Source organism: Triplophysa dalaica, chromosome 24, assembly GCF_015846415.1.
Source record: "Triplophysa dalaica isolate WHDGS20190420 chromosome 24, ASM1584641v1, whole genome shotgun sequence".
Taxonomy (NCBI): Eukaryota; Metazoa; Chordata; class Actinopteri; order Cypriniformes; family Nemacheilidae; genus Triplophysa; species Triplophysa dalaica.
Window position 1 is genome coordinate 1,272,329 of NC_079565.1, and position 132,672 is coordinate 1,405,000.

Sequence of the window (132,672 nt, forward strand, 5' to 3'; positions counted from 1 at the left end):
TCAAGCTTTACATGACTGTGTGCATTCCCAGCGTTCCTTGCATCAACACAGGGGCTGCAAACATTTAAACATGTGTACGTAAAGCATACCAGGTCACTCACATTAAGACAGTCTGTGTCTTTATGATGATTTAACAGTCAGCAGTAGGCAATTGAAAAGCTCAGAGGGTTTTGAGTTTTTGAAGGTCTGGGACTCCTTTATTTCACACAAAAGCCAAGCAGTCTAGTTTAGCATGTCACGCTCAAGCTAATAAACCCATTGCCACATTTTTATTTTCATCGGATTACGTTTTATTTGCTGTTAGACGGTCACTGAACCGTTTTCCTTTATATAACAAAACTTAGTTATTCCTTCAAAACATTTACAGCCGCAGGCAAATAAAGCAAAGAGCTCCATCCCAAAGTTAGTCACATGTACAAGAGCACACATTAAAACACAAGGGCACGTGTGTGTGCGTGTGTGTGAGCTGGAAAAGCTTGAATCAACAAAACCATATGTGTTTTCTGGAGCCCGTTCCCTCGCAGATATTCAAAGAGGAAAACTTTCCGAGACGATATCTTTCCTCTCAGATTGCCACTGTCGAGAGACGCTCCAGGGATTTTGTTTTTCTTGGTGCAAGTTGTCCTTCTACTAACTCTAAATCTGCCCGGGACCCTCGTATCCCGTCACCTGTATCATTTCTCTGAACCGCTCACAACAACTTTAGACATCAACAATCTGCCTCAGTGAGATCGGACGACAGGAATGTAATGCTTCTGTGGGGCGAAAAGCAAACAAACGATTCCTTACATCTTTATTTTGACTGCGATGGCGCAGTTTCTGCTCCGGGCTAATGGAAGAGTTTAGAACACGAGGCGAAAGGGTAAACAGCGAAATAACAACATTTCACGAAACATCGCTGAGTGCTTAATGCAATTCCCCGCGCATTAGACATGTAGTCAATATTTGCATTTCATCTTTGAACTCACCTCCACGATATGAGAGGAGAAGCCGGCCTGAGACATCTGCAAGCCAAAGGCCGTCTCGTTCTGGATGGTGCCTGGAAAAAAGATAAATGTTGAATTTCAACAACGCATTATGGTTAAGGTGTGATTTCTCTATCGTACCCTCCAAACTGAAGATTTTCTCTCCCAGAGCATCGACGATATCCTTCAATGCAGATTCATCCGTCACGCTGAAGAAATGTTCTTCGGGGTCCGTGGCGATGGACTTGATTTCCCTTAGAAAGGCCTCGGGATTGATGCCTCGCCGGTTGTAGTAGCCAAGAACCTGAAAATGTAATGGAATAGTCGAACCGTGAGACAGCGGCCTGAGAAACGAGGCTCAGGTGTCCGCACCTGCCAAGACGTCTGAACACAACTCGAGAATCTGAGCGTCTGGACTCACAGCGATCCCATACAACGTGATGTTGTCCTTCTCGCTTTCCTCAACGGCGTTCTTCAAGTCTGCGCTGTCGTGCGACTCCCCATCTGTGATCACGATTATGACCTTCTTAGCATCCGGACGACCTCCGTGTTTGAACGCTTGAGTTCTGTTATGAATACACAGATTCAGTGATGCTTGCTAGTAAGTGTTTTAAAACAAAAATGTACAAAAAGAACATTAGCATTAGCACATTTACAGCTATACCGTACCGTGCCACATTGATCCCCAGAGCCGTGCGGGTTTCCTCTCCACCTCGCTGCTCGATGTTTTTGGCAGCGGCTACCACCTCACCTACCGTACGGAAATCACTCAGACGAAACTCGTGGACAACTCGCTCTCCGTATTGAACTATTCCCACCTGAGAACAAAATCCAGCAGGTGCTCAGTTAGAAAACTAGTCGAAGTCTAGAAATAGACTGAATTTTAATAGTCTGTCATTGCTCGATTAATCCGATTTGTTTTGAAGAACATAGTAAAAGATACAAGTGCAAAAAATAAAGATGAAGACGCACGAAGGGGCCAAACTGATTTCGCGGCTCATGACACACCTGGATTTGTCCTGGTCCGATGTAAAACTTCTGTAGGACGTTGATGAGGAAATCTTGCACCTCGTACCAGGGGTAGATGGAGTTTGATCCGTCTACCACAATGACTATGTCCATGTAAGTCTCACATCCTGTGGAAGATATGATTAGGATTAAAACGTGGTGTGAATGAGCCTTACTCAAACAAACCAACTTTATTACAGTAAGAAGCATTTTCATGCATTTAATCTGTTGTTGTTTTCTAGGTACATGTGGTATTTCTTTACTTTGAAAGGCCGGAGCAATGGTGTGGGTGAATTTAAACGTGCTGTTGACCCTCGAGCAGACGCCCGGGCTGTAGTATGAACTTCCACACTCATGTGACCACAGCGGTCCACACGCCTGTAAAACAGCACAGTGTTAACAGCATTAATATTGGACGCAACACTTCTGTTATAATGCAGACTTACCACAAAGCTGTTGTCTCTGGGGTTTGAGGTGAGAGTCATTCCTAACCTCATTCTGTCTTTGCGCTCAGACACATTATTCAGGGAAATCTTTCCTTTAAAACAGTCAAAGATGCTGTAATCAGACGCGTGATATATGCAGAGTAGTGAAATGATGATATAATCAGACGGGTGATATGATGATGTAATCAGAGGAGTGATATGATGCTGTAATCAGACAGGTGTTATGACGCTGTAATCAGACAGGTGATATGACGCCGTAATCAAACAGGTGTTATGATGCTGTAATCAGACGGGTGTTCTGATGATGTAATCAGACAGGTTATATGACACTGTAATCAGACTGGTGATATGAAGCTGTAATCAGACAGGTGTTATGATGCTGTAATCAGACTGGTGATATGACGCTGTAATCAGACGGGTTATATGACGCTGTAATCAGACAGGTGATATGACGCTGTAATCAGATTGGTGATATGACGCCGTAATCAAACAGGTGTTATGATGCTGTAATCACACGGGTGTTCTGATGATGTAATCAGACAGGTGATATGACGCTGTAATCAGACAGGTGATATGATGACGTACCTAGATGCAGCCGTGTGCAGTTGGTCACAGGTTTGTTGACTATTGGACATCTGTAGACATCACCCGTCTGCTGTTTACCACTCTTTTCAAAGGGAGCACCAACTAACAGCCTGAAATACAAACAAATATTTGCTAAAAAAACCTATATAACATTGATTATTTGAGCCTTATCAAATGTTCTCTTACAATTGAATTAATAATACATTTTATAATTAAACTAATTAGGCCAACAAAATGTGTTCTGTTTATGGTAAGTAAAGAAAACATTACATGAGCCCAACAGCATGAAGCTCTTCAGCAGATTTTCCGGCTTCTGATGAAACAGAAACCAACTGCACAACACCACAATGCTTCTCACAATCATATCCAAACGCAACCACAAACCACATCCCAAAGTTTGGCCGGTGACATTCATTCATGTGAATGTTTACATTCCTCTCTGACCCTTCTGTCAATCCTGACAGACAAACTCCTTCATCATAAAGCCTGTTGAGAAAACAACTCGGAGCGGCATGAGCACATTCACGTGAGGACAGTCTTGTCTCCTCTGAGGGGTTTGGAAACTCGACTTGAGTCTTGGTTGCGGTTGTTTTTAACTTAGACTCTGTGTGGTGGGCAACAGTCACTTACTATTTGAATGCACGGTTACTCTTTGGCACCCGTAGAGAAGGTTTAGTCTACGCTGAGACAGTTATGTGAAGAACGTCAAGTTCAACCCAAACGTTTTTCTAAGCTATTGACGCTAATACAGCACGCCAAAACATCCAGAGCTCAAACTGGAGCTCAACCGAGCACTGTAAACCATTTAAAAGCATCAAAAACCATCAGCTGAGCCAACTTGAAAGAACACAAAGCGGTTTTTAGCATTACATTTAACTTTTAAATGTTTTCTTTGAACTTCAAGAGCTCCATTGACATTTTTTAAAAGCATCAATAGAAAGTCAACTGAGGTCATTGAGTTCTTCTCTCAAAGCCAGTAGACGCGTCAGACTCAAATACATTTAGTTGGTCTTTAGTCTGAACCCAAAAGCGCGTGTGTGAAACAGGATTTTTTCAAACCACATTTCTATGCGTTTAGAAATCTGACAATTATTGGACTTTCAGAAAAGTGTTTTGGCGTTAGAAGTCAGATCAGATTAGTATAGGCATTATCCCAGATATAACGCTGCCGTCTGAACAAACAGATTGAATTCCATCACTCGCAAACAGAATAAAATTGTTGATTTGTGGGAAGAGGAACGTGAAAGGTCAAATTTTCCCTCCAGAGTATCGTTGCTCGATCTGTAACTTAAATCACTGGGACGAGTTAAAATAAAAACGATTGTCAAGAGTTTCAAATGGCTCCAATACCCACAACAGTATCTTATAATACATTTTAATTTTTTTTATTTTAGAATTTTTAGAATAATAGCTTTTCGACAAATGGTTAACATATTAATAAAAACAAAGTTCTGAATGGATGATTTATCAATATTTATATCTTTATGTTACAGAGAACAACACTAATGCTGTGTTCACACCAAATGCGAACAATCACGTTCCACGCTTGTTATTACACACGGGAGAAGTTCGTTATTTTAGCGCGAGTTACGCAAAAAATATCTGCTCATCAAGTAAATCTCATTCCAGAGCGACGAGCGCAGCACACGGATTGTCTTGATCCGCTGCGTCTGAGATGGGATGCACAGAAGGGGGTTTGGGAATTACAGGCAACAAAACACATACTTTCCAGAACTCGCAAGTGCTGCCGAGACAAGTGCAAATACTTTCCACTTATTAACCTGCGGACATCAAAGAGCCCCAGATATCTCGCTGCTGGGGGACCGTGACTTATTTATCCAACCTAAGGATGAAACAACAGGAAGCCCACGACCGGATTTGTGGTTTTTGTGCAGTAGGAGTTTGGTTAACGATGTTTATTCTTTTCTGTCTAGGATTTTTATGACTCAAAAACAATAGGCCATAAATGTTGACAGCGTAAGTATAGTTGATTAGTCTTAAAATGAGTTACAGTAAAAATCTGGACGGTTTACAGTAAAGACAGGGCGGCACTGTTTGCTCAACAACATTTCACATGTTTATGTTCAAAACATCGAATCTGTATAGAAGTTTGTCTGCGTGTTTGATTATATCCGATATCCAGTGTTCGGCAAGTTACTCTGAAAAGTGTTAATGAGCATTTACTAATTACATATTCAATAATTGTGTTATTAAATTACTGTACAAATGACTCTATCCAAAAAGTATTTGATTACTTATAACTAATGACTTTCTATATCTTATATCAACCTTGATTAGTTCAGTGATTCAAGGATAGACATGAAACGGCTCCTTTAATTCCTTCAAATAAATCATATAACTAAATAAAGTATTATTATTAACTGACCAAAGTATTAAAAATGTGAGAATTACACATAAAAAGCATGGATTATAAAGTTAGACTTTGAATTTTGATGTCAATTCCACAATTGCACACACATATATACACAAAATATTTAGTAACATCAGAAGTAACTGTAATTAAATTAGAGACAAAAATGAGTAATCCCTTACTTTACTTTTCAAGGGGAAAGTAAATAAATTACAGTAACTAATTACTAAGTAACTTATGAAACCCAACACTGCTGATCTCACAGAATTGAGTAGAATTTACAGTAACAAAATAGAAACTAATTACCTAATTAACAAGAGATTCACGCTATTATAAATAATCAGAATTTACATCATCAGTTTAATTGAGAAATGTTTTTGTGTACGGCTCATTTTTTTACCCGTAAATCCGTGCAGACTGCAGTTGAGATATGATGTTTAATTTAGTGTTGTGAGACACGAGGTCAGGCAGGTTCAAGACCGAATCTGAGACTTTATCTTTGCCAGCAGACGGTGGAAGCCGAAAGTGTGCGAGCCATTACATTTCACAGCAATGTTTCATCTGATAAACACAAGAGATGAAGAAGACGTTCACAAAGACTACCGAGCAAACAGTTGCTGAAGTCCTGCTTTTTGCTCACAAATGAGATCTCAAAAATATCAGACAACAACTCTTGTGAGAAGAGTTCACTAATCTCAGAAGTAACTGTGCTCACATTTCCCAAGAAACCAAAGTCTGCAATCAAACGTCAGAGATCTCAAGATAATTCAGGCAAATGCAAATGATGAGAGCTGCGATGTCCGTAATAATATGTCACAAAATGACTCTCTTGTGTCCTAAAGTTTGGAAGAAAGATCTGAGACAAACAAAGCTAAACCTCAAATGACAGAAATCTTTTAAGATCTTTTATATCTGAGCAACATGACGACCACCACAGATCCACACACACAAATCAAAATCAAAGAGCATCTCTCATTCTGAACATTCTGAAACTATACAGTGAGAAATCTTGTCATTTACACAGAGATCAGAGAATAAACATCATTACCATTTCCGTCCTCCGGCCTCGTGCTGTTGAACTGTGTATCCAAACTGTGCCTCTTTTGACCCCTGGATGATTTTTGCGTGTCGTGTGTCGATGTTAAAGCAGGTCTGGGGCCCTGAAACAAACACACAAACAAACAATCAAACAAAACATTGCTTAGAAAAGTAAGAGCAACTCACATGATGGTGCATGATTTGGAGAAAACGTTTTGGCATGATCACAGTGAAACAGCAGCGATGTTGACCGATATCACAACTCATCTCACTTCACAAAGATGACAAAGAGAAATAAACTTCACGATAAAAGCCATCAGCTGTGTCCTTTCCCCGGTCGCTCTCAACGGCACGAGCTTCTGGATTTCATTAAAATATTTATCAGGAAAGGTCACTTGGATGAGAAGAAGGATTGTACACAGAAACCGTGTCACATCACCTTTCAAGTTTCATTTCCTCAGGAAACGTTTCCCCTGACGGGAAAGAAGAAAAAAGTTGAAGATGAGTTTATAAAAATCATCTTTCCTTTGTATTTCTGTCCAACAGACGTCTGAAATCTCAAAGTCAACGGCCCGTGCACTTGAGAAAGACACATCAGATAGAAAAATATACTTCTGCTATTTTGCCGATTCAAGAGCTGGAATTTGTTTCTGAAACATTAATTTTATCAACCTGTGATTTGACTGAACTTAACTATTAAACATTTGTTCAATTTACAGATCTTCCCCATAAATGAATTTTTTTTGAATATTAGACCATTTTCGGTTGTGAATTTGTGTAATGGGTTTTGTTTTGTCTCATTGGCACATCAATGTGCCGGTCATGCCGTCCTACAGCAAACATTTCACAGGCTTATTTCCACCACACACCTTCACTACCTTTCAACAAAACTGAACACATGCTGATCTTTTGTGACAACATGCCCCCATTCTCATAAATCTGGATTCCTGTGGGGATCTGGTGAGATTATTAAGATGCTTCATGTATGATTCACACTGATAATTTAGCCACATGTTTCAAAGGCCCTGAAAGAACAGTAGCACTCGCATACTTCATCATCTGAGACGCTCAGTATAGAGATCAAGAGTCGGTTATTTATCACCTCGTGTGTTTGTATCTGTTACTCTCTTCTGATGCCTATATAGCGACACTAACATTAGGGTGAAACAAGAGCACAATGACAAAAGATACACAACGTGATCTGACCGTTCGTACTGAGACACATTCCAAAAAATCTGATTGTAATTGGATTTCAAACCACTGTGGTTTGGATCCAGCGTGTAAACATTCGATTATATGTGGTTTTCTAACATTCAGATCACACAAAACTATGGACACGATTCAGACATGACAAAAAACAAATCTGATACTGCTGAGTTCTAGAGACATGAGATGAATCCAAGCAATAGTTTACACAAAAACACATATTAACATTGAAGCATTTGCCGACGCTTTTATCCAACGCGACTTCTATTGTATTATACTATACAGTTTTTTCTTCTGTGCAATCCTTGGGATCGAACCCATGACCTCTAACCATTGAGCCACAGGAAAGCTTTTGTCAATTCTTTCTGTGGAACACATAAGAAGATATTTCGAGAAATGTGTTGTGGTATTGCGTTCATGCAAATGAGTTCATACAATGGAGTTAAGTGTTAACTTTCTTCAAAATATCTTCTTTTGGGTTCTGCCGAAGAAAGAAAGTTTGAGAACGACATGATGAAAGTATCCCAAACGTCACTGATGCTAGAATGCGTTTGAAGAGAGAAGCCACAGTGGTTTTGATTTAGCTGAAAGTAGGTTAAAATCTCTCATTACTGATGATGGCAGCGTATGAAGTCTGCACGCCTGAAAAAAAAACTATACAAATTCTTCCTGTCCAAGCAGCCAAACAGAGGCTTCTCCAAGAGTTGCCACGGTAACACTAAAATAAAACCAACATCTCTTGTGTTTGGACTTTATAGCTGCCACATTACAGTGATATAAACTATTACCCACGTGCGTCGGGTTTTGAGTTTCGTTGGTTAAAAATGGGTGGAGACCCTTTATCCAGAGCAAAGATTATTTTGTGACATGCCTCCAAATCATTCATGGAAAAAGAGAAACATTCACGCATGGAGACAAGAATGATTTTCCATTCGAGGACATTTCTTTGTTTTTGAAGAAGTTAAGAGATCATGGCACTTAGAGACGTGTAAACAGTGTAATGAATCTACGCCTTCTACTGGATCATACATGCAAACGCAAGCTTATGTCCAACACATGGACAGGGTAAGTCAACACCGGAGTTTAGTTTCATCCCAAATCCAACACACCTGTCTGTCATTTTCAAGCAAGACTTTGGCTAGTTGGTTCAGGTGTGTTTTATGAAAGTTGAAGTTAAATAACAGCAATAAAAACCGAAAAGCCCAGTGCAATTAAAAATAGCATATTTTAAGAAAATAAATATGTACTTGACATGACCGTCTATCTGGTACAAATATTTCAAGGAAACTCCACCTGGTGTCACTTTATTGTCGAGTTGACATTTTCTGAATATATGTTTATTTTTTGCAATGATGTGTGTTGCATTAGAAAGGTTTTCATATAACTTGAATGACTTCATTGGTGACGCAAGAACGCACATTAATTCTACACAAACTCTCACATCTGCAATGGGTTACAGTAGCTGGAGGTCACGTCTGCATATAGCTTACTTTTTTTTCTGCTCCATGTCTTCATGCACCGACCCTGAAAATGTATTTTAAATTTTGATAATTGTTTGCAAACCCTAGAGCACAATTCATTTCATGCTATCCGTCAGGAAAAATTGACATGACATGATACAGATCACATTCAATTTGAAATAACTGTACACATCTCTTGTGTTCTGCTGGTTCTAGATGGGATGGGAGTGTCTTCACGAGCGAAGGTCTGATGTCACTGTTTTCCAGCTCATTAATCATCCCTCAAAGCTCCAGAATTCATGTGATGTGCCGTGATCCACAGCAAATGTTTATTAAGCCTGTTATCAAACCCACGTCACACATTTACTCTTTTGCATAAGTCCTACAAAGAGGTCCAGATTTTGTGTGCGACCGGGCCAAAACATCTCGCTCATAAAATCCCACCTGGGAAGTTCGTGGCTACCCTGATCATATTGTAATTTCATCAAGCCGATATTTCCAAGAGCAAATGCCAGCCACAATCATTTTTAAGCAAAGCACTCTTCCAAATGACTCTTTAACTTTTAAGTTATTTTTCCAAATGTGAATCAGACCTCAATTATGTCTCTTGAACCGTGAAGGATAAACTTCTGATCCTCTGAGACATTCAATGCATAAAAATATGTAACAGATGTACATATGAGTGTAAAAACCATGCAGACGCAGAAATGTAGTTATACACCTGACAAACCCCTACAGATGAACTCGAACCCCCTCGCGTGCTTCTACAGATGAACTGACCTGGCAGAAGAGAGCCGATCCACAGGAGCAGGACGTAAGAGTTCTCCATAAGTTCATACGGGTGTGTGTGTGTTGGAGGTCCTCGCAGCAGACGCAGAAGATCACATCTGATGGAGCCCTGAAGAGCAACAGAGCTTCATCACAAGAGGAGGAGCTGACAGCGGCTACTACAAGAGACCTGCAAACACATGCACACAGAGAAAGAGAGAGAGAGACAACTTCAAACACAGAGAGAGAATTATGCCAGGTTACGTCACAAAGCACAACGTAAAAGTTGTGAAGTCAGACAATCTGTCACTGACCCTGTTTACTTTCTTCATAAGTGTTTTTGAATTGAATATATTAATTTGTGTATATCTGATATATTATTGTTAGAATATAACTTTTGTTCTAGGTTTAAAGTTGCAGTGAGTTGATGGAACACACAGATGCTCTGGATCCAGGGACCAAGAATGAGACAGACACAGAAGTGCAGTTCACTCAAAGTCAAATGTTTATTGAGGACAGGTCCGATTTACAGAAATAAATGAGGAAATGATGCAATGCTCTGACCCGGACACTTCAGTAGATGGAAATCATGAAAAATAAATGTTAGTGCTTTCAACAAGTTGGAATTCTCAGTGAAAGTGATCAATAACTATATAAGGATATAACATAAAACTATGAAGAATACCAAGAGTGGGACTCAGGTAAACCTGAAATCTCACAATTTATAAATGTAGTAACTCTGAAATGATTATTCTTAAACCTGATTCTAAGCAATAGCTGTTGATGTGGATATGGAGCCTGCTTGTTAATAATTCACAGTCTTTAATGTTTCTCCAGAAGTTAAACAAGTGGCTTTAAAAACAAACAGTTTAGCAAATGCGGGTGTCACAAGAATGATTCAGAGATACTGGAAGCCAGTGAAACTCCTGGCGGCTTCTGAAGATGAAATAAGAGCGACCGCAGCACTAGATGCTCTGCTTTAACAGCTCAACTTCATGCGCTGAAACATGCGAGTGTGTTTAAGACCCCAGACAGGAGGAAATAACAACAGCATCCAATTAATCACTAAGATGCGGCTTATGATAAAACATCTTACGCCATTTAAACCATTTCAATTTGAAAGCTTTTATCCAAAGGGATCCACAGAACACAACCTCCACCAATTTTCGATACAAAACCTCTTATATATTTTTTAATGTTAATATGATTTTTTTGCAGCTTGGTGTTATTTGTCCTTTTAGAAAGATTTGTCTTCAAGCAAAAATACATGAACCTCATTTAACAAAACTATGTAAAAAAAAACTGTCCTTAGCTATAAGTGCATTTTGTGAACAAACATGAAGAAGTACAGCGTAAAAATACACTTGTTCATAACTTGCCCATATTTGTTGCAAGAAGAGAAGTTATCCAAATATTCTGGAATATCCATCAGCCCAAGTCATGGGTGTAAATGACAGTCAGCCGCTGTAAAATCTTAATATAGATTTTTGGTGGGTGTGTTCGGTCTAAGCTAATAATGTTCACAGCCAAGATTTCTGTAATTAATCCTCCGTCCAACTTTTTGAGACCACAGAATGACCAGATGTGCTAAAACAACATCTACCGGCCACATCAATGCATAGTGAGGTAAGTCTGAAACATGAGGTCATCTTGAAGAAACAGAGTCCCAGGATTGAAGGGCTGCTTTATAGAGGTTTGGTTTTGTTCATCCAGGCCAGAGAACTGAACCTGCGCAGTGTGAGGAGCACACAGATGAATGTGTTTGACTTATCAAGCCTGTGAAGAATGAACTCTGAGGTTGTGCATGTGCAGATGCTCATTAAAGCATTGGTGGTAGCATGTAAGAACATGGAGTTGTCTCAGTTCTATAAAATGAGAGGATGAAGAATGTGTTTCTTCTCACAACCACTTGAGGGCAGCAAACATCTTTCAATATCTGCACTTAATTGTACGTATGCAATATATAAATATAACATACATTTTCAGTGTTTATACGTCATGCTATAACATAATCACGAAACGTCATTGTGAAAAAGTACAGTTTTGATATTTCTGTGACAAAGTTTTGGTTAAATAACATTTTTGTTTCCGTTATCGCGATTTCTGGAATGGGCCTTCACACTGAGCGCTTTGGTCCGTTTCTGCTATCAACGGTGCGTGAGTTTAAGATTCCTAAAGACAGTCGCAGACTTTGCCAGGTCAAGAAAGACATTTTTTTTACTCCACGCAGATCATAAAATATTGAAATCAGCTGAGAAATGTAAACATTTAGTGCTTTACAAAAACACAACTTCTGCCTTCAGTTGTATGTGTTTAGGGTAGCTGTGCCCGGTCCAATATGGCGGCGACGTTGACGTACGATATGAATAGTTTGGTTCCAAAATGAGATAACTCTGCTTCAAAAAAGATCTAAAATCATGTTTTTATTGTGAATTCCAATTAATAACAATCAAACTGCAGTTTTTATTTATTCTATGATAACTCAATGTCATTGTATTGCAGACTGTACATAAATTGTATTTTCTCTCACAGCCACATGAGGGCAGCAAACCTTCACAGTACATGTTACCCTACTTTTAGGGTGTGTTGGTAACATTGCACTGTGAAGCTGATCTGGATTAGATAAAAGGCTCTGGATGTAGCATGATTTAAAGACAACTCTTGGAACAAACATATTTTCCCTCCTGATGGTAATTTAACATCACTCAGGGATATGGAAGTTGAGTCACAGTTTATTTTTGGACAGTTTGTGTTTATCCTGATCATAAGAAAGTAATTTTCTGTCAATTGTATTTTTGTTTTTGATGAAAGAACCTGTGTTAAAGAAAATATGACCAGCCGACAGGTGGCGATGTTGCCATGATGACCACAGGGGCCTTCTGTCGTTTTACTCTTAAAAAGCTCCATAGATTCCTGAAAGTGAAGCCAGACGCAGGGAGGGCTTGAGAACAAGTCCAGACTCTGGCAGTGAGTCTCACAGTACATAAGGAAATAATTTAGGTCTGTTTTCTGTGATCCTTAACCCTTCCTCAGACAGAGTGAAGCATCATCAATCTCACACTAAAAACTCTTCATTCCTGATCTTCACGTCAACCAGAAGCTTCATGTCGGACTCTTTTGATCTGACATAAGAGTCCCAAACTTTCATTCAAGTTACTTGAGTTTGTTTGGATGCTCAAATGTTTAAATACTTCATTCTCATGTACAGATCCAAAAGTACAAAATGTGCGACTATCTGCTGACCAATGAAAGACGAGGGGTTGATGAAGAGAAATAGTGATTTGTTCAAATGATCATCATACAAAAATATATTTTTGTTACATTAAACATTTCAAACTTAATTGCCATTCTTTAGAACTCAAGAACAGATACGATGAAATAAAGTTAGCGTCATATTGCAGATTAATGAAGCATATGAGACTCTGAGACCACACAGGAGCATCATGCTGGTGTTTTTGATCAGATAATCATTCTCTATCCAAAGCAACACTGAAAGATTTCCTCCTGAAAGATTCACCACCCGATAAGGCACAGCGCTTTTGAGCCTCACCTCACAATGAAGTCATGTCAGACGCTCTTTAAAGAGCAGATGGGCTTTAAACTCAGATAAAACTATCAAAATCTAATCCCGTTGTGATCTTCACCAGCTTTTACACTTATCAGAGCAGTCATCTTAAACTGTTTGTGCGACCAACCATCAAAGATGAGAGTCAATGTTCAGTTGTGTAGGAGCGGGGAATTTAATTGACGGACAGGTTTTTATTACAGGCTGTAGAAAAGAATCACTGTACCTTCTGTTTCTGTGTTTCAGGTGTGCAGGTGTCAGAAAAACGAGGGGAAATTCATCTGGAGTTGGAGGTTCAGGGCCAAACTGCCTTCAGTTGTGCACCTGTGCTGCAAAGCATGATGGGAATGAAGAGTGTAGAGTGACGGCTTCATGCACGAGAGCAAACAGAACTTGACCACAGTGTTGAGACTTCTGTCTGTCAGTGTGTGTGTGTGTGTGTGTTATCAGTTAATTCAGGTATGTTGTATCCACAATTTTTTAATTCCTGTTTGTTAGTTTTCCGGACAACAACCAGACAACAACCAGACTTCATAAACACAATTAATTCATATCTTGGTAACACTTTAAATTAAGGTTCCCTTCATAAAGCATTAATGTGTTCATTAATGATAAATAAGTCATTTACAAATGCTTATAAAGCAGTTATATCCCTAATAACAGGGATTCTAACAAAAGCCCTCTTGAATGCCTTTAGAACAGGGGCGGACTGGGCAGCAAATTCGGCTCTGGATAATTTGGGCCACTTCAGGTCTCCACCATCTCTGTCGAGGGGGGTGTTGTGTTTTAGTAACGTGTGCATTATGTTACATGCATACGTGTCTGACTCGCTAATGGCTTTGCGTTGCATGTATTAGAGTTTGTAATATGTCCGCCAGTCCGCCCCTGGTCACGGCCGTTCTGGAATTTCACAGAATATCCTACTGTTGAGTTTGCCCTTGCTTCAGAATGATCATGATGATTATCCAAAGCAGTTTTTTCTTGCCTATCAAGATAAATTCGTCAAACTTTTGATCACTTTTGAACACTAAATGCACAAAGGTTGTTGTAAAATTGCTTGTTTACAATGTTTTATTAATGATTAAATTACTTCAAATAGTTAATCAAAACCAGAAAACATGAATTTCTTATTCATTGTAGAAACAGAATGCTTGCTCACAAGACCACATCTCTGATGTGAATCATACAATTAAAATTTTTGACAGCCCATGAAAGTGCACTTTAAAGAAAAGTGAATCCCTGTGAAGTATTCATTCACAACTTCAAAATACCAAACTTAAAAAAAAGTTAATATTACTGTAATAAATGTTAGCAAACCATGAAAGTGTGCTTTAATATAGGATTCATGTGAACTGTTTATAAAATATACAATAATAAGACCCTACAGTCTCCTGTCTGACATCCTGTTTTGCATATAAATAATGAAAAAAACACATTTATTAAGCATTTATAACATGTGAGTTAAACATGACTCACTATTTGGCAGGTATTTCGTTAATCCCTTTTCATTTACGCAGTTATAGCTTCTTTATAATGCATTTATAAATGTTTCATGAAGGGAACCGTAATGTAAGTGTTACCAACATCTTTTCACACACAGTAGCGTGTTTGCACGTGTCTATGGTGTCACTCATTTTCCCATCTGCAGATCTGCTCGGAAAACTACAGTCAAATATATAATTTGATTTTCCCATGAGAACACATTTACGTTGATGTGCATGACGAGAGAGACACGTCAACACTCGGTCTGTTCATCGTGAGTAAAGCTTGTGATGGAACTCAACGTTTCTCCTGGCTGCTGGAGCCACATTGTTGTGCAGATGATCTGTTCTTCAGTTCAAAACATCTGCCTTCATGTGTCTGTAACAGATCAAGCCTTTGTTAAATCCACCTCTGCTGTTTTCACAGGATGAGATTGCCCCTCTCCAAACAGCTGTGTTGGACTTCTAATCGAATTATGGGATATTTGTTCAGCGCACCGTCGGTAAGGTCGGCACATTGATTTTGTCTGTCTTCCCATCCAACCTCTGATTTAATTTCCTGCAAACATGATACGCTATCAAAGCCCTTTACACGCAGTCTTGATCATGATGTCCTGCCAGATTTCCAGCTGGAACGCTGATGAAGACGTGTCCGTGCTCGGAGATGAACCGGAATACTCCAGGGGTCAAACATCTGTGAGGTCTGCCAGAAGATCCTCAGCATCTCAAACAAGTGACACACTGTCAGCTTAAGAACTTGAAACTTCACCGGTGCACCCAGACAGTTTTCCAAAACATCACAAACACAGACTTGACTATTGGCAGTTTCACAGGTACGGGGTTTTAAAGGTAAGGTCTGTTTTATTCTGTTCAAATAAATATCATCATTAAAACTGGTGTTAGGATACTTCACAGGTTGCTTTAGGTCCGTTCACGTCAAGAACAATAAAAGATCAATTTAAAGAGAACAATAACAAGAATTATAACTAAAACAAAAATGATATTACTGTCCACACCAGATGAGAATTTTAGGTTTTAAATCTTGCGTGCTGCAATTTCACATTTTTAAATTTGTGAACGATTTTTTTTGGCTGTCAGTGTTTTACCACTCATCAGCTAGAAAAGAATAATTTGGAAAGTGATCCCAACCATATCGTTCCTGTACCGTTATTGTTAGTTGTGTTGTGAAATCATGAGATTATAAAGATTTTAAAAATGTGTCTCTATAGTTATAGTCATTGTCCATAGTGTTGAATATTTGTAGTCTTAGATTCCACATTACTGCATTGTTTATTTTGATTTAATAAAATTCTATGTCATTATTAACAATGGATATTGTGTACTTCAGTTTTACCATGGTTAAAGGGATAGTTCACCCCAAAATGAAAATTGTGTCATCATTTCCTCACTTTCGAGTTGTTCCAAATGTGTATACATGTCTTTGTTCTGATGATCACAGAGAAAGATATTTGGAAGAATGCTTATAACCAGACACATCTCAACACCCATTGACTCTCATAGTAGGAAATAGTAAGTTATCATTTGTTTTGTTGTGTTGAACACAAAAGAAGAACATTTGAAGAATGTCGGAGAGCATACCAGTGTATTTTTATCCTACTGCGGGAGTCAATGGGGGGCAAAATCTGTCTGGCTATAAGTATTCTTCCAAATATCTTTCTCTGTGTTCATCAGAACAAAGACGTTTATACACATGTGGAACAACTCAAAGGTTTTTGTAAATGATGAACGAAAATTCATTTTTGGGTTCAGTATCCCATTAAGGGGTAAATCCCTGTAGCAGACGGCCTTATGAGGCTTGTGGTGAAACTGGATTGATTTTCCCCGTGTCTCTCTATGTCTGTAGCTGTTTTCAATGTTCCACCTCTGGTGTGGAAATGGCTGTTAAAACAGGAAGTGGGGGGAGAGGCCATCACACCCGGCCTCGTGCGGAATGCCAGATTCCACGAATCCAGACTCACGGCAACACGGTACGTGAAGCACCCTCTGAGGTCAACACACATGTTTAGATCCTGATCGAAGAGGTTTTTCATGTGGAAATGATGTAGGTTAAATGACTTACCATTGAAGGAGAGGGTTTTCCCTTTCACTGTGGCCAACATCTAGAAGAATTCTGTCTCCAAACGCCGGGTGGACAAAAGTTACAGTTTTAATAGTTGCTGTACTACGCCCTGCTCAGGGCAGTTTATTGGAAAAACACAGTGGAATGATATACTGAGTGAAAATCCCGCTGTAATGAAATCCTCCAGATTTGGCACCAAGTGCACACGAATGAGATTTAAAGAACGCATTAAATATTTACCTGGCACTGGTCATTCATTTCTACTCTCCTGAAGCAGACCTGGACAGCATCTCTTAAACAAATGAAAGCCTTTTGCCAACTTTAAACACTCTGAACTGATCTAAGATCAGCAAGACATTTCCTTCAACGTCTTAAAAGCGTCATTTATCGTCCAGGCTGGTAAACCTGAAGGAACCCAGCGCGCATATGTTCATCCTGAGTGTTTTCACTCCTCTGCACACCTCATATTTAACTAGATGAGTTTGGATAAGAAATCTTTGGACTCTGAAGACGGAAGCGATTCCTCCCTGAATTTGTGGTGGAGATTTTAGGCCTCGCAGAGAGTCAGAGCTGCAGATCTTTGTGTGTTCCAGCTGGATGACGTTTCATCATCCGGCTGTCACACGGCGTTAGCCAGACACATCAGACACGTTCATGTAGGATTAGAGCTCACAATAGATCGACGCCTCCGCTGATCCGTTTTTCTCTTTAACAACCAATCGCGAGGAAGCAGATTTTAACAGGAGGTGGAATGCTGACGCGTGAGAAACCGAGACAAAGGATTGTTGGGTGAAGAGCGTTTGCCTGAGGTGTTCTGTAGGAGAAATTCACGAAGATGTTTTCTCCAATATTCATGCCAGAAACACACTCAAGTAGCAGATAGAAAGCTTCTGTTTGAGTCGTGCAAACACTGAAGTTCTATATGGTGGCTTCATCAGTGTCCATGTTGAAGAACCATCAAGATTTGTGATCTTTTAACACCTGTTCGCTTGTGTTTGAGCGAGAAGATTGTTATTTCAAGAGCAGTGTGATGAAGATGTGTGCCGTACAATCCCACCCGAAACCACGCTTGAAATCATATGTCTACATATTAACCCGCAGACGTGTGTGTTTGTCGATCACAGATGGGGCTTTTCTGGCTCACGTGTTGCTGGAAGATTTGACGGAGGTCTCAGTTGTGTTTTTACTTTGTCTTGCTTAGATCTAAACTGATACTGTAACTGTAATAAGTACTGTAAATGTACTGTGTATAACACGGTGGGCGTGATGCCCTGATGCCATAATGTTTCAGTTAAGTGGCACAGATGGAGGCCGGCTAGCGGTTCAGTGAGAGTAATCCCTGTCGCTGGCGTTCCCCTCGACCCCCTCGGTTCCCGGGTCTTCCTGTGAGTGATGTCATCATTCTAGATGTCACCCGTCTGTGACCCGTCTGTAGGCCTTAGAAGCGGACGCGCGTTAAGCCACTAACATGGCAGAGCGGATTCAGGCCTGTAAACGGCTGACACACCGCTGACACATCAGATTCCACACAGATCATCAGACCACAGATGATAGAGAAGTGAATAAGCGTTAGTAAAAGGTTAATGACATATAGATATAGAGGTCAAATCACAGTCATTGTTGATTCAATGTCGTCTTTTTTCAGCTCATTTATTGTTGTTTGGTGACTTTTTAGTTAATTCTGGTTTTTAGAATTAAGGGAAGCACGACTTATTTTTATTGTTTTACTTTCTCGATGAGTGACTGTATAAGTGTGTTTTGTGTGTGTGTGTTTGTTTGTGTGTGTGTGAGCGTGTGTGTGAGCGTGTTTTTGTGTGTGTGAGCGTGTGTTTGTGCTCGTGTTTTTATGTGTGCTCATGTGTTTGTGCTCGTGCGTGTGCGCGTGTATTTGTGTGTGCTTGTGTGTTTGTTTGTGCGTGTTTACTCGTTTGTGTGTGCTCGTGTGTTTGTGCTTGTCTGTGCTTGTGTGTACATGTGGTTGTGTGTGCGCACATGTGTGTTTTTTGTGTGTGTCTGTGTGTGAATATGCACATGTGTGTATGGTTGCACTTGTGTGTGTGTTTGTATGTGTGTGTTATGGTGTGTGTCAAGTGTTGTATGTGTTTGTGTGTGTCCCGTGCACGTGTGTCTGCGTGTGTGTTTGTGTGTGTGCTCGTGTGTGTTTATATGCGTGCGCGTTTATCTCGGGGTTCAGTCTTTCAGGCGCTGTGGGGGTTCAGTGGTCCCAGCGGCCTGCAGACACTCAGAACACAGATCAACCTCAGGAAATAACATGTGATGTTTTCTTCTCTGGCGTCCACCCTGCTTTCCTGAGGATGAATAATATGTGTGTGCATGTGTGTGTGTGTGTGTGTGTGTGTGTGTGTAACATATGAAAGGATTTGGCACAAATACACATGAAACTAGGGGTGTTGCCAATACTGACAATAATCATGATCTCAATAACAGACCAATCACAGAACAGGACTATGATGTTTTATTTCTGTACCAAACTGTGAATGATGATGTCCGATGTTTTAATTATTTCCAGAACGCTCTTTACAGCATGGAATAGATCACTTAATGCTCATTATAAATGTATATTTTGGAGTTTGAATGGCATTTCAGGAATTGTATGAATTGAAATCATTTCTTTATCTTTGTGTGGAGTAAATCGTTTCTCTGTGGGGCGGTCTAACTGTGCACCGCTAACAACAACCGTCACGGATAAAAATAGACCATTTTTGTTTAAAAACAGCACATAAATGTTTAAAACTGCTCTTTTGCAAGAAAGTCCTCCGACATGGGAAAGCCTTTTTAGGACAGAAATGATATCAAAGTGTCTGAAATGGAAAGTTGCCTGTTGTTTTTAATCTGTGTTTTTGCTTCTGATTAGATAGAATATTAAAGGACAAATGATCATGTTCCCATGAAATACAGCGATATGAGAATGTGGGGGCACAGCAATAGAGAATTCAGGCTGAATTGAAATGAAACAGTAAAACTTTACTCTTGGCCTTTGTGTGTGGGAAACCTTTTGGAATGTTTTCTTAGTTACACTTTATTTGACACGTTTTGTGAATGTGTAGTTATATGTTGAAGTACTGACTAATAACTACATGTACTGACTATAGGTTAGGATGAGGGTGTGGTGTAGGGTTAGTTATATGTAATTATGCAAACTTTGTAGCAAATACTGTATTAAATACATGTAACAAGAGCACTGTAAAATAAAGTGATACCGTTTTATCTTCTACTTTTTTTTGGTTGCACTTTATTTTACAGTACGTGTAAATGTAGTGTACATAGTCTACATACTGTGTAGTTACCTAAGAAAGTACTGGGTAGTATAAGGTGGTGGTAACTACATGGTAGGTTCAGGGTTAGTACTTAGTTATTACCCAGTTATTATATTTACTGTAACAAGTAAACAGTGTGTACATGGGAAACAGGACTGTAAAAATGAAGTGCTACCTTTTGCCATAACATTTTTTTTGTTAATATTTCACATTTGCTTATCACTGCAAAACTTTTTTAACGTAGTACATTTTGATCTGTAAAAACAAAGATTGTCACATTTAATGTTGAAATATCGGATAATATCGGAATATCGGATACTGTCTTATGTGTTCTTGGTTAAGGCTTTTTAAGTCATGTACTGAGGTTTCCTGATACGTATATCGCCGCTTTAGTCCACACTAATCCTATTGTAAATACATAAACTCCCAAAATTTATTGCAAAGATTATTGCTCTAGTATTTGTGAGGTCATCATGAATATAGACTATAATAGAGAAATCTGTGGGAAAAATCGTGTCCAGTGTGAAGAAAGCACTCCACCCTCATAACACTCGCCCGGCCAGATAAACATCTCTTCTGTATGTCCTTTAGGCATCGCTGAAATAAACAACAGACATTATATCAGACAAAAAACAACACTCTGAAATGCTTTCGACACGATGAGTTTGACTATTATAACTTTGAATTAAATTGTTCATCATATCAACTTTGAATTAAACTGTTCATCAGATCATTTCACAGGTCGCGATGAAGCATTTCAACACTGAACGGCTGTGATTTCTCATGTTTATGCGCATGCATGCGTGATCTGTAATATGGCTGCATGTCAAAGGCCAAATGCAGGCTTTGGTCAAATCTTTGCAGTTTCACGTCAACAAAGACACTCGTGATGGGCAGGAAAAAAAACATACAAATCTTCATGTTAAATCTCTGTTTTAAGAGCCAAATCTAGCAGTTTTATTTGCTTTATGACTCGGTTTACAACTAATTTATCTCTTTGTAGATTTTTTTCCATATTCAAGTGACTTTATATCATTATTTAACACATTTGTCTTGTCGCTTTTAATGTAACATTTAAGATGTCGTTGAATGATTATGAATTAGTTTAATAAAAGCGGAATCATTTTCTGCTATACGATGTCATTTAAAGTGACGGCGCACAGATTTCTAAGTGATAATGATACAACGTTCACATAACGACTCAGAAATTGCTAAGTTAAACTCAAAACAAAATACCCTTCCAGACCTCTCGTGATAAATCTTTACTCTCTTTAAGCAGTATCACATTGCCGCTATGACCCTCACATGACGCTCTGATGAATCCCGTCTCTCTGGACTGAAGAAACAATCCTGCGAGAGATCAAAGCGTTTTGAGAAATACTTCAAAACTCTGTGGAAAGACCCGTTGGTTTTGACGTGTCGCTGCGGAGGCCCGGAGCCAGAATAAAGCTTGTGCTGGTCCATCAAACCCGCATCGCAGATGGAGAGAGAATTATCACTAAATGTGTTCATATCCAGAGTTCAGATGAAGGCCAGAGACAATCTGATTATTGTCATTATTGGCAGGACGGTTATATTAGTGTTAAATGGGATTTTATTTATACTTATTTGTCCTGGATATGAACCCTTATTCTCTTTCTACACATACAGTACATACAACGTGATATATGCGTTTAGGTTGCTTTGAGGCACGTGTGGTTTTTGCAGTTGCTTTGGATATAAACCGTCTGCATTTAAATGTCGGATGTTGTTACTTAGTGGTTTCGACTGAGGTTTGTCTCTCTCTTTAAAAAGTCAAATATGAATTTGACTCACAGAATCTCTTAGTGTGTAGATGTAAAACCGGTCACAAATCTGCTGTCGTGGTTTGCATTCAGCCAGCGGTTGGCGGCTGCAGGTGAAGTAAAGGTCAGGGATTATTATGGGACATTTGGAGGCTTACATGGTGACCGCTTGTTCAGATCCACCGTCAGCTGTTAAACCAAAAATCACGCACAAGCTTTGGCTGAATAATGTCGCATGTTAGTACAAGAATTGCCATTTGTTTACCTTCATGTTGTTCCATTTTTAACATACACTGATTTAGACATTTTCTGTTCTCCAGGGTTATTATGGGTAATAACACTCAAACTAAAGCTGTTTTACACTGTTTATAGAAAATTATTAATAAAGACCTAAATATTTTTTTGAAATTTTGCTAAGGTAAACAATTTTTATTTTGTTTAAGTACTAAAGTTAACTGTAAAAAAAAAAAATGACATGAAAAATAAAGATTAACAATAAAATGAGAAAGTCACATTACAAAGTAGCTAAGATTTACAATAAAATAAATATGAAATGAACTAAATATATAAAAATAAACACATGTGAATAAATGAAATGAAGAACATTTAATGACTTACAGAGTTATCATAGAACAAGAGAAGAGTTGAATTCTAGGGTATATGAAAAATTAATATTATGTTTTATTGATGGCCTCATTTAAATATGTTTAAATAACGCTTTTTTGCAGTATATCTTGTCTGTTATAGAACTATTTATATGTTACGTTCAATTAATTTAAATATAAATATGAACTTGGTTTGTGGTGTAGTAAGTGTTTTAAATGTGCTTATTGCAAAATAAATTAATATGATACTAAATACAACATTGGGTTTATTTTGCCTCACTTACTCATTGAAATGTTGATGGATGTTGAATGCATTTGATTTATGACACGTATGATGTTTTGCATGTTTGAAGGACAGCAAAACAAATGTCAGCGTCGAAGGAATTTCCATTTCAAAGAGCTCAGATCAGTGCTCTCTGTCAGGTCAGTGACCTCTGCACCCAGCCCAAAGTAAACACTACCTCTCTATCCACGTCATCTTATCTATGAGCATCCGTACACCCTAATTCTGGGCTCGCTGACCCTCTGTTGACCTCGTCTGTAACTTATAGCAGGACTTCATAGATCAGAGAGGTCAGAGGTCAAGCTCCTGATTTGACTGGCTAATTTTGATTGTCGTTTTCCGATTAGATGTGGAGAGACTCGGTCAGCAGACGATACAGAGGAATGCGTGGTTTTATTATCCTCCGCTACATCTGATTATATGAATATGAATTCATTGGCTTAATATGAATATTAAGACAATGAATGAGGAAATGATGAAATAATTTTGGGGTGAACTGTCTCCCCTAAAATATCTGAATTTGAGAACAGAAGCTAGTATTTGCACGGTAATGGAGAAATGCATTTTGTTGTTTACCAGGTGCCTGAATGAGATGCTATTCCTGTAGTGGAATGATTCAGAATCGTGCGCTTCAAACGGGAACTGTTGTGCGGACCCCGCCCATGGAATGCGCCTCAGGAGACGACAGAAAATAGCCGAGTGAAGACAGTCTAAGTGCTGGCCGAGATAAAAATCTGCACAGTGGAACTGATCCGACCTTCCTTTTTATAGCACACCAGCCAAACCCGCTTCACCCGCTTCAGTGCGATCGACATCACAGAGAAACACGTGCTGGAGGAAGCCCGGACCACCTGATCGCTCAGTCTAACGTGAGCTGATCCACCAGACATCCGGCCTGATCAAAGCCAGAGTCTGTCACAGTCTAGAGTCTGTTACACTTTATATCTCTGTGTTATGAAAACACACACACACACACACACACATCTCCGTGGGGACAGTCCATAGGCATTAGAGTTGTATACTGTACAAACTGTATATTATATCCCCTACCTAACCCAACCCCTAAACCTAAAGATTGCAGAAAACATTTAGCACTTTTAGATTTTCAAAAATAATCGTTCTGTACAATTTATAAGTGTTTGTCCCTGTGGGGAACTCAGTTTTGGTCCCCACAGTGACACGGTCCCCATGAGTTGGTGTGCATTCAGGTTAAGGTCCCCACTAACATATAAAAACCACACACGCACACACGCGCGTACACACGCAAACACGCAAACACACACACACACATACACACACACACACTGGAGGTGTTAAATGAACGTAGATTGTAGAAGTAAGATAATCTGGATTCGAGTATTTAGATGAGAATTGCTTGAGTACATATTGAGATCTTTTATAATGTTGACCTTTGATTGCAGACAAGATAAATCTGAGCTCAGTTTGACACATTGTTGACATCATTGAGAAACAGGCAAACATGTATATTTGCTCCATTTCATCTCATTGGTGTCTGGGAGAAATAATTGAGATATTTAAGAGATCTAACTTCCTTTGTTATTTTTCTTATTTACGGATGACTCTCTCTCTCTCTCTCTCTCTATATATATATATATGTATATGTATATTTATATATATATATGGAGGCATATTGGAGTATATATGGCTCATTCTATATTAGCAGGAGCACATCTCATGTGATCTTTTTTATTATATGTGTGTCTGAGAAATGACTCTGTTACCCACTAGGTAAACCTCTCTCAGGATGGAATGGTTTGTCATAATTTGCATATTGTGATGTCATAGAAGTGTTTAAATGAATGACCTTAGGAGGCATGTCCTCTTTATTTTCCCAAATGTTGGTAAAAATTACAAACATGGGTCATGAGTGGATTAATTTCCGGTCTACACTGGTACTCAAATATTGTTGTTGCAAGAGTACATTTTGTTGAGAAAGTAAAACATGTGAGTGAAAGGCCTATTCTCAACACTTCTTTACCTCAATGTTGTGTAGGCTCAAAATATTTAAAAAACGTCCACTCTGTTACTGTCCACTCTGTTACTTTCAACTCTGTTACTGTCTACTCTATTACTATCCACTCTGTTACTGTTCACTCTGTTACTGTCCACTCTTTTACTGTCCACTCTGTTACTGACCACTCTTGTTACTGTCCACTCTCTTACTGTCCACTCTGTTACTGACCACTCTTGTTACTGTCCACTCTTGTTACTGTCCACTCTTGTTACGGTCCACTCTATTACTGTCCACTCTTGTTACGGTCCACTCTAATACTGTCCACTCTGTTACTGTCCACTCTTGTTACTGTCCACTCTATTACTGTCCACTCTGTTAATGTCCACTCTTGTTACTGTCCACTCTATTACTGTCCACTCTGTTACTGTCCACTCTTGTTACTGTCCACTCTATTACTATCCACTCTGTTACTGTCCACTCTTGTTAATGTCCACTCTGTTACTGTCGACTCTTGTAACTGTCCACTCTGTTACTGGCCACTCTGTTACTGGCCACTCTTGTTACTGTCCACTCTGTTACTGTCCACTGTTACTGTCCACTCTTGTTACTGTCCACTCTTGTAACTGTCCACTCTGTTTCTGTCCACTCTTGTTACTGTCCACTCTTGTTTCTGTCCACTCTTGTTACTGTCCACTCTTGTTACTGTCCACTCTTGTTTCTGTCCACTCTTGTTACTGTCCACTCTATTACTGTCCACTCTGTTACTGTCCACTCTTGTTACTGTCCACTCTATTACTATCCACTCTGTTACTGTCCACTCTTGTTAATGTCCACTCTGTTACTGTCGACTCTTGTAACTGTCCACTCTGTTACTGGCCACTCTGTTACTGGCCACTCTTGTTACTGTCCACTCTGTTACTGTCCACTGTTACTGTCCACTCTTGTTACTGTCCACTCTTGTAACTGTCCACTCTGTTTCTGTCCACTCTTGTTACTGTCCACTCTTGTTTCTGTCCACTCTTGTTACGGTCCACTCTATTACTGTCCACTCTTGTTACGGTCCACTCTAATACTGTCCACTCTGTTACTGTCCACTCTTGTTACTGTCCACTCTATTACTGTCCACTCTGTTAATGTCCACTCTTGTTACTGTCCACTCTATTACTGTCCACTCTGTTACTGTCCACTCTTGTTACTGTCCACTCTATTACTATCCACTCTGTTACTGTCCACTCTTGTTAATGTCCACTCTGTTACTGTCGACTCTTGTAACTGTCCACTCTGTTACTGGCCACTCTGTTACTGGCCACTCTTGTTACTGTCCACTCTGTTACTGTCCACTGTTACTGTCCACTCTTGTTACTGTCCACTCTTGTAACTGTCCACTCTGTTTCTGTCCACTCTTGTTACTGTCCACTCTTGTTTCTGTCCACTCTTGTTACTGTCCACTCTTGTTACTGTCCACTCTATTACTGTCCACTCTGTTACTGTCCACTCTTGTTACTGTCCACTCTATTACTATCCACTCTGTTACTGTCCACTCTTGTTAATGTCCACTCTGTTACTGTCGACTCTTGTAACTGTCCACTCTTGTTACTGTCCACTCTGTTACTGGCCAATCTGTTACTGTCCACTGTTACTGTCCACTCTTGTTACTGTCCACTCTTGTAACTGTCCACTCTGTTTCTGTCCACTCTTGTTACTGTCCACTCTTGTAACTGTCCACTCTTGTAACTGTCCACTCTGTTTCTGTACACTCTTGTTACTGTCCACAATGTTACTTAGTAAGGTTAAAATATAATGTAAAGGTAAAAACTAATCCAAAACCAGGCAACCATTAGATGTGTTTAAGTATCTGAGGTTTTATGTAAGGTAATGCATGTTTTTTTATGTTACATGCCAGATGTACCCACAATAATGGGATGACCCGTGTAAAGCTGGAGTTTACTCCAATTATTCTGGGTGTTTATTCCACTGTTAAGTTAAAATAGTGAAGACTTGATATGCAGTCGGGTGTGAAGGGAGCTCACATGTGTACAGTAACACACTGTTCTGTGAAGGACGTTCCAAACACGCACACCTGGTTCTACTTACAGGACATACCAGAATCCACTTACCAAGCCAATAAACTCTGTAATCCTGCAGAAATCCCGCAGAAGGGCCGGCAATCAGCCTTCCGGCTCTCCCGAAGACGGGAATGTTAACAGCTTTCCACTTTCTTTTAAAAGCAATTACAGTGCGTCTTGGAGATCCTGCCAGTGCACCGATCGCTTTCAGGGCCAAGTTCTTGACAAAAGACAACAAACCGCTGAAAGAGGCCAATATATGCTCCAAATACCCATAATTACATCGAGACGTGCGTTTAAAGTCTTGAAACGTCTCTGTAGCTGTGGAGTATGTGGATTTACAGTTGTTTTATTGAACCTGTTTAAGGGTTTAGAGAGATTCACAGAGGCTGGTTTGGAGGTCAAACACGCTGCAGAAAACATGTTATAAAAAGACGATTCCTCTGAAGATCTGAGCGTCGGCCCTCAGGCACTAAACTGCAGTCTGAAAAGGCCATATGTCGTGGAAATGGAGAGCGGGTTGACGTTCGCGTCTTTTGGAGGTTTTTTCTTCTGGTGGGCTAATCTGTCGAAGGATTACGGGGATTAAAAGCAGCACGTCTAGCGGTAAAGAGACTCTTCATGCTGAGAGGAACCCCAGGGCGAGATAAAGAGGGGCAAGTTCTCGACTGAAGGGCCAGATGTTGTGATCGGGCCAAACGTGCAGGCGTCATGGGAGGCGTTCCACTGGTTTTTGGCTCAGGAGCGTGCTGGCAGAGACACTGTGTTGATTTCCTGTGTGTGTGTGTTTCAGTGTCATGTATTTATTTTTAGAGAGTGAGACTGCATTCATAGATGTTTTCATTAAGATCGTTTGTTGTGTAATATACACAGAGTATTAAGGTACTGTACCGGTTTATGTATGAACTTTTCTGTCTATGTGTGTGTGTGTGTGTGTGTGTGTGTGTGTGTGTTTGTGTGATCGTATGTATCTTTCTCTGTGTGTGTGTACACAGTTTGTGTGTCGCTCTTTGTGTGTGTATGACACTTTGAGTGAAGATTTCTAAAACTTGATATTATATGGTGTAAGATATCTTTTATTAACACAGATTGTTTGCTTTTGTTGCAGAAACGTGACTGGAAACTTCCCATCACACCTGATAATAACACAAGGTAAGTGATGTCATGTGTCAGGTGATTAAATGTCAATGTGTGTCTATGGTTCGGGAGGGTGGAGGTCAGCTGTCTCTCTCTCTCTTTACCCTCTGATGTCACTCTGACCCATACGTGAGACCTTCTGTCGACAGTTTACAGGTCGGACAGATCTCTGTCTCTCATATCGTGGAGTCGTACAGTTTTCACCGCAGTCTCTTTTGATCTTCTGTCTGACCTTCAGGCGTCAATGTCACTTTATTTGTGTCTGGATTGAATTCTGTCACATACTTCAACTGAAATTATTACTTCACTAGTTTACAACATAATTATGCACAGAATTACACAGTACTGCTCTTTGAATGACATTCAATGGTTGCTAATGTGTGAGAAGGAGAGTGTGTGTATGTCTATGGGTGTATTTGTGTGTGTGTGTGTGTGTGTGTGTGAAAGAGAGAGGGTGTGTGTGAGAGAGGAAGTGTGTGTGCGTGTGTGTGAGAGGGAGTGCGTTAGAGTGTATGCGTGCATTTGTGTGTGTGTGTGTGAAAGAGAGAGTGTGTGTGTTTAAGTGTGCATGTGTGTGTATGTTTATGTGTGCGAGGGACAGTGTGTGAGTATATGTCTATGTGAGTATTTGTGTATGTGTGTGAGAGAGAGTGTGTGAGTGTATGTGTGTGTGCGTGCGTGCGTGCGTGTGTGTGTGTGTGAGTGTGTGTGTTAGAGAGAGAGAAAGTGTGTGAGTGTGTGTGTGCGTGCGTATGTGTGTGTGTGTGTGTGAGAGAGACAGACAGAGAGAGAGAGAGAGAGAGAGAGGGTGCATGTGTGTGTGTGTGTGTGTGAGAGAGAGAGAGTGTGTGAGTGTATGTGTGCATGTGTGTGTGTGTGTGAGAGAGCGAGACAGAGAGTTTGTGTGTATGTGTGTGTGTGTGCGTGGGTGGGTGCGTGTGTGTGTGTGTGTGTGTGTGTGTGTGTGTGTGTGTGTGTGTGTGTGTGAAAGAGAGAGTGTGTGTGTTTGAGTGTGCATGTGTGTGTATGTTGATGTGTGCGAGGGACAGTGTGTGAGTATATGTCTATGTGAGTATTTGTGTATGTGTGTGTGTGTGTGAGAGAGAGAGAGAGAGAGAGAGAGAGTGTGTGTGTGTATGTGTGTGTTTGTGTGTGTGTGTGAGAGAAAGAGAGTGTGTGAGTGTATGTGTGAGTGTATGTGTGTGCGTGTGTGTGCGTTTGTGAGTATTTGTATTCATGCGCACGTGTGTGTTTGTGGATGTATTGGTGTGTGTTTGTGTTTAAGCGAAAGAGTGTATGTCTATGCATATATGTGTGTGTGTGTGTGTGTGTGTGTGTGTGAAATTCCTCCTCTTCATCTTTTCGTTCCTCCAGAAAATCTTTGACAGGATCAAATTATGTGATCAGATTTCTTAGTAATGTTTCGTTGACGTATCAACCATGTCTCAACTTACTTCGGTCTGGATCAGATCCCGGAGCTCACAGTGAAGAGTTAAATGACAATAAAGAGAATTTAACACACAGTGAGACATATAAGGTGAGTGTGGAGATCACAGCTCGCATCATTTACTCTCAGAAGAAGGTCATGAGAATGACAGATTTTACTTTCAGACATTTCTGGTCTATGAGACGATAAAGACGTATTTTTCATCCTGTGGTTCTCTGCTGGCTTCACCATATAGATGTCTGACACACAGGGTGAAGTCTAATGTAAACAGTGCTGTGAAGGTCAATACGGTTCAGTAACACTTTGTGCGTTTAATGATGCACATTGAAGTTAAAATGAACGTCTAGTTTAACGACACATGGTCTAGACTCCACGACACTCACTTCCATTTCTGCTGCGTGTTTTTATATCAGAGCCTACGTTCTGTCCCGCCGGTGATATATACATTTCATTGGTCATAAAGTTGTTAACCTACAGTTTTAAGGTTAATGAGTCTGGAAAAGCTATCGCGTTACTTTGCCCTCCTTCCTTAAAGAAAACAAATAATAAATAGAGCTTCATAAATCCACGTGTCGCCTTGTGTAAACGTTTATTCAGGAAAGAACAGAGCGTTCATTCAGCGACCGACCACGGGCCGCAGCTACTGACGTGACGTTTACTTCATATAGACCTGAAGCACACAGCGACTTCATTATTAGTGTCGCTGGAGTATTGATGATGGCATTTTAACACGAGAGAGACTAACATTATTTCACCGGGTGGTTGAAATTGTACGGTGTAGGTTCTGGTTAGCGGTGGAGCTTCATTAATGATTTTACTCTTTTGTACCATTCATGTTGTACGAATTCATACGAATGATCCGCCTTGTGAAATATTTACAGATTCCCGTGAGATGCATTTAACTGCTGGACTTCACATACACAGCAAAACTGTATGATTTTATTATTTGAGAAGTGTCATTGTTAGATGTTTTAATGATGTACAAACAAGATGAACCGATGTTGGATTATTTCTTTAGCGGCGTCTGATTGATTCCGGCTGTAAATAAACAGTGGCTGTGTTTTCCAGAAGCTGCTCATTTGTGAGGCTTTTAGTGTGTAATTGTCAGCAGTCTCGAGTCTCGACGGGGTCAATTACACTGATGTATGGAGTCATTCAGCGATGGGAGGGAGTGCCGGCCGTACAAACACATCCATCACGTGACGGGGCTGTTAAATGCTTCTCAGAAACCTCTTGACGGGACATGACCGCACCGAGAACTATATAACATCACAGCGTCAGGTGAGCACAGAGTAAGAAGAAAAACACGCAAAACTTCCAAGAAGTGCACAACATGATTTCTCCCGATTTCTAGACATCAATGAGATTCAAATGGAGAGCAAATAGAAATAGAAAGTGTCATATGTGTCTCAGATATTTCTCTTGAGAAAACGAATGTGACACATGTGTCTGTCATTAGAGTTTGAGAAGAGACGTCAACAATGTGTCAAACTGAGCTCAGATTTGTCAAGTCCACAGTCAACATGATTGAAGATCTCAATATGAACTCAAACATTTCTCATCGAATGATTGTTTGACCTCGACAATCTACATTCATCTCACACCTCTGTACTCCTCATGTGTTTTAAAAATGACATCTATTTCTGAGCAATATAAGGAGAAACATCTGAGACTAAGTTGATACTTAAATGAAACGCCATTGAGAATGCCATCAAATCTCTCGAGCAAAATCCGAGCAATATAAACCCTGTGATGTCATGAAGAGTTCTCAAGTGCTGTGTATGAGAAGAATTCTTCAAAGTTACGATTTCAAATGTCAAGTTTTGTTACTAAAAGTTCTTTGTTTCTGAGAAAACGTTGAACGAATTTGTGTTTGGGGACCATAAATCAGTGCCTGTAGATTGTGTGTAGCGTTTTAAAAGAGTGTGAGTGTTTTATCGAGCGTGTGTGGTGTGTTTGGGGCAGTATATGCCCGCAGCGGTGCCCTGGGGGTGATGGGGTAATTGCTGCCGTGTCATGAAGGCCAAATGAAATGTTTACCCTACCCCGGGGTTACCACGGTTACTCGTCACTCATAGAAGCCCGGCAGCGTTTTGCATTTTATCACTTTGTTTTGGTTTTTGTCCTTTAAGAGATGATTCTCCTCTTTGCCAGACATTGACACACGACGTTATCAACGATTTACAACATTTAATTCAAAGAAATGTACTATTCTCTGATTTGTTTTTTTCCCATCCATATAGTTTCTTTTGATTATTTTTCTTCTCCGTATTATGGTGTCATTTAAAATAAGACGGAGATGATCTGTTGTTGGACTGTCTGGCGTTGAACTCAAGACTCTGATTAAGTTGTCTCTGGATTCTGTTTGACCTCTGACCCCGCGGGACCCAGAGTTCACGTGGATTTGAACCCTGACGTTTACGGGGCACAACACACAGACGAGTGGGGTGAGCCGGCAGGGGTCCTGGGAAAGAAACGGTATTAGAGGGTTCAAGTGCTCTAGAAAAAAAAATATTCCAAATGTCATTCAAACGCGTGGTCTGCAGAATATCACACGCTGGAGTTGTACGTAAATGTACTTAAATGCATACCATTATACTCCTCCCTGAACATCAGAAGTAAAGCTTACTGTAATAGCGGCGATGCATGTGTGACGCTTCATGTATTCGCTCTTTGAAACAGTAAAGTGGGGAAATGAGAAACAGACATTTTTCCATGTCGAGATGCGGGTCAGAGGTGAGCGACTGTCAATCAAAGTCTCTGTCTGAAGCTCACGACTGTGGAGAACCTCAAGACGACTTCTCGACTTTCAGGTGATGTCATGCACTTTCATGAGCGTCAGTCACTGACGGTCTGCGAGCAATCATCTGCGCAAACGAGAAAATATGGGCTGAGACGAAAGATCAGATCGAGAAAGATGAAGATAGAGATGTCGTGATGGCTCTGAATGTAGCTCTTGTTGAGAAGCGTGTGCTGGTCGTGGAGAGGGATATACACGCTTCCGTCTACGATAAACTGCCCGCTGCCTTCATTCCCAAACTGCTCCACATCCGCCAAACACACAGATCTGTGAATGACATCAAGATCTGCCCACAGAAAGTCACACATATCAGACTTTCCATCAGTCGTGTCTGAGTTCTGAGTCATCTTAAAGTCATCTTACTCAGAGATTGAAGGGATAGTTCATCAAAAATCATTTACTCACACTCAGATTGTTCCAAACCTGTATACATTTCTTTGTTCTGCTAAACACAAAGGAAGATATTTGGAAGAATGTCAGAAACCGAACAGATCAAATCTACTATTACATCCCGTAATTTTTATATTCCCTATACGGCAGTAAAAAAGGTGGGGTGAGGTCTGTTTGGTTACTGACATTCTGCCAAATATCTTCTAAATTTAGCTCAGATTTACTCAGGTTTAGGACAATCTGAGTGTGAGTAAATGATGACAGAATTTTCATTTTTGGTTGAACTATCCCTTTAACTTTAAGGTGCTTATAAGGTTCTACAAAGCGATGCCATAGAAGAACCATTTTTGGTTCCAAAAAAGAACCATTACATTCTTCAAAATATATTCTTTTGTGTTCTTTTGTGTTATAAAAAAATTACAAAGCAATTTTCCTACAATGGGAAGCAAGATCTGTCTGGTTATAAGCATTCTTCCAAATATATTTCTCTCTGTTCATCAGAACAAAGACATTTATACAGATCTGGAACAACTCGAAGTTGAGTAAACGATGACAAAATTTTCATTTTTGGCGAACTATCCCTTTAAACCCAGATTTTATTCAGTTTTCAAAATATTGTCAACTAATAGCACATGAATAGACTTTTTTGCCAGGGTCTCCTGACATAACAAACATAAAATCTCTATGATAATTTTACATTTTCTCAGATGCCCCAAAGGTTTGTATTCAGAGATTTAACATATTTGTCTGCTCTCAATGAGGTTGTGTAAAGTGCAGATGAGATGTGAGAAGATGTCTCTTCTGCATGTGGGCACTAGTCTTCTGTCATAAAACTGTTTTTTAAACTCTTATGCAATACTAATAGGTAAAACACGAATAGAAAAGTGATGAAAATTCAGTGGTCCGTTACTTTAAAAACAGTGGAGAAACAGACTGTAAGTTAACAGATCATCAGATTAGATGTTTAGATAGTGGGCATGTTTGTGTTGCGGTGTGTGAGAACAGAGTGAAGATCACACAGGTGTACTGACAGAAGATCTGAAGGGACTGCATCTCACCTGCATGTCTGATGGACGTCCACGCCTTTAAAGGGATAGTTTAACATTTCTTCTCCCTCGTTTCATATAAACCTGTATGAGTTTCTTTCTCCTGCAGACCACAAAAAAAGATATTTTGAAGAACGTTGATCTTCAGTCAACATTGAACCCCGTTGACTTCCATTGTATGAACACAAAGACATTTCTCAAAATACAGGTTTACAACCACATGAGGGGGAAACAATGATGACAGTATTTTTATTTTCGGTTGAACTATACCGTCAAAATGTAAAGTCTGTTTTTATCTGATCTCATTCTGCTTTTACTGGTTCAATATTGAAGTCGTTTTCGTTGAAATGCATCATTGCTGGAGTCGTTGGGCTCATGTGAGGACTCATTTCTCAAAGATGACGTCTCATTTCTCATGGTCGTGTTCTCACACCCAATTCTAATGTTCTCATCCGCACCCATTCTGACCGCTCGGGTCTCGCTTCACTTCTTTTAGCGTGTGAGATCTCATCTCTGATGGGCTATTTGCCATTTTTATTCTCCAGCTATGAGAACGTTTGTTGATTGTTTTGTTTGAACAGAGAGGAGCGCTGACATGAACGCAAGATTTGCAAAACGTATACTTACCACTGATTGAGGAAGAAAAGTCGGTAAAATTTTGCATTAATGTTCCCTTCATAAAGCATGTATAAATGTGTTCATTAATGATAAATAAGTCATTTACAAATGCATTATGACGCAGCTATAACTGCATGAATAAAAAGAGGTATCTGTCAAATAGTGAGCCGTTTTTAACACACATGTTATAAATGCCTAATAAATATATTTATTCATTGTTTGTCGAAAAAGTATTATCTTGATGTTGTTTGCAATATAGGCCGTGAGACGGGACACTGTAGTGTGTTTTGTTGTTTTTCTTATACATGCTCACTATTTGGCAGGTATTTTGTTAGAATCTCCCTTTTTATTCACGCAGTTATAACAGCTTTACAATAGATTTGTAAACGACTTATTAATCATTAATGAACCCATTTATAAATGTTTAGTAAAGGATACCTTGATATAAAGTGTTCTCTCTTACGTTGTCCTTTCAGTTTGAGCCATTATGAATAATGCATATTGTCCTATATATGTATAATAAATAAATGTATTTTCATGTTTTGTTTCTGTTTGTTATAGGCAGTCTGACATTGAGTGAAGACCCCTGACCCTTCGTTCATACATTATGCTTTTTGTCGCTGTCGATTTCCGTCTCTGACCGCGGGCGAAAGCGGCAGACACATTAAAGAGCTACGGCGTGAAAACAGATACGATTTAGTTACCCACAACCCCCCACCAGCACAGAGGTAATGTTAATCGCCGGGCCATTATTCTGTTGACATGTATGCTGTATGATGGACGGTGTTCTGTAAGTGAGAGCCGATGGTGTGAATCAGATGAGAGCCGGTGGCCCTGGACACTTCCAGCTGAATGTCGCCCGAAGGGGTGCAGGGGGTCTTTCCTCCATCAACCCACAAACCACCAGCATTCATCACAGCAGGTGTTCAGACGTCTCCTCCCAAAAAACCCAGAAGTGATGGAGAGAGAGGAAGCATGGAGGTCTGCAATGATGGATGGACACTTTAAAGTTGAAAGCGGTCGACTGTTGGTGCGTATATTTCAGCGCTATACGACACCTGGGTGACTGTGCCCCAAAGCTCTGAGAATAGATTTGAAATAAAAGATTTTCTTGAGCAACTCAAAGACAGGTTGGCAGAAGTAATATGGTGTCTTCAGGGTTACATTCAGATATTATTCGTAGGCAAAAGAGTCGTTTCAATCATAAGGGACGAGGAAAAGATGCCACATAACTTCATAGTATTGATTCTGCTGGCGATAGTTTGAATTTTCCTGATGCATCATGGGTAGACCGTTGGCTTCTGAAGTCCCTGATGGAAGTTTATTGATTTCATTTAAATCATGAATATAAAGGGCTAGATAATATGCGTGCTGTGATCCATAATCAATACTTTTGATCGCGGTATTGACATAAAGATCCCGCAGGAACTCCACAAGCTTAGCGTCTCATTCCACCCATTCGCTTTTAAATCACCTCGTGTGTACATTCACATTTACATTAACAACTGCTAAACATGCCATCTCTGACCTGTGACATCTCATCTGTTGTTTCTTAATCTCAACAGACCTCAGCAATGTCTTGACGGTTTGGATTCAGAAGACAGAAGTCTACCATGAAAAGTCTTTCAGGAGAAACATCTGTGACGAAGGTGTTCAACACGAATCCTCACTTAAATGAAACCATATCGTGAGACGTGGAAAGGAAACGTGAATCGTTGAAAACTGTATTGAGACTTTTTTTGTTCAGTGGTTGATCTTTTGTTCTCAGTTCTCAGCATCAATTTAGTCTCGGATGTTTCTCTAAAAAGAGAAGCGAACGAGAAGAGTCTGGAGGTGTAAAACAAATGTAGATTGTCGAGGTGAAATAATCTGGATTTGAGTAAATGTGATGAGAAATGTCGTTATATCGACTTTTGATCGCAAATGAGACAAATCTGAGCTCAATTTGACACATTTTTGACATCTCTTCTCAAACTCTAATGACAGACACATTTGTCACATTTCGATTTTTCTTATAATATATATATTATATGATATAATAATTATATCATCTGAGATGCAGATGAGACCTAAGAAATGTTTCCATTTGCTCTCCGTTATATCTAATTGTTGTCTAACATAAATAACACAGATATTAAAGAGATCACATCCGTGATTTGTGTCGTAACGGTAGTGCTGCCTGTTTCTTTCTCAAACGTTCCTCATGCAGCATAACTTAATTCCACACCAATCAGACGCTTAAATGTCAATGAATCTTCATCCTGAGAGGTGGATCAGCCATCATGTGTCATGTTCTATCGTGTTCTCTGTTCTGCATGATTCATGAGAATGCAAATGACAGACGTGACCACAGGCCTGCTGGGTACAAGCCGTCCTTCTGCCTGTGATCTGGACAATGAGAGAAATCAAGCGAAGCCAAGCCGATCTTCACATTAGCATGTTAATACAGAGCTCCAGGCCTCGGAGACCTCAGGGGTTACTCGGAGAAGAAGTCAGCGTTTGTTAGTGAAGCACAAAACTAGATTACACACCTCAAGTGTTCGTATGATCATTGATCCTAAAGAGCTTGAAATGAGAAATCCTGCGGTGAGATTATTGATGATTATTGTGGAATGTTTAGTTTATTGTTTGGTGAAACTGGGTAAGAAGATGCTGTTGGCTTCTTAATATTTTTTTTTTTTTTAAGCTTCAGGGTTGAGGCATCTAACTGATGCCGTGTTTGTTTGAGCCAGCGTCTGGACACAGCTGGACGTCTGAGGTCGTCGAGCGTGATGGACATAATGCCCAGCCAGCGTTACGCAGATGGTTTAGAGTTTAAAGATGGGAAATGTGAAGAGCGTCTTATTCACCACCTGCTTTTGAAAACGTTACACATTGTAAAGAAAAATCACAGATGAGATCTCTTTAATATCTCAATTCTTGCAGAAATCAAATGTGTCTGTCATGAGAGTTTGAGAAGAGATGTCAACAATGTGTCAAACTGAGCTCAGATATTATTGAAGATCTCAATATGACCTCAAACATTTCTCATCAAATCCAGATTAGTTTACCTGTACAATCTACATTCATTTTACACCTCCAGACTGTATTACAACAATTACACTCTCAATTTGATTCTCTTTTATTTCTCTCTCCATTTCAGGAGAAACATCTTTATATCTAAGTGAGTGAATGAGCAACTCTTAACATACACTGCTGACCGTCCGGAGTCTCAAGAGAAGATCTTGTGTGAAACATGACCTGATGGGTTTACGGCAACTCGACATGTTTCAAACGTCGCTGACATACTTTCCACTCATCGCAGCGCTCGGCGTAAATCTGGGCAGGTCGGGTCTCGTTCTAATAGGGCGACCATTTGCTCTCATATATTTAACAGAGTTGTTTATGGCATCCATTTCATAACACCAGCGTCGGGTCAGCCTTCCGTGAAGATGAATGGTTTAGATGATTGCGCCTGTGAAAAACAGCTGCATTTATTTGTCTTAGAACAGCTGGGTTCAAAACTGAAGAAATGAGCTGAAACGCTTCGCGCGTGAAAATGAAACAAATAAAGAGGACGAATGAAATAAACAAAACACTTGTGATATTTGTGATACTTCTCTCTCCTCTTCTGGAGTTTTATTGCCTTTCACAAGCGTAGGCTCACTTGAATCGGAAGTTTCTCATGATTTTAACAATTTCATATGCAGGAGTGTGCTTATATATTTTACATTTTGAAGAAAAAAATATTTCGCTGCTGTCCTTGTCCTCGTATCTCCATATTTTGTGATTTTATGCTATCAATCATTATTATCAGTTACTCTTTGCAAATATCTAACCAATTAAAAAAAGTTATGCTTGAATTAGGACATCCTATAGGTTTTGGAAGGACAGCGATGCTTTGTGCAAACAAATTCATTTCTTTTATTAAAACGTTTTGAAACGCATCTTGAAATGACTCAAAAATAACGAAAGTCGGCCACCGAGTCCAGGAGAGTTGGAAAACCCCTTTAAGATATTCTTTAAAAAGCATCTCAGGATGATCCCATGCATTTTTATTCATGACGGAAGATTCATAATTCAGATGAAAATCAGCTGTAATAATACAGCAGCGTGATGAAGTATGATTCACAACATTACAGAAACATTGACTAACATTAGAAATGAGTTCAGGGAATCTGATTTGAAGTCTCGTGTTCTCTGTCGGCTCGTATCCAGAACCATCTTGGATCCTCCGGAGTGCTATTATCTCGCAAGTACCTTCCCAACCGCCAACCTACCCGTCACACGAGGTGCAGATAGATCTTTCCTGGCACAGAGCCGAACCGTGCAAGCATTTCATGGCCCCAGATTCCACAGACACAACTGATTTCAGAATCATTTTCAAAACACATTGAACATGCAGCATGTGACGTTCACACGCAGACGGTTTTCTTCCCGGTAAATCCAGTTATTTGGTTTTGCAGCACATTGAGGTCATTGAATGTCCCTATTTAACGTTGGAGGAATTTCAGCACAAGAAGGAGGCCGTTGATGGTATTTTCTCCTGCAATCTGACCCTGCACTGAATTCCACGAGTGGCCATTAAATTACAGGCCGGCGGCATGTGAGAATCTCACTAAACACACAGTTTAACAAGACATGCAGACTCGACCCCGCACACCTTTACCTGAAAGACCGCTGGTTTATTTGTGAACGTCAAGGCCAGAAAAATTTTGAAAGAAGTATTTCAGAGTTGGACCGCAAAGGTAATTCATGCATGCGGTACATCATATAAAATACTGGAGATATATAAATCCTGTGGAATTATTAGACATACTCAGTACACACACTTCAAAAGACTATTTTACAGCTTGCCATTTGTTTTCATGCAATATTGGATAGATTCTCTGCACACAGCGCCTGTGTTACACAACTTTTCCATTAAGGAAATGAAAGGAATCATTCTATAACAGCTATAACATTTTTACATCCCCACGACAAAATTTAAGAAACAAAAATGGGCAGGACTACCTAAAATGAAAGAAATAATCGAAGATCTGAATTGTTTTATAGAAATCAATGAGTTTAAATGGAGAGCAAATGGAAACGTTTGTTTAATTCTCATCTGTGTCTCGCATATTTCTCAGTCCGAGTTTCAGAAGAGATCAACGATGTTTCAAGCTGAGTTCGGATTTGTCAAGCGTCATAGAATACGTCAGCTGCAGGGCTCGGGCATATTGTCCAGACGGCTTTTTGTCCATTTACCAAGAGCTATTTTCACACCGGAAACCTCTCAATTAATTATTGGGAGGAAAAAAAGAGCTTTGGAAGGGGAAAAACCCACCCAGAGGCTCGCAGGGAGATTAACATCTTGAGCAGGTCCTCCAGTGGGAAGATCGGAAACGGTCCGTGGCAAAACGACATCTTTGCCTAATTAGCAGGAGTTTGTTGGAGCGCTTAACCCGCAGGAGTCCACCTGAGCTCTCAATCTTGCTTAAAGGATTAAAGATTCAGTCCACACGTTTACTGCCGTCAGGAATCCAGGGTGGCGGATGTTCTCGCTCACGGTTCCTAAATCCAACTATGAAGAAGAATGTAGAGGTCAAATAATCTGGATTTGAGTCAATTTGATGAGAAATGTTTGAGTTCATATTGAGATCTTCAAAAATAGATTTTTGATCGCAGAAGATACAAATCTGAGCTCAGTTTGACACATTTGTCTTCGCTTCTCATACTCTATGATAGAGACATTTGTGAGATTTCTGGAGTACACGAAACAACATTCTTGTATAAAGAAGCAGATGATATTCTTCAGGACTCCTCGATGTGAATTCTGTATAAATTTGTCTCTTTCTCCGTCAGCCCATAAAAGAAGATAAATGACACAGTACAAGAAAAGTCCATTATAAAGCAGTGTAAGTGAAGCTCATCTCTAGTTTACAACTCAATCATGTTGTTGAAAGCATTTTTACGGCCCTCTGCCATAAATATCGGGGCAGATAAAGCGCAGAGATGAGTTTGGGGAGAATGCTTCAGCGTGTCTTCAGGCACATTGGCGCATGCGAGCAGCAGGTTTGGTTCGATATGATTGAAATCCATCACACGATAACCATAAATGTGTCAGTGGTTTAACAAACCAACTTGAACTAACGTGCTTGGCAGGATTCTTCACAAACCTTAACCACGCCATTACAATATTCATCTGAAAGATAAAACTATAGAAGACATTTCGTTCTTAGTTTCAAGACACGAAAGTACTGACATAAACCAAAACTGTCCGTCATTTGTCATTCACACGGTCCAGATCACATTGACACACAGGATCCAGATGATTAAGAGGCTTTAGGTGATTCTAATGACCATTTCTAGAGAAAGAAACAGACCACACATACGACTACTCATTTGCATTTCAACATTTTGTAAACAAACATCATATGATTTTTTGTGACATTGTTTATGTGACTTGATTGTTTGTCACATCACTAATCCTGTATATTAGATCAGGGCAATTCTGTCAAAATGTCAAGCTTACCATGAAAAAATTAAGATTTGTACCAAAAAATTGTACTATGCAAACTGAACATCAACGTTTGGTTGTTGAAATCCCCATGTGAGGTCTCTCTTCAAGGTTTTAAAGCATTTTATTTATTTTTTCACACACGTCACATCTTTTTTGTGCATTTTTGAAAAAAAGAAAGTATTTTACATTCTATGAAGACCCGTCTCTTCTCCATTTGTTGGGTATTATTGCTTTAGATTTGTACATTTTAATTCACAGAAATTCTAGAAAGTTTGTTTTCTCCCAAAATCAACGTCACATCCATATTTCCCTTTTTAAAATAGAAAACTCATACATAGACTTTTATAATTATGTGCATGTTAACAGTCATTGTTATATACACGAGAAAATGATTGGACAAATATTTTATGTCATTAAAGTATATTACATAAATACTTGATGATATCGGACTTCTAATAGTAAAAAAGATTCTTGTTTAAAAACAAATAAGCACGTGCATTTTTAACTAAGTATAATAAAACACAATAACCGGAAATAATTCCACCAAAATGATTTGTATGCTTTCAGAAGTTGTCCTACACGCAGGGTTCAGTTGCGCACTCTCTCGCGTTCTTGTCCTCGTGACGCACGTTGCGCGCAGGCGGTACCCGAACCTCCCACATCCACTGCGCCACAGTTCTGTCACTCCACTCAACACAGTCACAGAAGAGACGCCGATGTCCACGTCCAGTTCGCTCTTTAGATCATGTTTTAAACTCGGATCACTTGTAACCGCTGCGTTTTACGCACTTGTGGGAATCTTACCGACGCCAATGAGCGCAAACGCGAATCCGCTTTTTAACTAAAAGAGGATCTGAGCTGGAAACGCGAGATTTGGAGAAACATTCAGGTAAGATCTGATCTTCTCCTGCTATCCTAACGTGTATCGTCTCATATTCTTTATAATGTAACACGTATGTGATTTATGGCGTGTTAATAACCGGTGCGCATTGAGTGAATGTGTGTGAGAAACCGCTTTGTAACATTTGTTTGCAGTGAATCTTGTAAAGTTAAAAGTGGACTGAAGGTATTAGGGGCTTGTGAACGCTTCAGGAGATTGCGTGGCGTCTGGAAAGGCTCTCTGGAAGGCTGAAAGGGTCTTGTGTTGGCAAAGTGTCCCAAGAGCTTCTGTTCTATTTCTGAACTCATTATCCGGGGCATTCTTTCGGGAATGGCCACAGTTTAGTGTGAAGATGCCAGTCACACAGAATATTCCTCATGTGTACCGCAGGAGTGCTTTGCATGTGTGTCCAAGTGCTAATGATCTAATGTGGGTCTGGACTCAGATGTTTGGACTCAGCTGTGCATGTCACTTCACTGACAACTGGTGCCCGAGCTGTCCGTCCCGGAGCTCTGTGGGTTATCTCCCATCTCCAGCTTAACCAGAAGCCTTTCTGATGGTTTTCATTAAAATTCCTTATTATTATTCTATGCAGATCTAAATCTCTCTCAAGTGAGGCAATGCGTTTTTGTTTTTGCTCGCTCATGTCCTTCCAAAGCTGAAATGGATTTTGGCATTGATAACATAAAGGACCGTTTCTGGGGATCATGTCTGATCAACAAACTTGAAACTATAAGCAACATTGTGTCAGAAACAAAGCAAATGTTCTTCTTTGAGAATTTCACCTGCATTTAGAATTTCTTCAATATTTTTGTCGTTCTGTATTTATTCTTTCTAGAATTGGACCGAATTGGTGTTCGGAAAATAGCTGCAAACAGATTGAAGAACTGCCCTTATGTGATTTATAGAAAAAATAGCAGCACACAAAGTGGGCAACGCAAGGACAAAACGTGGCGGAAATTCCTTATTTAGCCTTTAACTTTTCCTCTAATCCTGATTTATTTTAGTAACAGCAGTTTCACTGGTGAGGCATATTTATCAGATTTAGTGCCGTACAGCAGTTTATCTTTACAGTCTCTGACAGCGATCATTAAGCTGTTTGTCTTGATGCCAACTGGCAGAGTTCAGGCCCCACAGGGGACCACAGATGTCAACAGGACTCAGATCCATATGGAGACTACTTCAACAGCGAGTCTCTGAGAGATTCTTTCTAGAAACACACTGAAGTGAGTCTGACAAGATACCCAACAGCCATCAGGAGAATCTGACAGATCAATTCTTGCACACTTGTGGTGTTTGATGCACTTTTTAACGTTTTTATCTATTAACATCTGTCAAACGTGTTTGGATGTTGAGCTTGTTGTTCTGGGAAAAGCTTTTTGTATTTCATTAAGTTGATGTTTGCAACAGAATATGTCATGTGTGGCTTGTCTTGTGCAGTAGAGAAGTTGATGTTGTGGCGACCTCTAGTGGTGGCGATAGTTTCGTCATTTATTCCCCCTTGTGTTGTTAAAAAAGAAGATATTTTGAAAAATGTCTTGGTGGTTTTGTGCCCATACAAGGGAAGTTGATGGGTTGTTGTTTAAAATATCTGCGTGTGAGTTGCAGAAGAAAGTCAGGTCTGACGTGAGACCCGCTGTGAATGACCTGATGTTTTTCTCAAGTACACCCACATGAATGTTCATCTGAGGTGTGAGATTGATGGAACACTGATGAAAGCATTCGTCCTTAACAGTCAACAGATGGAGCGTGTGGGCCGAGTGTGTGTGTGTGTGTTATAAGAATCATGTGTTGAGTCCTCGTGCCAGCGTGTATACGTCTGTTGATTTATTGAGACGCACACAGAGCGATGCTTGTGTTGAGCTAATCGCAGTTTCACTTCTCGTGCCAAACCGACACACTCTCGGCTTTTACCCAGCCGCAGGGAGACGCTGAGATTCGAGGAGACGGGTAAACTTGTTGAGTGAGAATAAACCGTCTTTCATAACTCATAAGTTCAATTATTCAAAGAGCATGAAAGAATGTTTATGCTGTCCGTGTCCTGCGACTAAATTCACTTTTTTACTTTCAATAACGAAAGTTCCTTGTCTGTATGGATACAATTCAAGTGGGTGTTCTCAAATTCATTTGGTTGTCTTAAGTCTCACATTTTATATATCAGTTTCTCTCGTTGACTAAGTAATAATGTCTCATTAGTCGTCATGCGTTTTAAGTTTACTTGCCATTTGAAATCTTTCGTTCACTTCAGGAATCATTAGCACACGGTGTCCCGTCTGATTGCGTTTGGCACGGCAAACCTTCTGGGTCCCGCTGTGTCCCAACACCTGCTTTACATTATTGCGGGCAAATAAGAGGATGATGATTTCTGTTCTCAGCATGTGTCGTATGACGCAGCGGAAACGGACGTTTACTCATCAGTACCAGACTACCTGCTAGAAGTGTTGGTAAAAATAGTTCAATAGTTGTGGTGAACACTGAACACATATACATGTTATTTCGTATTCTTTCAAATCAATCCTGCTCGGTTTTCAGAGTCTTAGAGAGAAAAATGTTATGTCTGATGTTTATCTTGCTCGTGGTGGTTGCTAAGGTGTTGCCATGTGGTTATTAATTTGTTCTGCATGTTAGCCTTTTGCTTTGTGGATGCCAGGGTGTTGTGTTGTTGCTAAGGTGTTGCCATGTGGTTCTTATTTTGTTCTGCATGTTAGGCTATTCCAGTGTGGTTGTTGAGTAGTTGCCAGGTGAGCCCTTATATTTGATAATGTTTGATATTTGCTTCTTTTATTGTCTGCCATGCGAGAATCATCTTTTTGCTTAGAAAATAACCCAGCATATTTTAGAACGTAGATGTTAAAATGATATTTTCTATCCAGCGTAGGGTCAAAAAGGACAAAAACAAAAGGGTTGGGTTGTAATGTAACCTCTGCTGGGTTGTTTTAACCCATTGCTGGGTCAAAAATAAGCCTTTTCTGGGTTAATTTTACCCAACGGTTTGTGTTTCATCCCTCGACTCGAATCTGGGTTACAGCGATACCTTAGAAAAAACATTTTTGGTTCCACAGAGAACCATTTTTGAAACAGAAATGGAAGTTGAAGGTTCTTTATTGACGATTTAGACTGAAATGGTTCTTCTATGGCACTGTGAAGCACTCTTATTGTTAAGAGTTATCATTTTATGGTTTATATAATGTGAGGTTTTGAGAGATGTTAGAGGGTTATAAGCAACAGTAAAAATCACTCTTTTCCCATGAAATAGCAAAAGTGCAGAAGAAGCCGCGGCGGGTCTGACGCATTAGCTCATCTGTGAACACATGCACACACTGTATGTGGTTTCCTGTGTGATGAGGTGAGGTCACAGGTCACTGTACAGGTGAGTCAATATTGACTGAGGTTCAGTGTGGACAGAAGCTGATTCACATTGACTGTACAGCAGTTCAGTGATGGAGAAGAACAGAGCGTTTGTGGAAACAGACAGACACACAGATGATCAAAGAGCACAAGTTTGTTTGGAGTCATCACACAGTCTTCCGGCTTCAAGCTAAAGAAACATTGAAACGGCAGAAAACCAGATGTGCTCTGACACACACACGCACACGCACACAAACACACAATCAGGAAATTAATTAATTAATGAAACATTATGTTGTCAACGTTGATAATTAAATACATAATGATAATAAGGATTAAATAATAATGATTTATAAAAAAACATATGAATCATTAAATGAAGTGTCTGCTGTCTAATCCGGCCTTATTCTGCAAGAAACGGGAAAAATATTAAATTTATAAGTAAAAAAAATAGAAATATAAAAAAAAAGTTTAGGATGTTCTTCAGGAACGGAGTGAAGTAGTTTAGTCTTCAGTGATCACTCTTGAGGGCTGTATTGAAACGGTGAAAAACGGTCGACCTCTCGGGTCGGTGAAGTGGAATGTAACTCAAAGAGACTCCGGCTGTTGTTACTGGACGTGAGGGAGTTGGTAAACAGCAATGAAACCCGCTTTTAAAGGGCCACCGTGGGACCACGGGTCAAAGGTCACCGGACGATACACCTCCGACCAATGCCACGGTCAGCAGGTCCGTCTGCAGGGCCGCTCGGCGCATCGGGTCAAATCCATTATGAGCTTCTTTTAATGAAAGCCCGTGCTGGAGGAGGGGATTGTGGGTAATTTACTCTCTCGGACCTGAGGGCGACATCTGCATCCCAGAGTTAAACGGAACGCTCGTGAGAGATCTGAGAGGAACGCTGGGCGGTTCCACGGCGACCCTGTAATTCAGAGGCATTATTTTGACTTTACGGCTTCTCTTAATGATTTTAATTGTAGTTGGTCGAGTTGAGCATCAAACGTGCGGTTAAATGAGCTCAATGAACTGCTTCTGATGGAGCTCGTGCCATTTTAATGATCACACGCTGACTAGACCTTTCAAAGGTTTCTCTCTGACATTTTGTGATGCTCTCCTCAAAGTTTGTTGTTCAGCATCTTTTTATTTATGACTTCCAAACATTAACATCTGTTTTATATTATAGCATAAATAAAAGAAGTGTAAATAATTTATTATTTGTCTAACGCATTGCACTAATAATGGGATTCTTTCTCAAATTTGGGGAAAGGAGTTTAATGGAAGTGATGCTGGAGAGGTTTGTTCTGGTGTTTAGTGGATATGACAGACGGTTTAGAAAGACGCAGTAATTGTTGGATTGTCTTTGTGAGTCAACTGTTAGATTGTCACTAAACTGCCACCATGAAACCGGCTCCATCTTGTTGACTTCTGTGCAAACTGTGTGTATGTGGCTACTTAACCAGATTTTGTACTCCAAACCTGACAAGAGCTCCTTTATCGGGATGCCCTCATTTGTAAAGATGCTAAAAGATACATTGGTTACATTTTGTAAGTGTATAAAATAAACATACAGAACGTTTTATGGTTATTTTAGGGTTGGGGTATAGTATTTACAACTAAACTGTGAATGAAAACAATAGAGATCTGTGGAATGTCTTCATTCAGATAGTTAAATAAACAAAGCAAAGATAATTTGGAAGATAAAAGTTAATAGGACTCATTTTTGACCTTGTGGGGACATTTGGTCCCCGTGATGAAAACTGCGGCCAAAACAGAAAAGTTTGTCAAGAGAGAAGATGATCTTGGTTTGTCAACCCATGTGAAAAAAGTGCACTTCTATAATGCACTTAAAGTTTTCACACACAAGTTTTCACATTTTTTGTACTTTGGTACTTTTTGTACCATCATTTACTAACCCCCAAGATGTTCCAAACCTGTATTCATTTCGTTGTTCTGTTGAACACAAAGAAAGATATTTGGAAGAATGTTAGCAACTAAGATTTCTGGGGCACCATTGACTACCATAGTAGAATTTTTTTATTTATTTTTTGTTATGTTGAACACAAAAGAAAGCAAGAATTCAAACATTCAGCAATTATCCAAATATCTTTCTTTGGGTTTTACAGAACCAAGAAATTATAGATTTGGAACAACTTGAGGATGAATAATTCATGACCATTTTCATTTTTGGGTGGACTATTGCTTTAAGAGACAAACAAATGTTATTTGGTACTTATTAAGATAAATTAGTACACTTAGATGTTCTTAAGATTGATACGTTATTAATATGAACTAAAGTGCGCTTTTAACATATCTCTGTATTACAAAATAAGTACACTTGAACACAAGTGCAAGGAAAATGAGTTCAAGTGTACTTCCAGTGGTAACTAATAATTTGTTTTTATATTATTTTGATATCATAAATATAATATACATTAATATTTTAATAAATAGATAGTATGTTAAACATACATTCTTCAAAATATCTTCTTTTGTTTTCTTCGGAAGAAAGACTGTATACAGGTTTGAAATGACAAGAGGGCGAGTAAATGTTGACAGAATGTTTTTACTTTTGGGTGAACTGTCACTTTAAGTACGAGATTAGTGTGTGAAAATACAGCACTTTAAACACAAACATATTTCTTTTCAAAGTGAACATGCATAATGTTCTTAAAGTTTTAATCTTAAATCTCCAGAACGCTTGATGTATGTTTAACAGAACATTCATGTGTACATTACTTACATGAATGAGTTTTAAAGGGAAAGTTCACCTAAAAATAAAAAACCTTTCATCATTTACTCAACCTTGTGTCATTCCGAACCTGTTTGACTTCCTTTCTTCTGCAGAACACAAAACAAGATATTTTAAAGGACTTTGATGACCAACCCCATTGCACTGTCCCTTTAAATGCATTTGGATTCCTCTTGAGCGCTTCAGAAAATAGTTTGTCTGTCTGTGATAATCTCTCAGTCAATACCAGTGAGGATAGAGCCGTTGACCTCTTGCTGTTCTGTAGGGCTGTAGTTTTTTTTTACAGTAGAATAACAGTGTTTTATTGTTCTTTATGGCCGCTCCTTTGTCAGTCTTGTTTTCTGATAACGGCCGTTGGCGGGTCATTAAAGTCACAGAACGGTCTCACTTTTATGAGAAGGAGTGGACACAACTGAGCTCTATCTGAGACAATAGCTCTTAACTGTCATAAATAGCAGCCAATGACCCTCAAAGCTGAACTCCTGGAGCATGCTGGGATATCTCAAGCCAATACACACGTGACCTACAAACGTTCCAGTCCTTAAGCATCACTTTTGGACCCAACGCATGTGTCTTTTTCTAGTCCAAAGGTTTAGTTTCACCATCCATGTGATTGTTGGCCCACATTAAGTTTCTGAATTTAGGACGTTGTCAAATGTAGGTCAGTCCTCTGGGGCCCGAACATGTTAAAGAAGGAATGCGACTAGCTCTGGGTCTTGAGTTCTGGGTTCTGAGGACATCCGGATGTGCCGGGTCAAAGTTTTACAGCCCGAGAGGGTCGAGCCAGGTGTGAGGTGCTGGGTAACTCTCTGTGACCGCAGGGGGTGGAGAGGTAGGCGGGGGTGCCAGAGATTTACGGTCCCTCTTTGCTCAGAAAGGATCGCAGGTCAGGGATGTGTGACTTGTCTTGTTTTATACTCCACAAGAATTCATCTTTAACCCTGAACTGTGAAGCCAGAGCTAACTTTACCGCAGATAGAGCCGTCACGTTAAGGGGCTTTCCTCGAAAACGTTAGTATTTTTGGATTAGATGACTGTGTTGGCATCAGACAGTGTTTGCTGGGGTCGAAGGTCACCGACCTGGGTTTTGTCTCGAATGGCAAAGTGTGACACGAAGGGCATTTGCATGCAACTTTCCACGGTGGATTTCAAGACTTGGGGAATAGTTTGACTATTTGAAGGGATAGTTAAAAAAATCTATAAATACAAATCTGTCGTCGTTGGTTTACTCTCGTCTCAATGCAAATCTAAAAATGACAAAAAAAGAAGATATTTTGAGTAATGTGATTTTGGGTTCATACATTGGAAGTCAATGGGGCTCAACGTTGTTTGGTTATCAGGTATAAAATGGGTGAATAAATAATGAAAGAAGAAAAAAGATCTTCAAAGCATTGAAACCAAATGATGACAGAAAACGTAATGATTAATTGACATTTATGCATTTGGCAGACGCTTTTATCTAAAGCGATTTACAATGCATCGTCCTTTACATTTGTTTCTAAGTATGTGCAATCCCCTGGGATCAAACCCACGACCTTGCCATTGTTAGCGCCATGCTCTTACCACTGAGCTACAAATAAAAACGTTATTCAAATAAAAACGAAAACACATGCGACTTTCATTGACTTCACATTTTCCCCCATTGAGGTCCATTTAAAGAGCCGATTATTGTCCATTTGGACTCGAGAAAACCAATTCCTCCACCATCTGCAGCCTGACATGATGGAACTTCTCAGTGGGCGTCTGAACTTTTCACATGCGAAAGCCTCTTAGTAAGATAGAGGGTTTGTTTATCTTGCTGCAGTCTGCTAATACGAGAGGGAACGAATTCCCTCTTCCTTTTTGTTTCGGTAACAATGAGGGCCGTGGTCCGGCCTGAGTCCTGCTGTGTTTACATCTCTGTGGACTTGACTGCAACAATGGCGTTGTCCTCCAAAGAACCTCCACCACCACCGGCCCATTAGCCTTTCTTCAGGGAAACCGTCGTAAAAGTGGCTTGTCACAGATTTCCTGTGTGCTCACGTTGGAAATGAACAAAACGGGCTTGACTACGGAGTCCGGTCAGGATTACGTCACGAATCATTGAATCTGACGCTTGGAAGTGTCTGTTTCATGAGCACAACGTTGGTTTGTCTTGAAATGTTCGGGGGTCACCAATAAAGACCACCCTGAGAAGAATTCAGTTTCATAACTTCCTCTAAGAACCCTCAATTAGGGAACAAGCGGCCCTGTCCCGCTAAACGGGGAAGCTTTGTTTATTTCAACAACAGGAAGGTCTTCACCTTTTGCACATTCCAAAGGAAATGAAGGAACCGTCTTCCAGGCTGTTTTTCTGAGGGTCCTTCATTCACTTTCAGTTTTTTGGTTACAGGGAAGTCCGTTTACGGAAGTCGTGCCACGTGGTGGCCATGTTTGCAACACCTCTGGGTAGTTATTCACGTCATAGGAAGTACACAGTCCTATCTAATTGAATGAGGGAAGGCAGATATTTCTCAAATCGCTGACAAAAAACACAATGAAACAACATATTTCCGATTGATAATTAAACTTTGGTTGAAACTTTGGTTTGCTTCGCTTAAATTGCGCTAACAATCCCTGTCACATTCTTGACGTCTCTTCTGAAACTCAAAACGGAGACGACTAAACAAAACCAATTTCGATAAACCACGATATGGATCAACAGGACAGATTTGGGGTGTTTGAAGTGAGGGGGGGTGTGAGTGTGTTTATTGGGGATGGGGGGGTCTGAACTGCACAGTGAGTGGTCGAGCAGGAGTTTTGTGGGAGTGGCTCCACAGCAGTGGATGGAAGATCTGTGTGCTTGATCTCTTCGCCACACTCTCCGCAGTGTGTGTCACGATCGCAGATGTGAATGAGAATTACGAGAACTCGTCTGGTTTGGATTTAAATGCTGGACGTGAGAACATGTAAAAACCTGAGGATACTTGGAGACGACATCATTCGGAAAGCGTTAAATTGCTTGGAGACGCTGGCGAGGTGAGCTAAGTGCTTTTTAAAAAGACAAATGTGGTGCTGTGGTGTGTGATTCACATTAAACCTTGTTCGTATGGGAAAAGAAATGACGTGTCTGAGTGAAGCGTTCAGCCTGTATTTTCCTGTGGCGAGAGTTAGAAGCGTTCGCAGATCTCGGGCTCTTCGTTGAGCTCAGTGAGGGTCTGGTGGAGGTGCGAAGGACGTGTTTTGTGGGTAAATATCAGAAGGTTACAGTCATCTGGCTCCGGTGGGACAGAATGCAGGTGGTCTTCCTCAGAAGTCCTCAGTCTGCTGGAATGAAGCCTTGAAACCATTTGGTCTTGGAATAACATTCATGGTGATGAATCAAGTTTGGCCAAAAGTTTGTGAGGATCACCCAAATGTTCCTGAATGACTCCGATCTGACGGCTTTCATGTTTCCAACATCTAGTATTCTGACTTAATCCTTAAAAACTTTCAACTCAACTTAATCCTTAAAATAATTTTTGACTGTATTTTGTATCGGGCGTCATTTTGACAGAACCGCAATGAGAAGTGATTTGTGAGTCGTTTCTTAAGTTTTGGCGTTGCGTGAATATTTTCGGATATTTTTACTTTATTTCAATTCCGCTATTCTGAGTTGTAGCTATTAAACTGAATCATTAATATGCCAGCAGTACATTTCTGCATTAGTGTTAAAGTATAACAGGAAAAACTGAAGCTTATTAGCAAAAGTTCAAATGAAAAAAATGATCTTTACAGTTGTGATTCTTGTATACAATATTAATATAGGCAGTTATTGACGACAATTTAATGGATATTATGATAATAGATGATAATCATATTTACTGGCTCTCATTTAAAAGACTTGTTTTAACACACATCACGTCATTTTTTAAGTACCTTTTAGACACATTAAAAATGCGATAAACCAGACAAATAATTTACATTTAATGAAAATCTAGTTTAATATGGATAATTTTCTTATTCTCCAAAGTTGTGACAATGATATGTCATTGGTGGGGCCTGAACCTTTTGTCATAAAATGCAAAAAGTTTTTTTTAGCAGCTGTGGATGCCAGAAAATAAAATAAAGGAACATAAAGATAAAATACAACACACATCTCTGCAGTTTAAAACTGGGAAAAGGGTGGAAAATGGAATTCTTAAGCTTTTTAAAGTTATATTTTTTTTTTTTTACAATATACAGTTTTGTGTGTGTGTGTTTTCACCATAAAATTGTCATTCATACCTTTAGCTTTAAAAACTTGCGCATGTGATAGAATTAAATATGTCTTGTTAAATCTATTCCAGTTCATTACAGTAAAGTTTTGTTTTTACATTAAACCAATAAACGTGTTTTACTGTAGCACTGTTACACCATTTTAGTTTTTCCATTAAAATGATGAAACATTTTTCACAGTTGTATGCAAATTACATAGTTTGGAGTTTGCTCTTCTATACGTGCCCTCATCTTTGGTTACGACATAGCTTTATTAACAGTATTTGTAAATGGTTCTCTGCTATGCTGAAGGTCCATTACCATATGAGTTCCCTGTGCATGATCACCCGGGGTCATCCCCTCCCCAGGCCATTTACACCCCCCCACACCTCTATCTACCCCCCATCAAGGGCCATTCAGTCCTCCGGTGGGTGGATCTAACAGATATGCATCTGAGTCCTCCAAAGCCATGTTAACAAGCAGCCCTACAAGAGAGCGACCGGTTAAACATCAGAGCTCCGGGGCTTCTTCAGGGCTACAGACAGGAACTGCCGTGGGTACCCCGAGGGTCCCCGCCATTCACATTCACGTTAGGTTTAATGCGCAGTTTCTCTTCAACTCGATTGGTGATTGAATGAGGAAGTTCAAGAACTGATGCTGATTGGATCTCGGGCGGAAATCGCATACTTATAAAGATATTTTGAGAAATGTGCCAGTGGGTTTGTTGGGTTATCGACGTTCTTCAAAATATCTTCTTTCGTGTTCTGCAGAAGAAAGAAAGTTTTACAGGTTTTTTTTGTTGAACTCACACAACGTGTCTGTTTTGCCTTTTTTGGGCCAAATTAAATAGATTTTTGGTGGGTATTTGGTCTCATTTGTAGTTGAAAAGCAACATTTCAGATAACCTGTTTTGAGTTTCAGTTTACACAGACAGATTTCTGGAAACAGAAAAAAGAAAGTCAATCAAACTTGACAGTTTAAAGATCAAATGTGTTCACAACCTAACACATTGATATTTATGATTGTAGTGTGAATACACACAATAAATCAAGAGAATTTCAGGCCCGGACACTTCAAAGAACACACAAGTGTGTTGAGTTAATTCAGTTGTGTGGTATCTGCAGACACGTCTGTGTTCATTGAAGTTTAAACATTCAATTTACAGAAAAGTGTTCTTGTGTGTTTTCATGAAAACTGTTTTTGATGGGGGAGGACTTTAGTTACACATCAGGATGTATTTCAACTCACCTGATTCACTTTTGTTGAGTTTAACAGCCTAGTCAGGAAGCAAATCCAAACTATTTCTGTGTGAATCATAAAGAAACAACAGGATCAAGTATATGAAGCCAGTTTTTAAGCAAAGGTTTGTTGTGTTGTGATTTCACGTTCTTCACATGTAAGCACAGTGTTATTGTCCACCTGTCAGTGTCTTCTTCAGTCCATCATCTCACCTGTTTTCATTGCAAACGCGGCAGTTGTGAGATGAAAGCGCCTTGATGTCACTCGGCAGGACGTGATGCGGCGCGGCAGGTTCTGGGTTCAGAGAAAGACACGCAGTTCAAGCGTTACCATATGGCTTTGTTGTGCTTTGTGTCCTGAAAGAACTTCAAAGGGCTGACAGAAGAACACCAGAGATGTTGTATTGAGGAGTTTCAGTGTGAGGGACGTCCACTTCAGGTCTCACCGCGAGTCCCGACAAAGAGTTAAAAGCTAGCAGAAATAAATCGAGTCCGAATGAAGTTTAGAGGGAAGATTGGACCACAACCGCAGTGAGAGTAAAAATGCAGTCTGTTTACGAGCCGAATCTATTTAACACACCCGAAGCTTATAGATATTTATTTAAAGGGACAGTACAGCCAAAAATGAAAATTCTGTCATCATTTATTTATCATCACGTGGCTCGAAACCTGTATGTACCCAAATGGGACACAAAAGTAGATATTTAGACAAACGTCTCAGGGGTTTTGGGTTCATACAATGGAAGTCAATGTGGGTCAGTGTTGTTTGGTTGCCAACATTCTTCAAAATATCTTATTGAGAAATCCCTTTCTCATCCCTCAGTAATGTCTCTTGCGTTTTTATACTCATGACATTGTTTTCTCTCCAGCAGGTCTATCTGATGAACCTCGAGAATTCTGTCGGTTTCCACGGCGACGTGAGGCAACGGGACATGGAGGCGAAGGTCAACAAGCTCACGTTCGGCTTCCAGCGGAGCTCCACGTCAGACGACGACTCGGGCTGTGCCCTGGAGGAATACGCCTGGGTGCCACCGGGACTCCGACCAGAACAGGTAAAGAAGATTTTGCAGTTCGCATTTTAACGCGCTCGGGTAGCCGTCCAGATGCAGTCTTCAATAAAAGCCTCCAAATGTTGCTCGGCCGCCTACAGAGTTGGCGGGCTCCGTTTTTGTAATGCGAAACTGTGAACGCCACAGGCATTTGGGAAGAGGAAATGCTGCTCTTTATTTACAAACTTCTTCATGGAAAATCTGCAAGTCATTATGTAGAGATGCCAGACGGACAGCTTGAAACCATGAGGAGCTCACAGCAACACATTTTTCCAACTTTTTGTGTCGGTGAAATCTCTCCTCTCGGTCCTGGTGATGTCCCCTTTCTATCCCTGCCCTTTAAATCCCCCCTACATAAAATCAGACTGGTTTAATGGCTGAGAAAAGGGTCTAAAGCAATTGCAGAGCCGTCCACAGCTTTTGTGTTCAAATGTAATGTCTTTACAGCGGCCATTCTGGGAATTGCCGGGCGTATTATAGGTGATCATTGCGTAGAAGAAGGGTCCCGGGGGCGCTGGAGGTAATATCAGCTGGAGATGAGCCAGATTTACGAGTTCCTGATTGTCAGGTTTAAATGGCATTCCAGTAGAGCGGCTCAACATCAGCGGGGTTCTCTTCGCGCCGGAGAGGACAAGCTCATTCCAGCTGTTATGACTGCCACTCGTAAAGCCAACAACCACACCCCCACCCTCGCAAGGCAAAGGTCAACGTGTCAAAGAAACACAATAGATTACAGTAAAAAGTCTTGGTGATGAAAAACAGGACGCTCAACTTTTGTAAACGGTCAATGGATGGAAATGAAACAGATTGAATGCAGGCACGAGGGTCATGGGTTCGATTCTTCGAGAATAAAAGCGTCTGCCAAATGCATGAATGCGAATGCAAATGGCGAGCCAACAGTCCAACAGGCATTGGTTTGGCTTATTCTCATACGAAGTAACCGTAGGTCCTGTTAGCACCTGCTGATAACATCCGTCTCGGGTGATTCGATCTCATGTGAACAGCTGAGACAGATTGACGTTCACACCATGTGTCTCAAATACTCTCCTGTGACCACTTGTGACAGAATTTCATTGACGGGAAGGTCTTTGATTCTATAACCACATACAACGTTACAACATTCCGCCGTGCCACATTTATTAAATTTATCGCATTTTGCTTCAAACCAAATGTGACACGTGGCAATGCTTATTTTATTTTAGGCAAGCACTTGTGTTCATGTGATCTATGTTTTTTTATACTTTAAATATTATAGTTTTGTTTTCAGTTTAATTTAAGAAGTTTTATTTAGATTTTGAGTGTTGGGTTATAAATGAACCTTTTAGCCTAGTTGGGTTGTTTCAACCAAATAATTTGTGTTACAAACATTTAAACATTTCTTGGTTACTTTAACCCAACAGTCGTCGATTTTTGAACCAACAATGTGTTGAAATAACTCAGGATGAGGGTAGCTTTTATTTATTTATATATCCATGATCATTTTAGTTACTTTTTTATTTGTTTGTTTCTAATATTGTTATATTAATGTATTGTTTATTTAATTTAAGTTTCTATTTATTTCCAAGTAATAACTTTTGCATTAACTTAAGCTTATTTTCATTCAAACTTTTAGTTTTTAATTTATTTATTTTTAATTTTGTTTATTGTTTCATTGCTAAATTTCATTAGATTTCAAATAACATTTTGGCCAATATTTTATTTTATTTTAATGACCATCAATTGTTTAATATTTGTAATTTTTAATAAACCATAATAACCCGACTCACCTGATCTTTCTCATCTCCAGGTTCAGCTTTATTTCTCTTGTCTACCCGAGGACAGAGTGCCGTATGTGAACAGCCCCGGAGAGAAGAATCGTATCAAACAGCTTCTGTACCAGCTGCCTCCACATGACAATGAGGTGAATTTAAACACACAAACAGCCGTCAAAGCCTCTATTGTTTCCCAGCATATCCTCAGTAAAAAATGCCCACATGTCACATTTCCAAACCCACTCCAATATCTTTCAAACTGGTATGAAGTGTGGGTGTTTTAGCTTCGTGAGCTTCACCACGTCCCCTGCATTCCCCTCGGCGTCACAGAGAGAAGCTTTGTCACTTCATATGTCTGTGGGTTTTTGTACAATGAGACTTTTGAGCAGATGGTTTTATGATGCTGCTTGTGGAGACTCGATACATGTGACGGAGAGATTCTTTGCATTGCTGTGGTCTGAAAAAATGCAGAATGAGTGTGTGTTTCCAGTTCAAGCATGAAACTCTTGATTCTGGTCTAAACATAAGGACTGTTTGTGTCTCTTTTCCTCTCGTTGAGGTTTAGTAAACAAAAGTAATCGGGAGTTTGATATCAAATGGTGCACATCAGGAAAATCGATAAAAATGTATCTTGCACATTCGTGTCTGTTCTCCAGTGTACGGACCGTAAACATGTTCTTCCTCAGGTGCGGTACTGTCAGTCTCTCAGTGAAGAGGAGAGGAATGAACTTCAAATGTTCAGCCTGCAAAGAAAGAAAGAGGCTCTTGGACGAGGAACATTGAAACTGCTGCCGAGGGCGATGCTTCATGCCACGTGTGAACACGTAAGCATTTCAATCATTCCTGAAAGAATTCTGTCAGAAGGAATCTGATGATGATTGTGTTTTGGTAATTTAAACGTGGTTTTGTTTTCCATCAGTGTGGGGAGAACCTCAGCGGCGGGGAGATGGTGGTATTCGCCTCCCGGGCAAGACCTGGCCAGGTTTGGCACCCAGCGTGCTTCACATGCTCCACCTGCAATGAACTCCTGGTGGATCTTATTTACTTCTACCATGATGGGAAGATCCACTGTGGGCGACATCATGCAGAATTGTTAAAGCCACGTTGTTCGGCCTGTGACGAGGTGAGCTTTGTTTTTCCTCAAAGTTGTATTTTGCATCGTTTCCTGTGCACCCTTATATAATCATCAGTGTTTTTCCAGATTATTTTCGCTGACGAATGCACAGAAGCAGAAGGTCGTCACTGGCACATGAAGCACTTTGCTTGCTTTGAATGCGAGACCATTCTGGGTGGTCAGCGGTACATCATGAAAGACGGGCGACCGTACTGCTGCGGTTGCTTCGAGTCACTGTATGCAGAATACTGCGAGGCTTGCGGCGAACACATTGGTAATCCCGGATGTCTCGTTCAGATACTCAGCGTCATCCACCACAAACCACGTTTCCTTATTGACCTTCTACTGTTTGTTTTTCTCTAGGGGTGGATCATGCCCAAATGACGTACGACGGCCTTCACTGGCACGCCACGGACGCTTGCTTCAGCTGTGCTCAGTGCAAGAGCTCCTTGCTCGGTTGTCCCTTTCTACCCAGGCAAGGCAGAATCTACTGTTCCAAGGCCTGCAGCCTGGGTGAGGACGTCCATGCCTCGGATTCTTCGGACTCAGCTTTCCAGTCCGTGAGGTCTCGGGAATCCCGCCGTAGCGTGAAGTTGGGAAAAAGCAGCCGCTCCGCAGACCAATGTCGGCAGTCCCTACTCTTCTCGCCCGCAGCCAACTACAAGTTCCCAGGACTGTCCGGGAATGCGGATGACACCTTGTCCAACAAGTTCTCAAAGCTAGGCTTCACAGACAGCCACTTTTGGAGGAACAGGGAGGAGCAGGAAGCACCCGAAGACCACGAGGAATGGGCCGAGCATGAGGACTACATGACTCAGCTGCTCCTCAAGTTTGGCGAACACGGAGTGTTCCAACAGCAAGAGGACAGCAGACCAGACCTGTGGATGACTGACTCGGAGGTCAAAAACAAAACCCAACGGAGGGTTCCACTCAGCGGTGAGAGCGAGAGTCTGGCCAGTAAAAAGTACAAGGCAGACATGTACTGGGCCCAGTCCCAGGATGGACTGGGTGATTCTGCGTATGGCAGTCACCCTGGACCTGCTAGCAGCAGAAAACTTCAGGAGCTCGATTTGGATGGTGCCAGCTTAAAGGACGAAGACAAACTGTGGTATGATGACTCGCTGGAGTGCATCACATATGATCTTAAACAAGCGGAGCAGAACGTCCGGGCCTCCATGGACTCCTTGGCACTTTCCAATATCACAGGTGAGACTTACATAAGCCACGGAAACATTCAGTTTGTAGGTTCTTTAGCAGTCCTATTTTTAGAATGTCAAACATTGGTTTGAACCTTCATTGAGTAATCAGTACTTTTCATCTTTGCAGGTGTTTCAGTTGACAGGGACATGAAAGAGAAACCGCTGCTCTACCCTTTTCCAAAGTTCTCCAGGTTTGACAACGAGAACTGCGAGAACGCGAGCAACATGGGGACGTTGAACTCCTCGATGCTTCACAGGAGCGCCACCTCCCTAAAGAGCCTTACCTCGGAGCTTGAGTGCGTGGAGATCGTCGAGGAGGACGAACAAGAGCAGGTGGTTCCTCTTCCAGAGGAGAGGCCCAAACTTCACCTACCTGTTTTAAGAAGGAGCAAGTCCCAATCCAAACCACAGCAGGTTACGTTTTCAGACGACGTTTTAGATAACGGACGCTATGACGACTTGGAGGTGCGACAGGCTCCCATGAGCGAGCGCACTCGCAGACGAGCGTACCACTTTGACGAACAAGACCAGCAAGGGCATCGCCATCACCACCGGCGGAGAAGTCGGAAGTCCCGTTCGGACAATGCACTTAACATGGTGCCCAAAGAAAAGGCCCGTAAGTGCTTTAAGGAGGACCGTCGGCAGTGTGGCCCGGGTTCTAATGCTCAGTATGGACTGCACTCATACGCACAAGCTGACGCTAACAACAGTTTGCACGGCCAGGCCAAAGAGAGATTTCTTCAGTTGTATGGTGAAGACGACGGTTGGTGTTCTACTTGCTCCTCTTCCTCGTCTGAATCGGAGGAGGAAGGATTTTTTCTGGGTCAGCCTATTCCGCAACCAAGGCAACCTCGGTACCAGTATTACGCTGATGAACTTCCCTTTGGCACACGGACAAAGTCCAAACAGAAGAGAGGACGCAAGGGCAAAAACTGTATCATTTCCTAGAGTCCGTATTGATTATGAAGCTCTCTGTAAACAAATGCCAGGAACCTGCTTTGATCTGTTGCTTTAAATTGTAATGCAACTCGGTCCACATCGCACATGGAGCGTAAACAAGACTGAACCCATGCTTAACTCCAGCAGTAATGCATTATCCGAGATAAAGAAAAAACTGAATGAATACGATATTTATGAAGCCGCCTTTAGAAACTAACGGAGAGAATAATTTAACGTTGCAAATATGAATGTGTATATATTGTAAAATGTTGAGTTAAAGCGAATATTTTTATATCCCTGAGTTTCAAAAGATTTTTGTAGAGAACGTTTCAGGAAAAAGAACCACGGAGCGAAGATTCCACTTTTGTTAATCAGGGTTTTAAAAATAAATACGTAACGTGTCACAGTCGGTCATCTCAATGTCTTTGTTTCTTTTGCACTAAAACATTTTGTACATTATATACATATTATCCAGAGCCTGTGGGAAGTGATATTATTAATCGATCAAATATTCAAATCATTATAGTGTATATTAACGCAAACCAGAACACACATATTTATATACTCAATGTTTATTATTTCTATAGATGTGCTTTGACAAATAGACTTTATTCTTAAATGCACAATATACTGTGTAAGAAAAGCTTAACAACGCTGTTATCATCTGACAAACCGCAAACAATATGAATCAAAAGGAATGCTTAAGCATCTTTGCAAAAATTGAACAATTTCAATATGAACATGTCAGAATAAAAATGCTATATGTACAACTGTGTGAAATTTAAATTTGGCATTAACTCGTATTTAACAACCAAACAATCAAGTAATCGACACTAACACTGAGTGTTTAAATGTGTTGTGAGCGTCTGAAGCGTCTCTTGTTAATATTACGGTAAAGTTTAGCAGATTGTTCAGGTTTCAGCTGTGAAGTCACATTAGAAATAAACTGGCGGAGGTCCTTAAGACTTTGTTTTCTGATATCAACCAGGTTCTTCTTCAGCGCAGATAGAAGCCGCCCTTCAAGGGTCTGATCTTTGGAGATGAGCATCTTCACCACGAGTCCGAATGTCTTACAGTCTCCTGTGTACAACTGGGAAAGAAACAGAGAATTACTTGAGAGAAGCAGTTTTCTGCCTACAAACATCATTCAATGTGAATGGATTTCATAAAATTAAACATGGATGATAAACTCCTTACAAAAAGAAGTGTGCTATCATTAGGATACTTTATTTAAACACATTTTCAAAGTATACTTTTATTAAACTAAAAGGTACAATTAAACAGAATTAAAGTGCTGTATTTTTACGCACTAGTTTTGAACTTAATATTCAAGAAATTAGTTTTAAGTGCTTTTTAAGATAAATGAAGATGATCAAAAAGTCTTATAATATATGTAAATAAAAATAGATATAAAATGTTATTCTTATACATTTTTTTGTTAAAATACTGTGCGACAATAAAGCACTTTCAGTACATTATGGAAAGTGTACACTCTTAAAAAAAGGTGATTCAAAAGCTTGTTTTTAAAACCTGAATGTTCTTCAGATTATAAAATGGTAAAAAGAGATTTTTCTTTAAAGAACCTTTGACTTAATTGTTTTTAGGTTCTTTAAAGAATCAAAAAAGGTTCTTCTACGGCATGGCTGTGAACAACCTTTTAAGCACCTTTATTTTTAGAGTGTACTTAGTTGACTTTTTACCTAGGTGGGGCAATTTAGTGCCATGTAGTGTAAGAGTATCTGAATTATTTCTTAATGAAAATTTAGTCTTGTAGGTGCTCCATAATATCTTTGATCAGGCTAGAACAGCTAGGTTTGATTTTTTTTTTGTCAAAGTTTGTCATTCGAACATTATTGTGACTGACAGGTAAATTATTCATAGTCATAATAGTTATTTCAGAAGTGTGTGTATATAAATGTAACATTCGTGCATTGAGCTCAGACGTGTATTGGTTTTGTTATATACAGTACGTTGAGACAGAAAAGTAAAATAAAAGTGTTATTACTGAACTGAAGTTATTTCACACCAGTCTTTTAAGGCCAACAAATTCACCTTCAGATTTAAAGATGTGCAAAAACGGGCTTTTATTATAGCTGAAAATGTTCCAGGTGTGATGTCAAGGGTCCGTCATTACCTGAAGCTAACAGATGAGGTGTGATTGGGTTTATTTGACCCGCTGTCTGGAAGGTCTAGAGTTCATACCGACACATATAAACTGCGGCTTTAAAGAACGTACATCAGAGGTCACGTGTAACCGAGCAGATGTCGGTAGAGACTCATTTAGCGTCTAAAGTTCACGCTTGGCCCTTGTAGACGTTTCCTGCGTTCACAAGGCTGCCGTTTAATCTGAGCGCGCGAGAAAAGACAGAACAGCTCTCGGGCCAAAAAGATTATCGTAGCGGGTTCAACAGAGGACGAGGTCTGTTTCCTCTTATCGATGGTGTCTGTTCAGTCATGTGCAGTTTAAAAACAGAACAGAGAGATTGCACGGGACTCTGGGGTCTGTCAAAGGGTGGGCTTAAAAGAAAGAGAGAAGCACAGTTCTTCTACTAATGAAACTAATTCGTTCTGCACTGGCCCCAAAAACCGACTCCATTCAGACCAGTAACATGATAGCTGAAAGTTTTCCAAACTATTTTACTATGATAAAATAATCTTTCGACGAGAAATGTATTGAGATCTTCAATAATATTGACTTTCAGACGAATCTGAGCTCTGTTTGATACATTGATGACATCTCTTATGAAACCATAATGACAGACATTTATGACTCTTTTTCTCAGAAGAAATATCTGAGACAGAGACGAGACTTAAGGCAGTGTTTCCATTCACTTATTGATGTCTTGAAGAAACAGCAGAGATATTGAAGAGATCTCCTCCATGATTCTTCTTCTTCAGAGTATTAAAGGCAGATTTGAAACCACAAGTAACGTCACAATTATTTTTAATCGACAAAAGAACACGTTGAAGGAAGTTCTCCACCCCGGACAGCGTCTGTATTAATAGTCGTGATATTTAGCACTAAATGCTGAGATTGCTTCTCCTTGTTTGGGTGTGCTGAAGTTTGTGTTGTTTTTACCCCCGATTAGAGGAAAAGATGTGAAGGTTTGATAACAGAGGACCACACAAACAGACGTCAGAACACACACATGCATTAGGATGCGGTATATGGACCATACAGAGTGTGTGTAGGGTGTATAGTTGAAAGGCAATGGTCTGTAAAAAATAACAAATAAAATGCACCACTACACCAGCAAACCCAGTGAAACATGCAGAGCTCTGTGGCCATCGTGGAACGGGAGCCAATTATTTGAGGGCTGGGACACATTAGGGAATTTTTAGGAGGTATTTTATCACCGAGGGTCTAATAGGGTCGGGCGACTGGAGTCTCTGTAAAATCATTTCCAGCCATTGAACAGAACTCGTGTCAGCGGTGTGATGTGTTGTGGTTTATTTCTCCTCAGAAATGTTGATCTTCAATGATCAGAAGAGAGCGAGAAAGAAATGCGTTTAACTTACCTGCTCGATCTCCCGAGCTTTGGCTGTGATGGCTCGAGCGCAACGTTCTTCGGGTGTCTGAACGTGTTTTGGTTCTCCAACCAAATCTGGATTCTCACCAAGACCTGAAGATAATGTCTGCAAATGCACAGGGTTACTTTCTGAGAAATGAAGTTTTTATAAAACTTTTTTGGAAAAAAAATGAATTAAGTTAGAATAAATGTTTGGTTCGATTAAAAGCAATGGCTTTGTTCTCTCTTTTGATACATACAATATTTTCATTTCTGGGGCCAAAAATGATAAAACATGCTGGGAACTTTTTTTGTATTACACAGCTCGTTGGAATGCTTGATTGTGATTGGCCAGTCGCATTTTACGTCATCTAGTTTTTTAAAAATAGTGCTTCTATTTTCTTGACAAAGTCCGCATGGCCTGCATGCTTTAGGACCCAGGGGACCCCTAGGCGGAGCAAGCTTATGAATGAGCTGAATATCATGAAATAAAACAATAGAGAGCAAAAATATGATTACAAAATAGTTTTCAGATGCATTGTATAATATTTACAGCAATAATATGACATTAAATCGATCTAAACTGATTAATTTGAAGACTGTATTACTCCCCCACCTATGTGACGTCATCAATTATGTTGTTGAACTAACGTGGCAACAATTGAAGATATTAGAAGTGACGTATTTTGCAATACCCGACACGTATTCATAACAAATTATTCAAAAAGAATGGCCTTCTCAGCTGCCATAGTTCATCTCTTGTGTCATTACAACAGGATGTTCAATCGCACCACTGTTTCAGTTTAAAAGACGTTTTGCAACGTTTTGTCGGGACGGAAAGCAGCCCAGATGTGCGACAAAGTTACTATGTTTTTGGGAAACAGTTAGAGTAGATAGTTTCTCAAACGATGCCTCATAATATGTTGGTTAAGCAGCGAGTTACGTCGTTGTTCTGGAAATGCACCCCAGACCGACTCGTGTAGTTGAATATTAATTCATAAATCCTGATCGAGAAACTTCAGGGATGTTGGTATTCGTGTCGCGGTACCCTTGAACCGCCTCAATAAATCTGTAACTTTGTTAGCGCAGGAAAACTGAGATCTGAAACACGCGCTCTCAAGATCAACCTGTGCTCCTTTAGAACATCACATTACTTCCAGAAATCCAGAGGGAAAGCAGAAGTCAAAAACAAAAGTGATAAACATTATCTTTTTGATTATAGTCAATGTTAAAGATCTCAAGTAAGATTTTAGTAACTATAAAGAATGACAAGTTTAAAATGTAAAGACCTTGTCACAATTTAATGTTTTAAAAACTTCTTCAGCAGCTTCTCGTCTTTAAAGGTTTTTATGTACCCAAAAGTGTTTCTTTAAGAAATTAAAGGAGCATCAACATCAATATCTGACTGTTAAACCGCAGTTTATGAGCAGAAATTTTATTTTTCGTATGTAAACTTTGAACACTTTTGTCTCTCTACAGTGGAAAGTAGTTGATACCATGTTGGCCGGTTCAGAAGCGTGAGGAGAACCGTCTTTCACCCCTCCAGCGAGATCTTTGGGCGGCCTGTGTTTCTCTGTGAAGAAGGAAACAATTCATCTTATTAATCTATAATCATCAAACCCAGCAGAATCAGTCCAGATTTATATTAGAATCATCTCTGGATAATTCAATCATTCTGTTCCTTACAAACAGAAATATACTGGAAAATATAATGCAATATATTGTGCTTATACTTTTCAATATATCGTTTTATAGAATATATTGCATTATATTCAAATTTTTATATATATTTTTAACAATTAAACGATTTAATTATAGGATTTTTTTCTTTGCATAAGGGGTTAAACAGCATCTTTATATTAGCATATCTCCTGCAGGAGAACAGCGACTGCGCAGTCATATGCAGCTGTGATTTTGAGATGTTTTCTACCCGTTCAAACACGGCCGCACACCGATCAGATTCAGGTCAGATTAAACGCAAGCGTCTTATTTCTGTTTATGATTTACATTTTAATTTTCTTGGATTGGAGGCAAAGGAGGAGTTAAAAAATATTTTAATTCACTTTGGTGACGCTCCCTAAACATTCTGTCCTGTTATGTGTGTTTTCTCCAAACAAAGTCAATGAAAAACAGACAGTAATATTCCCTGAACGTGACACACGTGAACTTTCTTTACATGCTAACGGCACATTCCCAAAGGCTTTGGACATCATCTGCTTTCATGTGTGTGTGTTAAATAGTAGAGCCGCTGTTTGCGTGAGCTTTTATTGTGTCTTTAAAGCGAGGTGACACATTCCGTCTGTACGCGTGATGATGGAAACACAATACTGCACCCTCTTAACACCAAACAAATACTGACTTTAAAGTTCACAGCCTTCGATGAGATATCTTGTAAGTGCACTTGTCCAATTAAATATTCCAAATAATATTAAATAAAGATATTAAACATTTTTTAAATTACACATCTTTACAGGTACAGTTTGTGTCATATATGTTTGTAAGAATTTGTTCATCCGCAGATGTTTGAATAGTGAAGTCGGAATGAAGGAAACTCCTGTAGAGGATTGACCTGCTCTCAGCTCTCATCAGACCTGTCGATTAGACACGCATCCTCTGGTTTCTCCTGCTGTGACCGACCCGGTGAACCACACGGCTCAGAAACCTCATGAGATCCGTTCCAGAGCTGAACTCTCACGACTGAAGGTTCTGCTGTACCACAAACTCAGCTTATGGCTTCAGTGAAACCAGGTCGAGAAGATTCTCTTCACATCCACATGATATGATGAGAAGAACCAAAACTGTTCAGAAATCACAGTGGTAAGATGGAGAGCTTGTGTGTGTGTAAGAGTGCATGTGTGTGTGTGTGTAAGAGGTAGTGTGTGTGATTTAGAGAGTGTATTTGTGTGTGTGTGTGTGTAGGTCTGTAAGAGAGTGTTTGTGCATGTGTGTAAGAGAGAGTGTGTGTGTGTGTAAGAGAGAGTGTATTTGTATCTCTTTCTGTGTGGGTGTAAGAGAGAGAGAGCTTTTGTATGCAAGAGAGATTGTTTATATGTCTCTCTGTGTATGTGTGTATGTCTCTTTGTGTGTATGTCTCTTGTGAGTGTATGTGAGTGTGTAAGAAAGATAGCTTGTGTGCGTGTGTATGTGTTCCTATGCAGAAGAGAGAGAGAGAGTGTGTGTGTGTGTGTGTGTGTGTGTAAGAGAGAGACCATGTGTTTGTTACAGAGTGTGTACGTGTAAATGTGTGTAAGAGAGAGAGAGTGATTGTGTGTCTCTATCTATGTGTGTGTGTTTGTGTATGTGTTAGCTTGTGTTTGTAACACAGTGTGTGTGTAAATGTGTGTAAGAGAGAGAGAGTGATTGTGTATCTCTATCTATGTGTGTGTGTGTGTGGCCTGGTAAACCCTACGTTGTGTGGACGAAATGTTCCACAAACATAGTAGGCTAATACCAGTAATATTTGGTCCCCATAAGAAAAACAGCAAATAAATCAAACAAAATGGTATAAAAATCTAAAAACGCAAAAGGTTTTGTGTGATAGTTATGATTAGGGTGAGTATCACAGGACAGTATATAGTTTGTAGAATATAAAAATCAGTGTGTCTATAGAAAGTCCCCTTAAAACACTCAAACCAAACGAGTGTGAGAGTGAGTGTGTGTGGAAAAACGATCAGACTGGCCCTGACATTTCAGTGGAATGTAATATTGGTTACGCTGTTGGCCTGAAGGTTTTTCCAGCCGTAATTCAGCGCAGAGAATCACATTAGAAACACAATGAGAAACACAATGAGAAATAAAGCAGAACTCAGGCAAACAACATGTGATGAGTCTATAAGTGAGGATTTGTCCCCCAAAATTCTACTGAAATTGAGTTTGAAATGAAATGAATAAAACTGAACATCGAGAAGCTTCACAGTTCGCTCCGAGTTTTCCAAAACACCACCATACACTCACATGACTTATAAACGCAGAATAAAATCCATCCAGAGGAGACGGGAACATGACAGAAACCTCTGAGCAAAGAGCAAACCTGTATGACTTTCTCTCTTCTGCAGAACACAAAAGAAGATATTTAGAAAAACGTTGATGATCAAACAACATTAAACTCCCACTTCCATTGTATGAACACAAAACCACTGAGACATTTCTCAAAATATCTTCTTTTGTGTTCCACTGAAGAGGTTTTCAACCACATGAGGTGAAATTTATTTAAGGCAGTACTGTCGCTTTAAGAGTGAGGTGAAGGGTTGGTATCTGACCTGGTTGCTTAGTGCTGGTGTTTGGCTGAACTGGGATGTAGCGACTGGTGTTGTCAGAGAAGAGCTTCTGGTTTTGTCTGTGGATGCTGGCAGATCTACACTGACTGCGGTGTTCACCAGGGAGTGAGGATGTTTTACCACAGCTCCTGAAACGTGAATGATGACAACACCATCATAAGACACCAAAAACGACAAATGTTTATTGTAAATCTTTAAAACGCTTGACTGACATTGCAGATTAAATATAACAAAAATCTCCCAAGACATCATGTTCCGCTTCTGTCTGACGCATTACAAGTGTTATAGATAATACAGACAAATCAATAGATAGAGGCCTGCTGAGATCTCCAGAAGCTTTCTGTAAAGAAAACAGTAGTTCATCTGATGCGTTGATGAAAACTCATTAAACGGCTTCGACTTTAAAACCAAAAGGCGTCAGAAGGGTCTGACCTCTGCGTCTGCGGGCTAATGCGGGTTAAGCAGAAGTAACGGAGGAGTTTCTCTTCCACCTCTAATTAAATTGTTTGTTTTAAGGGTTCACGCAGGGCTTTTTAAGTTTTAAGAGTCTGCGGGACGCCGACACGGGTGGGTGACCTCTTGACCTCTGGGGCTCTTTGGAAGGAATGAGATCAGACTGGCCGAGCAGATCTCTGAGATGAGACCCAGATGTGTCGGATTCTGGTTTGACTGGATTCAAACTTTTTCTACAGGTCGATTTCATCTTGTTCATTGAGGATTTTAGCTCGTTGATTCTCGGTTTTGCTTCAGGATGAAGATTTTAAGTGACACAACACGGCACCAGAAGTTTCTTTCACATGTCGCCCATGTTGGCATTTGTTTCACTCATCTGCTCTTTACCAATATAGAGATGGAATTCAGTTCAATGTGCAGAAAGTCTTTGACCCGACGCTGAACTCCAGCGCCGAACTGGAAAACAGAGGTCTGAGGGGGGTTTTTATGACCTCGGGGCCCGTCTGAGATGCTACAGACAGCGCCGACCATTTGCTTCATAGTGTCACCTTGAGAAAGTCACAGCGATTGAGACGCTCGGCAGACCTCATGAAACGCAGGTTTAATGCTTAAGAACATGAGCGCTTGACACTTTTAATATGCATAAATACAGATGAATCTCACCAGACAGGTTACTTTTTGCATCTCATGACAATAACAACCTAAAAATTCCGCGGATGTAAAGCAACTTCACACTGGACAGAACTGTGTCACGCTTAACCGGTCTGACGCTGGGTCCCATTTTATACATGTGACAGAAACAGGTGTGCGTGTGACTTCAAACAGGATATCGGCACAAAGACAGAGCGGCGGGGAGTCGTACACACACACAGGCAAAGTAAACATCAGGGCTCTTTATACACAGCATGACAGACGACTGCTGGGGTCCGTGAGGGCGGGACCGACTCGAAACCGCAGGGAGTCCAGCGCTTACATTAAAACAGCCGGACTTACTCCAAAAACTTTCAAGAACACGTCCGGGTCACAAGCAAGAATCAAAGAAAAGAATCAATGCTTGATTTCATTGTGGCATGACGATAATGCAAAACGCCAAGTTAGCTTTTACTGAACGAAAACATGTAATAACATGAAATGGTTATATTGGATGGTTTTCTTTGTAGATTTAATTCTTACACACACACACCAGTGTAGTCATGACCACATCACACAAGTTCAGGTCTGGTTAAAGCTGTAATTACCTCATTGAGTCAAGCGTATGAAACATCATTAAAAAGTGAAATAACATCATCATGAGACTTTAAAGAGATGCCATATTGGCTCATTATCTGTCACGCATGACGTCACATTAAACCACAACATCTTAAAAACATCTAACTAAAGAATTAGATTCATCAATAAACAAAGTCCATTTTAATCTTTACCCAAATAAAACTCTTTCCATAATGCTAGGTGGTTACCTATTGACTCATGTAAAGAAAAATCCTACCCACAAGCCCTTATTACATTCTGCTATCTGTGTGGGAGCAGCTAAACTGATCTCAGCTCAGACAGGGCTGAACTTTGGCTATGAGAGCTGACTCAGGTCTGGCGTCTGATAGGGCTCCACAGGAAGAGCCATCACGCCCTCTCCGGCGACACGCTTCCGGGTAACAGCGGGATCGAACACCCCAGGCAGAGAGATCGAGCAATGTGTGAGGTCTGACTCCAACCGCCCCCCTGACACCCACACAGACTGATGTGTCCGATAAACACACAAACACACTTATTTTGTGTTCCGCCGTAAATGCTCGAAGGGATTTCTCACAAAAAAGCCTTGTTTATCACCTTCATGTCATAATATGTTAGACTTACTATCTTTTGCAGAACACAAAAGAAGATGTTTTGAAGAAAGCTGGTAACCGAACAACACTGAACCCCAGTGACTACCATTGTATAGGCACAAAACCACCGAGACATTTCTCAAAATATCTTCTGTTGTGTTCCACTGAAGAAAGAGCCAGACATGAGAAGACAGACATCTGATTTATGTTAGAAACATGCAACACACAAAACTGGATAAATGTAAGTTGTCTGTTGTCGTGGTGAAGTATTACGCTTCGCACTTCTATCTCCTGCTGGACAATACGTGACATTCAAATTCATGTGTAAAAGAAGTTGTTCACCTTCAGAATGAACATTTTGTCATCCTGTACACGCCCTCTTGTCATTTCAAATCTGTATGACTTAACACAAAAGAAGATATCTTGAAATATGTTGCTAACAGAACTGCACAGCCCCCTATTCACTTCTACTGTGACCAATGCAAGTGAATGGGGGGCTGTCAACAACATTCTTCAAAATATCTGATTTTGTTTTCTGCGGAAGAAAGAAAGTCATACAGGCTTGAAATGACAAGAGGGAGTGCAAACGATGAAAGAATTTTTATTTTGAAGGTGCAACTCCTGTGAGCACATACTTCATACATACATTAAAACAGTACAGAATATTCAGGTTTTTCCTAACAATGTTTTAAAAATGCAAATGCTCACACAAAATACGAAATGTGTAAAGGATAAATAAAAAAGAGCATGGTATGTTTACCTCAAATTAACCCTTTGTGTAGCTGGAGAACCATAGTGTCTGTTACACAGGTACAGCGCCTCCTGCTGGTTAAATCAAAAGTCACACTCACACCACTTACTCTAAACTGTACAACACTAAATGTTTCGGCTTTTTGTTAGAAAAGCTTTTCAGAAGCATTTAGAATTAATTTCAACATTCTTTGAAAGACGGAAGGAAATGCTCATCATACCGGGTGGTACAGCGGTGCATCCCTCTTGGGTATCTCTGGGGCACAGACTCCCTGCTTCTCATCTCCTTCACAAGCCTGACCATCACGTAGGCTTCTCTGGTCAAACTGAACGTGGACATCTTCCTCTTCTGAGAAGCAGGCAGCCGGACGTCTTGACATCACTTTATCATACGGCCCCTGCGAACAAACCGCCATCAGGAGGACATCAGATCAAGGGCCCTCAACACTGACCAGTGCTTATTTTAATATCTGCTTAGTATTTTTGCATTAGAAAACAGTTTACAGTAAGTATAGAAATGAATGTGTGTCTGATCTCACATATGTTTTTTTGAAGTGTCTCTCATAGAGTTCTCTGATGCTGAGCTTGCTGTAATCCACTGTAACACACAATGTACGCAATGACGTCATTTACTGTGTGCTAAGGAAGCATTGATGTGTAAATGTGAGTTTAACAGCTACTTGGTTAAACTTGTCATTTGTAAAGCATCTCTGAGAACAGTGTTATAAATACTCACTTATGCGTGTTTACTTTCCTACTGTGAACAGCTGGTTTATCTGGAAAAGTGATGTGTTTTTATTTTATGCCAATTATTATTAAAGACCAGCAACATCTTTAGCATACTATGAAGAATTCACCATGGTATCGTTCACTTTGAATCGTTTTTGACATGTATTTTTTTGTAATTACTTCCGCATTTTAGTTATTTTAGAAGCTGTATATACAACTTAACGTTGCTTCTATACATGTTTTAATAAAGTAACTCATTTTACTTCAGTCGAAAGTAGGCAAACTACAAAAAACACTCGTGTTTGTTTATGGAAATACCTCGTTCAAATATGATATCCGTTGTATTATGAAGAGTGAAAATATTTGCTACTAATTATTATCAATTTTGATGAACGCGTAATGATCTTCTTCCAATGAATGGACGCGCTGTGTCAGTGACTCAATGGTTCCCTCTACAGGATCACAGCTGCAATTACAACAGTATGGCATTTACATTTTGTCAAATTTGCTGCAGGACGTGATTTATATTTTAAATATAAAGCTTTTAATGTTTTTCACCCGTTATAAATATACAGACACAGAATCTTTTCAACACTTAAAGAATATATTTTTGACAATCAAAACCTCCACAGACCAGCCTGAATGCATTGCATAGTGATTGACAGGGACACGTGATCGGAAAACATGACGTTCTGTTGACCTTTTTTTACCTGATGTTTTGTCTTTAACCAAAGTTTAATATTCCATTCCATTTTCTACCGCTTATCCGAACTACCTCGGGTCACGGGGAGCCTGTGCCTATCTCAGGACAAAGTTTAATATCAGTCTTGAAAATGAGCAGAGTAACTTATTATATATATATTATTAATTACGTAGCGCGACGTTCACCCAATGGAGCGTCTAAGCATCGGTCACGTGACTGAATGCTCCAGGAAGTGTACTGACTAACTGCTTAATATTCATGAGCTTCATCAGGATTGGTGAGCGTGAACGTGATTTATCTTCATGGCTGCTCGTTTAGGTAGAAAATGCGTCGCTACATTCGCGTCTTGTTCGTTTGCACTTTAATCGTCTTCTGCTCGCTCTTGTACACATTTAGTCAACTTGTGTCGTCGCTGGACAGCGCCGGTCCACAGGCGCGAGCACACCGGGCACGCGCAGCACATTCAGGCCTCGGTGAACGCGAGCGCGATGACAGGTAACGTTACATAACCAACATCATAAACACACCGTTCAAACAACACTCGCACATTACACGACACGAAACTGTACACACGTAAAATAAATGTACACTAAACACTCACAGGATACACTTCAATATGTTTTCCAGATTAAATTCCAGATCAATGTCCTCCTTTTACCATTACATCTGACTGAAGTATTAAAGGGTTAGTTCACTCAAAAATTAAAAATTCTGTCATCATTTACCGACCCTCGGGTTGTTAAAACCTATATACATTTATCTGTTCTGTTTAATACAAAGGAAGATATTTATAAGAATGTTTGCAATTTTCAGTTCTGTGACGTCATCCACTACCATGACATTAGTTGTAATGTTTTCACTGCTGGATGAGTTGTTTTGTCTTTTCTCACGTTATGGGGTTTCTGTGCTTATTTGTTTATTAGTTGTGTTACGTGAAAATGCACAAATTTCTCAGATAATTGGGCTCAGGTGTGTTTGTCTGAATCCAGGTGTGTTTATGTGGAGCGTGTTTGTTTCCCATCAGGTGTAATTCAGGGTCCGTCACTCACTGGGACCCCTATGGGATGCCTTCTGCTGTTTGCGGACTGAACTGCTTTAAGGAGTCGGCTGTTAGGTAGGCCGTGTTGACCTGACCCTCGGCCTAGAGACTAGATTTAACATCTCTTGAGTCTGTGTGATTCAGTGTTTTGCCTTCACGTAATAAAGTTGCTCAACAAACCAAATTGCTAAATCGAACTTCCTAACAGGTTTCTTCTCCCCTCCACCTCCTCCACAGACGCAGAGTTTAAGTGATGTGTGATCTGTGTAATACATCATACACTCACCTGCGGTGTTCTTTACCTGTGTTGTGTGCAGGTACACTGTTCCAGCGGCCGGGGTCCGTGAGCAGGACCGCCAGGAGCCCGTCAGACTGGCTGTGGTGGCGTGCGGTACCCGTCTGGAGGAAACGCTCACCATGCTGAAATCTGCCGTCCTGTTCAGCTGCAGAACGCTTCACTTTTATATTTTCGCAGAAGATGAGCTTCACGTGGGCTTCAGACAGGCAGTAAGCGTCATTCTGGTTATATTTCTGCACGTTGAAGTTCACGTCTCTGACATCTCGTCTCTGTACAGCTGGAGTCGTGGCCGGAGAAATACCGCTCCAAGTTTAACTACAGCACGTATCCCATCACCTTTCCCAGCGAGAACGCCAGAGAGTGGAGAAAACTTTTCAAACCGTGCGCTTCACAAAGACTCTTTCTTCCTGTGAGTAATAACATCTTTAAGACCCAGAGAAGAGACTAACTTGTTCTAAATGCATAAAACTGAGTTCAAACTTTTTGGATTCAGCGTTCAGTGTTAGTTCAGTCACTTTGAAGCTGAGCTTTGAACTCTTCATTAGTTATTCTCCTCAAATGCTACCGTAAAGTTCTTAAGAAGTGTATAAATATCGTGTGGTTTGTGTTTTATTCAGCTGATCCTGAAGGACGTCGACTCTCTGCTGTACGTGGACACAGATATCTTGTTCCTGCGGCCGGTGGAGGACATCTGGAGGTTTCTCTCAGGGTTTAACAGCAGTCACGTGGCTGCGATGGCGCCGGAGCACGAGGAGCCGCGGATCGGCTGGTACAATCGTTTCGCTCGACACCCGTACTACGGCCGGACCGGAGTGAACTCGGGAGTCATGCTGATGAATCTGACCCGAATCAGAGCCAAACACTTCAAGGTATTAAAAAGGTGTGATCTGTGTATGCTGAATCATCACGTGACTTCAGATTTCAGTTTAGAAGTGAACGACACCTTAAATTCACAATATATGTGTGATGATAATCAGTTAAAGGGATACTTCACCTTAAAATTCACCCATAGACAGATTTTGACCCCCATTGACTCCCATAGTAGGTAAGAATACACTGGAAGTCAAAGGTTCCCCAGAACTGTTTGCTGTCCTACATTCTTCAAAATATCTTCTTTTGTGTTTAACAGAACAAAAAAATGATAAAGTAATTTTTCATACTATGAGTCAATGGGGGACAAAATCTGTTTGGTTTTTATCACTCTTTCAAACAGCTTTCTCTGTTTTCATCAGAACAAAGAAATTTATACAAATTTGGAACAACTGGAAGATGAGTAAATGATGACACAATTTTCATTTTTGTCTGAACCATCCCTTTAAACAACACTTTTAAGATCAAAAGGGTGTTTAATGGTTTTATATTTTCCTTTTTTGTATATTCTGTAAAGCCATTTCTAAAAAAAAAGTACGAATATTGTCAAAAGGTGGAGAAATTTGTATCGCGCAGCCTAACCAGCAGGTGTCACTGTTGGACTTTGTCATAGTTCCACATAAATCTACATGTTCATCATTCGTCATATCCAAGTCAAATATGTATTTAAGACACAAACAAATGAGACGCTTCACTTTAAATCTGTTGGGCAATAAGTAACTGGTGTTCTTTGACTCATCTTTGAGTGTCAGTCACGTGTGTCTGTTTTGATCAGAATGACATGACGCCCGCAAATCTGAAGTGGGCCGACCTGTTGATGCCTCTGCTACACAAATATAAACTCAACATCACCTGGGGTGATCAAGACCTGCTTAACATCATATTTCATCATAATCCAGGTACTGTCAGATGTGCAATGAATATATAGCGGTAGGGTAATGCTTAAAGTTGAAAAAATAAGATATTTAAAAACTGAACACTGAAATGTATTTATGTATTTACAAATGTATTTACACAACACTGCTGCCACACTACTAACAGCAGTGTACTTATTCTGAAGTATACATACTGCTCATAATTGTGTTGTGTAAATCCCTTTTTAACTTTTCAGCATGAGTGTGCAATTCTGTATCCCACAATGCATGAATCTCAATGAACCGAATCAAATCCTTGCCTTTGCATTCGCAGAGAGTCTGTACGTGTTCCCGTGCCAATGGAATTACCGTCCGGATCACTGCATTTACGGCAGTAACTGCGGTGACGCCGAACAACATGGTGTTTACATTCTCCATGGGAACCGAGGGGTTTACCATGACGACAAGCAACCTGTATTCAGAGCCATTTACGATGTCATTCAGAAGGTAACTTTGACATCTCGTCATTGTCAAACATGTCTGTACTTAATTTTCAATAACGTTTTTTAAGATTTCTATGTTCGATCCGAATCAAGCATTCCATAGAGCTGTGTACTAATGTTCGATATTTTTAGTTAGGTCGTGTCTCCTGATGTGGGTGTTTAATATCACGGCGGTGAGATTTCATTAGGCAGGTTTTTCTATCTAATTAGACTCTGTTAATTTGAGAAGGTTCCTCTGGGTACCAGCTGACACACGCTTTGCGTCAAGCCTCGTTGTTTTGTGATCAGACACCTGTCCAGGTGCTCTTATGGGCTCTTGTTGAATCAACACCTCCATTTTTAGAGCAACACTGCGTCTGCTGGAGCCAAACGCTGGAATGATCTCAGATGTCCTGTTGGATCCGGTCCGTTTGCTATCGTTGGTCTTCATCTCCACACAAGGACCATTTTAGCTCCAGATATTTTAGCGAATCTGACTGCCAGCTTCAGAATGTCACAGTTCGTTTGCTGGGTGTCTGGGAGTTGTTTTGCTGTAGTTAACACTCACTGATAAAACAGACCCACTGGTATCTCAGCTGAGTTGTGTTACGCTGACGACTGAGATCAGAGCATCATGATGTGACGTGGAAGTGAGAAACGGATAACTGATCTGTTTTTTGGCTCGGGTGGAGGTTCACAACATTGAGCGTACAGCTCTCTCTGTGTGTGGTGTTAACCTGTGTTGTGTAGTCCGTGTGTTGTGGTCATTATGGCCAGTGTTTCTCATATCACAGGAAGTGCTTTGGACCATTAGCTAAATGAGAGCTGCCATTAGCACAGGGCCGTGATTCAGATGTGTCTCATCGCTTCTGTACGCCCACAGAGTTCACATCCAGACCCACAAAACGCACACACATATTGCTCACATCCAGACCCACAACACACACGCACAGAGTTCACACACACAGACACGCACACACACATATAGACAGACGTCATGTCACAATGCAAAATATCCTAAAAAATTTTTTTTTAATGCCGTAATACAATGCACAAAAAATTCTTCTTGTCAAATATTGTGACAGATTTTTATTAGATTCACACAAAAGTTTAATTCCGTATTATTGTTTTCATATCAGTTTGTCATCCTGTTGTTATCGCACGTATATTCTGAGTGTATATGTGTACATCATCATGAACACACACACACTGATGTCTCGTGGTCCCTGCAGATGCACTTTATAGCTTGAATTTGGCTGCCAGTAAAAGGTCTCAGCATTACCGCCCAAACCCCACAAAAGATCAGTAAAATCTTTAGTACCTCTGCTGCATTTGGACGACTGGTGTACAGCTCATTTTCTCATAAATAAACACGGAGATGCTGTAAACGCGCCCCATAGCGACCCGCCGTGTGCTCCATAAAATCAGTGCACATTTTAATGACCTCATACTGGGTCCGCACAAACGCATTTCAGTTTGATACGCTCATATTTACTGTGCTGCCCGTGAATTGAATGTGTGTGCCGTAATGAGACGCTACTGAGAATGAGAGATAATGGGTTGTTTTTAGACAGGAAGTGATATTATCTGTCTCAGATCTGTTCTGATTTCCAGTATCCGTTCGGAGAAGATGCAGTCCACGGTTTACTGCGCCCCTTGGAGGAGAAGCTACGGGACGCCAGACACACGTACTGCGGAAGAGTCTGGCACATCTTCACCAAACGATTACAAGAAAGTGTGAAAGAGCTACAGAAAGACAAATCCAGATGAGTCCTGAAACCTAATCAATTATCAGGAGTGGGAAAATCACTGCGATTGATCACAAACCGACAATCATTCAACACGAAAATGTTATCGTGATCATTTGAGATCACAGGGAATACATGGTTTGTTTGTGAAGCTCTGTTGGGAGAGCGACACAAAAGTCATGGGTTTGATTCCAGGAGGACGCAAGTACTGATAAAAATAAAAGATTGAATGCAGTGTTGCTTTGGATTGAAGCGTCTGCCAAATGCATAAATGCACGTGTTAATTCATTACATCGAGGCTGCGTTTGATTTCACACTCGGGCAGTGATGTACAGTATTGTGAATGATTTGTAGAAGATCGAAAGCTTAATGTATATTTATAAATGACAGATTTAGGATCAACTACAAACACGTGTCCCAACCGGTCACTAGTCTTTTTTTATGGAAAAACAGACCAAAAATATGAATGACATCCTGTTCTAAACAAAGTTTTTACATAAAACAAGTTTCCCTCAACTGTGATGTAACCATGACACAGAACTGGACCAATGAGATTTCACGGTGGGGTTCTAAATAAGACGCTCAATCGTTTTATTGTGTCAGGGCTGGTTAGGACGCAGCGTGACTGGTACAGATGATAATATATGAAAAATGACAGAAAATATACATGTGAATATTTGAATGTGATAAATTTTTATATATTGAATGTTGTTATAATAATTGTATTGCTGTTTTTGTTTGTCTCAGGCATGTTTCTGACAGGTTACAGGTGATGCGCTTGTTTATTGCCAAATGCTCTTCATTCAGGTCATGTTCACATGTTAATTTATGTTTTTTTTAAACAGTTATTGGTGTAAAGGGCTTTGTTATATCATTACGGTGCTATAAGTGTTTTGTAAATGAGATTTTTAACAATTTTTTTTAAAAATGACAGGCATGATGTGAAATCTTTTTAAAATCACTACAGTTGAATCATCATCGTGACTCAAATGTCAGACTTATTTGTATCAAGAAATCCAGTATATTTTTGTAATAAACGTTTTTGAGTTTCAGCTCGGTCTCATTTGACTTTTGTCTAAATAGAGTTTGTCACCTGTGAGCGCTGTAAAGTGATTCAAAGGGAGAAGATCCGATGTGTGTCCCATCAGATCAATACTTCACTGCGGTTAATTGTTATAAATGGCTTGACTAATGACATGTAAGCACTCGCTAATGTGCTAATTGAGAAAGCAAAATTAACAGAGATGGATCAGACGCAGTCACTGATATCAAACTTGAAATGTCCGTTCCTTTGAATCACACCGGCTCTGGTTCTGTAATGTGTTTTATATATCTGTGCTTTTTTTAAGCTTCAGCATTTTGGGACTAATATATCGTCGCTGTCCTTCTGAAACCTGGAAAGCCCAAATTCTCTGTTTTTCAGGAAATGGAAAAGCATTGCATTTTAGATGATTAAAAACTGTGTTGTCAAAGTTGACAAGCAGTGATTGAAGGTTTCAGATGGAGAGCACTGATGTGTATCTTTGTTCAGGTGAAAAATGAAAGGAAATCTGGGATTGATTGATGGTGAGCGACTACATTGTGAGAGAATTGAGAACTGTTTCTCATATTGGGTTAGTAACTACATGCAAACTACAGGCAAAACAGTTTGTTCTAGAGTAAGTTTCTTGTTCTCTAGTTTGTGCTTTAAATTACTCTTGTATACTGAGTCTAAGTTTAACATATTTAGCCCACAGAGACACCGACCGACAAGCAAATGAAGTCAAATATTTGGAGTCAAATCTACACACATTAGGGATGTAACGAATCGCTCAGCTCGCGATGCAATTTACGATACGATTGAGTCACGATTTATCTGTACAAAATGAGTTGAGACTAAATAGAAATGAACAACTGCGCTTTTATTATTTCTGAAATGGGGCACATTTCTTTGAAAAATTTAAATATATTTTATGTCAATTAAGAAATTTTAAAACAAATCCTTAAAAATTCATATTATAAAAGTATTTTTAATATAAACAAACTAATACTTTATCTCTGCTTTTCTTGTGTTTTTTACACAGTCAAGAAATATGTGCATATCCATGTAACGTTAGTTTGTGGTAAACACAGAGGCCCCTGCTGGTCAAAACATGTATTGCGATTCAACTAATGTCTCGGCTGGCTTTAAATCGATATACATCATTCTAGCTGTTGCCAGTTTAAGTGCCCGTGTTTAAGGTAATAAAGCCTGTTTTTATGACCACTTATCATGTGCAACATTTACTACCTTTTGAAATTAAAAAATTATAACTGGCTGGGTTTTTTAGAGTGAGATTCATATAGAGCTGAACTCCATTGTGTGTGAATCTTATGCTGATGTCTGTATTTTTCTAGAATTGTTTAAGCGTAGCTATCATCATGCATTCTGACTGATTTACACTTTTAACACAGATAGTACACTCCAACTGGCTTACGTCTATTTGGCGTCTCCTTTTATATCTGACATTTATAAGACATTTGCCATACATAGTTTGCTCATCTGCCATACGTTGCTAAATCAAACGTCTGTGTTTTGTTGACAATCGGCGTGAACGGGCATAAAGTACAAAACACGAAGGGATTAATGTGATGATGCGTTGTATGCTCGTGCTGTAGTTTCATCCCACTCTCCTCACTAATCCCATCTCTAGCAGCTTGTGTTTTTCTGGGAATAATCATGCAGCTTTATCTCTCTTTTATCAATTTGATCAAACTAAACACTCTTCGAAGATACGACGTATGCAATACTGTATAGGCACTCAAGATTAATAAGAGATTGGCAGAAACTGCCTGTGATACGCAATCTTTAAATTCTGGTTTACTGTGGCAAAATCCCTCCTGATTTCATCCTACAAATCTCTTTTGCCGTTCCATCACTTGATGTGTTTTTTTACCTGGAACACACGGCGCAGACTGGCGATGATGTTTGCCCTCCGGCTGCAGGGCCTCGAGCTTCAATCAATGAGTCACTGCTCTCAGAAAACAATCCCACGATTTAATATTTGCCCGCTCCGTTGTTGTATTCGAAAGTATTCTTAAATAAATTGAGGATGATTTATGAGCCCTTCGTTTTGATTAGAAATCATTAAGGATGTTTGATCAATACTGTTGCTTTTGACTGGATTCCTTTGGATTCCTGGACCTTCATCGATCACTGTTGATTTGAATGGTTTATCATTTTTATCAACTTGTTTTGGTTTAAAATATCATTAGATGTTGATACAAAATAGTTGTCTCATGGTAAATCCATTCATCATATTCAGAGGACCCATGATGAATGAAATCTTGTCCGTTTTGAAACGTTAATGTTAAAATGGCCGTAGATCAGGTGTACAGTTGTAAAGCATCTTTCTGGTCTGTGTTTTAGGTTGTTTTGGTAGTAACCCTGTTCATTTATACCGAATCATTTAGAAGGTTTTTAATGTACCTGAGCCTCATAATTATTCAATAAACAAGAGCCATAAACCTGAGGTTATTTATGTGTGAAAAGTAGTATTCGCCAGCAGCGTAATGACGGTTGTCAAATATCACCGTGTCGTATGATCAGTGCCCTCGACTTAACCTTTTCTAACATTTTCTTTTTCTGGTAAATTCTTTTCTTTAGCCTTTTAGTAACCCACACGTGTCCCGATGGCGTCGTCTCATTAAAAACGTCCTTCTGAGGGTTTTTCCAGGTGTTTGCCGCAGGGATGAGTTAATGAAGCAATTACTCATCCACAGAACATCACCTGATCTTCTCTTCTTATGTTTTAAGGGTTTCAGTTGTGAACTGAAGAGACTGTCATCAGGACGATTGATGGAAGCGACCGAGCGCTCATGAGGTGACTTCCGCGAGAAAATGTGAGAAAATATCAAACTTGTGTCCTCATCTGCCGTGTATATAAGACTCGATATCAGATACACAGACCTCATGCAGAATTGAGTTCTAATCTTACAGTTTCAAACTGTTTTCTTATTACAGTTCAGAAGCGGAGTGAACTTAAGATAGGCCCAATGACGTCATTGATTTGAAACTTTCTCAGGGGAAAAGCGTAGCGTCCTATTATCAATTAAACAGAGTTTGAAAACATTTCTCATTTAAAGTAGTCAAACGTCTCGTGAATGAAAGAATCGCTCACAGTTCTGTTGCCCAACAGCCAAACAATCTCCACATCCGTGAGTTCAGGCTCCAGTAATGTGTGTTCTGCGGTCAGAAGCGTGCGGTCTCGTCTGATGATGTGTGTCTGGCTGGAGATGGAGAGCACGCTAAAGCACCTCAGGAACGTCATTAGTCAAACATTCTTTTCATTTTAGAGACGTTTCATAGCTAATTTCCCCTCGACCCCTCATCTCGCTCCAGTCATCCTCCGCACAACCATCAGCGTTATTTATGTCCGCTAGGACACGTCCTTGTGCTTTGGAAATATGTTCACTGGAGGCGATTAAAATAACATGTTTTCAGATGGAAATGTTCGTTTTCAGTAGTCGATTCTCCCAGGAACAAAAACATCAACAAAAGGGTTACATTCATTTGTCTGTGATAGAAATGATATGTGACATGACATCTTTCAATACGTTTTTAAGATTTCTTTCCTCCAGTCACATGTTTTTATGATCATTCTTAGGGAAGTTACGACATTGGCACATTATAAAAATATAATATTCATAATAGAATCGTGACAAGTGATGTTTGTTTAATTCTGCCAATGTGACCTGCGACAACATATATATTTTGTTATAATTGTTACTGCATAATTCCATTCTTTATTGAAATGTTATAAATCATTTTCAGAGACAGACTTCAGATCAGTTTCATATTTTACTTTTTGTTCAAAATACCGTGATACGATCATACCGTGAACCCAGTATCGTGTGCTGAACGTTTTTGAAACTCCCCGTACTCTTTCTTCTCTATAAAACGCATGGCTTTCCGCTTGAACGTCTTTATGGAGCGTCACTGATTCTATTTGTCTTCCCTTTGAGCATCTGCTGGATCGAGTGTGTCACAGATTCACCCGACGGCGAATCCATGCAAGACAGAGAGAGTTAATCAAATCCGAAATGGACCGCAGGCCTCTGGCGCCGGAGCGAAGGAATGCTGGCGTTCCCATGGCGATAAAATCACCTGTTTTAATTGAAACCTGCTCTCCGGTGACGGACAGCACTTAAACTTCCCTTTGAGGCAGTGAGAAATCGATGCTGTAGGAAGTGTTTGTCACACGCCGGCGAGGAATCGGTTCATAATTGATTTGTTAAGTCAGGTGCAGGCAGAGATATTGTAATGACAGGTAATTTTTACCCATAATGCCTCTGGACCATGTTGAAATTGATTCTCTTTACATTCTAAATACATTTTCCTGGGGTTTTTGTGGAGGATTCATAACATCCAGCAAGACTTTTTCTTTTCTGTGAATTTACTTTTTGCCAACTATCAAAATTCCATGTGATGCTGACATTATGGAAATAAGATCAACTGTTTTGTGCTAAAATGTGTTTTCTGTTAATGTAAAAGATAAAAGAAATAGGAGAAGAGAATTAAATATAATTATACTGTCTCATTTTGACTTTATCAGGTTTTGTAAACAGGTTTAAGAACTGTTCTGAGGTCAGAGAGAAAAAGTAAAAGGAAGGCAAATTAAGTGGCGTAGGAGTTATCAGATGATCAAATATGTGATGAATCTGACAGATCAACAGCTACTGAAAACACATCTAAAGACTTTTATTCACAGGGAGACTCTTAAAAAGCTTCTTTTAACATGTTTTTTTTTATCCGAATGAGCTTCCAGCTGATCTGATTTGACATTTTAACACATGTTGGATACATCCAGATATAAACAGCTGTGTAAATAAATTTTTTCAGCTGTGTATATATTGCTTTGTTTGGATGATTTTGCAAGTCACACCATGAAACAAATTTATAGTGTTAATTTCACAATACGATCATAGGGAGCCAAGAACATAAAATGTGAAATGTTCCAGCAAATCAAACTTAAATGAAAGTTCAGCGCTCATAGAAACGCCACTCTGTTATTGGCTGAAAATGAGCTTGTTTCTCAAGACGCCCGTCTCATCTCTGAATGTCAGACATCTCGGATCTTAATGACTTTAGAGATCTTTCTGTGCTCAAATGAGCGACATTAAAGCAGAATGACATGTCACGTCCACAGTCGAGTGCTAGTAAAGAAATATGAGGAGATAGAAAAATCACATTGTTATTCATTTATTTATGTTTATTGAAGTTATTATCAATTTATTTCATGTTGTGATTCTGTTATTTTAATACAGGTGTATGTAGTCAAAGCTGCTGTTAATATCAGAGGTTGTGCATCCAGTCAAGATTTAAAAGATGCAAGATGCTAGTCAAGATGCAAAACGCTAAGGCGCAAGTCGCCAGTCACGGTGCAACACGCAATATGCTAGTCAGGACAATTTTAATGCGTTAACGAACAAGTTTTGATCAATTTCTATATTTCAATTTTGTTTTATTTCATAGATCGGTGTTGTATTCTGAATCTAAACCTTTGTAAAGTGTCTTTACTACTTAAAGGATAAGTTGACCCAAAAAATAAAAATCTCACTTAAATTCAAATGTGACGACACGTTTTCAAATTCGATTGGTTCTTCTAATCATAATCAACATTCAATGAGAATTGAATGTCGTCATATTTGAATCTATTTATCTTGAATTTTGTGTTCAGCTGATTTTTTTTTTGTGAACTATTCCTTTAAAAACAGTACAGAAAATTGCATGACATCCCTCAACATACAACAAAGTTTCCTTTCCGGGTAACTTGGCAGCCAAGTGAAGTCACCTTCAGAAAAACTTCCTTAATAAATATGTTTAAATATTTTTTAAACAAGACAAAAACACATCTCTTCCTGTCTCGTTTCTTATCCAGATCAACACAGTATTTCTCCCACAAGGCTTTGCGTCATGTTTATTTAAAGTGTCTGTCAGATGCTCGTTGAATATTCATGAGGAATTTTAGCGCCCCATTTACCATCCATAATCAGACCCTCCTGTTTCTCTCCGACACGCGCCGCAGTCCTTTCTTATTCATGACCCGCTCCGGACCGTCTGAATTTAAATGTAAAATATATGTGTGTCATGGTTTACTGACACCGATGTTTACAAACAAATCCATAATTGTTCTTATTGTGCAGTAAAGTGTCTATGACTAACTCCATAATAGATCCAGCACATTTTTTTGTCTGGAGGCTCTTCTCTTGTGATGAGGTTTTGGTCGCGGTTCAGGTGAAATCCCTGCAGCCTCCGGCGACCTCACACCGATAGATTATAAATGTTAGTAATACAATTTGGCCACAGGCGGTTTCACCTAAGATTGAAGTCTTGTCTTTGCTATTTACCCAATTTATAAAGCGGGCGACTGTGAGGTAACTAGCGGCGTCAGCTGGGAATAAAAACATCCGCGCTGACCGGCTCGCTGAGAAACGATCTCATCACAGCTAATCTGAGTTTGGTTAAAACAAACCTGAAGGTTCTCTGGAGACGTCTCGTGAGAAATCATCTGCGTTTCTCCTCTGTTCTCCGTTTACACGTGTGCTTTTGTTCATCGTGACATTTCGTCAAACTCACCGAAGGAAATCTCGTAGTGTCGCTTTTCTCACGATTTCCTTTGTGATCCAAATGCTTGGACTTCATCATCTCTCCTGTGATTCCCCTGGAGAGAGAGAGAGTTTGTTCATGTGTACATGTTTTCTCATCGGTCCCTTCAGACTCAACGCTGAAGAGTTCAAACCAGTCGGGCGGGCGTCTTCTGGGGGTCTCGTATGAAATCACACGTTCATGAGGAACTGACAGATCTCTCCTCTGAGATGTGTTCTTGGTTTTAATACGAGGAGCCAAATGCTAACCAAAGAGTCCAAGCTACAAGAACAGTTTGTAAATGTGTTGAGGAGACGGAAGTATTTGTGTGATTTTTATGTTGGTGTAAATCTCCTGCAGTTGTGTTTACAGCAGCAATGTTTTGTTTTAATGACACAACGTTCATTACTATCTGTCATATTCAAAATATTTCTATTTAATGATCTTAATAAAGTCAGAGGTTGTGTTATATCCGTGGACTCTCTCTCTCTCTCACAATAATCGCTGGCCAATTATTTTCATAGTGCCGCATGAACAATAAACAGTGATAAAGGTTTTGTGTGTCTGCTGCCCGGTGTATCAGCACGGAACCAAACCGGTTGATGATGTTTGACTTACTGGAATCAAAGTAATGGCTTTACAAAACCAGAATAAGATCATCTCACAATAATAAACCTCAAAATAATCACAGTGTAAAAAATGTGATGGTTAAGTAAAATATTAATTAAATGTTGGATTCATGAAGTGTCAGAATTGAATAACAGTGTGTTGATCTTATGCCTATCTTATAGAAACAATACGATTTTTACAAAAATAAAAATTCTGTCATTACATACTCACCCTCGAGTTGTTCAAAAAAATCTGATGACCACAGAAAAAGATATTTGAGAAAAAAAATGCTTGTAACCAAACAGTTATTGGCCACCATTGATAGTAAAATGACAATGGTTGTCAAAAGTGTCCCAGAACTTCCTACATTCTTCAAAATATCTTCTTTTGTTTTGAACAGAGCAAAGATCATTGAGAAGAAAGTTTGTGTTGTGTGAAGCCAGACGAGATCAGACTGAAACATTGACTCATTCACAAACCAGCAGAATCACTTTAATGATTGACATTTAAAGACTACAAACAATTCATTAAACAAAACCTTTCATTCCTGCAAGCACACAGACGTGTGTGGTCACTCGACGCATTGATGGCATTAAAGGAAAGAAAACTTGTGTTGGTTATTGGCATGCTGTCAGAACGGAATCGAAGTAAAACACGCAGCACACATCAGGTTAACTCGCACATTCTTGAGCAAAGAAACTTCAAAAGAACTCCTGAAACTCGCTCCAGCGGGACTCACAGAAGATCGTTTTATTAACGTCAGATGAACGTGTTTGAAATGTTGATTCTCTGTTCTATTGAAAAAAAAACTCTTCTGATGTGAACTAAAGTTCCTCGCCTGTGTTTTTAACCAAAATGTCTGAAAGTTCAGTGTCTTTCTGTTCAGTGTTTTACAGATTTCAAATCTTTAAAGATACCGTGTGTAGTTTTTTGGGTGACATAGACAAAATGCAATATAATACACATAACTATGTGTTCAGAGGTGTATAAAGATCTTGCATAATGAAATGTTTTGCTATCTAAGAATAAGCTATTACTAGTGTTGGGCAAGTTACTCTGAAAAAGTAATGAATTACTAGTTACTATTTACATATTCAATAGATTACTGTACAAATGACTCTCTCCAGAAAGTATTTGGTTACTTAACCAATCAAGTTTGATAAAGGATATAGAACGTAATTAGTTAAGTGATTCAAGGATAGACATGAAACGGCTCTTTTAATAAATTCAAATAAATAATATAAAACTACGTTCAGTTAATAATACTTTATAAAGTATCACAAATGTGAGAATAACACATTAAAGCATGGATTTGAATGTTAGACGTTATATTTTGCAGTCAATTCCACTGTTGCATCAGAAGTAACTGTAATTCAATTAAAACTGAGTAATGAGTAATCCCTTACTTTACTTTTCAGTAAAAGTAATTAAATAAGAGTAACTAATTACTTAGAAATAGCCAGTGTTGGGTGTAACACTGGCTATCCGCATCAAACACGCCATGTTGTTTCTACAGGAGCCCTGAACGGACAAACTGCTCTAAGGCGCGTTTCGTAAAGAAGCGAAAGCATGACGTCATTTTAGTCCTGTGCCGGCCACCGTAGTGCTTCAAAAAGGGAGATGCCTCTTAATTTCATACATATTTTTATATTGTGGATCTCACGAGATCTCAGTCGAGTCTCACGACTAAAAACATTATGCAGTTCTTTAGAACACATTAAAAATCTCTCTCATAAAGTACTTCGATAGATGTCTTCCTTCATCACATCTCTGTTCCTCCAGGGCTGACTATCTATAATGTTATAATGACTCTCTAATGACATTTTGGAATGTATTTATTCCTCTTCTTTACTCTCTCTCTCTTCACACTTAATGTGGCAGTGAGCTAATGCTGATGTTGTATGGATTCAGATTCTTTCCCGTAGTTCCCGTGACATCCCACACGCGTCTGAATCAACAATCTCTGTGTGTTTGGTTCTCTGATGTGGCCACACAGCGAGACGCAGCCCACGAGTTTTGACTTTAGGAAACATGGAGCTTTGTTGTAATGCAATTGAAATGATTCGATCATGGTTCATCATTATCCAATTCCAGCAGTCTAATAACAGCACGCTGCCTATTATGCTAAAGTGAGCCTCCCAAGGACGGGGTGGAGAAAAGATGAGGATAATTCTTCATTTGCATATAGATTATGCACGCACGCCACCCTGCGTGGAATTCTCGCGTCCCTGTACACGCTTCTATCGGAATGGGAAAATCTTATAATTGGATGATGTCATGTTTTGTGCCGCGTGAGAACGTAGCAGACAAACACTCACGGAAAACATCCCCCGCGGTCCTCAAAGGGAAGAGGATTACAGTCTTCTTCAGCCCGTCTCTGTGACCCCATTAACAAAATGCAAAGTGAAACGGACCGCTATGAGTTAATGCAGAACGTATAGATGGAATACGTTAGAATACAATTAGAAACATCTCTATTTGTGAAATTTTGGCTCTCTTGTGTTTGTAGATCTAGTCAGTCATTTCAGAAATATATTTTTTTCTGAAGTGCATAATGTGGTGAAATGACTCAAGTAGCATCATTTACATCTGATATTGGGAGATTTTTTGTTGTAACTATGGATTTGCTTTTATTTGTCAGTAATTTGTACAATTGTTTGGAGGGCAGATTATATTGAAAACCCTCATGTCCACCGATAGCTGTTATTGATCGGCTTGTGACATGAAAATCATCATGTCCTGCTCATCGATTTATGACCTTCAGTACCGTGAACCGGAAATTGCGATCGTTTTTACTTACGCATTTTGACGCATTTCGACTGAGAAAAATAGTGATTTGATTGGATGTAAAAACAGCCGTTGCGTTTTGTAAATGGAACTGGCAGCAGACTGACAGTTGAAGGGGAGGAGTTAACGGATGCTCCGCCCAACTATTAACATACACCATTTAAGATGGATAGTCACAGGACGGAAGTGCATTTTGAGGTTTTAATTAAAGATTATGAGGGAACATGAATTATATAATGAGAATGACTCACATTGATAAACTATTTACAATAAATTCTGAAATATTTCATGAAGAAATGGAATTATTTCACTGGGACTTTAGAACTGAGGTTCAACAGTAGACAGTTTCTCAGGAGTCAAATATTTAAAGTTTAAAACACACACAGTTCTTCATCTGAGATGTATACGTTTGACTCGAAGATATTCTCACAAACACTTCTATTTATTTTGGTTCCTCTAATGGTCTGATGTTGATCAAGCTGCTCTTGACTGATGGATGGTGTTCCTCAGGTTTGCATTTTCTGTTCATACTCCTGTAAAAACGTACAGATCAGCTTTTGTAAAACTTTTTAAAGCTAGATATATATCTATATATCAACACATTGAAATAGGTGGATTTAAACATTTAGAATAATGGCATGAGAATGTGATGAAACAGCGCCGTGTGTTCCGTGTGCATGTGGTAAATGTGTTTTGCAGATGAGATGTTGTCTTTTTTCTTTTGATTTGGACACACGAGGAGGTTCAAGAGTCTTGTAATGACGGATGTGAGAGCAGAAAGTACAGGTGCTGGAGACATTTTAATGAACTACACATTGTTGAGCTGTGCCGATCACGTACTCTTTCATTTATAATGGCATAACAGGGGAAATGTGACTAATGGTTCGAGATTTACAACCATTTCGTCGTTTTCATATTTGGGTAAAATATTTCCATTAACAAGTAGCAAGTCAATAGTTCTCTCGACTGAAGAACATCAAGTTGCGCGCGGCCTCGTGGCGGGTAACATCTCGCCCGGATGACATTTCCGTTCCGCCGGATTAATAATAGAAAAAGATTACAGACACCTCGAAGCGACAAACAAGACAAAACGCAGGAAGGTTATTAAAAGATCGGCGACACGTCAAATAACAGCAGCAGAAAGACAGCTGGGAGGATATCAATATTTCATGGGCCTCCATCAAAGCTCACGGTGAACAACCCGACGCGATTCCACGTGTGTTTGCGGCACACGGAGGCAACAGTAACCCGTTTTAATGAGATTTGTTATGGTGGCCTCCCGTGATGGTGTCTGGGGAATTATGACTATTGATCTGTGACTCTGGAAACTGTAATATGTGTTGTACACTGTTGGTTGTATTTGGAACATGTGCTTTTGGAGGTTTTCCTCTTGATATGATCGGATATAAGAACAGCAGCAGGGTGTTGTGTCTTTGTCTGGCACAGTCGCTGAAAAACAACAAGCAACTTATTTATCTGCTCGATTTAACCTGTAATCAACTTTCTAGCGAATATATTTGTGTTAAAAGTTACTTTCTAGAAGCATAAGTGGTCATAGATGATATTTTGAATGTGAAGAGGTTGCACAGGAGATTTCTCTGAAGTGAGCATACTTCGGTGTTTACTTGAGTAAAATTCTATTAAATGTAGTGTTTTTGGTAATACAGTGTACTTTAGTATCAAAGTTTATTAATTCACTATAGACCGTTTCATCCTACGCGCGGTCGCCTGACATCCTGTTAACTTCCGGTTTGTGTTTGGCTAGTGTCTATAATACATTTACATTTATGCATTTGGCAGACGCCTTTATCCAAAGCGACTTACATTGCTTTAATAAACAATTTGTTGACTTTCGTTGTATGTTATTTTTATTAAATAAACAATTTGTTGAATGGGTTTTGTAGTTCGGTCGCATTTTGAGAAACACAATGGTACATTGACATCTAGCGGTTGAGTTTGGTATCGCAGTCTACATTCAAAATACTGGAAAGACTAGTTTAGCCAAGTTACGGCTTGTATTAAAATTTGCAATAATATTGATTTCATAATGTAGCTTTTGTTCTTGATGTTGACTTGTGAGACTTTGTTGAAACTAGTGGAGACATATGTGAGATTTCTCTTGGGTTAAATATCCGAGACCTAAGAGACTTGATTTACTCTATATGTGCAAAAAACGTTTTTAGTGCAAGTATAAACTTGATTGTTTTATATAAAATAATACATGAAACGCTTTATTTATTCTTGCCATTATTTGAAAAACAAGATTTGAGTCACAATAATTTGAGTGGCGAGTCTGTTTAAACCGGTCAGATGAAGAAGAGTCAGGTATTCAGCTAATAAACCTGCAGACTGTGTTTCATGCTGTGAAATTCTGAAGAAACTCTTTCATGATTGTGAATCTGTCAGGTGAATGTTGTACAGCGTGTTTGTTGCTTTCAGGGACTTTCACAAACAACAGCAAACAGAAATGAGTTTTCTGTCATGAAAGCGCAGTACAAAAATGAGACGGCATCTCTGTCCGTCTGTCTTTCTGTTGTTCTCCACGCTTGAAGCGTTTGACCCTGTTTAATCTGAAACCTCCAAACCTCACAGCCGCCCGCAGGAGCTGTCACTCATCAGTTTGTGTTGCGCTAACGTGTTTGTTTTGACGTTCTCTTGGGGCTATGATACACACACACACGTTTACACAACAACACGTGTAGACTGTATTTTAGAGATAACGAAAGTGAATTTGATTTGACTTCAAATGTACACAAATGAAGTGTAAAGACATTAATGAAGCTGAGACACATTCACCATCAGACAGTCAATGTTGCTGTTATTATCAAACACAAAAGAGATGAATGCACATTATCACTTTGGATGTGAGAAATGGTCTCAGTTTTCTCTCAAAGCTGGAATTATCACCTCGACCTCGACTTGATAACAGAAATGTAATTTGTGAAAAGCATTGAGAGGGTGAAACAGACGAAACGCATGAAACGAGTGTTAGATTAGAGGTGTGCGTGTGTGATGATAATAGAAACACAGCCGGCGGATATGAGACGCGTGAAGCAGCCGGTTTGAGTCGCACAATCTGTTTTCTTCAGCTGATCTGGGAACAGTGCTGAGATGGTTGTGTGAATTCATCTGCTCTTCATCACATTTCTTCTGCTGAAAGAATCATAAAAGGAAATGAAAGATGTAAATTCAGTGTTATTTGCATTAGCGTTGGAAAGATCAAATTTAAACAACAAATTCACATTCATATAATAATAATATTAATGAAAATGAAAACTGGTCTGCTTTAGTTCCTTCGACACAGTGTTATCCCATATGAACGTCTAATGATATTCATCATATCACTTTTGTTTTCTGCATGACATATTGTCATTTTATTGTATGACATCACAACTCATTGCATTAAAATAGACAGCTCTCAACATGAGGAGTTGTGTTGTGTGGGTCCGTGTTGCACACAAATGTCTCTCGTATGCACAGAGGTCACATTGAAAGTGTAATTATGATAAATATCTGAATTTGTTTATCTCATGTCATTCTTTATACAGTAAATAGATGATGAAACGTCGCTGGCTGACATCATTCTGCCACTTAGTGAAATGACTTTAATCCTATTGTGGGATGAGCTGCCCATAGCAAAATATAACCAATAGTGCTACAGCGGCACTTCTGTGAGATTTGCATACTTTACAATTTATTATCAATTATTTAAGTGCACTTTTTAATCTATTTTTAATCTCTTTGTGTTAAATGGGCACAAATACAATTGCATTTGAAGTGATAGTTCACCCATTGATAGACCAAATTCGGTCAACGTTTTCTCACGTTTAGTCATTTCAAACCTGTATGACTTACTTTCTTCAGCAGAACACTAAAGAAGATATTTTGAGGAAAGTTGGTAACCGAACCGCACTGGACCCCATTCATTTGTATTGTAAGAAAACAAAACCAATGCAAGTGAATGGGGTCCAGTTAACAACATTCTTCAAAATATTGTTTTTGTGTTCTGCCGGAGAAAGAAAGTCACACCGGTTTAAAATGACTAAAAGGTGAGTAAATGATGACAATATTTTTATGTTTGGGAGAACTTGGGGAGCACGGGGCACAAAGTAACGCAGGTTTATTTGTAACAGGGATGTTTTTAGTTACACATGTAAGACAGAGTTTTGCTTTCGGTCATTTCGGTCTCTCATTGTTAGATGATAATCATCTGTGGATTAGTGAAAGTTTTGACGTGTTTTTATGGAGATATTGGACAAAGTGTGTTTTTGTCGCAAGTAAATTTCTCCAGAATCTTATGTTTTTTCAATTTCTCATTTGGCTGTTTAAGTCACCAAATCCAACCTTATATTATCTTAATCACTTATAAAATATATATATATATTATAACACAATGTTACAATTAATCCCAATGTGTGAATATGTATACAAGACAATGAGATGAAAACATGTTAATTCCATTAATCGAAATCATAACTGAAATGAAAATATATGAAGTTATGATTTCTTGGTTATAATTGTGCAGCATTTTCTCATCAATCTCTCCACATGTATTGATCTATAATAGAAGGATGGTTAGATGAGGGATGATAGATGTGTACATATCTGTCTATATATAGACAAATTGTCTGTCTTGTGTCTAAAAAAAAGAAAAATCATTTTGTTCATTCTCTGTTTGGCGGGTTGAAAAAATGTTTATATCCTCTCCTACTTGTAAGTCGCTTTGGATAAAGGCGTCTGCCAAATGTATAAATGTAAATGTAATATAGATTTTAGACGGATTAATATTGAGTTATTTGTGTTTGAACAGAATTCAGCAATTTCTAGCAAGTGTGACAACTAACCATCTGTCTGTTACAATGTAACGTTTGCACTTCTGCACTTATGCTGTAATAGTAAAAGAGCGGTATGTTATAAAAACAAACTCTAAGTGTTCATTTATAGCAGATATTTGCATGTTGCATGTGTAAAAATTGGATTAATCAAGCTTAAGGTTTTTTTTAAGTGATTGATCCGTAACCAAAAAGCGTTACTTACTTTCAACACTAATCTCCCCCGTCACTTTTGAGTCAAAGTCAGAATGGAGGACAAACCCTGATGTTCTGATTTTATGCCTTTAAAAGTGAAAAAACCTCTTCATGTGCATATATGAGTCATTTATTCTTAACCTAGTTTACAAGCACATTCCTCACAAAGGTTTCTTATTTTGCCGTGAAGTCTTCCCCAGACGATCCAGTATAACACCTGCATCCCAGTTCTCTTTTACTGGATTACTAAATCAAATCTATGAAAGCAATTTAGTTTGAAACACTATTAGCATTATAACCTGGATACTGGCCAACAGCTGTGCTTTTAATGCCTTCAATTTCTTGCATTTTGCTTGTGTGTGAATTCATGTTACTTTTTAATTTTCATTTCAAATCAGATCTCTTTGTGAAGCCTTTCTGATGATTATAAAAGTACACCCCTACTCGCCCGAGGAAGACATCAGCACAACATAAAAATGACTTCCACTGTGAGCTGTGGCCACAGAGAGCCATTAGAACACTTCAATTAACACATCAAAGATCACATGCTCCATAAATCCACGACGTGACATCGATCCAATCGACTCAGTGGCCGCCTGATGGAGAATCTTAAGTTCTTACACACTTAATGAGCTGAAGATTATCAATGAAGCGACAATCAGGTGTTATCTGTGTGACATTTCTGTCAGGATTGGTATTTGGTGCAGATGATGCTCGTGACAAATGTCAGCGCTGTCACCGAGTCACATTTATGGCTGACGGTGGACCGAATGTCGCACTGCTGAAGGTAATGAGCCGCTGCGCATGCGCAGTTTACACAGGTGTGTAAACACTTCAAAGTTTGAGTGAATATACGTGTCAATGTTAAAGAAAGTCAGTCAACTTTGCTATTAATATTAATGTGTTTGAGCTTTGAAATAGATCCGAGGTGAAATGTTTCGAGACACAGTTAGAATAGTAAAGCGTTCTCTCTCTCTCTCTCTCTCTTTATTCGTTTGAAAAGTCAATAATGTCTGATATACTTTTTGACTGAAAAAAGCGGGACAGGTAATCAAAGTTCAAATTTAAATCCTATATTTCTAATATATAGGCCATAGTCTAAAGAAGAAAACCGAGTAAATGTTTTAAAAAGTTTACGTTTCTCAAGAAAAAGATCATTCAGCTTCTTCTTATAAATGACAACAAAGTTCAGTCCGGTTATCATAAAAAATGACTCTCTCAGTTTTCATTAATGTCACACAAAGGTTAATATGCTGCTAGATTAATGACAAAGACGTTCTGAAGAAATTTTTAATAAATGTCAAAATATCACAATGACCACACATTCACCTGGCCATGAAGAGACGACTACGATTTAAATAAGACTAATAACATTCAGCCAGAATAAGTACAGAAATGTACAATTCAAATGTACAAATTTCGCTCCAGAAAAATAAATAGGCTAATCGGCAAAAACTAAATCTCACTAAACTTGTTTTCTTTAGAAAGTGTGTATGAAATGTATCTGTTGAAAGCAGTATTAATAATACTCAATTATGTTCACTCCAGAACTGAACACACTTCCCAATGTTCCTGTTAGTGTTTGCGACGTATTTTATCAGCGCAGATTCATGCTGGTATTTGTCTGTAATCTGGTTTCTCTTCTAAGACTTTGATACTAGTGTAGATTGAAGTCCTGCACTTTAAAATGGACGGAGTAACACTGTCAATACTCCTGGAACATGATTCTTTTATAAAAAGTGTGTTCGAATGCGGGTCGCAAGACTGAATGTTTCAATAATTTTAGTGTTTGAATATTTTGCGTATGCTGAGTGTTGTGTGTTTTCAGTATGTTGCTCATTGTCTGCTGGAGGTTGAGGTAGAGCTGGTCCAGTTATCTACAGCTACATGGCTCATCTGCTGTCTTGAGCTGATCCTGTGAGGGTTTGGAGATGTTTTCACACACAGTTAAAGGCAAGTGCACAATGATTCACATTTTGCTGATGTAAACGCTGCTCAGAATGTTGTCAATCTGATCCTGGATGACAAACACAAAACATTAAATGAATCCTTCAACCTCAACATTCTTGTGTTCATCACACTCATGTCATCCTGAAACATGTATGACTTTCATTCTTTAGTGAACCACAAAAGGTATCATTTTAATATCCTGACTGTTGCTTTGAACGTGAAATCTCATGACCAAATAACATGCAAGATTGATTTGTTTGATTTCAAGCAGGTCCTATAGCCTTCGGCTGACATGTTTAGGTTTTTAAAGGGATAGTTCATCCAAAAATGAACCTACATGTCATTATGAGTTTCTTTCTTCTGCAAAACACAAAAGAAGATATTTGGAAGAACGTTGGTAACCAAACAACGTTGACTTCCACAAAGACAATTCTCAAAATATATTCTTCTGGGTTTCACTTATGAAAGAGTCATATACAGGTTTACAAACACATTAAGATGAATAAATGATGGCAGATTTTTTAGTTTTTGGCTGAACATTTTAACATTCAACAAAATAAAGAGTCATACACGTTTGAAATAACATGAAGGTGATGTTTCCTTTGTTTGGAATGTTCCTTCAAGTACGTTTTTGTTATTGTAACAAAACAGAAAATTAAATCATAAAAACTGACATTTGCATACAAAACATTTATCCAGTAACAAAGTGTGAAAATATTCTTGTTTGTTTTCTCATAAAAATCGCCGCATTGAACGAGGCAAAAGTAGATCGTACCACATGGGGTAAAGTACAAGAATGTTCGTGAAAATCTATACAGTTGTAACGGAAAGAAAGGCGTTATGGACTTTGGAAGCTTCTGGCGCTTTGGCGCCGTGCGTCATCAGTTCCTGAATGGTCATCCAGTTGTCCAGAATCTTCTTGTTGCGTTTCTTCATCATCTTACGATGGCTGAGTTCGATGATGCTGACCTCCTTACGGCCCTCGCCGCCGCTCTGAGGATTCTCCCGCAGACACTCCAGTCGACTCTGCTGCATGAACTCCCGTCGCCGGCGCTGCTCTTTAGCCCGCAGGAGCTGTTGTTTCCGCTCCTCTTTGCTCCAGTAGCGTCCCATCTTCATCTCGCTCATGGCGTCATCGTCCGTCGTCATACCTCCGCTGCGCTCCTCCTTGATTTTGAGGGCTCGCTCGCGGAGCAGTCGGTCTCGGACCGGCCGCTTGGTGATGTACCTTGTGCCGTCGCTTCTCACCTTGACCTTCCACTCCATCTTGGGTTCGGACGGCAGAGGGGCCTGCGGACCGCTCAGCAGACTGTGGGCGTACTCCACAGCGGATTGTTGTTGGATCAGGTGCACAACGCTCTGGTAATGTCGGGCATGATCCGTTTGCTGGTGGCGCGGGATGCACGAGTGAAGGCTCCTCTCATCGTCCGCAGGAGGAGTTTGGTCGGACTCCGAGGGGTTGCTGTGATCCGGACTGCCGCTCGGCGCTCTCCTGACGGGCGGACAGGGGGGCGAACCGCGTCCGGCAAGGAAACTACTCTTGAGGTTCTTCTGGTTGGTCAAAGTGATCATCCTCTGCACGGAATGTTCTGGAGAGCGGTCCATGGCTAGCGGAGTACTGCGGGAGCTCTCCGCCGTATTGTATGCACTCGAACTGTCCTTGTCTGACTTTTCCGGGTGCTCGCTGATGTCGGCCAGCTTCCCGGCGTGCCGAGGGCTCCGGGGACCTTGGTTTTGCGTACGCAGTTGATGCGCTTGCATGATGTTCTGGCATTCCAGCTCGATGCTGCACAGTTCCTCGTTGAGCAGACGCAGCTCGTGTTGAACGCCACTGCTCTGCTCCCGCAGACTGCATTCGATGGTGCTGCTGCGTCTGTAGAAGAGGTCGTACTCGCCGCTGTTGCGGATTTGACACTTGAGCTCGAGGAGCTGCTGGTAACAATCTCCATCAGTGACTTTGTCTTCCACTCCCTCACCGGAGACCCGACCCGTCACCGGACAGTCACGGCTTTGACCCGCAGCATCGCGCCGCTGCCGTAAACACCGCGAGAGACGCTTTTGGATTTGGGCGAGAACATTCTTTTCGGAGCCGTCTTTTTGACCGGTCTGATTATAAGAACAGGAGGCTGTGATGTCTTCTTGGATTCTTGCGGCCTGCAAGGAGAATTGAAGTCAGAATAATGATTTATGCCGCACACGTTAAATAAAGACAGAACCTACGGAGAGTTCATTACTGAAAGTTTTCATATCTGTCTGCAGTCATATGGGAGATGTAGAGAATAGATTACAACAATGCACGTTGCTCGTCTTCTGTTCAGGAACATGTAAATGCGAGGAGTGAATTTGAAAGTATGATTCAGAATATTGGGAATTTGAAAATCCATCTATTTTAATACAATAGTTACTCATGAGCGTAGAAGACAGACTTCATGAGATTAGCTTGTTTCATACTGAGCTTTATTAGAAATGTGAGCGATTTAAAATGGATTAACATTTTGTAATAAAATATGAATTGCTGAGCAGATTTTCGGATGGTTGCTAGGGCACTGCTATGTGGTTGCTAGGATGATAATATCGATGTTCTGCTAGACGTTCTTCTAGAATAAATGTTGTCCGTCTCACCTTCTCTTCTTCTTCTCTTGCGGCTCTATCCATCTCCTCTTCTTCTCTTCTCTGTTCTTCCAGCATCTCCATCTTCAGCTCTTCTAAGAACTCGCTGTGTTCATCATCAAGCCACGGCTCCTCCTGAAAAACAAAAGCATTACAGAACCCACATTACAGTCGAACGGACAGAGAACCTCAAGAACACGTTTGGATCTTATCATCTTTAGTACAATTCTTGAGAATTTAAAGATGAAAAATCAACCTTTTTATAAGCATTTCAATAACTACCAAACTGTTGTACGAAGTTTTATCAGGAATACAAAGTGTTTAAATTTCTCCTTGAAATAGAATTTGAGAAAAATTAATCCGGCCTCAGATTTACAATTTGCTGACAGGTGCAAAGCATCATGGGACGAGCAGTTCATCGTCATCTTTCTTTTCTCTCTTTATACCTTTGACTATTATAATGTTGTGATTCACCTCAGAAAAGCTTAATTTCATTCACAATATTGCTGCTACAAATAGGCAAACTATCATTTATTTCTTCCCGATATTGCCAGAGTATTTCTTCATGAGATTGCGTCAGTGTTTTGTGACTGTGATGTTTGAAACACATTATGATTGTGTCATGTTTTATAAGGTCTACATCACACACATTAATGGCACTAATGTTCTCTGCAGAACTTTGATGGCCTCTGTGCCGGGTAATGAACCACAGGACCATCAAACCGCACCTTTCTTCTGTGACGGATACACAACCCCCCACCATACAGTATGTCACAGCATCAGGACCACTCAAATAAAACACAATCCATGAATTTAATTACAGCGGTCAGCTAATGTATACAAGCTGCTCTGGATTGCAGCGATTGTTTCTGGTGTGACCCGAAGGTTGAACGCCGGCGATATTAATGAGCTATTAGTTTTTATTGGTTACGGCTGGAAGTCGATTACAGTAACGATGAGAAAAGTGCTGACATTAATGTGAGGAGAGGGTGGGGCTTATGGACATCATCATGTCAGCGATTTCTGTGTTCTGACTATGGTTATAATCATTAAGTAAAACTATTAAAATATTGATGTTAATTACATTTGACAAATTAAGCCAAAATGAGAAATGCGGACTAAAATTATAAATTTTTGTTTTTCAGTTTATTACTAACTTGAAAAAAAAAAACTAAACTAAATCTGAAATAAAATTGGACTACATCTGTAGAGCAATATTACGAAAAATTAATATATAATAAAATGCTAAAACAAAACTATATAAATAAAAGCTAATTCAAAATATTTATGAAAATAAAATAAAACCATCTTAAATCTTAAATAAAAAATAGATTAAACCAATAAAGCAATATTACAAAAAAATAAACAAGTAATAAAATGGAAGAATTGAAAAGTTAAATAAACACTTAAAAAAATGAAATCAATTTAAAATATTAATGAAAATAAAATATATAGTACAAGTATAGCGTAGATAATAAATATAGACGCATTTATCTAAAATTACATGCAATCCATACACACATGTATTCATACCTGTATTTCAGGCCTGCACACGAGCAGCACAATATTTCTGCATTCTTCATTTGACAAAACGGCCACAGATTCCTGTTTGTCCTGAACGTCCCTCCCATTAATCTGTCAATCAAACACAAACACCAATGAGATGCTGCAGCAGGACGAGATCTTCGTCAGAGTAATGAAGAACAGATGAACAGAAAGATAACAGACTTGGCAAATGATAAAACAGCATCTAGAAACCAACTGAAACACCTTAGCAACCGGACAGCATCGCCCTAGCAACCACCCAGAACGCTCTTTGGAGGTGAGCTGTGCACTGAGAAAAGCAAATCTGATTTTGTTAATTGCCGTTAATGGATCAGAAGTGACACACTTCACCTTTAACAGGTTCAAGAGTCTGCTGTGAGTTTCACATTTAATTGGAACAACGATTTTTTTCGAGAAACACAGACACAGCAACATTCCTCGGTGGAAAACGTCTGTGTCTCTCCAGGTCAACTGAAATAAATTAAAACTAAAACAAAAAACTTCAGGATGACAGAATGCGGCTAAAAATACCCGAGTGTGAAACAATATAACTATACGGCAGGAGTCTATACTGAAGAGAACTACAACATCAGCACCCGTCCTGGCTTCATTGCTCCAGTGTAATGACCCTGAGAGTACCCCCTGTTTTCCTTCAGGTCCTGTAACACACACACTGCAGCAGTAATGATTCTCAATGGAGATCACTATCGTCCCCTCAGGTCTCATAAGAAGCTCGGTGTTTCTCGGCGCTGCTGACTCAAACGTCCGGCTCGCCGCGGGTGCCGTTCGGAAGGATTCACAATGAGATGTAACGCACCGGCATTAAAAATGAATGTTCTGCTCAATGAGACACTGAAGTGAATACAGCGCACGCCTCATGGTCTAATGAATCCAGTGTGATAAAAGATGAATTTACCTGTAAAATACGGTCGCCTTCTCGGATGCGACCATCTCGGGCGGCGATGCTGTTCGGTTCGATCTGAAAACAAAAACAAACACATATAAGCCAAGTACTGATTTATATCATTTTAGCCAAGACATTTTGCAGATGTTTCATAAAAAAATCATCTTTAGAATAGGTTAGAAAACAATAACAGAATTTTTCAGTGAATCATTCTTGTAGCGCCATGTTTTTCACGTAACAGTCAAATTTGGTCAAAAAGGGCCGTGCATCTTTAAACCAGTAAAAAGATTTTTAGAATAAGTTTGTTAGGAAAGAATTGTATCATAAAGAAAACGATCCTGATTGGTCAATGTCTCAAGATCTAAACCAATCAAAGCAAAGACCAAAACTCTTCGAAAAATATCTCTTCTGATCAACTCCAATCTTCTCTCTTGCATAAATTCTCTTTGTTTATTTGTTGACTAATGTAGTAATTAACTCTCATCAATTGCTTGTTATCTAAAATCTGGAAGATCAGAAACACACTAGTATGTGAGAGAGAAAACACTTTCAATGGGTGGGACAGTGTCATGATAAAGTACCTCGCTGACGTATATAGCGATATCTTCTTCATCATCCGTTCTGTAACACAGCGTGAGGCCGAGCTTCTCCTCGCTGTTCATTCGACACAGTTCCACCTCCTGCGGGAGAAACACACGATTTACTATCAACAAGATTTTAATAAAGCAGTGAGCCATGTTAAAACTCAGTTTAAGGGTGTTACGCAGAACGCTTGAACATTAAATGTCCCATTGTGATAATGCATCTGAACTGAAAATAATTATAAATACGGACCGAATGATGTTGTACATAAATGTAAAAAAATACATGTGTGTAAAAATAAAACAGAGAAGCTTTAATGAATTCACTCCGCGACATTTACCGTCAAAGATTTATCCACAGATTTCCTTCCCAAGTAAACCAGAACATTAACTATGCCATGTTTTCTCCAAAATCAATATTTATTCTGTAAATAAGATTGTAATTATGTTAATGAGCATTAATGTATTCACTCCGGCGGTCGCTGTGAGTCTCGAACGCAACGAAACCGTACAGATGAAAAATTGATGTGTTGTTTTTGTGAGAAAATGAAAATCCCAGCGTGACGTTCAGTGAAATTAAAGAGTTTTTCTCAACATGAGCTCCACTGTGTCTCAACCCATTAGACTCCAATAAACTCAACTCAACGTTCCTTTGATTTTAAGGAACAAACATGCGAGAAAGAACAGTGTTTCATTAGAACAGACTACCAAAAAATGACATTAAACATACACATAATAAATCACATGTGAAGTGTGCATTCATAAAATCAAACATCGCACAAAATATCATTGCATCTCATATTTTTGTTGAGAAACTAATGCTGGGCTCTATACGATTCTTTGCATTGACTTTGTATGTAATTTACTTACGCAAAACACTTAATACGCCTTTGGTGTGAACACATTGTAAAGAAAATCATCAATAGATGTAGAACTCAAGTAATTATTTCATCTTATATTATCTTATATGAGTATAATTCCTGTGAAAAGTGCCGTTCTGGAATAAAGCCTCTCTCCTCTACAGATGTGTGTTAAGTAGAGTTTGGTCAATCTGCTGTTATTCCCCGAGCATGAAATCAAGAGCGCACACTCGTTCTAATAGGATCAGTGATCAGAAATGAAGCTTGCAGTACGCTGTGTGATATATTACATTTGCTTCATGTTAATGAGAGCCGAGACACACGCCACAAATACACACACAAATCTCCTGTGAGGGGAACACGCTCCCAGAGCCCAAACCTTCATATAAATTCAAATGAAACAAATCAAGTGGATGTAATTTACTTAAATCAACGTTCTTTCCCACAACGCCTCTGTCCTCAAATGACTCGGAAATCAAGAGGGCTCGAAAACCCGCCGCATGTGCTTTCAAATGAGCTCTGAGTTTATCCTCCAAGATGGGCTGATATACACGATACTCGTGAAGAAGTTGATAATATCATCAGTCATCTGTCAAAACAGGACTGTAATAAAAATAAAACATACGGCCATATTCAAAGCCGCTGTATAACAGCAGATACGTGCACAACTCGTGTATGTTGATGTATCTGATATATAGTGTTTTTTAATAATAGACACCATTTTTAAGTTCACGTACATCAATATTCTACAAAACAAAATTTGTGATGGAAGTAAATTATGATAATTTTCAAAAATAATGGAGCTAAAAGGGTTCTTCGCCATAGAACCACTTTGGTTCCTCAATTTACTATTCTCTTGATGGTTCTAAAAATAAACTTTAAAAGTTTTTTCAGTTCTAAGAACCTTTTGAAAGTTCTGTGGATGCTAAAGTATCTTAAGAAACCAGACAGCCCAACAAAGCACCCTATATTTTCAAAAGGACTCCAACCGACCATACAGCATGGCTCGTCTGATTGATCCATTTGAACCCCGTTCGGAGTAACTAAATAGTTAAAGAAGTGTAAACTTAATTTTATATAAAAATTGTAATTTGTAATTGCTGTAACTCATTCTCACTTTTGAGTTAGATTAACTTAATTTAAACAAGTTAATTCAAGACGAACGCTTAAGAATGAATTTCAGCTCCCAGCATGCTGTGTATGAGTCTGCATTAGGAGAGTACATTTAGAAATATAGTGTTATTTTATGAGTTTTTAGACAGGAAAACGCCTTGTCAATGAGGAATGTTCATTTATCTTTGATATTTAGAAGAGTTTGTTTTAGTTTTTACTTTTGGGGTTACCATTGTTCAGAAGAGTGGTCCTTATGCTAATGTTGTGGGAAGTGCCATTGCAATCTCTGTGAAAGGTGTTTGTTAATTGTTTATGTTTATTGTCTCAATCAGACCTTTTTATTTAACTGTATATAAAAAAGTGTAATTTTGAACATTACTAAATGTTCAAAATTAAAAGCATGAACATGCATGAGTTCAAAAAACTAAAAACTTGATAGTTCTGCTTACTTAAGATTGAGAACAACAAAACTTAAGACATTAGATGTAACTGATTACCTTTTTCCCAACTTATTCGGGATAACAGAGTATGGGTGTCAGTCATTATTATTGAAGGGAGGGGTGTTCAGAAGGTCTTACCTCATACTCAAAGTCATCAGGTCTCTCTCCGTCCACAATCATTGTGTTAAGATACTGGCCATCCTCAAAGTTCTCCTGATCAGCAGAATGCAGAGAGTGACAGCTGTTAAGACAAACACAAATCCATTAAGAATAGTTCATATTTACAGATAATTATCCACTGAAAATAATGGAATTCATATTAAATGTCCACTTCTGTTTCTTAATCTGATTTGCTGTAGATTGTAACAAAGTAATTCATTGTAAGTTGGCACGCATGGCTTTGTTTGTCACAGAGCTCTATTTCACATCTAGATGTGTCTTCTCTGTGCTAGAAACAAAGTCGGTTTATCATGTGCTCTGTGAGTGAGACCAGCAATATTTGTTTGGTCCATAAATCCAGATCTCGGATGACTGGAACACCTGATGCCGAATGACAAACCAATATGAGACCTGACTTTATGAGCTGCTAAGAGAGGTCGACCGCTGATAACAAATCCATCTGAATTCAAACAAAACACAACATCAATAACCAGACACACTCAGAAAACACACATATGTTCCTTCAGGTTTATCAGGCCTGGAGTAAAAACATGTTGACATCCAGTACTGCTCTTACTATAATTCTTTTACACTAAACCCAGATAATGTCGACTTTACGTTATTGTCAGAAATATATTTAAAACTGCATTTAAATATACTTGACTTAAACCGAGAGAAACGTCTGAGTATATTTGGTCTATACTTCCACTCGAATCTTTAGAACGAGTTAATGTAACATGAAGCATACTTGACTTGTTATGTTCACTCTTTCGATTGATTAGTCTTTTAAATATTTTCCATACAGTTTTACATGCTGTCTTATAGATATAATATAAATCGCCACTGTCCTCCCGAAAACCTTGTATGCCGTTTTTCAGGAATAAATAAACACTGCTTGTAAAACACAGTATTTCATTATTTAAAAAGCACACTTTCTAATACTTTTGAAGGCCCGGTTTCATGCCTTAGTTAGGTTAGGCTGTTTCAGTCGCTTTTATTAAAATGCCTTAGAAAATGAGGAAGAAATTACAGATGTGCATCTTGAGACAAAAGAACTATCAGTACACCTATAAGTTCACTTGTAGTCTAGTTGAAGTTAAAAACTTAGTAGTTGCTTACTGCTGTTACACTTAGAGGTCATTTTCCAGATAAGGATTAGCTTAAGCCATGACTAGAACTTAGTTAAATTAGGATATTTAGTTATTCAAAAAAACATATACTTAAAAAAACATTACTGTGTGCATCGTGAGATAAAAAAAATAACACTGACATATTTTAAGATCTGCCAGTGTAAGTTGTTTTCGATCGAGACACTTCTAACATTTAAGTTAGTTAGAACTAGGCTTAAGCCATGTCTGGGACACCACCCCTTAAAGTATACTTTTATAAACTAAAAGATGGGCCTGTCTCGTGCTCTGTAGTATTGAAAGTACATTGATATCAGTATACTTAATACATCAAGTCTAGCCTACTTAATACACTTGAAGTATACTTATCTTTTGTACTTCCAGTAGAGTTCAAGTTGAATTGATTAAGTGTACTTAAGTACAGGAATAACATGCACTTCTTGAATGCTTTTGTGGACGAGGACAAAGGAATACAGAGCGTTCACATCCGCCACTGAAGGGATTTAGAAACAAAACACGGATGTTGAGCGGGTGACAAGTTTTCGACAACAGTATGAATTATCAATGGGCCGTTGTGCAGTATTAATTTTCTCTTTAACAGCCTCTCCGCGCATCACACCATTTCAATTAACTTTCTGCATCAAGCGAAGACGCCTCTGTCTCCAGGGAAGAAACCCAGAAACTCTTTGTGCTAAACTTCATCTTGATCTCAGTTTGTTCATCCTTTGAGAGGAACTCCACACATCAGAGAGATGAATGCGTAAAGTGTTGTGTTTACCTGTCTGACAGGAGAAAGGGACAGATATCCGGCACAGGCGGTGTTGTAGGACGGAGTTTGGCCAGAGCCATGATGTGCTCGAAGGTGATTTCGGTTTGTGTGCACACGTCCACCACCTGGACGTCCTGGGCTTGACCTCGGGGCAGAGGGGTCCGGCGGAGCACCTGAACCACGATGGGGTCTTTAGCGCTGCGGAAAGCCTCGACCGCCTCTTCATGACTCGCTCTCGAGAGATCTCTGCCATTCACCTGCGGAGATCGGAGAAGCCTTTAATATGATGATGTCACGTGGCATGATGCTTTTTATCATCATGTATCAACTTAGTTTCTCCTTAAATTGTTCGTAGAGGTAAAATAATCCGTATTTGGGTCAATTCGATGAGAAAACCTTGAGTTCATATATTGAGATCTTTATTAATACTGATTTTTGATGGCAAACTTCACAAATCTGAGCTCGGTTTGACACATTGTTGACATCTCTTCTTAAACTCTTTTGTGAGCTTTCTGACTCGTTATCTCCAGAAAAACACAGATGAGACCCAAGCAAAAATTCACACTCATTGATATCTGTCAGAAATAACCGAGACACAAAAGAAATCTCATCTGTGGTGTTTCTTTCTTACGGGTTAATGGACGTCATAAAGCTCTTGGCAGTCACATTCTCTCTCTATTCATCTGTAATGAAGTTCTCACAGAATGGACTGAGCACAGATCGAATCACACAGGGCTCTGATTGGCTATTAATGACACACATTATATCATCCAGCGACAGCCTTTGAGAAACGCTTTGAAGTGCCATTTAGAAAACAGATCTGATGGTGAGATACGTTAGAAAATAAAAGCGCTTTTAGGCCTCAATCCTTCAGCCGAGGAGAGTATTTCTTTAATCTGATGTAACTCACAAATTAAACCCTCATAACCAATGATGTGCGTTTGGAGGCGGGACTCTTTTCCCACAGAATAATGAAGTTATTTGTATTTTTTGCAATTCTGAAGACACTGATTACAGAAATTACTTTGAATATTTGCAGAAACTTTTTTAATTATTTGATCAGTGTTGGGTATAACTAGTTAGTAAGTTATTAGTTACTGTAATTAGATAGAAATTAATTCATATTAATTTAATATATATGTTATTTATTATAATCCCCTTGAAAAGTAAAGTAAGCCATTACTCTTATTTTTTCTGTAATTTAATTACAGTTATTTCTGATGTAATTGAAGTAAATACTGTGTAATATATTCAATAGAGGAAAGACATCAAAATTATAAGTCTAACTTTAAAATGTATGCTTTAATGTGTCCTCCTCACATTAGCATACTTTGATCGGGTTAATAAGAATAATTTATCTAATGATACTATTGAATATGTAATTAGTAACTAGTAATTCATTACCTTTTCAGAGTAATTTACCCAACACTGTATTTGATTAACTTATAAAAATGAGACCGAATCGATCATAAAGCAGTCACAGGCTTCCTCTTAACGCTATAAATTACAAATGAACACGTGCTGTTCTCACAAGACACAGTTTCACGTCATGTAAAATTGATGTTTTCATCTAATTTAATGTCGGACAGACAGAATCAAAGAAAAATTTCAGCTTTTGGAGTCTAACATGGTCAAGCCAACTTCATCTTCATAATGTAATGAAATGCTATCGCTCAGAAGTTGTTCTTTTGGAGCAGAAGATCTCAGTTATGTCAACTTGACTTTCCATTTAATCTCATTGATGTCTAGGAGAAATCATTGAAATATTAATAAAAACTCCTCTGAGATTTTTTGTTCTTATGAAGATTTAAATGACATTTAAACACGGTGGGCGAATAAAATGACTGATATTAATGAGCCGTAAACCAGATGTTTACTATTTAATTCCCTGACTCAAGTGTCTTCTGGTCTTCGGCTACAGTAGGAACTAGGTTGTGCCCAAGTCTACCGCCTCCACCTGCCCACCTGCCTCCACGACGGTTCATAGAAATGTGAAGTTTGTTTGCTAAGGCCAGCGTGACTTATTTCCACCCGCTCTGGCAACAATAAATAAACTCTATAGATATCTCAGCGGTCGCCAACGTGACCTTTGTGTGAAGCTACCTGGCATCAATCACCTGTGCTGTAAACTAGGCCGGGTCTCCAGGGACCGCTGGTGTAAAACACAAACCCAAAATCAACACGAAAACAAACACTCCAGTTTTCTCAACCGGACACCGCTATGTCCCTAACACCGCTAGCAATCAACATTTAACGGGCGCTGAACAGAACCGACACCGAACGTTTTAATGATCTGTGTGGAGGTGGATTCGTGGAGCTTGTGTTTGAGACGGGGGAACAAAGGACTGCGGGTAGATAAATGAGCTTGCCTGTGGATTATGACAAGCTGCTAGAAAAATGAGCAGATTCGAGGCGTCGTATCTCCTTTCTGCTGCGAAGGAAATGAAAGCATGTTCGAAAGAGGACGGTTTCTTCCGTATTGTTTAAATGAGTGCCAGATGGAGTGATTAATCCCAATCGAGGACGTGAATAATAATTATTCCCGCCAAGCCGTTAACATCCAGCTCCGTTCAAACTAATGCTAATGATGTTTCATGTGGGGGGAGAATAAGTGCTAATACACACAGATGTTGAAGGGCAGGAGACGGACCTCCAGCGGGTAATGAACGCCATGCGCTTTAAAGGGGTCCGTCCTTTGCAATTTACCTTCGTAAATGATCATTGGAGCGGATACATAACTGTTAGCGCAAGACGTCTATAATATACGTGTATTTATGGATGATATCGGTTTTACAATGTGCGATAGGTCACTAAAATGTTTCACAGCAGAATGGAGTCAGAGGTGAATGTGAGTGTGCGGTGCATTGTGGGACATTTACTCCCATCAGCTTTTATCCATGACAGAGAGAAATTAACCAGCATTAAATTATCACGGTAACCACCGGTGAAATTTAATAAATAGTGCATAAACTAACATTAGCTTGATAAGACAAATAAGTAACTATTTACATTTATGCATTTGTCAGATGCTTTCATCTAAAGTGACTTAATAACACAATTCGTACAATCTTATTCATACATTTAAGTACAAGGCGGCTTACTAGTATGAATTCGTATAATCTTATTCATATGTTTAAGTACAAGGCTGCTTACTAGTATGAAAACATACAATCTTATTCACATCTTAAAAAGTAACGTGATTTCATTAGCTAATGAAATCATTTAGAATTTCCGTAAGAACTAGATGTTGTAGATTCCATCCTATAAACCCACACTAAAAACTTTTTGCATTTTTATAAACTCTCCTCAAAATTATTTTAATCTTTAAATCAAAACACTTGATCTTCGATACGTGATTTTACTTGTTTGGCAGATGATAAAAGACGAAAAAAAAATGTATAATATGTTGACACATAACGTCACGCGTTAAACGCATCAATAAAGCACAATAGCAAATAAATCAAACACAAAAATTTGACCCGAGCCCCATATAGCTTGTCTTCATGACTGGCGGTCACAAATCTCTCCTTTCTGTGCCAAGAATCAATTTACATTTTCATAAATACAATCTAATATCGAGTCGAAAAGACCCGTGCGTTTAGTCGTGAAGCGACATTAAATTCCCCAAAATGAATTCTGGTGGCTCCAGGGGAGAGACTGTAACCAGAGTCATGACGGCCCTCTGTTAGCGGCCCGCTCTGCCCTAGACTAAATGTCTCATTTCAATAATAAGTGTCAAGCTAAAATATGACTTGTGGTTCGGTACTGTAAAGACGTTATGAGTTCATAAATCACGCACGGACAGACAGATTGGCTGCGCGAACGGGCGCCCGCCGCTGTTCCGCTCTCGTGGCACCGGGATATAAAACAGCAATCGGACCACCAGGGAAATTTGACCCTCCCTTTGCATGGAAACACGAGGCGACTAAACAACGAGCCCTCACCTCTAAACAGCATAAAACATCACCGGCACGCGGCCCGAAGCTATTTTTCACTGTAATGGAGCCACTCCGCTCGGCAGGAGCGCCGTCCGGCTACATTAAACCAATTTGAACAATTTTATGGTTCAATTCATCTCCCGGCACCCTGACGTTATGTCGCAAATCCCCCTGTGCCATGAGACTCTGCAAACGCTCAGTTATCTGAATATATTGATTTCTGCAAACTTTAACTAGTTTTTAAATGAATGTGCATCGAAATGTACAAAATAGACCAATTACGTGTTTAAACATCGACTACGTGATTTTTTTCCGTTGTGAAGCTTTATGTGTATCATGTACGTGGTGTTGCAGAGGACGACAGGTAACGTATTGGCTCATAAACGGCATTGTTTTCCAGCACATATATCCATAGTCTTTATCTACGGCATATAATAAACACGCAACGTAATCAAGCAAACATGACAATGACAGTATTAATGGGAATGACTCAGAAACTAGAGATGTGTGCAGGAGACACTTTATTTCCCATAATCAACTGCAGAATGTGACTTCAAAGCCCTCAGTTGAGATAAATAGTCTCCATAGTAAAGTTACAAATCTAGATGCTTAAGTCTCACGGCATCAACAAACCCGTTATGCTTCGGCGTTGAAAACCAAGCAGTGTTTCCCAGTTCTTTGTGTCTCCATCTGTCTCATATTTTCACTTTTATCACCTGCCGGGGTGTTTTTGTCTCTCCAGCTCCTTGGATAAATTCAAATGTATGGACAGAAAGTGAACAGAGAGACGAGCGAATGAGGAAGAAAGCTTGAGAGACCCGAGAACTGTTTTCAGGTCACCCATCATGAATATCTGTCTTTTACAGAGTAAAAATTCATTAACCATAATACAGACAAAGAAAACCAACAACAAACATGAAAACAAATGATTAAAACAATGATGATATAAACGAATGAGAGAGCGCAGCCCTGCAGTCAGGCAGGCGGCTCTCTGAAGACTCATTCTGCGCTTCATCTGCGCAGACAGCAGATGTTTTATTGTAATGCATTTTAACAGCAGTGAAAGAAAAACGACATTGTTGTGAATAACACCATAAAGTTTCTTCAGAAATCTTACAAACGGTAAGAGCAACTGGCGCATCGACAGGGTCTAAGACGTGAAAATCATCACAACAATAAATAGAAAGCAGATGAAAATGTTTGCCTGTTCTACTGTATAACAATACTGTCAGGCCTCACCAGGAAACTTGTGTTTCTATTTATATACATATATTTGTGTGGGGGGCGCTTTTTCCAGAATCCCCCGCAGGTAAGTCAGATCGGATGTGCGAAAGCTAAAAAACATGTTTTCCCATGAGTCTTTGAGGCGGATAGGCGGTTACGCCGTTTGAAGCTGAGAGGGCTTTCCTCATTCATCCCTCAAGCGTCATGTACTGTAAAAATACACTGAACCTGTCTGGAGCGTTTGCACATCGGCTAATGACCTTTCCACCTCCCGCCGCGGGAATCTTCACCGCCTGCCAGAGGTGATCAACAATCGGCCCGTGGAGAAATACATGCAAACAGCAGATGAGTGTCTCTCTCTCTTTCTTTCTGCATGCCCATCATGTGTCTCTGCTATTGATTCTTTTTGTATTTTCCCTGTAGCTGTCTCTTAAAGCAATTTCCAAATCATCAATCCTGGCCTCTCTCAGGTGGCTCTCGGACCCCTGCGGCGTGCAGACCAGACGGTCTCTAATGAATGTGTGAAAGTTGCCTATGAGCTAAAACCATCACCTTTACACACCACTGGAGCTCAAACACATACAACATAAAGAATATAATTCATTAACTGTCACGGATATGGAAAGATTGTGTCTTTTGTTTAAACAGTTTTGGGTGTTTTTACAGATATGGTACAGATATAGTAAATTCACTTTTCTACATATCTGCAGTTAAATGTATTGCTGTCATTGCCAAAGTAAATTCAACTATTAGTCTAACAATGATTTCTGAGACAGTAAATGTACATTAAAGGCAGCTCACGTGTGGTTTATTACTACACCTGTTTCTCTTGTCAGATTATTTATCAATAATATAAACGAACAGAAGCAATGTGTTTTCATCTTTCGCACATCAGATCTGACATACCTGCAGGGGATTATGGGAATAAAGCAGCCCCGACGCAGAACAGCAAAAAAACTGTAAATTCCGAGACCTGATTCTCAAGCGTCTCAACAGACGGCTCTGTTAAGTCAATGCAATAATGTGAATGTTCTTTAATCAGATCAGCATTGAGTTCTGGACTCATCCAACCTACATGTGATAAAGAGTGTCAGAACCAGAAAGTGACACCAGAACGCACACACACGTGTTGGGTTTCCATGTTTTATGGGGACTTTATAGACGCAATGGTTTTTATTATATATGGTTCATATTCCCTACACCTAAACATAACAATCACACAAATCCTTCTGCTCTTAATTGTATATGATTTATAAGCTTGTTTCCTCATGGGGACCCAAAATGTCCCCACAAGGACAAGGATTTTGGATATTGCCTTCTTTGTGGGGACATTTCGCCACATGTCCCCATACCGTAGTATTTACCCTACCCAAACACACACACGCACGCACACACACACACACACACACACAGTGAGTGACAGCTGAGTTCAACAGTAGAATGTGACATGACTGATGACACTGAGTCTGTTTACTGATTATCTCCACAGTGACAGTAATGGACCTTTCCTCTCTGACACTCCTGTCACTTCCAGTCATTGTGTGTGTGAGAGAGAGATAGAGAGAGAGAGAGAGAGAGACAGATCATTTTCTATATCTTACTATATTAGTTAAAGGTACAGTTTGCAACAATTTTGCGCTAAAATATCCAAAAACCACTAGGCTAGTGTTACATTTCTTTACCCTTTGTTAACGCCTTTACTGACGTAGAAACCGCATGACAACAGTATCGTGGACAAATGTGTTAGTACTGTCTAGGGTCTTGCAAGTCACTGACTTGTTTCGAGCAGTCATTTATGTATGGATGCAACAATAATAAAACTTTACTTCATCTTCTAACAGGATTTAGTATTTAGTATTTGCAGTACTGCACATGCTTTGGCAAAAGAGTGGTGCAGGTATGACCTATTTTTGTAGTCCAGTCCAAGTTAGCGCTGCACATGTTCCCTTGACCGGAAGCCTATGTATCTTCCTATAGACTTTTCGGAGATCGCAGAAAATCTTTAAAAATTAACACAACATTTGCTATTTTTGTAGCCTGTATTTGTATTTATTTCATTTAGTCGTTTAGCAGATGCTTTTATCCAAAGCAACAAATGAGGTAAACAATAGAAGCAATTGGAACAACCTGAGGACAACAAAAACCATGAGTAAAGTACAACTGACCTCGATATGGACAATCACTACCAAGCCTCTGAGAAATCTAACCCTAAACTTAATTAAAAATGTGTTTTTAATGGATGATGACGCTTAGCACCGCCACCAAATGATAGTGGCTTTTTAGCATCTTGTTAGCAACGGCCGTTTTAAAAACACAATTTTACAAGCGGGTTATAACTGGCGTGTTTTATGTCACAGAATAAAACGTAAAAATATTAATATTTAATATTTATAGCCAACATTTAGCATTAAACCAAAAACCTGCTTTAAAACCCATTGAATCACAAGTGCTGAAACGTTAACTGGCTTCCAGGTTTTGCATTCATCCCTGCAGTGCCCTACAGAAATACGCAATATTTGTCATGCCAGTGAAGTACACTTACATTGAAAATGAGAGAGAGAGAAAAATATAAGAATTTAGAAAGCTTATGGTAAAAACAAGCAACAAAATCTGCCAATGGGGTGAGAAAGAGAAACTTGAATTTAGTTTGACCTTTTTCTCAAGTACCAAATTCAAGTTTATTATGTTAACCATAAACTTACTTGATTCTTATATTTTTCTACTTAAAATAGACCAAATATCTTAGGTCACCTTTCTTGTCAAGAAAGTGCATCTTGATTTAGAAATGTTTAGATATTTGTACTACAAAAGAAGGCAAAAAAGACAAAAACAGTCAACAAGAATGTCGTTTTTCCAGTGAGGGGATCAGAATTAGATCAAGATCATTTAACAGAATCTGTTAACTAAACATGACAATAAATATTAAATAACAACATAACCAGGACTAGAAACAGGGGAATGAAGACCTGCATGAGAATTCCACTAGTTCCCGTTCAAAATGTAGTTGATTTTGATCTTTTATCAATCTACTGTGTATAGGGTTTAAAATATAAAATGACCAATAGAGTCCTCAAAATAAATCACAGCCACTCACCAGTGGATGAAATACAAAAGAAGATGCACAACTTACAAAAAACAACAACAACAAGAAACAAGTATCACTGCAACATAAAATTAAAATTAAAAGCGCAAACGAAATAAGATCAGACACCTGCTGCTCACTGGTTAAAGATTTTACAATCAAATTAGCTAAATTGCAACTGGCCCTGGTGTCAGATAATATTGGCTTCCTCGATAGATTTGGTAATTTAAATTAATTACTTACGCACCCAAACAATCGATATCATTTAAACAAAAGCTCGCTATCCCAGAAGCCTTTGTGGTCTTTGGATTGACAAGCATGTTATTAATGTGAGAGTGCGTAAAGACCCAAACACGTGAGAATAATATACGATTGGTACATTACAAGAAAAATCATTTCAAGTTCTAGGAATTCAAGCCATGTGTTTATTTAGCTGTTCAGACCACAAACAAAGAAACTGATTTGAGATGCCGATCTCCTTTTGTTCCTTTCCTTGCCCTCTTCAGTCAGCCAGACCCCACTGAGGTGTCTTGGCTATCCCATCATGCTCTCTGACACCCTCCGTCTTATCAGGATGGCCGCAGAGGCCATCCTGTGGCTGTCGTGACCCGGGCGGTGACTCGTGGAAGATGCCTCTCACCGAAGGTCACCCGGGGGCTTTTGTGTTTCTCGCCCCCCTTCCCCGTATCCCTGCCTCCTGAAGCAGCGCTCGCACAGCCCGGGAGAGAGAGCGAGAGGGGCATTAACAGGTGATAACAGATCAAATGAGCCTCTATTCTGATACCACCGGCATTTGTGGAAATGTCAGAGCGGATATTGAAGCGGAGATATCACGGAGAAAAGCGCGGACCATCTGCTTATGAACAAATGGAGGCGATACGAGTGTCTGGAGACGTCCCGCAAGACGGAGAACAATGCCGTCGAGCTGAATGAGAGAAAGAGACGCTCTCGTCTTTTATCACAGCGACGCACCTTAGACGCTCGCTCTCATAGTGAGATCTCAGAGAGAAGGAGAACGGCAAGAGGCCGGTGTCACAACACTGATATTCTTGAAATCTTAATATGAACTAAACCAAATCCACCGACACCCAGACGAAAGTGATATTTCTCTTTCATACCTGAGGTGATTTGAGGAAGTTCTCATTTGGGTTTCAACTTAGTCTCAGGTGTGTCTCCTAAAACTGAGCATTGAAAAAGTGTCGGTGCTCATTCCTTTACTCCCTGTGTTTCAAACACAGGACCAATATGTACAAAGCAGTCCACAAAAACCCATTGTTGCACATCAGGTCATCGTTCAGATGCTGTTTGCGGTCTCCTCCTCATTAATGAAGTCAATTATCAAGTTCCCGTCTGTCCTGAAGTAAAGCCGCTCAGACGCTGCCAGCTCGAGACGTCTCTTATGTGTTTCCTCCAAGATATTCTCCCTCGCTTTCATTCACTGCTCAAAACTCAAGCTGTTCACACATACACACGCCAAATGTTTCATTACGCCACAAACGTCCCGTCATCCAATTTATATCCGGCTATAAAGGATGGCGTTTACTGCGGTGAATGCATTATGTGTCGTAAATTGAGATGACACTACAGTTCTCTAAATGGAATGTATTCTTGTGTCCAGCATCGCCGTCCACTGAAGAGAAACTGGCCGTCATGAGTCATTCTGAGCATTAAACTGTGACAGCAGCATATAGCAAACAGTATAAATAAATACACAACCAAACAATAATCCAAATCACTGTATACTGTATATCACACAATACAATCCCACCGTGAATGAAAGTGATCACAAATCTACAGATCAACAAATAACAGTGTGAAAATCTATAACCAAAGTGAAAGTGTGTGTGAGGTGAATTCACGATATCTTGTACAGTGTCTGAGGTCACGGTTTGGTTCTGATAGTGTCTGTAAGGGTCAAACGAGTGTGAAAGGTCAAGTCTATAGACGTGGTCTTAACTTCATGTTTCTTGTGAAAATAATGGACTCATTTTAGGATATAAATATATATTAACACACACATGTAACTGTGACTGATGTGTTGCTTGAGGTGTGTAAATATTCCTGCTTGGAATGAGCCAGAAAACAGATTTTCAGTGTACATGAGAACACACACACACACATACACTGACACAGACGACACACACTCTCTCGCACACACGCATACAAACACTCTCACATATACTCCCTCTCACTCTATCTCACACAAACACACATTCTCATACACACTCCCTCTGACACAAAAATATACAATCTATCTAATACAAAAAATATCACATATACTCTCTCTCTCTCTCTCTCTCTCTCTCTCTCTCTCACACATGCACAATCACATACTCTCACACACACTCTCTCTACTTTTTTCTTTCTTTCTCTCTTTCTCTCTCTTTCTCGCTTTCTCTATGTCTCTCTCTCTATCACTCTCTTTCTCTATTTCTCACACATGCACACACACACATGCACAATCACATTCTCTCAGACACACTCTCTCTACTTTTTTCTCTACTTACTTCTCTCTCTTTTCTTTCTTTCTTTCTTTCTTTCTTTCTTTCTTTCTCTCTCTCTCTCTCTCACACTCTCTCTCTTTCTCTATGTCTCTCTCTCTCTCTCTCTCTCTCTCTCTATCACTCTCTTTCTCTATCTCTCACACATGCACACACACACATGCACAATCACATACTCTCACACACTCTCTCTACTTTTTTCTTTCTTTCTCTCTCTCTCTTTCTCGCTTTCTCTATGTCTCTCTCTCTATCACTCTCTATCTCTCACACATGCACACACACACATGCACAATCACATTCTCTCAGACACACTCTCTCTACTTTTTTCTCTACTTACTTCTCTCTCTTTTCTTTCTTTCTTTCTTTCTTTCTTTCTTTCTTTCTTTCTTTCTCTCTCTCTCTCTCTCTCTCTCTCACACTCTCTCTCTTTCACGCTTTCTCTATGTCTCTCTCTCTCTCTCTCTCTCTCTCTATCACTCTCTTTCTCTATCTCTCACACATGCACACACACACATGCACAATCACATACTCTCACACACACTCTCTCTACTTTTTTCTTTCTTTCTTTCTTTCTTTCTTTCTTTCTTTCTTTCTTTCTTTCTTTCTTTCTCTCTCACTCTCTCTCTTTCTCTCTTCTCTCTCTCTATCTCTCTCTATCACTCTCTTTCTCTATCTCTCACACATGCACACACACACATGCACAATCACATACTCTCACACACACTCTCTCTACTTTCTTTCTTTCTTTCTTTCTTTCTTTCTTTCTTTCTCTCTCACTCTCTCTCTTTCTCGCTTTCTCTCTCTCTATCTCTCTCTATCACTCTCTTTCTCTATCTCTCACACATGCACACACACACACATGCACAATCACATACTCTCACATACACTCTCTTCTTCTTCTTCTTTCTTTCTTTCTTCCTTTCTTTCTTTCAATCTTTCTTTCTCTCTCTTTCTCACACACACACATTCTCATAAACACAACCTCAGACAAAAATATAAAATCTCTCTCATACAAAAAATATCATACTCTCACAAAACTTTCTTGCTCTCTCTCTTCCACACACACACACACACACATAAATCTCTAGACCTCCTTCAGTATTTCTCAGGCTGACGGACGACTGCGCACACGATTCAGAACCAGTATAATTAAGAAATACTTTGTGAACTGCACCTGACTCCAGATTCCAGAGCAAAAAAACAATCAGAGTCCAGACTTCCAACAGACTGCCGTTCCTGACTGCACACAGGTTTGTGAATAAGAAAATAAAAGCCCCTCTCTGTTGATCAGGTAATCTGCAGACTGTGGACATGAGATCCATCAAAAGAGCATTTTTTGTTCCTGCTCTCAGCTGCGAGGCCATCAGTCAGACACACAGAGCCGGACAGCCAGATGGATTGGAACATTTGTGGAGTACAGTCCAGTACGGAGGAGGTCAGCGCGGCCCCGGGGCCTCTGCCTATTACACACACACACGCGAAACGTCCCGGCAGTGATGAAACTCATTTGTCAAACACACACGTGCGCACCTGTCCAGCTGCAGATGACCACACACACACTTCATAAACTCACTCTAGACTCACTAATGTCACTGTTCATCATCTCACAATAAAACATCGCTCCAGCAAACCCAAATGAAGATGTCATCGCTCAGAGGTTTTTCCCATAACTCATAACACTTAATGGAGGTTTTAGTTAAAGTATCGTTCAATGAGCAATCTACTTAGACGGTTCTGCCTAAAATCCCTTGAAAATAGACACAGGAGTAACGTAAGAATCAAAATAAAACTGTAAATGAAATGAATAGCGTGGCTTGGAACTTGGGTTTTTTGTTGGAGCTTGAACTGACATCAGTCCCAGGAAATGTTCGTGGAGACCCCGAGTGTCCCCTAATCACATAAAAGCATCAATTTGATGTAATGCATTAAAAAGACGGTAGATTTCTAGGCCAGAGACGGTTCTCTCGTCAATACACTCACACCATAATGTTGGTTAAAAAAGATCTCTTCAAATGATCAGTTTAACCTCAGGATGACCTACAGACCATGAACAGGCAATTAAAATGTCCACCACAGCACAAACAAACACAAGACCATAAAAATGTGACGCATGTGTTCCCTGTTTCTTCTGTAGAGACACTAATTAGCTCCGAACACACACACACAAACACACAAACTCTTTCCTTCACTGATTCACTTCATATTCTGATATCGTTGCGCATTTCTCTGAAACATTTGTTCACTTGGCTTAGATTTGCTTGAGCAAATGTTTATAATAAATTAATAAAGACAAAGTCTTTTTACAAAACCTGGTGGTGAGCAAACAAATACAAACAATTATTTATCCTAGAAATCCATGATATTAAACAAGTCTCGTCTGCCTCTCAGATGTTTCTCCTGAGAAAAGAGTCAGAAATCTCACAGAAGTTTCTGTCATTAGAGTTTCAGTGTGTCAAACTGAGCTCAGATTTGTCTCGTCTGCGATCAAACGTCAATTGAAGGTCTCGATATGAACTCAAACATTTCTCATCAAAAGATTTCTTGACCTCTACAATCATTGACACATCCGGACTCTTCACGTGTTTGAACAATCACTAAGTTGAAAGACTGGAGAGATCATCTGAGCGATGACATTTTCCTCTGGACGCGAGCGAACACTAGCATTTCTTCACCTCTGGACCTACAGAAGTTCATGCAGAGATCAGACAGATGGTCTGAATATAGCGAGTCATTCAGAGCCTCATTAAAGAGCATCACAGAACTCAATCCTCACATCAGATTACACACAGCAGCACATTTCACATTTTATTAACGGCTAAAATCATTTTATACGAGCTCTAATGGGACTGTGATCAGAGCGCCGTGAAAACGCTCACAGTATGTGTGTGATACGAGGGGCTATTAAACCCATTTAAGAGATAAAACAGGACAGCAGCATTATAAGAGTTAATGAAACAGTCATGCGAGAATAAATCAACAGCAGGAATATTAATAAATGCAGAAAGATGTTGAGATTTCTTGCAGTCATGTGAGTCACCTCGACACTGTTTGCGTTTACTGTTCATCGTCAAACAAGGAATTTGTTTCGAGCATCCAGAAGCACGTCATGAGATCATCTCTCACACACTATATGAAACTGTACCATGGGTTTACTTTAGTGATATTTTTAGAAAAAACAATGTAATCCAAATAGTATTGAAAAGCCAAAATACCATGTTTACTACACTTTTACTATAATTAAACTTCACCAGTCCAGATCATCTCATGGGGATCTCACAAGTCTGCGAGATCATTCCTTAGATGTTTTTGGTTACGGCATGTAACCGTTACCATAAATATTGTTTTCATGCACAGAAAAGTGCCGAAGTGGAATACCACGGTACTTCACAGAATACTACGGTAATGCAATGACACACATCATCAAGAGAAGATATTACACCATAGTACCGTGTCCAAAAAATCAAGGTATTAACACAACGTCAAAAACTAAGTAACATCACATTGTGTTTCCTCAGTATATCACCATGACGATACAGCATCCAAAAACCAGTTCCACTGCCACGGCTGGTTTACATTAAACCCCTAAACAACAAGAAGAAGAAGAAGTGTGAACGTCTCCCGTGTCTCACCTGTGAGATCTCATACAGTAGTTTGTAATGCTCCTCTCTCTTCTGTAAACTACACAGATTGCAGCCCATCCTCGTTGTCACGGATACGGCAGACCTCTCGCTCTCCCCGTGGCGGGTCGGGGGTCTCCCTCCAGAAACACACGCGCACACACTCCGGCTCTCATCCGTGTGTCATCCGCACGCAAGAGCCGACGGCATCAGACAGCAGCACGCTGGACTCTGTGTGAGGTACCAGCATCTCTCTCTCTCTTTCTCTCTGACTCATAGACACACCCCCTTCTCTCGCTCAGCCTATGAATAATGATGAGGAGTTTTATGCGTATGCATGAGGGGGTGTGGTTACGCCAGTGGGAGGGGTCAAGGAAGAGAGCATCATTAACAATCTGTCAGTATTGAGACAATGAAGCTCTTTTGTGTGAGCAGCATTGATTTACTCGAAGATTCGGGCTGTGAGGAACATTATGAACTGCACACGTGCACACACACACACTCACACACACAGCTACACAATCATTACAGCTGTGATGACACAATAAAAGAGAACAGATGCTAGGAGCTTCCACACAAATGAGTGTGTGTGTATCTTGTCTTATCATACTGTTTGTGTATGTGCTTGTGTGTGTGCTCAGCAGATGTTCTTTGTGTTTGTTTGTGTGAGTTCGTGTTAATAGTTTGTGATCTGTGCATGTGTTTGGTTGGTGTGCGTATGCATGTGAGTTTATATGTTTGTGTCTGTCCACTTGTGTGTACTTTTTGTATATCCTATGTATATAATTGTGTATGTGCGTTCATGGCTCTGTTTCTGTATTTGGTTTGTTTGTGCTTAGATTTGTTTTCTGTGTGTTTGTTCCGTGTTTACATCTTTGTGCAGTTTGTGTACTTTATGAATACGTGTGTTTGTGCTATCTGTGTACTGTGTGTGCATGTGTGTGTGTGTGGCTCTGTTTGTGTGTGTTTTGTTTATGTGTATGTGCTTGCATGTGTGTTCTGTGTGTGTATCTGTGTGTTTGTTTGTAGTGTTTGAGTACTGTATGTGATTATGTGTGTTTGTGCGGTGTGTGTTTGTGCAGTGTGTGCGCTGTGTTAGAGTGGTCTTAAACTGGTATGACTGGTTGGGGAAATGGTGCTCACAGTGGAATTGATCAGAAGCTTTTCACCATAAAATCCAAAAAGCAAAGTAGGTCACTCACACTAACCAACCCACAGAGACTACACACAAATTGCAGACACACACACTCGCAAGACAATAGATATACACACACAGTCGTGACCATATGGAAGCACAGATTCAAATATACAAAATACACAAAAACACAATCGTGTTACTGTCTATCTCAGCTCCCCAGTGTCACTCTTATAAGTGTACGTCTGTATATCGTGTTATGTGCTGTACAAATCATGCGATGTCTTGTGTGTAGCGGTGTACTTCCATACTGTCATACCATGCAAATGATCTCAAGGACCTGTTAGAGACACGCAATTTCATTAGACACACAGCTGAATGATAACAAAAGACTTGATCTGAAAATACAGGAGATATCATTACTCATCATTACAGACCCGCCGATGTAGATACATACAAGCCATATTTATTTAATGATTCATTCTGAATGATGAGGATTTTATAAATCTATGATGTTTCGCACCGAAGCAAATACACTCACTAGAATATTGCGCGTGATGAAAAATCGCATTATTCGAAGTGCCAGGCATGAATAACACAAAAGAGAAAAAACGTCCAAATTATGATCCAAAGAAAATCTGCGTGTCCATCACAGCAGGTGCGATTTAATTCTCTTACAAACGTCTCCAAAAACAAGCAGCAATCAGAAGAGATGTCACACGTCCCACTGAGAAGATTAAAGCCCACCGTCTCACAGAATTAACCAGCGGTAATTGTTAAGTAATTGGCCCTGGAGTTCACACACACACTCACACACGCACGCACACACACACACACACACACACAGTGTTATGAGTAAATGAGCTCTCATCAGCTGACGATCAGTCAATTCCCATTGGGAGGAAATAATCGGATTTACTGGGCTTTAATTTTACTCAACCGCCCTGAAGGCAAAGCATGGGGCAAAAGACTACACAACTACACACACATTTCCTTTAGTGTCCTACTATTTAACCATCGACCTAATGCCATTTTCCATCCCCTCAGCTCACACAAACCTTTGCATTTTTACATTCACCCAAAAAACCAAATTTATAATCAAATGATGAATTTCTCTGGTGGGACCACTGGATGCCCCCTTCAATGTAGGTGATCTCAGGTTTTGGACCACACAAGGTCAGACGAACAAGACTACTCTCAAAACACTCGGGTACCAACATGAGGGGAATCTCTGCAAGCCGCATTTTGAAGTTCTGTGAAGTGCCATCCGCTAAAGTGTCCATCTCAGATCAAAGGGTCTACATTAAGTGTGTGATATTGAATTTAAAGGCCAGGGAGGGGTTTACTCGCCGCGGAAATTGTATTTTCAGACTTTTCTGAGCCGGAGCACAGAATCACGAGTAAATCGCAAAGTTCCAAAAGCATCACTTGAAAACTCGTGTCGTTATGGAGAAATGGCTCTGGACTCTCGAAATCTTCATCTGCACCCATTCAAGAAAATATATACACGGCAAACTATCATACATTTAGCTATTTGGAGAGAGCTACTTCATATCTCACACTTCAGCTTACATTGATTTATCATTTTGAAACTATTCACTATCAATATGCTTTATGCACGTGGGTTGAAACTCTTGTATTCCTGTTGACACGGCAGTAAATCTATACTGTCAAAAATGAGATCATATCAAACAAGCATCTGTGTGTGTGTGACGCGCTGCTGAATGCTTTAAAGCCCACCTGCTTTACATTTGTGGAATAAACCCCCAAACATTAATGAGACGCTCACACGCAGATCATCTGTGTCCCCACAAACATCACAGCACACAACCCCCCCATCACAACACAACAGATATCAGAGACGAGCGTGTCAAACGCGTCCCGGTTCTGTCTGACATCATTCGCAACTTTACTGCGCCAGCACGTGCGGAAAACACATGGAAAACAAAGCAACAAAAAGTCTTTGGCTGACATGTGATGTCTGAATATAGACATGTATGATGTACTCACATTTTTAATTCGATTCTGTTCACACACACACACCCCTGAATCAGATTGACAAGCACATCCTATAGGGACGATTGCGGTTGTCACTTTTCACTTCGATTTTATTTTTTATTTGTATTAACATCTCAGTGATATTTCTAAATTGTTGATTCAAAACATTGACAAAATTAACATTTTGAAGATAAAAGCATTTGAGACCAACATACGGATGGATGGTTTTAATGACATCATTCTGCACTGGACTGCACAGATTGAGGAGGCTTTCACAGCTTGGGGACGCTAATGGCTACCAGCTAACAGCGCTCGACAAATCAACCTCTGACTGAGTCACAGCAAGCAACACGAATGACCCACAAACCCTCAGAGAGAGAGAGAGATTGTTTCCCATTGCATCAGGTGTAATTAAACAGCTGTCTGTGTATAGAAACATGTGGAGAACCGACTGTCTGAAAACAACAGCGGGAACCATCAGAACTACATCTCCATGTTCAGCCCGAGGGGTTTGAGCTCCATAATGGCCTGTTTGGGTCATAAAATCACCATCTCACACAACAGCACAGAGCAGTCGGACAGACAAACCACGAGATACGACACAACCGGCTCAACGTTTGGTGAAGTTTGTAAAAATGTTTTGTGGAAAATTCGGTTTTAAGTTAGTCACTAATGGTTCTTTTTCACTAGCCTGTGATGACGCGTTCAGCCTTGTACGTTTTTGATATTTTTATGAAAAAAATGTACGTTTATAACTCTATACGTTGTATTATATTTCCTGTCCATTACATGACCAAAAAAATTACTTAATGCTAATGCGAGAGTGTTTCTTTAACAGCGTCCATGGAAGTCACTGTATATTTTACACCCTTCTCTCTTTGGACTGCCCTCATCAGACTCTCTCTCTTTTATATTTATTTTGTTGAAAGAAGTGAAAACACTGTCGTTGACTTTTACTTTTGCTATTTGATCAAATGAGAATGCAAAAAAATGATGTGGCAGTCTCACATTCATCGCTATAGAAGATCCCAAACTTTGATGACGAAAGGTTCTTCACATTGAAGACAGAAGAACCATTTTTTGTTTAAAGAAAAGAACCATTCAGTCGAAGGATCTTAAAAGAAACATTCTTTTCTTAACTTCTATAATAACATAAAAATATTCTACTATAAGAAACTTTTTGTGGCGCATAAAGTTTGTGTGGATGTGATTGGTGCTTTATAGAATCTTATAGACAAAAATTGTTCCTCTATGGCTACGTTTACCACTTTTATTTTGAAGATTGAAAGATTATGATTGAAACATTATAAGATTTACCGTATTATTAAAATGACATATTTTTATTTGAACCCTAATTTATTAAAACGAAATAGTAAATGTGTCTGAATGATGGCCTCTTTCTGGTGGATTTCAGAACTTGACACCCACAAACCCTGAAGGAGAATTCATTCCCTTTAGACTTAGAAATGAACATTTCCAAACATGTGGATCACATCTGTTCATACTGCCGATGGAAGATTTTCAATTGGCTGGTGACGAGTGTCAATCACATATATCATCGAATCATCATTCAGTCCATTTGGGAATCTGCCGACATAAACTGTTAGAATGTCAGAATCTCATCCAGGTTTCATCACAACACATCCACCAGCTAACATTTAAGAAAACAAGACAAACTTCTGACTCTTTCTCCCTGTTTAATACAAAACACGACACACGCCGAGATCGGCACATGAATTATTAAACTCCTCTGAGCCGCCACAGTTTTCCAAGTTCCTCAAAGTTTCCCGTTTCAAAATATTTGTTGTGCAACGATTCCACATGAGATTTGCCATCAGCCGCAAAGAGAATTGTGAAAACATGAATTATTTAAACAGAAACAAGAGCGCAAAACTGAATCTCAGATCAGATTCAGAGGGGACGGTGCCAATGGTTTGATCATTTCACATTTCTTTAGAGAAAACTGATTTGTGTATTTAATGTTTATCAACAGAACTTTAATTACGTAATAAGTTCTGTACAAAAACTTTCTGCGTGCCAACTTTTACTATATTTTGCTACATCTATGATCAAGTTGATTTGCAGACACTGGAATCTTGCGGGTGAGCATCGACTCAAAGAATCTTCAGATTGGTTTTGTGTGTCTCTTGACCTCCAGGGTGAAATCTTATTACAAGCCTGTTTTGTAGCTGAGCCGGCAGGATTGACTCATAAAGAGACATACGTCTGTGGACGTCCATTCCATAAAATCTGGAAGCCTAAATTTGTTTGTCAAACGTAAAACCTAGGGCGGCCGTTTACAACACACAGAGACAAGACAAAAAATCTCATCGGTGCTTTACTAGTTGATGAATGCCAAGACATTTTCAAAGATCCTTGAGACTCAAAAGACCTTCTGTATGCAGATCCGGTTTGTGCTTCACAGCACCGAACTACAACGAAAAAAGGAAAACTAATGATTATTACCCAGCAGGCTATTTATGTTTTCCTGTTCATGTTCAGATTCTGCAGTTTTGCACTTTTTGTGTACTCGATGGAGAAGATGCAAGAAAAGATTTGAGAAAACAAACTCTACTAGCAAAATCTGAAACATACCCCAATGAAATATAATACGAATATAAAAAATAAAAGAATTATTGAAATAAATGATATGAAAACTAATTTTTTTCTTAATATTTAGATATAAATGAGACGAAGCATCGACACCCTGTGAAAATACTTGAAAGGTTAATTTTTTAAATCAAGTTATATCACTTAATCATAAAAACCCAACAGCAGTTGATAGATATTTTATTATACAGTTAATATCAGTTTTTGCACACAAACGCTTCATTTCCTGATGCATAAAGTCTCTTACCATCATATATTTTTCCATTAGATTCCATCGTTTCTGAGTAAAACTGGTATTAAATATAGTTTCAGAATTCAAATTGCAAACTTTTATTGAGATGAATGAGACTCTTAAGAGATGAAGAACCGCAGGTATTACACACACACACACAACGGTGATCATCAAACATCAACACATTCCTCTTCATTTGATCTCACACTCGCTCTCTTCTTCACTGACACGCTGATAATCCAGAGGAGATGAATTAGGGGTTTCTGGGAAGAGTTTCCAGCTCAAAGCGCACAGCACATTACACCAATGGCCCGTTATATTCACCCATCAAGCCATGCTTATGAGAGCATGAGAAACTATCATTTATCTCAGACGGGGTCAAAGTTCAAGAGCTCTTGCAGAGAGAGCCGGCGGTCACAGCCCGGCACACACTGAGAGATTCGACGGCCACAGAGCAACAAATAACCGCCGGCTGTCCTTCCGTCATCCAACACGTTACTGTAACCATTGTTCATTTACAACACACATACAGAAGAAGCTTCAGCAAAGTGAGCTAAAAACAAACAAATATGTACAAAAGGCTTCACAATGATATTTCACAGTAACGGAAGTCATGCTCAGATGTTCATAAAGCTGAAATATTAAATCCAACCTTGTTTTAAAACAGAATCACAGCTCCCAGACAGTGTCCATCATTTTCATAAGTAAACAACCATCAGATTCTCCTCCGCCGAACATTACTGAGAATGACTTTTCACTAGACTGCATTCATGCGTCTCCATAACTCATAAACGGCAGTCACGACGCTCGACAGCACTCGACATCATCAGAAACATTATGAATGGAGCGCGAGCGCCCGGAAGCTGATATGAAAAGACACGGCCGTCGTTTACACGACCAAATGTGAGATCGAAAACAAACAGAGCTTATCATATTTTGCGAGGAGAGTTTACTGATGATGAAATCTGTCTATCAAACATGGTAGACGGGTGCTTGTGTTTGTTTGTATCCCTCGACAACCGGTGACTCAGGACTAAAGCTGTAATATAAAACAGATGCGAGCGAACAGTATTCACATGCATGTCGTTCATAAGGCTACAGCCGTGGTGACATCATCGGCTCATGTCATGTGACCAAACATCATTAATGTCAAACTAGATGGAACATCTAACTGAATCATAATAGATTTGATAAGTACGGCATAGTACAATATAGTACAGTAGAGTAGAGTTAAGTATGTATGGATACAATACAGTACATTATCGTATTATACTGTGCTGTACCTTGCTATAAAGTAATACATCATATAGCATATAGTATCATATACAGTGGTAGTAGTTATGCACTTTATAGTGTATAGTATAGTACAGTATGGTACTGTATATTATAAAAGTATAGTGTGTAGTATAGCATAGCAATGCACAGTGGTATAGAAATATTTGGTTTATGTTTCAATATACATGACTACAATATAGTAATGTATAGTATATATTATAGTGTGAGTATATGTATATTATATAGTACAGAATGCACTGGCACAGTTTAATAATGTGTAGTATATGGTATAATATAGTACAGCAATATGTGGTCCATGGCACTGTACAGTAATGTATAGTGGTCGGTAAAATATGATATATCGATATAAAGAACATAGTTCAGTATACTGTCATTTATAGACCACTTCAGAAAACATAAGCAATGCCGCTCCAACGCTAATCTAGAAGAACTTGTGTTTCAGTTTTGAATAAAATACAACCAACAGAACATGAAATCTTGAAGATATCCGTTTAACGTTTCATTCGGTTTGATTATATATGTAAGATTTAAAAATAAAGTTGGTTTAATAAAGTGCTTCTAGACCATTTTTTCATCTTGCGAAGAGGTCTATAGTACAGCACATTTGCACATTTGGCAGACACTTTTATCCAAAGCGACTTATTCAGATACAAATGTATAGAATAATGCAATGTATGTACAATCCCAGGAATCAAACCCATGACCTCGGCGTTGCTAGCGCCATGCACTGTCCACTGAGCTACAGAAATGTATCACATCATAACCTACAACCCCTATAAATCTAAATAAAATCCCTGTAACACACAAACTCTTCATTAGACCATTCATGAGTGAAACTGGTGTAAAACTGTATTGCGATTTCACATATAAAGCCAAGTTTCCTTTGATGCCTGAGAAATATGAATAATTGAATAAATAAATTTCAATAAATGGTGTATCAGGAGACAGACGGGTCACTTTTGCCTGACCTACAGCGAGCTGCAATTTCAGGCACGAGACACGCACATACACACAATCTTCCCTCTACACAAATCGCACCATAAACTCTGCAGCTATAACACTCGCCGACTCCCGCCTCACTCTGGTTACCATGTCAACCCTTTGGCCCGGATTGGATTTAGTGCTGGTCATTTTGCCAGCTAATTGCAGAATCCAGACTCGCGGAGGTCAAAGGTGACAGGGAGAGCGCTCCGAACAGCAGGATCTTTATGAAACGCACCTAATCGCTCATAAAATGTGTCAGCGTCCAGATATAGCGTGCAGCGGAGGAACGGAGGTCACCTCTGCAGCCAGCACACGAGGCTGATGGGAAATCACGCCGTACAGAACACTACATCCAGTTTACTGCCCAATATCACCTGTATCTCTGTGAGAAATGTTTTTGTCATAGATTAGAGAGAGACGAGGTGTATCGGGTACATGAGCGTCGGGACCCTGCTTATCTTATCTACCCATAATTCACCTGGAGTTGTGGGTCCATGGGGGTGAATTTAAGCAGAGAATCAGTTTCTGTACACAGACCTGTCTGTCGCAATATTCTGGGGCGTATAGAAAATATCAATATTTTATTATAAGATTATGTTATTTTATATAACATGCAATCTTTGACTTTTGACTCTTCATTGCCATCTCTGTATAAACGTAAAATCTCGGGTTACTTTACATCAACCGAAATTTATTTGCAGACTTTTTATGAATGATACTAATATTAACACTAAACATACTAATATACAACATATATTAACAAAACACTAAATACAGACAACTCGTATTTAAAGAACAAAGAATATAAATGTTATTTTCTTAATGACAATCCATGATGAGAGGCTGCGTGTTACATCGATTTTACCATAGTAAAGAGTGTCTGCACACACAAGATGAGATTTGGGGTTTGTTTAAATCTGTAAAACTGAAATCATTTGACGTTTGGATCTCAATGGTCGCAATCACAAGGAATTATTATTAAATCCATCACACAATCACATCTTATTTTACTTTTACTCAAGTAGATTTTTCAAGCATCTGTACCTTATGAGAGTTTTCTTACATATCACTACATTATAAAGCATTATTACACGACTCGTTGGAATGCTTAATTCTGATTGGCCAGTCGCGACATTAGATGGTTTGTTATTGAGCCCGTCTGAGAAAAATCATTTTGAGATGTTTATTTTTGACAAATTAAATATAAATATATGTTTTAATAAAATATATGACATTGTATTAACAGATGATTTAAAAAATGGCCTGTTCGTTACATTTGAACATTGTTTCTTACCTTAAAACCGGAAGGTCTGTATTCGGTAAAAATAAGCTAAAAAATATTTAAAATTCACATTACATGTCAAGTTTTTTTCTTAATAAGCGGGATAATGTGATACAAGACCCGTCACAGTGTGAGTCCTCAAGAAACTTCTTGAGAAAATTTTCTGCGAATTCTAGCCAAAAGCTGACTAGACTGAAGATGATTAAATATAACACATTTTAAATATATTTTAAAAAATTGTTACAACATTATTCCTGAAGTTTCCTTTGTTTTAATTCATAATGTTAATGAGTTCATGATTATTCTAAAATATTGAAAAAAATAAACACACAAGAGAGTAAGTGTCCAAAAACTTTTGACAGGTAGTGTAAGTATTTAAAAGATAAAAACAACAAAATGTGTTCATAAAACATAGTGGAGCAAAAAGCATGACACATGCTTTGTAATGTGGTGATGTCAAACATTCCAAAGTAAAAACACTCACCTAAAATACAGATATTTAAAAATGTACTTGAAAGTAAAAATGACCGTCTCTACTTAACATGCAGATTTTTAGATGATATTGAAATATCTCCAGGTCTCAGACAGGCTGTAATCCAGAACTGATGTACGCCGAGGAATCCACACGCTGAACCCGGGCTGATGGCCAACTAACAGCGCTGGAGAGAAAGACAAACGGCCCGGGAAGAAAGCCAGCGCTCTGTTACACAAACACACACCTGACAGCAGAACACACACATTGTTAACACGTCCAGGTTTGTTCACTTTCCGCTGCAGATGCTTTCAGTCGCAGGTTACAGGAACACTGTAGACTTATGATTTCTGTGACTCATGAGAGAAAAGAAACTGACCAAAAGTAAACGTTCATTATATAAGATTCCACAGGTTATAAAGTGTAAAAAACAAGAGGTTCTTTTGGGAACTTTACAATGATAGAAATTTTTAGCACCCGTATATTTAAAGAGATAGTTCACCCAAAATGAAAATTCCGTCTTCATTTGTTCACCCTCATTTCATTTTTAACCGAACAACAGCGGTTTTCATGTCAATGGGTGCCGTTTACCAACAATCTTCAAAATATGTTCTTTTGTGCTCTGCGGAAGAAAGAAAGTCAGACATGATGACAGAATTTTCATTTTTGGACAAAATATCCCTTTTAGAGTACTGTATATGTCAAGTGATTCAAATACACCTTTAACAGTAAATATAAATCTTCAGTATATATCTCGTCCTGTAGCGTCTGACTGATCCTCATCATAAAGTGACTTCATTTATGTAAAGTTATGGGTTATGTTGAAAAGTATCTCTTTTGACGGAAGTCTTTATCTGAAAAACATCTGCTAGTGCTTCACAATGGACACGCTTTAATGTCTGTTTTAGAGCCACTTTTAGCCACACAATGTTGCGTCTCTGCAGCTCCAGACCACCTCAAACCGCATCTTCACACGCCAGCGGACCTGCACGCTCCGTCGGCCGAGAGCATCCATAACCAAACCGTCTCCATGAGCTTGATTGTATTTGTGGGGTCACACAGCGGTTGCAGCGTCATTTCTCACTCGACATCTTCTGAACGGGACAGTCTACTTCTTTAATCCCAGGGTGCATTGCACCTGTCAATCAATTGGGTCAAATATTGTTTGGTTATCAACGTTGCTGAAATATGTTCTTTTGTGTTCTGCAATAGAAAGAAAGTCATACAGGTTTGGAATGACACGAGGACGAGTAAGCTATGAAAGATTATTTGATTTTGGGTCTCTTTAAATCTATTTTTGCAGAGACTTATTAAAACAGCAGTGTTTGACTTTCCATTGGCTATGTGGAAATGCTATTTAATGAGTTTGTGGACAAATACACGGCTAAGGCTACATGCGGTAACAGTCCAGAAGATAAATTCATGTTTGTAAATGAGGTTCAGAGCTCCATCTAAATGTGCGGCTGGACAAGCAAACAGAAATCAAATATAATGAAGCAGAGCCTGTTTGCATACAATCATCTTATTGTGCTTCTTAAGCAGATGTTTTTTTACACATCCTCTGACAAATCTGTCACATAATTCATATGGAATCTGATGTGTTCATACAAACAAAAGCTTACAGAAAGGTCATGATTGTAAACTGTTACAACAAAAGAGAGAGAAAATAATGAAAGCTGTCAAACGATTAATCGCGATTTATTGCATCTACAATATAAATTTGCGTTTACATAATATATATTTCTGTGTACTGTAGTTATTAATTTTGTATTCATAAAAACACATACATGCACACACAAAAATAATATAAAAAAAATGAATAAACATCTATATATACTTGGTAGTGAATAAACGGTAGATATAAGTGTTTATTCAATTTTATTTTTACCTACCAAGTATATATATCTTAATATTTTCTAAACAAACAGTATATACATGTCAATGTGTTTATAACACAAAATTAACATGCACAGTACACAGACATGTATTATGTAAACACAAACTTTCATTTCGAAGGCGATTAATCGCGATTAATCATTTTACAGCCCTAAATAAAATATATTGAAAAGCATTTATACAACTATATTCTTCAGATCGGTCTGCAGATTGTTTTTACATATCAACGTTTCTCAACAGACATGCTCAAATACTTCACGCTTTATATGCTACTACTGACTTAAAATAATAAAAAGACCAAAGAAAGAAATGGAGGGTGCCGATTGGCTCATGGCTGGTGCGGCGGTGGAAAGTAATTGGCTATTTCACACATGTAAGGGCTTCACCAGCAGAGTTAAGGAGCCACGCGACTAACCTGTCGACAGCCACCGACCCGTCATCAATCAATTATTATCAGACACAGCGGGAGCCGCGGTGTTAAAGCCCCTCCTCACATCATCATACACTCCATCCATTATCACAGTGTGTGTGTGTGTTGGGGGGGGGGTTGTGTAGTACTCCAGCTGTTCAAAACACAATGAGAAACCTGTGAGGAAAATACGCATACTGTACATTATACGCTTCTGTTTATAAATACAATGTAAAATACTCACATAAAAAAACATGATTTCTTGTTTGATATTTTAACTCAATTAGGAAAAAACATGCCAGGTTTTTAGCTCTAAAACATGCAAAATTGGTGTTATTTCTCCGTTTAATGTCATGAGTTAATGTTGGTAAGCTATCGCTAGTTTGACTTTAAATAGTGTAAACATTGTGACTGATGCAAAACTCGATTTTACCAGATGTGTTTTATCTTCTGGCCGTCAATCTGTCTATTTAAACCCACATGTTGTTTCAACCCCAGAAGAGAGAATGTGATTTTGAGTAAATGATGTCAGTATGGCCATATATTGCTGAACCAAATCTTCATGATGCAACATTACACACACACAGACACACACCTCCAGGAGTGTGTGACAGATTATCATCTTGTTACAGCATGAATATAACACACACACATGTGAGTGGTGATGTAAACACTCTGGTGTTTGCGTAATGAAACAAGCTTGAGTTTTTCTTCATGATGATGACGATGAAGAAAATTCTTCATTTACTCACCCTCAGATTGTTCCAAACCTATTCAAATTTCTCCCATTTACAGCCATAATTAGGAAAATAAATACAATGTGAGTCAATGGGGGATGAGATCTGTTTGGTTCCGACGTTCTTCCAAATATCTTCCTTTGTGCTCATCAGAACAAAGATATTAATACAGGTTTGGAGGGAAGACAGAACTTTCATTTTTGGGTGTACTGGCCCTTTAAATAAATAAATGAAAGCAACATCTCCATCAACAGAAACACGCACACACTTAAATGTAAAAATCTTTTATTGTTAATCTTTT

The 132,672-nt window shown here is 39.4% G+C and overlaps 5 protein-coding genes across 11 annotated transcripts in view; 2 read left to right on the forward strand and 3 right to left on the reverse strand.

The window, feature by feature from the left end:
* The window catches only part of itga11b (integrin, alpha 11b), a 24,048-nt gene extending 14,091 nt beyond the window's left edge, over positions 1–9,957 (reverse strand). The window contains exons 1-10 of the mRNA XM_056740217.1: positions 9,860–9,957; positions 6,424–6,535; positions 3,005–3,114; positions 2,420–2,511; positions 2,237–2,351; positions 1,974–2,101; positions 1,635–1,783; positions 1,387–1,531; positions 1,107–1,269; positions 969–1,039 (exon numbers count right to left, since the gene is read on the reverse strand). Of these exons, the coding sequence (XP_056596195.1) occupies positions 969–1,039; positions 1,107–1,269; positions 1,387–1,531; positions 1,635–1,783; positions 1,974–2,101; positions 2,237–2,351; positions 2,420–2,511; positions 3,005–3,114; positions 6,424–6,535; positions 9,860–9,908 (1,134 nt within the window). The 5' untranslated portion in view covers positions 9,909–9,957. The remainder of the gene's footprint in view (positions 1–968; positions 1,040–1,106; positions 1,270–1,386; positions 1,532–1,634; positions 1,784–1,973; positions 2,102–2,236; positions 2,352–2,419; positions 2,512–3,004; positions 3,115–6,423; positions 6,536–9,859) is intronic.
* A 31,628-nt stretch (positions 9,958–41,585) lies between these two features.
* prickle1a (prickle homolog 1a) lies at positions 41,586–59,748 on the forward strand. 3 transcript variants are annotated; one of them, XM_056740463.1, is made up of 8 exons: positions 41,586–41,772; positions 54,157–54,339; positions 56,123–56,236; positions 56,774–56,911; positions 57,007–57,210; positions 57,289–57,475; positions 57,565–58,407; positions 58,528–59,748. In XM_056740463.1, the coding sequence occupies exons 2-8, from the start codon at positions 54,169–54,171 to the stop codon at positions 59,346–59,348; spliced, it is 2,478 nt and encodes an 825-aa protein (XP_056596441.1). In that variant the 5' UTR covers positions 41,586–41,772; positions 54,157–54,168; the 3' UTR covers positions 59,349–59,748. The 3 variants fall into 3 exon arrangements, with proteins under 3 accessions (XP_056596441.1, XP_056596442.1, XP_056596443.1); XM_056740464.1 differs by having other exon boundaries at positions 54,160–54,339; XM_056740465.1 differs by lacking the exon at positions 41,586–41,772 and adding an exon at positions 50,689–50,852 and having other exon boundaries at positions 54,160–54,339.
* Positions 59,749–59,895: 147 nt separating this feature from the next.
* On the reverse strand, positions 59,896–71,668 carry LOC130414523 (periphilin-1-like). 4 transcript variants are annotated; one of them, XM_056740468.1, is made up of 9 exons: positions 71,196–71,318; positions 70,885–70,924; positions 70,688–70,746; positions 70,370–70,546; positions 70,159–70,220; positions 67,108–67,253; positions 64,345–64,421; positions 62,859–62,975; positions 59,896–60,429 (listed from the first exon to the last, which is right to left on the reverse strand). In XM_056740468.1, coding segments are annotated over exons 2-9 (882 nt in total). In that variant the 5' UTR covers positions 70,886–70,924; positions 71,196–71,318; the 3' UTR covers positions 59,896–60,186. The 4 variants fall into 4 exon arrangements, with proteins under 4 accessions (XP_056596446.1, XP_056596445.1, XP_056596448.1 ...); XM_056740467.1 differs by having other exon boundaries at positions 70,159–70,223; XM_056740470.1 differs by lacking the exons at positions 70,885–70,924; positions 71,196–71,318 and adding an exon at positions 71,588–71,668 and having other exon boundaries at positions 70,159–70,223.
* A 186-nt stretch (positions 71,669–71,854) lies between these two features.
* Positions 71,855–77,923, forward strand: gxylt1a (glucoside xylosyltransferase 1a). 2 transcript variants are annotated; one of them, XM_056740540.1, is made up of 8 exons: positions 71,855–72,075; positions 72,605–72,694; positions 72,937–73,126; positions 73,195–73,326; positions 73,535–73,786; positions 74,563–74,686; positions 74,976–75,148; positions 76,738–77,923. In XM_056740540.1, the coding sequence occupies exons 1-8, from the start codon at positions 71,906–71,908 to the stop codon at positions 76,891–76,893; spliced, it is 1,287 nt and encodes a 428-aa protein (XP_056596518.1). In that variant the 5' UTR covers positions 71,855–71,905; the 3' UTR covers positions 76,894–77,923. The 2 variants fall into 2 exon arrangements, with proteins under 2 accessions (XP_056596518.1, XP_056596519.1); XM_056740541.1 differs by lacking the exon at positions 72,605–72,694.
* Positions 77,924–95,373: 17,450 nt separating this feature from the next.
* LOC130414324 (PDZ domain-containing RING finger protein 4-like) lies at positions 95,374–119,483 on the reverse strand. The gene is made up of 8 exons (XM_056740170.1): positions 119,333–119,483; positions 104,968–105,215; positions 103,042–103,144; positions 100,491–100,589; positions 99,922–99,984; positions 98,994–99,095; positions 97,473–97,592; positions 95,374–97,004 (listed from the first exon to the last, which is right to left on the reverse strand). The coding sequence occupies exons 1-8, from the start codon at positions 119,399–119,401 to the stop codon at positions 95,661–95,663; spliced, it is 2,148 nt and encodes a 715-aa protein (XP_056596148.1). The 5' UTR covers positions 119,402–119,483; the 3' UTR covers positions 95,374–95,660.
* Between the last annotated feature and the right edge of the window lie 13,189 nt (positions 119,484–132,672).

Coding starts and splice junctions, on each gene's coding strand:
- LOC130414523 (XM_056740467.1), bottom strand. Junction 70,547..70,687: donor GACACTTCAAAAAAACATAT/GTGAGATCAGAC, acceptor GTTTGTTCGCAG/GGGCCGTATGATAAAGTGAT. Junction 62,976..64,344: donor CTTCTGAACCGGCCAACATG/GTATCAACTACT, acceptor GTGCATTTGCAG/ACATTATCTTCAGGTCTTGG.
- prickle1a (XM_056740463.1), top strand. CDS start 54,169: ATGAACCTCGAGAATTCTGTCGGTTTCCACGGCGACGTGAGGCAACGG. Junction 56,237..56,773: donor TGCCTCCACATGACAATGAG/GTGAATTTAAAC, acceptor GTTCTTCCTCAG/GTGCGGTACTGTCAGTCTCT. Junction 57,476..57,564: donor GGCTTGCGGCGAACACATTG/GTAATCCCGGAT, acceptor GTTTTTCTCTAG/GGGTGGATCATGCCCAAATG.
- LOC130414324 (XM_056740170.1), bottom strand. CDS start 119,401: ATGGGCTGCAATCTGTGTAGTTTACAGAAGAGAGAGGAGCATTACAAA. Junction 103,145..104,967: donor CCCTTTCTCCTGTCAGACAG/GTAAACACAACA, acceptor TTGTCTTAACAG/CTGTCACTCTCTGCATTCTG. Junction 97,593..98,993: donor TGTGCAGGCCTGAAATACAG/GTATGAATACAT, acceptor GTTTTTCAGGAG/GAGCCGTGGCTTGATGATGA.
- gxylt1a (XM_056740540.1), top strand. CDS start 71,906: ATGCGTCGCTACATTCGCGTCTTGTTCGTTTGCACTTTAATCGTCTTC. Junction 72,076..72,604: donor GAACGCGAGCGCGATGACAG/GTAACGTTACAT, acceptor GTTTCCCATCAG/GTGTAATTCAGGGTCCGTCA. Junction 74,687..74,975: donor CATATTTCATCATAATCCAG/GTACTGTCAGAT, acceptor TTGCATTCGCAG/AGAGTCTGTACGTGTTCCCG.